The following is a 119,272-nucleotide window of genomic DNA, read 5'->3' on the forward strand; positions in this document are numbered from 1 at the left end:
GGACACAACCACGTTGCAAAATGGGTGCCTATTTTGGGCTGAAACAAGCCTCATAAAATAGGCCTGGGACCATCAACCTTTTCCATCCCCTGATGTTTTCACGTAGGAGCATCATGTGAAGTTAGCACAGGGCCCAGGGAAAATTCTGTGCAGAGTTTTGTGAGGCTGAAGACAGGGATGGTGCTGTAAAGTTCTGGTTCACTAGGCTGACCTCTTTAGAAAGCTCAGCTCAGTGTGCAGCCACAAAAGGCACCTGTCTGATACCTGCCCATTCCAGGCCCAGCCAACCAGAAGCCAAAAAGTAACTGTTAAAATTATTTACTTAAACTTTTTATTTGATGTAGGGATATGTTTGAAGTGAAAATACACTTAGCTGCATTTCCAAACCTGAATGGCCAAAAACGTGTCTCTAAGAATTTCACAGTATATTTCTTGATTGCCAAAAGCACAGAAGATCAGAATATTACAAGTGAAAGGCAAATTCTGAGCACCACACTTTTGATTAGTGTTGAAATACAAAACGTCCCAGACAGCTAACCCACATTCTATTTCAATGCCAAACCAGAGTGGGAGTTCAGAGAAATGTACTCTGAAAGAAGAAATATCCTGAATTATTCTCAGAGTTGTGCAACACTAAAACACAAACACGGGACTTCTGCTGCTACCGGTTGAATTCTAACCTTGTGATCAAGAAAAAAATGAAATCCAGGAGCACTCCAGTATGATTTCTAGTACATTCAACTCCATTCTCTTGACCTTTCAGAAAGCTTTTTTTTTTTATAGCTTTTGGTAACTATGCTTTATTTCTACTTTTCCAGCTACACTGTAAGATCTATAAGGTAAGATGCAAAAAATCCAAACCAAGAAGAATAATAGCTTCACATCGTGAGCCTGACAAGAAAAAAAAAATGAAGTGGAACAATTTAATTAAGTTGGATTATGTATTTTAAAAGAGAACAGACAGGATAAATGGAATAAAACCATTAAAAGCCACTTTAAGGAATAAAGTGCTAATAACTGCAGATAAGATACTTGATTTGATATTATCTCAATGTTGATACTGTCTGTTTAGAAAAAGGTCTTCAGAGTATGCTCTTTTACACGCTTTGCTTATAATTACAGAGTTTTAGAAAAAATACTGAACATATGACTTCTATAGGTCTAAAAGTTGCATTACTTTCTGTGATTCATAAAATTTCAAGAGTGGAAAGGATGAGAACAGCTTCTCAAATGTTTCAAGTTTGCTTACCAAACAGAGTGGAAAAAAAAAAAAAATCCACAAAAATTTACCTTGTAAGTGACATTGCAAACCACAGAGTCAGCTATAATATGTTGGGAAGAATTGCATCCTTGACTGGATTGGCACTGAAGGACCAGTCCTGAAAAAATAAACCACACAAACACAAATTCCAATACAGAACATGGGCTAAAGTAGGAAGAACTATCCACGGTATGGTAAACACAGTGTTTCTGTGGTATCAAGGCCAAAAAATTAGGGTCTGATAACTGCTAGCTGTAGCAGACTAGCAATCCAAAATTAAGAAAAAATAAATAAATACAAAGACATGACTTCTTTTCTACTCCCTTAAAAGAATAAAATGAGGACAGCCAATAGTAAGACATATGAACCACTTGTTCAGGCATGAAGACATCCCTTCTCCCCCTTATGGGATAATACACATTAGCTGTAGTAGCTGTTATTATTTACTATTTAGTAAAAGGGGCAATAATTCTCTTTCTCACTGAAGGCACAGAAGTCAACATAAAAACAGTAACTTAAGAGCATGTGTTTAATTAAATAAAAGCAATAAGGCTAGAGTGGCATGAGTTGACCCTACTGAAGAATTTATTTTTGAAGGAGAACCCAAATGTAGACAGCACAAGGCAGGACATGAAAAAGAAACAAACAAACAAAAAAAAAAAAACAACACACACACACACAAAAAAACCTTTAAATTAGAAATCTCCTTTCAGACCTAGATTTTATTTTTTGGGTACTAACCAATGAGACAAGGAAGAGGCTATATGGTGACTGTAGAGACTGAAATAACACAAAATAGTCTATCAACATATCCACAGAGTGCACCATATTATTGCAAGGACTACCTTTTTCTCCCAATCATACTAGGTCCTTGCTCACTATTATAGTCAACACCTTTCACTTACTACTACGTACTACCAATCACTTTCCTTAGTTTTCAACACCTTCCTAAGAAGCAGAATATTTGTTGACACAATCTGTTCTGCAGCTGCCAGTTATTGAGAGATAATAGATCAATTGCTATCAATGGAATGGTAAGCAGGTGACTAGAGGATAGTAAATAAAATGACCAAAATCAGGGTTCAAAACAAATGCAGTTTAGTGGGCCTTCATGAAATGGGTAGCAAACATGCAGAACTCCTTGCCAAAGCGTATTGTGGCTGCTAGAAATTTGCAAGGGTTTAGGGGAGAGACCAGGCAAGAATTTGGGACAGATATACACCAAGATGTTCTCACCCAGCATGAGAAGACTGAAATAGCTGAGGAGCATTAGGAAGAAATATCAGATATGCCTGCCCATGGTATCTGCTTGGTCTGCCTCTGGCAGGACACAGGCCTGGCAGGACTTTGTTCCATCTCGGCAGAGCTATTCTTAGCATAATTACCCCAGTGAAAAAACAGGTCTTTCCACTCACTATTACACTAGAAATATAAGGAAAATATTTTTTTTCTTTCTTCAAAGAAAGACATGTTTGAAAGTTTCTGCTGTACTTGCACAATCTGGGATGGGAGTAGAGGGAGATTTCTAAACTCATTTGAATGTCTACAGATGAAGCAAGGTTGCTACTTGGCTTGTAAAAATTACTGCTCTAATTCAATACACATCCAGGTAATTTGGGATATTTTGAAAAGTCTATGTCTGTAGAATCCTTGATACAGTAAAAACTCAGTTAAGTCTGCCAGTACTTCTCAACCTCCATCATGATAACTGTATCAGAGGCCCATAATGGGTTGGGAACCCCCCAGATACTGCTGTGATACAGAATTGCTTCTGTCATTGACAACTTTCTCCAGACCTCTGAAGTGCTGGTATATAGGAGACTGACTGGAGACTATTACCTCCAACTCGTAGTAACTGACACGTTTCCACAACCATTGGCGTGCTAACACTGCTGTTGTAAAGTGTCAACAAAAATAAATTGTACTTTGATATTCATTACTTTAGATGCATTAATAAAGGCTCAATGGCAAAATTAACCTTTAAAATAATGATGTAATTCCTATGGCTCCCTGGTAGGGCTGCCAATAATTTCCTGTATACAGTTATGTTTCATAGCATATTCTCTCAACTCCATCAGATATTTATTCAACCAAAGAAAGCACAAACCACTGAGGATAAAACCACTACTGAGTGCTTGCGGTATCATCCATTAGCATCATGAGTTTCTTGACAGCACAAAGGACTGCAGACTGCCAATAATAATTAAATAGAGTTCCCCATAGTCTTAAGCAGAAGTCCTCGTTGTTCTGAAGAGGAAAATGCAGGTGAAAAATAATAGTAATAATAAACGGACCCAAGCCTGGACCAAGTAACTGTCTTCTACAGAATTGGAAATATTTTCATTTACAGTATTAATATGACATTTGTGTTGAGCAAAATACACAAGTTGAGACATTCTTACATTGTCAGCTGGTCTGCTATTCAACAAGTCCAGCTGGAGGCCTACATGAAGATTTAACATGTACATACTGTACCATTCAGATGCACACATATGACATCTTTACAAATAGAGAAAAAAAAATATTTTTGACAAGTTCTGTTCAAAATGCATTAATAGTCAGAATTTTTGCAACAGTCACAAAACCAAGGGAAGAGAAGACAAAATGTTAAAATAATTCACGTCTTCTGAATGATTTTTGATAAAGTAAACCTACCGATATCTTTCCTGACTGATCTGATTAGACTTGCCATTCTCTAAAATAAATTCTGAAATATTTCCACTTTATTTTTTATAGGGAATAAAAATAAACAAAACAAAACACACAACACCATCCCTCCCCCCAGTCTGTTAGCTCACAAACCAAGGATATAATTACCTACATATAAATCCTACGGGTCATAAAATCCTTAGCTGTAGATATATGGACATCTTCCTCCAATATGCATGCCTACAAATGACTACTGAGATTTATAAGCCATTCATGTACATAATTATTTGCATACTTGGCCAATAATAGTGTTCAAGGTCTCTGTATTTCAAATTGGGTTAAATTAAAGCATATTTTTAGACTGCACATTAATAATAAAAAACCTAGTTCTGCAACTGGACCTTAGCATTTGAAGGACATAGCCTTGCAGAAGTAGTTTGTAGGAGAGAGGCCTGAAAATATCTATATGTTCTCTGACGATATTAAATTGATCTTGGGAATTCTTTTCCAGTGCACTTTTTAATAACCAGACCTAGGACACATTTGTATAACAACGAGAGGTGTGCAGTAGGGATGACCTCTAACTGAAAACAATGTGACTCTTAACTTGAAAAGCTTTGGGAACAAGCTCTAAATCCCATCCCATATTCCAGTTTACCCATGTCTCTGCTTTTAGTACCATTCCTTGTACTGCTTTTTGTGTAAACTGGCACCCTTTCCCAGTTACCTAACATTGCTGTACACTTGCACAGAGGTCACTCAGGTGGTATACAACCCAAATGTTACACGTTTGTGAGACAAGCATCTGACAATATGTGGATTTTCCTTGTTGCTCTGGCTTCACAATGGATGATGCCAACAGCTTTGAAATGCTGGAAGCAGTTGGGGCTCTTGGCCTTGCAGAATAAATTTCAGAGCCACATCCAATGTCCTTCAAACACAGAGGCAGCACTCCCTTAAATCCGCTCCTCACTACAGTATTTTAGAGTGTTTCCTCAATGCATTGGTGAGTGCTAAGCCTGCTTTGTTAGAATGCTACTTTCAATGTAATTACATGGTAAGAGGACTTTGCCAACAAAATCCCCATAAATTATTTTTGCACAACAGACCCTGCAGAGCTAGTAATTTGCAACCCTGCCAATTGTGCTGATGCAACTCTTCACATGACCTTACAGAAAATCTGATCACTGACATAAGCCATGTTAGAAGTAGTACTAAAGGGACGGGACTGGTTTTTAACTTGGTCTTTTCATTGATCCAGTTGATATCACAGTCTCACAATTATACCAGCACAACTGAGAGAGACAGCAAACTACCCTGCACAGATCAAGAAGGACAAAGCAGAACTTCTGAAACTAAATTGTTGTTGAAATCCCCATATCATGTTAACTGTTGTCCCAGACTGTATTAAACAGATGTTCTCTCCTTAGTTAAGATGCTTAGTCTGAAGGTGTTCACCTGACTACAGCCTACTGCTGTCCAGAAGCCAAGCTGGCAAAGTGCATTTTACAGCAGAACTGCACTACAAAGATTTCCATATTTTATTTTTATTTTTATTTTTATTTAATATTTTCCTTATGTCAATGCCATAGTCTCCATCTTTGAAGTCATAGAACAGAACATCTAACTAATTCTGTTTGGGGCTAACTTTTCAGGTTAAAACTTCACCATTAAAAACAATCCTAGAAAAACAACCACTACTTCTGTCCACCAAACAAATTGTCTTCAAATTGCTAAGAAGCCTGCCCTTCCAAAATTTGCAGCAAGATGGCACCTGTGCCATTAGGAAGCAACATACTAAACTGTAATACTGTAGGTGAGCAGAATGTTTTAAGATTGCCTGCTGTCACGGCAACATTCACAGCTGTCAAAAAAATGGTACTGAAAAAGTAAAAAAGATTTTGCTCAGTTTTTGCTGAAGAATGATTTCTCAACATGACTTACTACATCTGCAAAAGAGCAGAAGCACAATGTCCGTAGCAATAATCTTACTGCACATGCATATTTTGCCTAAATGAGGATGGAAAACTCTAAGTACTCACTTTATCTTTTACAAAGCAGCAACTTCACTGTATATTAGTAGAAATGTTATTCAGTCTGTATTTTCCTTCAAAGTAATCAAAAATTTAAAATTCCAGAAAATTATTTGAAAATATTTGCTATCTTCTTTCCCTTCTCAACTTTTCCTTCAGGAATTAGTGAGCAGTAAATTGAACGGATGGAGTCATCCTAAAGTATACTCTAACCCAGACATATATAAAACCAAGAAGCACACAGGAGTACTCAGACAAGTACAAAAGATTAAGTACCACAGAGACTGAACAACTGCGTTCCTCCGGAGGGAAGCAAAAAAGTCAAGTTTAATTCTCTTAAATGAGTCCCACGTCCTGCAGCTCCACTGCCCCTTCTGCTCCACTGGGTAACAGCCGAGTAGGAGAATTGGAACCCAAAACTATGGCTTCTGAAGAGCCACATAATACACAATTATCATCTCAAAAGAGATACTGCGCAGCTAATTTAGACCTTGTTTATTAAGAGTTCTGATCAAGTCAATCGTTCATTCTCTCAGCTCCTGACCTGCAGGGAGGGCAAAATGAAGGCAGTGGGAAGGTTCCCTCCCAGGGGATGAGGCCATTCTTGTCATCCCAGACTGTGGGTGTGATAAGAAACATGTCCATGGGTTTTCCCATATTGATGAGTACAGCCTACCATCCAAGTGACGCTGGCCATAGCTCTCAGACCCCCCATGTCTGCAGTTTTTCATATTTTTGGATATCTGAGAAGGGCCATGGAATACTTAGAGGATGCAAATGAGAATGATGAGGAACTTCCAGCTGCATTCCTTGAGAAAACTGTGCCTATAAAATAGACGCATAAAACAGAATATTCATTCCCCAAAGGTAATGAAGAAAGGAAGAAGATTTGGACCTGCCATGGGAGTTGTGCATACTCCCCTTTTACTCAGCTGTTTTGAAGTCTGAAGGGGAGAAAAATGGAAAGAGAGACTCATCCCCTCGAAGCCTGAACTGGCAGAAGCTATGCTTCCACACGCATCTCCCCTGGCATCACTGGCCTCGACAGCACTGCAGGGGTCCTCCCCACTTTCCCCACACAGCTGCCTGCTCCTTGCTCCTTACACACAGCTACTAGGCACAGCAATCACGTCCCTAAAACTCCCCCTGGGCCTTTGTGTGGCACAGATAGGAGTTCCCTCACCACAGATGTGACGCTGCTGTTACTATTATAAGCCGCACAGTTTGGAATCAGGGTTACAGAGTAGATGTTCAGCCTCCCTTTGCCATTGCACAGAGGCTTAGAAGGACTGTGTGAGAAGAGCTGTTTGTCAAGAAGGCAGGCAGCAGAGCTCAGTGTCTTGCCTCACATTTCTTGCCCACCTCTTCTTCACTTATAAAATGACAGACAGAGCACTAGAGCTGTGGAAGAAAGCAAACATGAAAATCAGAAAATCAGATGGGTGATTCCCAGAATAGCTCCTGAGTATCCGAGATGTTAAATATGAACATGCACGTGAAACCACCAATAAACAAGTCCCTCAGGCTTATTCATTTTTTATTTGCCTTCTATAGTAGCAACTACATCATCATGCTTTGGAGAAGACATCTTTCAAGTCTTTGTGCTGACAAAGTTGTGACTGCAGAATGATACTTCTATGTTTACTCAGTGATGTGCATTTATCTTCTTGACAAATAAAGGCTCAAAATAGGCCCTATGCCCTCTTTACCACGAATGCATTTGAGGAAGAAAAATACACAAACATGAAGTAAATAGAGACAAGAGCCTTTTAAGCACTGGAATGCTCCTCTTTGTTGTTAGTATAAGCATACTGAACCACAGCAGGCTGGCAAAAAATCTCAAAAAAATAGGTTAAGACTCATAAGCAACAGAACAAATGCTTTCTTGTGCTGCATCTAAGAAAACTTCTCTGAGCAAGGCTATTTGTCCCTTGGTCATCAAAACAATTTTAACATGAAAGATGATGCTGTTGATCCAAATGTATTCTGAACTGATTTTTTCTAAATAACAGCACAGAAAGATGAGAGCTATCTACAGTCTTCAGATTGCCAACAATGAGGCTGTTTAATATTCTGCTGAATCAAGAGAAACAGTACTGACATGACTCACCTATTTTTTCCTTCTCTTCAGAGAATTATTTCTTTCTAACACAACTTAGGATTTCTCTCTACATAGCTAGATCATGAAACAGAAGTTCAGCTGTCTAAGAAACAGAAGACTCTAACCATGCCAACCACTTGTATCATTCCTTTTCTATAAATTATCAAGGGAAGGTACATCAAGTGCATATGCATTAGTTTGCTTGGAGAATATGCATCAAGCAAAATATGTTTTCCCCTTTGTGTTCCTTACGTGAATATGTCATTTTAAGAAGCTTTTTTTTTTTTTTCCAGCTGAATGGACTCCAATTGCAAAAATATCTGCCACTAAGCTTGAAAACTTTCATAACTCTTCATCGTAAATATCAAAGGCTACAGATCCTCTGAGAGGGAAATAAAGATATCAGATCATTGTACTTTCTTGGAAAATGTTGCAAACTTGTTTACCACAAGACTGCTACAGTCAGCAAATAAAAGGAAAATCATGTTACTACTAAGAGTTGTTCCAATCCTGCAAATATTTGTTTTTGAGACATTTATGGAATATCACACAGCAAAAGGGAACTTAAGGGCAAATTTTTCAAGTGTTAATACCCACAGCTAGAACCAGGCTTAGTTTCATTTTAATTTCAGAGGGATTTATAAATCAGTGTACATACAATACATTGGTTGGTGCTTGCCTCTATCAACTTTTATTTACTTCTGTGAAACTGCTCTGTTCCTTTTGGCATTGGTCCTTTGATGTGAAGAAAACACTTTACCTCACATTTATTTTTCCTGTCAAAGGATTTGGTTTGCCCCCAGAAAGAACGTCGTACCCACTTTAACGTCAGGAAATGAAAAGTACACATAGATGCATTACCATCATCATCGTCGTAATTATTATACATGAAACGTGAAACAAAAAGAAATGCAATCATGCATAATTTTTACACAACAGACTTTATTTAGCAATGTAGGCTTAAACAATTTAACACAACTCATTTTTTTCTTGTACCCTCTCTCCCAAATGTGATGATGGCTCATTTGGAAACAAGGTGGCCTAGGGGCAGCTCTGTCAGCTGGCACGCACAACGCCTAGGATTTATTCCCAAACTGAGCCTCTTGATGCTTGGCTTGGCAGGAATGAGAGACAATGAAATGTTTTAACTAAGTTGAATCAGCAAGGCGGATCCTAGCCTTGTTTGGCTGATTTCTACCTGACAATATTTTATGATCCATGGGGACCCTATCAAGTGCCCTCTACAGAGGCAAGTGATATGCGCGTTGGTTAAAATAAAACAAACATCTTGTTTGTCTTGTGTTTCTAGAGGTTACTAACATCATATTGGAGATATTCTTTCTTGGGTTTAAACTATTTTAATACATTTGTCTTGTTCTTGTGCCTAAATCTGACATGGAACTCCACATTTTATACCAGAAATCAATATGATTCTTCACTGCAGAAGGAAGGGGCATCAATTAGTACAGACAGAACTTCATAGAATTCACTAGAAATAATCAACATTTTCTAGCATGACCCAAAAGCTACCTAAAGAAAAGAAATAAAACTTATGACTTTTTAGGACTAGACAGAAGACTTGGCTTATTATTTTACCATATGGGGTAGATTTCTGTCTTGAGAACTGGACTCAGTACCTATGTCAGACGGCTCTCTGTATCCACAGAAAAGTCTATTTTAGAGTTCATGACTGCCTTTCAAAGTTGAGTCATGGCAACTCAAAAGCTTGGCTCTAGGAGAAAAAGAGTACAAAATAACATTGTAATATCTTTAAACCATCCCTTAAACAAAATGTTCTGGTTTTAATTGTTTATTTGATTCCTTGGGAATGTTTTATAGTGTGATAAAAATGGCTCATTTAGCTGTCCTTTTGGAATTATGATGAGCCGTTTAACTCAAAAGGCTTGGAAGAAATTACAATAATTGACATTGAAGATGTGTCAAGATAGTAACATTACGCTCTCAGAAAGCTATCAAATACCCTCACTGCCTTAATTTACTCCATCACATTAGGGTGCGGCTTTGATTACATTACCCTACACGCTACTTTTTCCTTTGGATCTGCCTTAAGCAAAGCCAGAGGGGACAGTACTCATTGAACGAGGACTTCATTGATATTTTGCTATAAATGTTTTATTCAACTTTTGTTATCGTGGGGTACCCGAGTGCCGCTATGCCAACAGCTTGCCCCAGCCCCGAGCAGACCACCAGGACAGCTGTACTGGGGCCACACCAACCTCGGGGAACACCCAGTCCCACAACAACTGCCTATAGCAAGGCATGCACTCGGTCAACTGAAACCCCTCCAAGACAAAAGGACAAGGGGACTTCGTATTATAGACATGCCAGATTTAATTATTAAACCAACACCAAACTGCTCCATTTGCCCCGAGCTTTCAGAAATGACTGAAATGAGCGCCCAGGGACCCTCCTCCCGAGCGGAGGTGCCGTTCAGCCCCCGGCCGTGGCAACTTCCAGAGGCGGAGGGGTGAAAACTCCCCTCACGGTGCTCCCCTCAGGCAGCCCGCGGCTGAGGCGGGGCGGCCCGCGCGGCCCCTCCCCACGTCACGTGCCCCGCGGCGGAGCGGGGCGGGGCCGCGCGGCGGCGGCGCGCACCTGCGGCTCCCTCCGCCTTTGTGCGGTGCAGGTGCGGCGCTCCCCCCCCCCCCCCCCACCCCTCCCAACTCCAACGCCCCCCGCCCCGCCGTGACGTCAGCGTGCCGCTCGCGGGGCACGATGGGAGAATCCCGATGCGCGGCGCCTTGAGGCGGCCCCGGCAGCGGCGCTCGGCGGGGGGGGGCAGCCCGGGAGGTGCCGGCGGGGGGCCGGGCCGGCGGCTGGCTGCCCGGCTCATCCCCAGCCCGGCCGGCGGCATGGCCCAGCCGCCCCCCTGAGGCGGCCGGAGCCGCCCCCCGAGCTGCCGCTTGCCGGCGGAGGCGCCCCGCCGCAGCCCGCTCGACGGCGCCGGGGAGGATGCTGCCGCGGCTGGCGCTGCCCGGCTGACGCCCCCCGCCCCGTGCCCCCGTTCCCGTTGTTCTCTCCCCCCCTCTCCCCTCCACCCCCTTCATCCCCCGGCCGCCGCCGGCTCCATGAGCGCCTCGGCCCGCCCCTGAGCTCCCCCCCCGCCCGATGGCCGCGTCGGAAGAAGGCACCGGCTGCTTCCCCCCGCGGGGCAGGTCGCACAGCGACCCCAGCGTCCTCACCGAGCCCGCCGCTGCCGCCGCCGCCGCCGGGGAGCCCGCAGGTAACGGCCCCGAGCCCCCCGCCCCGCTCCGGGCACCGGCAGCCCCCGGGGAGCGGCGGGGCGAGGCGGCCGGCGGGCAGCGGGGCGCTGCGGGGCAGGGCGGGGGGGAGCGGGGTCACCATGGAGATGGGGGAAGCCGAGGCGGCCCGAGGGGCTTTCTGCCCCCCGAAGGTGATTTTCGCCTGGCGGGGAGCGGTGTAATCGGCTTAGGGAGCGTGGTCGCGGAGGGGGGTGCTGGGGGCACGCAGCTCAATCGGCGGTGCTGAGGTGTTTTTTTTTGAGGTGTGGTGATGAGGTGTTTTTTTTTTTTTTTTTTTTTTTTTTTTTCTTAATGATGTTTTCAGCTTAACTTCGCTTTGAGGAATAATTGTAAATGTCTGTTGGTGGTGACTCAGTCGTTTCACGTTGTCAGAATCTAAGCAGCGATGTCCCCTTTAGAGAGAGGGGGGGGGGAACAACAAATAACAGCATCACTTTAATGTGATGTGATTGCAAGGAGAGGCCCAACAACAAGCTGGAAGCAAAGGCAAAAAGCACTGGGCCATATGAATAGATCTTCATGCTAGAGCTGGAAGGTTTTGCTGGGAGAAAAGGAGTAATCAACATAGCAGAACACAATGAACAGGGTGTTGATCATCTCTGCCTGTTACAATGAATTCTAAAGCTAGGAATGGCTTTGGTGTTTGGGTCAGGTACCATCAGGCTGAAAGAGACAGTCCCTGGATGCAGTCTTGGACTGAACTTTAGTTCTGGCCCTTGTCAGGTTACTGAGTAAATAAAATATTCCAGGTTTTTTGATAAACTGGCTACACTGCTTCCTTTTGAGCCAATGAGAATATTAATATTTAACTATTTTAAGTTTTCTCATTTATTTGTCTTCTCAAGTAATTCTGAGCACCTTGCTCTGGAGTGAAACACAAATTAAATTAAGGAAAACAATAGATGATTTATCTCTGATGCCCAACTGTTCCGATACCCTAAGTAAAGGGAACAAAGGACTCTTCTAACGTGAACTGCTCGACTCACTCCCAAAGGGGCAATCTTGCCTGAAAGGAATGTATGTTTCTGCCGTTTGATTTCTGAAAGGAGAAGTGGCTAATGAAAAGAAGATATATGCAATCTCACTTTTAATCCTCTGTGTTATTTTCTGCTAATCAATTATTTTGACCTTTGTAAAATATACAACAAAGAAAGTACACAACATGTCCGACACGTAGACAAAGATATAAACATTCTACTTTTTGTAAGGAGAAGGAGCTACCAATACTAAGCAGCATTTTTCCCCCCAATACAGATTTCATCAGATAAGACAGTGTCCCATTGCATGGCAGAAGCTATACTAATATGCAAGAAAAGATGTCTTTTATGGTATCATTGTATACATACAATACGTGGAGAGAAACAAAAGGTGATAAATGACTATGGGTTTTGTCCAGGTAGGTATAAATAGTTGGTAGTAGAGTTAGTGTGTTTGGTAAGCTTTTCAGGTTTTCCATATACTAATTTAAATTTGCTTATCAATTAGTATTGAGCACCTGTATGTTTTAAACTAATAAAATGAACACAAATTACTTATTTAAATAATATTTTACCCATATTGTAAGTAATCACTCTGAGTAATTTAATGCAATCAGCTACTCAAAAATCTGAAACGTAATTTATAATACTGTAAGCATTCTATATGCTAAACTACCATTGTACTTTATTTCATGATGTTATTCTGGAAAACAACTTTGTCATTGTCATTAGATTATCAACATAATCATCTATAGACTCTCAAGTCAAAAGAAAGTCTTAGGAACACTAAATGGTAAGAAGTTTGTGTTTATATCCCAATCCTGCTCACAGACAAGTCTTGTAGAGAAGTAAGTTTGAACGTGCAGGATTCCTTGTTTGTTTAATAATGAACATAATGCATAATGAAATGCATAAGCAGGCATTTTCATATATGGTTAAATCATAAAGACAAATAAGCTAATAGCAAAACAATAGTCACTGAAGAGTCACTACAAAAACAATTCAACTTTTGTATGGCATTGGAATAATGCTGTATTCTCACCAGAGATTTAGTCTTGTTTTGCAACATTGTCTTGAATGCATGACGAGGTCAAGAATTATTCTGCACCAATTCATTTGGCTAAGTCTACCCTATGAAAGGATATCAAGGTTGGAAATGTGGTGGTAGATGAAGTCAACCTATCTCCTAAAGATTTTCCTGGTGTTCACGTTTATTTGTTTTATATCTTTTTTATTTATATATTTTATATATATTCTTGACCAGAAGAATTATAACTTTTGTTTCTTTTTTAGCCAAGCCTTATCCAGGAGAATGATGCTAAACTGCTAATGTAGAGGTGGAAGCATATAGCTCTTTGTGATTTTCATGTATTAATCTAAGAAAATTCTCTGATGCAATGCTTCATTTTCCTTTCTCTCTCAAAACACCGGCTTAACAGTTGTACTGACTATACAAAGCATGGTTACAAGACTTGCTGGCTGTCTTGCAAGTTCAAAAGCCTTTATCACTGGACAATATAATGTCTTTTTAGGTGATACTGAGCAATATCAACATCAGACTCAAGGAACTTAGGATGAGCAGACTGCAGATGGCAAGTGTCAGTTCACCTTCCTATTGTCATCTGGTTAGCTTTCATTTGCAATTATTTGATGAACTGTTGCTTGAGGTCAAATCTCAAAGGGAACTTCCCATGTGAGAAAAGCTTTTTTTTTTTTTTTTTTTTTTTTAAGGACTCGCTCTTCTTCCACAATGAAATAACTAAGTAACTGTCTGGTTCAAATAGCCTTAGATCTTTTCTATGAAAGGAAAGAAGGTAGAAAAAAAAATGTGAGAAGTTCTGGACATTCACAATCCTGACCGATGTCAGCAGCAGCTGCAATTACTCCAAGGCTTAAACAATCAAGACTTCATGATAAAGTTTATTATTTACTGTGATTTTCTTTACAAAGCAATCACTGTAGAAATGAAAAGCTATTCTATAACCTTGGTTTACTAGAAGAGATGTAATCTTTACAGACCACAGTGAATTTCATAACATGTAAAAAAAAAAAAAAAACAAAAAGCACATTACTAACATCTTATTAAATGTTCCTGTAGTAAGTAAAATAAACAAGGTGTTCTGTAAGCTAGACTAGAGGCACTTAATAGCTACTTATTCTAAAACAGAAATACAAATTTGCTGATTTAGATTCTTCATATGCAACTTTAATTAAACAGCAGCTCCTCACAGTGACCAATTAAGACACCACAGCCATGGTTGAGAAGAAAATATGGACTAAGTTATCTGTGGCAGGCTCCACTGACAAATAGGTAATTTCCTCCAGCATTTAAATGGTACATATAGTTCCTATTCTTAGCATAGGGAATACTGGAAACAGTGTGAGAAAGGCAGGAAAGAATCAGTGTTCCTTTGTTTTAATTGAATTAGTAATTCTCTCCTTTAAGATAATAAAATAATGCACTTCAGCCTGTGATTTAAGCAAATTATCTTATGGCTGGTGAGCAATATTTTATGAGCAAGCCCAGCAAACGCTGGTTTTCATATTTCATTCTTTACCAAAGCACACTGTCCTGATTCAGATACGTCCTGAATTTGAGAAACCCACATCAAAATATTTGTGTCTCTCTTAATTAGAGACTGGCTTAAGACTGGACTGTTTTTAAGAAAGTTAATTTAGTTTTTTCATATTATGTCATGACTTAATGCCAGATTCACAAAGAAGAATCACAATTACCACCTTAATCTGTAAATCCTCATAGGAGGGATCTCCAAAATCAGAAGCACCTTTCCCTGCTGCCATTAAGACAACTGTCCAAAATCCCATCATTTTCACTGAGCTCTGGAGAAGGACAGAAAATGTTATTGTATCAGATTCTAGGTGTAAAGATGGAGCTTGCTTGATTGTAAATCTGAGGTTAGCTCTGAGCTGAAAAACTATTCCAAAAATACCACATACTTCCATAACTTCAAGGGGAAATTTGGAAGCAGTAATGAAAGCTTAAAACTGATAAAACATTAGCTAAGTTCCAATTAAAAAAAAAGTGGTGGAAATTGAGTCAAATGGCAGAGGACAGCAATCACTTAAGAAAACCTCACACAACGAGGGGTATTAATTCCAGTGATCAGAGTTCTGTTTCTTTTCCCTTTCTTTCCCTTCTTCCATCTCTCCAGGGAGGGATCCAGAGAGAAAGGAGTGTCTAAAGAGGACAGGGATATGAAATTTAAATCAGATTTGAACATTACCATCTATTTGAGAAACAGTTGGAGGAAACCAAAATATTGCTCTCATTATATCCTTCCAGCAGTCAAAGGGCATAAAAAAGATGGACAGTCTCATTTGATTCACAGTCATAAAAGAGGGAGTTCCACAGAATGAAGAAGAGCACACTGTGTCAAAGCTACCTGTACTTGAGGAGAGACAACCGAGACAATGTGAAAATATTGCCCTATCCCCTTCATTTTTGGAAAAATCCATCTTAATTTGTAGAAGCATACATTGCATTTTGTTCTCCATGCAGCTACTTTTCCTCCCTGACACCATGCGCTTAAAGAATGACTTCTCAGAAGCAGCAATACTGAGATCTTCACTGGACATTGCCAATGGTCTGCCATGGCCTCTGTCTCCTCCAGTGCAGGAGCTGTACCAAGGCACGGAGCTGCTCTGGTGCCAGCAGCAGTGTTAGATCTCAGTAACAGCTGTATTCACATGAGTTCTAGAATGCTGCTTGGAGAAGAGTGATGGAGGCTTCTCAGCCACTGCACTATGCTGTGGGGTGCTTCAAGATAGCTGTTCCAGATATGTACCATATATGTACAACTACCTTGTTGCCAGACACTAATTCCCTTTTTATTTCTTTTGATATGTGTAACCAGCAGCCCTGAATTAACTAAAGGAGAGAAAACTGCATAGAACTTAAAAATCTTTTATCGCTGTTCTTAGTTATCATAATCATAATCATAATCATAATAGTTCTGTAGCAGGAATGTTCTTGTATTTTTTTTATTTTTTTTTAGGATGTTAAGAGGCTTGACATGTTATGTTTCTGTCATGTTGTCTCTGCCTGGGCTGAAGACATCATCACCTGTGACCCAGCAGACCCTCACAGGCAGTATAAGGCCATCAGGCATCTAAGTAATGCTTGGGGCAAGTCTCCAGGCAAAAAAACATCAAGGATAGGAATATTCCGTACTAGGGCTTTTTGTTGTTATTTATTATTATTTTTAAAGCTGTAAGTTAGCCTGGATAGATTGTCGCTCCCTTCATATGCCTACCATTGATTCCTCACAACTTTTTAGTGTTGTTTTATGCCAATAAAGATTTTAATTAACACTAATTGCTGACGCACTTATTTCTTCAACAAGTTTGCTCAGTTTGAGTCTTGTGCATGGCATTAGGGGACTTGTTAGCAACTGGAATGCATAGGAAAAGCATAGCTTCTCCTCCTGCACCAGGACGCTAAGCAGGTAAACTGCACGATGTTGGAAGCTACTGCCAGGGAAGGTATGAGAACCCCAACACATATTAAAATCAAGTATAGTAGGTCTGGGCTGCAGATGCTTGTAAGGAGCAAAGTAAAGACAAAGAGAAATGGGTGCAACTGGAGTGTAGACACAAACTGGTGCCAGCTTTTTAAATCTGCTCCAGTGATTTTTTATTTTTTTTTTCTACAAAACTTCATTCCAGGCCCATAATTCAGGAAAACAAAGAAACAAACAAAATCCAACTTGTAATCATGTGCGTAAAATGTGCTTAAGACTCAAGGCAATTAATAGCAGAGTGAGTGTCAGGACAGAAAAAGATGCTGCTCATGCCCTGCCTGTCAGTTGGCTGGTGCTGTCATCCTTTTGCAGTCATTCAGGTCACTGCACCGTAAATCAGGGACTTGCGGTCTTATCTGTGATACGCTTAGTTGTTGCATAAATTTTCAAATTTGATACTAACACTTGAGCCAGGCCACCTATTATTAAATGTATTTTTTTCTACCAGAAATATTTTGGTTTCCATTTCATTTCCTTGTATCACCCAGTCTATTCTGTTAATAAAGTTTGTTTGCCTTGCATCATATTTCTTCTGAAAAAAGAAATGTGCCAGGTCTCTTACATCCTTTCCCAACAGTACTAATTTATGACCAAAATTAAATAAGCTTGGAAGTAGCTTTGCTCCAGTTTATGACTTTACCATATTTTTCATATATATGAACCTTTGTGATATTTTAAGTTCTCTCACTCAAAGTCAGAATGTTTCTGATCTAATTCGACAAACGGGCTCCCAACTGAAACTTACTGCTCCACATATATTTAGTTCCTTGCGTGATACCGTAGGGACTATAATGAGGAACACTCAGCAGAGACTAGAAACGTGCAGATATTAATTTACATTCCATCTTAATATCCCATTTCCATTGAAAACCAAATTTCATTCCTGTAAGACTCCTTAAAACATTTATTTGTCAAATGTACAGTTTTTTTATGATATAGCACCAGAAAAATCATCACAGTATTTCCAAGTAGCACAATGCTAGTTACCCTCTAACAAAGGAGCCATTGTGCTTCTGAGAAGCTTGTTTTCTTTCTTATCAATTCCCCAGTCCCTTGCTCATCTACCCTAACCCCAAGTCCCTGTCACGCACAGGACTCCCTCCTTCGCTCTGTCCTGCAGCTGAGCATCTCCTAGCCCAGAGGTGCTCCTCCTGGTTACAGAGCCCCAGTGTGCTGCTGCTCTGTTACTCCAGGTGCCTGTTTGCTCTCCTGTTCTCAGTGCTACTAGCAAATCCTTGGGGCACACAAACACAAAGGATTGGGTCTAAACTCGAGAGTCAGAAGTAGCTTAGGTAGTCTGTCATGTATCAGTGAAAAGCTTTTCACTGATATCTGGTCTAGCAGTTTCTCATATCCTTTGTTTCCCTTGTTGAATCAGAATTTGTTAGTTCTAGAATGTTTTAAATGTTCTGTTTTTAGTTCCTGGGAATCTGCTCTCATCCACCAGAAGGAGCCTTGTTATGTGCACGCAAGTTCCTTCATCACAGTTGTGTTTGGTGGCAGCAGCTATACTCCAACATTAAAAGCAGCAGGGATGACATTGCACACTGCAAAAAATGCAGGATTTTTTTTTCTTTTTAATTTTAATATTGATACCAAATAATGCATTTGCATCTCATTAAAGAATTTTTAGGTCCTAAGTACACAACCATCAAAGCAAGCTGTATGAGCAAAAAAGACCTTTTTCAGAGTTGCAATCTCTCTCAAACGTTACTGGTCTCTTCTATACTCAATACAAAGGGCATTTCTGTTTCCCTCCTTAACTCTTCAGATGTTTTTATGTGTCATAAAAGAACTATCACAGATTACAAAAAAAGATTCAGATTCTCCAAACACAGATTTCTGGTCTCAGTAATACCTATGGGCCATAACTGAAATAATGCACCATTGTGCCAGCTGCTGTGCAGCATATAAAGAGAAACTGTTTGGGCTTTAAGTAGTTTTTTCTAATTTGAAAAAGACATAAAACAGTGGAATAAAACAAGTGTTTCTCATATTTTTACACATGGTGAATTGAGATGTAATAAATTTGCCTTCCCTGAGTTTCTGCAGGAAGCCAGTGGCACCACTGGAGGTTGACTCTGGATTTTGTAAGGCCCAATTCTCATTGTAAAGTTAGAGAACGTAGATTTTTTTGTTTTTAATTTATTTATTTAATGTAGCTACAATTTCTTGTTCTGTAGCTTCCAATGTCTCTTATTACAAATAATAGAGGAAATAGTAGAAACAATAGGCAAGTACATCTTGGAAGTTGGTTGAATTAAGGAGAAAAATTCTGAAACAATGTACTTTGATGCCTAATGTTACACTGGCCACAGGTAAGTCTGGTCTTCTACTTAGAGATTTAGCACAAGAATTTCTATTTGTTAAAAGCCTTCACAAATAGAGTCTTTGTGCTGGATGTTGTTTCACCTAGTAGGAGAACAAAGAGAAACTATGGGCTTTTTGATGAAAGATGGAAAGGGATTTTTAATTATGTTTTAGTACATGTCCTTACCCCTTGCAACTAATTGACCTTCTAAAGACGTTTTTTGATATAAGTTCAGGTAGCTTGGAACTTGACAGAGAAAATTTAAATCAGAATATATCTGCTGTCCACCACTTCCCCTCCCCTTTTTTCCCTGCTCAGCTTTGCGCAAGCATGTATAGACCAGTTTTTAATTTAATAAGGATGGACCAACAACAAAAAGGACCAGTGAACAAGCCTCCCTCCACTAAGTCAGGCAGTATGGACACTTGAACAGAAAGGAAATGCTATCACCTAGTCTACAGAGTACTGAAACCTTGTCTTATCTTTCTTTCTTCAACATTAGAAGTTTTAATTTAAAACAAAACTAAACTGCAAATTTGATTGCATATAATAAGTGCAAGTACTCAGACTTAATTTGTGCACATAATAAATTGTGCACACAGTTGATTCTCTGTGCAATGCAGATAAATTTATATGTCTTTCAAATATTAAAGCCTTCACACTTCAGCTATGAATGATGATGATGTTTTAAGATTAGTCAGTCAATTAATGTTTGCACCACACTTGTAAAATGTAATGAGTTACATAATGCTAGGAGTCACGTTTATCTGGAAACTGTTCAGTTTATTTTAGTGGGTAGCTAAGTAACTATTAATCTTTCACATTCTTCAGGTTTGGAACTCTCTTTCAGGGCTGCCCAATTCATGCTGTAATTAATGGGTTACGCCATTTGTTTATTTATAACATTACGGCATTTTTTAACCAAATTTGTGGCTTTGTATTTTAACATTTAACACCTAGAATTAATTACCCTGGCTTTTCTAAGCAGGTCAGATCTATAAATACCAGAGACTAAGTAATGCTAAATACGATACCTTCATTCTGTTTCTAAATGTAGCCAGAGTTTATATGCTAATACAATGCATTCTTTGTGCCCATTAAATCCCATACCTTTGTCTGGAGTTCAAGTTGATTTATGGTATAATGTATACTCAATTTATACATGCCCTAGAGAGCACATCACATAACTACTTGAAGCAGTTCAATAGCTTCACGATTGAGTCTGCATAAATATTTCAGTAAGATGATCTTAATCAAAGAGAAACTTATTGGCCGTAGTAAGGTAATATCCCATTATCACACATGGTTCACGTATGCAAACCTGCAATTACAACTAAAAACAGTCAAGTCCTTATGCATAAAGCTCTTCTGATTGTTGTATACAACGAAGAGACAGTTCACGTGTTAACTTCCTTATTCTAGTATATATATATTATCATCCTCAAACCATTCCATCACTGCATAACCAGCAACTGGACATAGATCACCACACCACATCAAGCCTGTGAAGCCTTCAGCCTTTTCTGAGGGCTGCTACACCCCTCAGGCCCTGCCGTCTTCCTTATGCCTTGCCCATATTGATCTGTTGTGAATGTCTGTCACATTTCATCCAGTTGCCCACAGAAGTCTGCTTCTTAACTCAATCAAACAGCCTGCACTGAGACTTTTTTTTTTTTTGGTTAGCTTTTTTGTTTTGTTTTGTTTTGCTTTGTTTTTTGTTTTAAATCCTTTTAAGAATACAAGAAATGCTGTACTGGGTCAGAACAGTGGTCGGTGCAGTCTAAGACAGGGTTCTTGACTGTGGCTGTAGAAGATGCTATTCAGGGACAGCACTCTTTCCTAGCCTTGAGCTCTGACATAGGCTGGAAGCAGAGCAAAGGGTGGCCGAGTGAACACCCATGAACCCAAAATGAAATATTCATGGTCAGTCTTCTGTATCTGAGTTCAGATAACATGCGCAAGTGCTGATGCTTAGGAAAAGTTTGCTCACCATCTAGAACCAGCCTTGCTTCTTAGTGAAACTCAGACTAACCATCAGATGAAAGCAGTCTGCTCCTTGCTCCTGCACCTACTTTTCAATCTTTTCATCACTAATAATATGAATCTGGATAGAATATTTAGAATATTTAGACAGAGCAACCCTTCCCAATAGAAGGTGTTACCTACTGTTTTACAGAGGAATTATACACTCCTCCCTATTTCCAGGTCTTGTCATGTGAGAGATGTGAAGAGCTGGCTTTGCAAGTAATACCTGTATAAGAATATCTCAGCCCCAAGGGCTAGAATGCTTTCAGTTACACAAGATGGGCAGAGGAGGGGGAGACAAGGAACAAAGCTGATGACTGCAGGCTTAGGACTGGAGCCTGGAAAGTTTCCCACACAATATTTAGAGTCACAGCATTATTTCAGTTGGACCTGAGAACTGTGGTGAGTGGACTGCAAAAGGGAATAGTTAAGGAAGATTTCATCTCAACCAGCACACATTATGGTTGGCTCTACAATGGCCACGGCTGAACAGCCACTGGAGGACCACTCAATTACTGGAAGCTTTGCACTGACATCTTCCCTGCATTTTGAGCTTGGTGGACTGAGACAGGTGGATTGAAAGCTTTAAATCTTTAAATTACCATCCTAATTTGTTTCAGGAGCAGAGAGAAAGTGACAGTAGAAGTAAAAAAACCAACAGTCAATAAGTGTGCCTGAGTCACCTCAAATGATGGCTCAGAGAAGGCGGGCATTTCAGGACCTACTGCAGAGAAGGGAAGAAAAGTTGTACAGACCTTCACTGGCATACCTTGGGAATCCAAGCTGTTGGGATTGTGTCATGAACTTGGGTCTGCATGCTCCTCTGCAGCTACCTGAATCCTCTGCCTCTTCAGGTTGCTCAGAATGCATGATAACATATGTAGGCCTGGCTTAACTGGGCTTCTCTGAAGTGTATGATTTGCAGACAGGACTCTTGTAATTGTGTAAACTCTGTATTTATAATGATGGAAGAACAAATATCCAAAATAGTTGAAATAGTTTTTTTTTTTTTTTTTTTTTTTTCTAGCAGCTATGCAGCTTTCTGGAATTGCAGAAGCTGCAAGGAGAAAGGCATCCGCCCCATTCTCAGTTAGACCAGTTCAGCTTAACTCCAGCTGAAATCTTTATATCGGTCACAGATGCTCATTTGGCTTTGCTCTATTTTACAATGCCTAGCACCAGAGAATAAGTACTGAGAATCCTAGCTATGTGGAGAAAGGTCTAGAAAAGAGAAAATGGAGCCTAGTACTCCACTCCATACAAATTCTGCACTTGTTCACCACAAAACAATCAGTTTCTTGTTTAACTCAAGCAAATTAATGGAAAAATCACAACTGAGATAAACTACTCATGTCACTTCAGATTTCACTTGCGAAATACTTAATTCTAGAGAACCTTGCAATTTGTAACATCGTTTCCTGAGAGTGAGTAAACTTTCTGTCATCTGGCAATCTCCTATTATTTAGGACCACAAGAAGTCCTGAAGAACTTATTATTTTGCTATAAACTACTGATACTAATTCAAAATGGAATGGTGTGATACCAAAAAAATTACATCCTCACTGAAATCGTGACTCTGCTAGATCTGTAATAGCAGCAAATATCAGCCATAGCCTGAGGCTAGTTTACTTGAACTCTTGCAGTAGTGGTTAACTTAACAGATGACATGATCAGATGCTTAGTTTCTTAAGGCAAACATAGGGTATGTGAACAACAGCTGTTAAGATAGATAGTGAGTAGACTTTTTGGTGTTATGGTGTACATTTTGTGCTGTAATTCAAACAGAATAATAAACTGAAAGGAAGCCGTGTAAAAAGATCATTTCAACAAGCAAAATTATAAAGAAGTAGCCTTCAAAAATCCAGAATATTGTACGTGAATGAAAATGCTTTAAGATGGGTCCTTAACCCATAATAGTAATGTATCCTGATCTCTCTTCTCTAGTCCAAGAAAGTATTTGGCATTCTTCCTGTCTAACTGAGTTGAAGCTTTCCTATGATCTCTTGTTCTCTTGTGAGAAGGTAGAGCTTGTTGCAACTTTTTCTTAGTTTTCAGTCTGCTTTTTCTACAGTTTTCACTTATCTGCCATCTAGTCCAAGTTCATTCCATTAGCTAGCACTTCTGCCTTAGAAAACGAGGCAGCCCCCTGCACCTCCTGAATTATTATTCTAGAAATAGAATGGGTGGTAGTAATGTAACAGAGAAGCCAAGAAATCCTGCCTTCCTATGGTTTCAGCATTTCCAGTCCTCAGTTTAACCTTAAACTGTCAACAAATCTCATTTATGACTTATGACTGAAGCTTCTGCTGTATAATGAAGTGTCAGTCTGGCTGAAAACTATTCCCTTGGGGCATCTCTCACATGTTGATGCCTTGCTGGTAAGCAAAGCTGACCTCACACCGAGGCCTTCCAGGTAATACTTAGTTGGGTCAGTAGTGTCTTTTTTCATGAACTATATCCTTTGTTGAAAGTTACTATTAAAGCTCCAAAGTTATTGTGGGTGACATGAGATGAAAAGGGATTAAATAACCCTTATTTCTGAAAGAAGAACCTAGGAGCAAAAAATAGAAGAAGCTGTGTTCAGTAACTTGGTGTTCCATTTATATATTCCTCACTCTTGCTCTCATAGCACTCCTTCTAGGATGTGTTTAGGCTTTATTCCAACACATCAAAGTTTTACTGACTTGGAAATACCTCTTGTGACAGAAAGAAACAAATCTAAGCATATCAGAGCCAATGGGAATGCATACAGTTTAGGGATTTTGTTGTTGTTACAGATCATAACATTCTCATAATACAAGAGAGATTACGGAAATATGGCATAGTCTTATTTTGTCTGACATTGTACAGAAAGAAAGACTTAAAGGATTAGTCTTGATAACTTGGCTGTTTCTTTCCAATGTATTGTGATATAATAAGAAATAATGCACTGCATATCCTGAACATAAAAGAGAGCCTCTGGTCAGAATCTCGTTAATGCCAGAAATGATTTAAAGCTAGCTCACAGCCCCAGTTTTCTGTCCCAGAAATGACAACACAAAATGTAGCGCCTCTTATTCTAATACTACATAAGAGTATATCATGCATATGATTAAGATAGCATTCAACATTTCCACACAACTAATTCGCTGCTCTCCATTGTTAGAAACCTGAGGACAATACAAGAAAGTAGGATTAGGTTTTAGGTGGAAGTTGCTACTTTGACAAGGAATGAAACTATCTAGCTACTTTCTTTTCAAGTCTGTTGAGAGGGATAGACTAAAGACACAAAGTGGTAGAACTGTTTTTCACTCAAGTAAGCTAAGCACCTAATTTACACATTCATTAGACACAAAGCTGCTCTCCCTGTGCTAACAAATCACCATAATGAAGTCTTTACACACCCACATAAATTTATACACATGCTGTTGCTCAGCTTGCACCTGCAATGATGGTGAATAGATGTGTAATTGCATATATAAGTTGTTGAAAGAACAGCTACTAGGCAAGGTCTATATAGCTATAGTAAGCCTACATTTTTTCTTTTCTGTACATTGCTATGGTTGGCAACTTCTTGGAAGCTGCTTTACCACATAAATCCTGCTCTTCCATTACACAACTCTCAAAGACTTTTCCATGGAGCTCTATGTACCAGCTCTATGGCTGTTGGCATTGAGTTGTGAAAGTGCTGGACAACAGGTCCATGGGCTCAAGTCTCTTGCAAAGTCAGGGAGCTGTGAGCCTCCCAGCTTCTCTCTGACTCTGATAAGCTCAAAGCAAGCGCAAGTGCTAGACAGCCAAAGTTCAAATGTGCTTGGGTCTTACAGTTAAAGCAAGTTTTGTAAAAGGGGTCAAAAACTGCTACTAGAAAATTTTCCTGAGAATAGTACTATTTGCTAAAATCTCCAAAATTTGTCCTGCATGTGTTGCTAATACCAGTACTGTATTTCCTGGCTTAGAGTCTTCAACTCAGATGCCACGGTAATGTGATAATCCCATCTTCAGAAGGGCCACCTCAGGGGCCTGAAGCCATACCATTTTAAAAATCCACAAATTTTCCAAACTTTAAAACCATACTGTGAAAATTTTAATTATACCTCCTCAAAATCAATGTTTCCCCCCTCATTTTCCATGTAGCATACATCTGTGCACAAAACAGAAGCACTGAAAACTTGGATGTTTTGTATCCTCCAAAAATAGCACTGAGATTCCTTTGTAGGTATTTTACCCATGCAACAAGCCTGATGAGTGACCCAGTGCTCCCTGCTCTCATCTCATCATTTGGATAGCTTTCAGAAGGTATGACTTCAAAGAACTGCTGTGAAATAGTGTGTCTGGAGTGGTTTTAAGTAGCTGCTTCATTTCATTATTTTTCTGCCCACAACTCACTCTGCCTTTTCAGATACAAAGAAGTCTCCATCTATTCCACTGCCATCTAAGTCTATTTGAGGTGACAACCTTGTTATTTAGGATTATTTCTCATGACAGATGGGTTATTTACAGCAATTGTTTCCCAAAGATATACATATTATCATTTCCATAAAGTGGCAGCAGCTCTGGAATCACAAGTATCACAGTGTATTTGTTTAGCCTTACCCATTTCTCTGCAAAACACCCAATTCAAAGTGGCTTCACTACCAGATTCCAAAACCAGAGATATTTGAATAGCAATGATATTCTTCTCCTAGGAGTCCTGTCTGAAATGTAATAGTTCTGACTATAATGGGCATTTGATTTTTCCTTCACTGTCCATCAGTTTGTTGGACTGGGGACAATGGGAACTCGGAGTTCCACGTATAAACTGGTGCTTTGCTGTGAAACTATTTCCATTATTTAAATACATGGACACTAATCTGTGATCCAATCTCAGGCCTTGTGCTATGACATCGACCACATCCATTGAAAATTTATTTGATACATGCAATCACTATTTAACTGCAGTATCTCCTAAGAAGGCTATTTTATATAAGTGAAAATAAGAGTGGAATAATAAACATTTTTCTTTAATAAGCAAGCTTATTCCTACTTTACCAACAGGTGCTATGAAGATGCAATTCTGATTACCCTGTCCTAACAGCATAGGGACATTCTGTGTGGTGTCTCATCAGCAATAGCTCTGGTAATGAGTCGGTGTGTGGTCCGGGTCCTGATGGTAGTGGATGGCTTTGGGGTTTGGTTCTTTCCATTGCTATTGTTCTTCAAATCCGATTTTAAAGTATGTTGCTAGATTATGCTGCACTACAGCTATGGTTAGGCCCGAGGATAAGTTCTAGGACAGGGAGAGTAGCCATCATGTTTTATTAACTTTTCAGTTTTTACCATTGTTGTGGAGAAAAAAAAGGTAATTGCAGCCATTGTGGATGGAGTGATGTGGGAAAAGGAGAGATAAGGAGAGGGTGGGAGCTGTCACCCTTTTAGGTTTATATTTTGGTGTGTTTTTCTGTCAGCATATTAGATGAAAAGCACAACCCAAAGGGTAATCTGGGTTTCCCACATTTCCCTTCATCCCTTCATTGTTTACATCAGTCCATCAAGCCTGCAGTCACATCCTCAAACTAGTTCCAAGTGAGCTTAAGAGAGGCCAATTTAGAATGCCAACTTTGGCCCTAATATCCATATGTAAGAGGTTAAGGACTGAGTTTCAGCCTATGAAGTAGTAAAAGAGCAGATTCTCTAGGACAATTTAGAATGCAGAGCCAGAGATGAAGCATTTTGAGCATCGTAAGAAATGAGAATAAAGGTTTTAAAATCAAGAGGGTTTAAGTGTGGAACAATCTTGTAGAAGTGCTTGGGCAAATCTAGTCTGATAGTTCTTAAGAAATATGAAAAAAACACACACTTTTTCAATTACTTTTCCACCAAAAATGACATTTACAGTTTTAGCATGCACTCTTTTTCCAGAATATTCTTATTCTCCCCTCCTGAAAAGGACTTCAGAAACTGCAACCCCAACCAAAGTTTGGCACCACCAAATGGGGAGAAGTCAGTGTGTCTGTAACTAACTTACTGGTAATTGCTTTTTGCACTGGGATCACAGACAGCATAAAGAAAAGTATACCATAGTATATAACGGTGTATGAATATATTACAGAAATTATTCATTTCCATTATAAATTTATATGTACACACATATATACATGTAAAGTCTCTTTCTATATATAATGTGTGTGTGTGTATACATATATATATATATATATATATATATATATATATATATATATAAAGTATATAACAAAACAGCCAAAATTTGAAGTGTCTCAGATAACCCTTCGTGATGATGTGACTAAGCCCTGCGGGGAAGGACAGCTTCACTGCTATTGCATGTGGAATTCTTGTTCTGTAAACAACAGAACTTCAGTCCTTCTGGGAACACTGTCGTCACTTCAAGAAAAAGTACACTTTGCAGTTTGTTAGTTATGATATAAACGGTGTTAACTAAACAAGAGATTTAATTAAGTGACCTGGGGAAAGAATCAGAATTTTTCAGCTATTCATAATTTCTGTAGCTGATTTAGCCATTCACCTAAAACTGTGATGCAGAGCAAATAATTGCACATGGTAATGGCAATCACAATAACTAACGGGCATACTTGAGTGGTTCGCATATGCACCCATGGGATTCTTGTGCATACAAATGATTTGTATATTTCAGCATCTGATTTTACCAATTTTCTTCATTGTATGTATAAAACTCTCTTTTATACATTGCTGCCATGCCTATTTCATTTTGCATGATATTTTATACTAAACATTTAAAATATTTAAGCACACAATTATCATTGATATGTATTTTAACCAAATGATTTTATTTGTAACTGACTGATGGACTGCTTAAACAGATTGGGTGAACAAGCCTTTTTTTTTTTTTTTTTTTAATCTAGTTTTATGGTAGATGAAGGGCTGTCATATTTACTAGAAATACAAAAATTCTAGAAATTGAACTTTGAAAAATCCCATTATGTGTCTTTGTGCCCTTTCTTGACAATCTACCTGCATACTAAAGAGTTGATAGCACAGAGATCAGAATTTGGCCAGACTGCTTTTCCTCCTTTATTTTTATTTTTTATTTACTTCAATGTTCCTTTGTTATTTTAATTTTATATTATTATTATTTTTAAGTCTAAGTAAGTGAAGCTACTGAATGACTACCCCACATCCCTGTTCTTTACATTCGGTTTTCAGTTTCTCAGAATTTACTTTATTTATCTTGCCACAGTGGACTTAAATGTGGCCAACTCATTGATTCTGAATTGGTTAAAAAAAAGGTTATCCTGCATTGGTTAAGAGAAGGAGCTACATACCCACAGGGTGTGATCATCTTCATAGAGCAGAAGAGGACAAAGTCATCTAATTTACAAATTTCAATTTTAGTGACACCCACTGTGGTCTGAATGAACCAGAAACCCAGGAGCTGACATTAGGGATATCTATTTTCACTTACTCTTGGTTTGACCACACTTAAGATGTTCCTTAGTTCCTTAGCCAGGTTGGGCAAGGGTATCCAATCCAAACATAGTTTTATAGTTTTTTTTTTTTTTTTTTATCTATTTATTTAATTATTTTTCTGTATGTCTTCACTTTTGGAAAATTCTGATGAAATTATCTTTGAGGTATCTGTACAACATCCGTACAACCCATTTCACCATGAAATTGAAAAAAAGAAACGGCAAAGAATCCCCTAAAATCAGAGAACCAATGTACATAGGAGGACAATTCAGAAAGTTTCATTTATGTGGCTTGGCAGTTTTATAATGCAGCTAGACTTTTTTTTTCAGGGAGCCGAATGACTCATTGCAGAAGAGACTGAGCTAATGACGGTTGAAGAGTTCTAATGATGCCTTTTGTGTACAAACAAAGTACAAATCCATTATATTCTGCTCTCATTTTATTAATTAGTCATTCATTACCCAATGCACTATCAGTTAAGCCTCTCTGCAGAAATTCTTAGTATTCTTCTGTTTGTTTTATTGATAATAAATATATCAGTCTCTGAATAAATGCCTGAATTGTTAGAACAGGTTTAGAGGATACAAAATAGTCTGCTATACAGCAGATAACATAATTAAAACAACCTCCATTGGACGGACCAGCTTCCTACAGTAGGCAACCTGAGTGGTCTGGTCCAAACTCATAACAGTTACAGGCCAACCTAAAATCAGTCTCCAAGAGTGTTTCCATGTAATTGTCTCAGAACACCCTGAGTCAGCCTCTGCTGAAGTGAAGCATGTAGTGAAACACAGTAACAATCCATGTTTACTCAAATTGCATATAAATATATTGTAAATAGTTAAAATATTAAAATTCTCACAAGATAGGTACAAAATAGTCATGTTAGTCTAAAACAATAAAATGGTTCATCTATTTTTATTTTGTCTAATTTCCCCTAAAATTTATAGTGGTCTCTCTCATTTAATAAAATTAGGCAACATCAGTATGAAGCAAGGTTTGAATAACCAAGCATATGTTTTGCACATATGCAAATAAACTTAATTAAGAGTTGCACTCAATCAAAAAGGGAACTGACATAAGGTATTGGACGAGAACTGTACCATGCCACTTGTGCTTGGCTGTCGAACTCATGCAATATATATTTTGAACACTTTGCAGAAATAATTTAACAAGTACAAGTTGATGATAGTGTCAGGAAAACTGTAATTCCATCAAAGGGAATATGCAGATAGTAAGTGAAGGTGCAAATATATTACTTATCAGGAATTATTTGCTCAACTGTATTGGCTTTCATTGCATCCAACTAAAGAGTAAGTGCTGTAAAAAACAAATTTTGGTCACTCTATAATCTTAATTAGTAACTACTAATCTTCCTAAATGTATTGCCTCAGCCAGTCAAAAAACTAGAGTTTTGCCTCAAGTTCCCCAGATGATCTTTCTGCAAACCATCAGACTGTATTTTATTTAACTGACGTTGACTTGAAACATGAACAAGTTCTGTCTTTCTCAAAAAGTACAGAGACAACTAGCTAAAAATGAGAATTAGAGAGAAAGCTCTCCTTTTTATAGTCACGGTCTGAATTTCATGCATGGCAGTAGCTCTGAGGCACTGAAGCTATTAGATCATTTTTAGCTCTACCTATTATGTGAGTTGTTTTAAGAGGGTGAAAAAACTGCTCAAATATATTTAAAGATAAAAGCAAAACATGAAACAAAGCATTTTGAATGTATGCCAGCATCTGCATCAATGACATTCATGAGCCAACTGCATTGTAAAACAATCAGACACAGCCTGAATTCACAGTCTGAGCTGGTACAGCGAAAACTGCTGGAGTTAATGTATGCAGTTGTTTAATCTCCATTGTAGTACTGAAAGATGGCAACCATACCACGCAGCTGCAGTGCTTTGTTTTGTCATTAGTTTACACCAGTTTTTACCAGTCACAACAGTCTAGTGTGAAGGGTGGCTTTACTCAAATAGGGGAGAGTTGCTGTAAGAAAAAGCCAGCCACCTGGTAACCAAACATACTTGGCCACCTGGGATTTGATTTCTAATGGGCTAGATTTTCAGCTGGTGGAAAATGGCTGTCCTCAGTGGAATAGGGATAGTTAACTTAAGCTGAGGAACTGGTGCATTCTCTTTTCTTATCTTTCACTTTCTCCCACATACACCCCCATTATCTTTAAAATCTGTTTTAACTGCTTATACTGGGCAGAGGAGGAGAAGAGAAGCAAGGTAGCTTTTTGTCAGAGTAATTGCCTTATTCTCCGTTTGAAGCTAGATGATAGGCCTGTGCACCCTCACATTTAGGAACACAATCTGGATTTGCTGTTGTAGAACCAGCCTGGAAAAGTCATCCAAATATGTATAATGAAACATAAAGTGAATGGGGTGCAGGAGAACCACTAGCCGATTGCATTTGCAGAAGGTCATTGATTCTCTAGATCACAGTCCTGAGTACTGTGAGTTTGCAAGCATCACAGTGCCTGCTGCAGTTTTTGCAGAGGTCTGGGATAATAAAACATCCTCCTGAAACGAATGCTTGTTAGTACAAGCTTCTGGGCAGTGGACAATACCTAAATCAAATGACAAAGTTCTCTAGCTGCTTATTTTCTTCCCATATATGAGAGGCAAATGTTTGCCTAATGAAGAGGTAAAAGGATGGTCTGATTATTTTTTTTTTTTCCCCTGAAGTCTCTACCATTATTTCAAACAGCTATGCACCTTTTTCCACTACATTTATGATTCCATTTATTTCAAAGAGATTTGGGGATGCCTAGTGTTTTGCAAGGTTTGGTATCCAGTATATAAGAGGAATGTGGAATTTAGACATTTGAAACCATTCCAGTTCAGTCTGTGAAACTCAACAGGAGATAGTCTAAGAAATAACTGCTGCATATTAGCATTCTTCTATAAGAACTTCTTGAGATCCAATGTGATATTTATTTTTTATTAAGCCTTCATACCCTGTGGGTATATGGGTAGTACATATTTTATATATACTGACTATTGTTGTTAGCAAAAGGTATGTTTGCTTCAAGAAGTTTCTATAGCATTCTGAGTGATCTTCTCTGTTGCAACTTCTGCATTGACTTAGTACACGAATGTTGTCTTCCTACAATATTTCCTTTACCTATGTCACACATTTGTGAAACACTAAATGAAAATGTACAGGGACTGTAACAAAGACCAGAGGAATCTGTACCTGAAAAGTCATTTGCTGGCATTATTACTGATATGCAAGAGAGAATGTAAAAATATTTTTGCCTATCCTTTGCATTGCATGATCTTGTACATAAAGACCTTCATTCTGTGGATGGAGTGGAAAGGCGCTAAAACAGATTTCTTGGTTAAAAACTACCATTCACTCTATTTTTCTAATATATGGCCATCTGTGTTTTCACGAACAGAAATCATGTGTTGCTGAAGGCAAAGCTGAAAAGGTCTTTCAGTTCCCATTGAAGAAACAGTTGAACTTCCATCTACTTCAAAGAATCCCTATATGTACTCCTGGCCATTTTAATGGTTCTCTCTAGTAAATCTGAAGGCTAGAAGATCAGTTGTCATGGGAACTGGCAACAGATGACTCAAAAAAAAAACCCAAAGTTAAATGTTGGCTTGATATCAACAGCTAATCTAGTGCCCTGCCAACTGAAATCACAGTTAACATGAACCATGCCTAACAAGCTGTGATTTGAACAGAGTTGCAGCCAAAGATAGAGTTTCTCACCCCATGAACAGGAGAACATTTTAAAAATTTAAACTAATGAGGGGACCCAACAAGTCTGGAAACAGTGAAAGTTAAAAAAGATATATTGATTATAATGGTTGGGTTAGAGCCTTTAGCAGCTATAAATCTGAGTTTCTTCTTTGACATCAAAATCATGATATCAAATTAATTACCATTTCAAGATCTGTCTTAGCAGTTTCAGAATCCATAAGATTGATTTGCACTGGGACACAATCCAAAAATAGTTTCAAATTGTGGTTTTAGCATGTTATTTAGAAAATCCAATTTGAATGCTATAAGTTATTTTGCAAAGGAACATCTTTAACAATATCATTTTTAGACTTGGGATTTAATTGAATATGTTTTTTCTAAAGAATCACATATAGCTTCTTTTGTTCATTATCAGTAGACTGTAAGGCTTATGGGGGTACACTAAGGGCTATAATTCAGAGAACGTGTAAAAATTTGTCTTTTACAGGCAGTGATGGAAAAAAAATATGGTCTCAGTTAAGAACGATCAGCTAATACTTGGCTCCTTCTAGTGACTGTTAAATTAACCCATATGGAGTGTAATAGAAAATAAAGCAGTCTTGAAATATCATAAGTGTGTGTTTAGAGCTTGTTTACATAAATATGGACTATGAAAATCCATGTAGTTTCACTACATGGAAAAGTAAAGAGGATTAATTAAACTTTTGTAGCATCTACGTGGACTTTCATGTCCAGAATTAAAGTGAGCTTGAGTTAATTTAGCTTTGCTCTTTTCCAAAGTAAATGAACCTAAACTACTTTAATTCTGAGAGTATTCATGCAAATTCAGTGTTGTTTAATTAAGGTACTCCAAGCGCACACCATTAGATAATTTGGATTAGTTTTTGTAAGCACTGCCATACAAACAAGCCATTAAATTCACTTAAAGGACAAATTCTAGACTGAAATATCTTTGTGCGCAGTACTGTATCAGACCGGTTATTTAAGTAAATGTGCTTGACTTTTTCTTTTGGGATTTCCCATATGCATTGTTGCCATATTCTCTCTGGTTCTATTTCATATTCCAAACTTCCTGCCTTTGGAACATTTTTTAACCTTACTACAATTTTGATTTTTCGGACTATGTACCAGAATTGTCTACCACCACAACACAACAACCTGTACAACCACTTTGAAGTTTCAGAAGTTTATACTATTAGTGCAGCTTTGTTGTCACTGGTGGATTGCCAAGGTCATGTTCAGAACCTAGGACAAATAGTTATTTAAAAATAAAAGCACTCTTTGGCTTGATATGTAATAACTCCAGTAGGACCACATTTGCCTTTTTGTATGTAGATACATAGGCCGTCTGAGTTCTCATCTCACATGCATCTAGATCAATTTAAGGTGAGGAACACATTCATATCAGTGTAATAAACCAAATGCATCTCCATGTTTCAAGTCCACACTCAAAGGAAATGTAAATGAGCCAAATCTACACTAAATAAATCCCTACGTTTGTGAAATACTACATACATCTATTTAAGGGAGTGGAAATGTACATCTATCTCAGCCTGCATATGAGGGATCATAGACACAATCTGTTCCCTATGGCATCCTTCTATGGAAGAGTGGAAGAAGAAGTGCAGGAGTAGACGAGGAAAAGTGGAAAGAGAAATAGGCCTTTGTTGTAACAATGCAATGCCCTGATTAGTGAGTGCATCTGAGACATTGCAGACATGCTGTGGACTGCTTCTGAAAAAGTAATTTGTGACTGCCCTATCATGAAGCAAAGAGGGAGTTGTGCTAGAATATCACATCTTCTGAGATTGTGCAATTTATGATCTTTGTTCAACACTGTGCCTAAAGGCACAATTTAGCCCATATTTTGTACATAGACAATTCGAAGAAAAATAGATGCATGTACAGTTCACAGTTCTGTCTTTTCTTCCACCACACATAGAGGTGGTGCCTTGTGCACCACCTGCAATTAAAATGCATTATGCATTACTAAGAGCAAAGAATGTTACAAAATTTACCTCACATCCACCCATTTGCATTATATTCCCCATAGAATGTTCTATAAAGAATACAGTTGATAAATACAATTTTAATTGTATTTTTTTTTTTTGTAAAACCTCTATCACGTTTGCTTATTTCCATAAAGTGTTTTACTAATGTAATATTGCTCTATATTTTTTATGAGAGTTTTGACTTTTTAATGAAGCAAGGTCCTTTTCTATAGGTTGTGTGTAGCCCTGAGCTGACCTTGGTGCTGAATAGTGGAACGGTCTCTGGCACACTCTCTGATAAATCACTGGTATTTCTAGTGCTGATTGATAAAGATAAATGTATGCTTATGAAGATATATATCATGTTGGTATATCTTAGTCTTAGTGTCTGATTAATGTAGAGCCTGTCTTAAATTCTTTAGTGATTTTTTAGGAGGCTAATCAAAAGAGACACAAAACAGGAGTCCATGAAAGCGTTGCAGAACAAAAATTCAACAATTCATGACATGCTGATTTGGATCTATGTACACGCATAAAAATATTAGCCAGTTTTAGTCATCTGAGCAATGAAAATATGCTTTCAATGCTGTGGGCCTTGCAATGTACTGTATGACAGTAATCAGTTGTATAATGATTTATCACATATATGGAGGGCTGAAGTCCATGTTTTCCGAACTGACTACAAACAAAAACCATTTTCACACAGTATGCTGTGTTCTCATTGATTATTCTCTTTAGAAATCACCACAATTTTAAATGAAAATGCAACACAGATTGTGAAGTAAAGCTCATACAATGTGAAAAGGGATTGTTGAAAAGCAGGAACGTTTCTTTGTGAGATCACTCTTTTCACTATCATTTGTATTGGCTGGTGAAAGACTGGTCATCCATTTTTCAAGTTATCTCTGTGGTGATGAATGTTAGAAGTTACAAGGATCTTATTTTAACTGATGAAAAAGAAAACCATATTCAATGCGATGCTATGTAACATCTGTAAAGCTTCCCTGAAAATTTTATTTGGAGGTCAAACTTGCAATTTCAGTTGCAAATAAAAATGTCATCCCGAGAAGTTAATCAATACCAGCTGTTGGTTACAAACAATTGTTCCATTTCTGCTGGTTGCATTTCTTGTACTGAGACAAAATGAACATGGCTTACTATTTCTTGTTTTACAAAAGTTAATGTAGCAGTCTAAAAGAGTGGGTAATTTATAGGCTTCTAACTCTTTCCAGCTGTGGTCAAGTGGAATTTTTTATTGTGCTTCAGTGTTTCTGCCTGAATGTTAAAAACATACATTTGGACATCTGTAAAAATATAGGTTAAAAATATAGGAAATAGTTATGAACGTGGAATAATTGATGGATATGGACATCTATTTTATCTGTAAAAATCTTAGGATGATCCAGGTTGAAAGGGATTTCAGGAGATTATTTAGTCCAATCCAAATGTTCTTTGCAAGACAATCATGTTTCTAGTTTCTTAAAGGATGCTATGGTTAGAAAATAAGTTGAATTATGAAGTTATATTGTGACTGCAGAAACAACAAGTGTACAGCATGATTACATTATTTTTTTTTTCTGTCAAATACCTTAAGTTAAGCTCTTATTCCTGTGAAAATCAGTGACAGTAAATTAAGAAATGCAGTGTTATGTCTTTTACATCTTTTGAAGTACTACTTATCTATGATCAACTTAGAATCATTATCCATATTTCATTCACAGAGTAATAATACTTTGCTGTGTAGGTAATCACAATAATGGTCAACAGAAATAAGTATGATTTAGAGATGTGAGTGAATAATGCCAGTGGAACCTTCCCTTTCCATTGATTGCACCCTGGTCCTCAAACGTAGGATAGTATTTTAGTTTGGTTTTAAAATCAAGTTAGGAAATGCCAGAATTAAAGTTATTGTGATAAAGCATTAATTCAGCCCCTATATAAAGTGTTTAACTGATGAAAAAATCCTTAATTGCAAGGTCATATGCTTCTTCCCCTACAGGTAGCTTTTGTGCATCTAACTTTGGGTTCTTTTATGTACTTTCATGGTAGCTAACAAGCTGTATCAGTAACAGCTTTAAAAATTGATATTTCCCATCATTCATTCATAGGATTATAATGAGTATTGATACTTTGAATTGAGTATTGATTGACTTTGAACTGTGACATTATTGCAACTGGAATACTGGATTTATCATTCTTCACCTATGCAGTTAAGACCAGCCTTTTTGATTTAAATAGTAGATTTGATTTAAATAGCATTACACTGAGTGGCTTCTGTTTGAAAAACTAACCATGAAATGGAGCTAGCAATGGTATACTGTTGAAGTAATCATTTCAGACCTATGTAAAACAGATTTGCTACTATATATTCCCTGTTGGCTAAATTATGACTCTAGAGTCTTGACTGTGCTGGGAGTAGGCAGCAGCTCTCTCTTTCTGTCCCCTAAACAAAAGGTAACTAATCTTCTCTTCCCCCTTACAACCACTCACAGGGTTAACAAAAAGAGTAGCAATGCAATGCAACATATATAAGATATACATGCAAACAGAACATGTATGTAAATTTTCAGTCTTTCACCAATTCTCTCTTTCCCCTTTGCAGTAATTCTAGGTTTGGACAGGATTTTATACAATCCAGTTGCATAACAACCATTCAGTGAACCATTAAATTGCTTACACATACAACAAATTTTTGTGACAGATGATAAAAATAAAAAATGACAAAAGGCCTTGTTGTGAAAGCAAAAGGAAATTATTACCACATTTAAATAAACAAAAATATCCTAATTAAGGCTAATCAAGAGACATGGAGATAGTATAGCTTTTGAAAATACTGTTTAGGACATTTAAAAGATGCTTCCAGGAATATACTGGAATAGCTGATCTCTCTCTCTCTTTTTTTTATTTTATTTTTTTTACTTTTTAATTTTTTATTTTTACTGGCTGCAACATTATTTCCAAAACAGACTAGGCTACAAATGTTAATTATTGAAATAGTAACAAGGTACTCCAAGCATGTCAAGTGTATTCAAATGAAAAAGACTTTAGAATCAGAGTTTCTGATTTAAGGAGTAATTGTTTCCAGTCTTTGACTGCAAGGAAGGAAGACAGAAGAAATTCCTCCGATAGAAGAAAGTCTCAAATTTTAATCCATACACAATTTATGAGTATTTAAGAAATACCAAATAAGTTATTGTCTTAATTTCATTAAAACCTGCTTAACAGGGATTCCTCAATTGCCAATTTTTCTTCAGTGTTTCCAAGTGACTACTGATTCTATTTTGAAGAGTTCTAAAATTAGTACACAGCATTCTGATATACAGTCACATTTTCAGTTTTCTTTCTTTCTTTTTTTTTTTTTTTTTTTTTTTTTTTTTTTTTTTTTTTCCCTTGAAAAACTGGAGTCAGAAGTAAAGCACCCTGGATTTTCAAGAGCCAATTTGTCCTTACCCATCCCTGCCAAAATGGGGAAACAAGCTTTCTGGTATCCACATAGGGTTTGGTATGCCATGTCATATGCTATGTCAACTGTTGCAGTCATGTAGCAAATGGTAAATTTGGCAATTCAACCTCTTTTTAATTGAAAGATACTTAAACAAACTGCACAGTGAAACAGTAGAAAATGGAATGTTACCCAGCTTCAATAAAAGGGCTCACCATTTGGTGCCAGCAAAGAATACCTTATTTTCTAGTTGTAATTGAAGATCTTGAGGTCTCTTCCAACCTAGAAATTCTGTGATTCTGTGATCTACAATGTACTCATAAATAAACTAATGTCTTCTAACACAGAAATACACTGACAGCAGAAATGTAGAATATTATATCCACACAACATCACATGAAACATTTAGGATGCTTCACAAAATCCACATACCTGAAGTACGCTTACTAAAGATAGCTGAACAAAATCTTAGTTCTCCAGTACCTGGAGTTCTGAGTCTCATGGAAAAAGGTAAAATTGAAGTCTGTGTCCTGTTAAGGAGGAAAACTTCTAAATTTTTCATGGTAATGGAAAACCTGAATCTGAATTTAATCCATTCTAAGCTTTTTCATAAGCAAGAATATAAGACACCAACCTTCTCAGCATGTTGATTCATTTGCTAGCATAGTCCTGTACCAAAAAATTCAACTTGCACTGTTCTCTGCAGTTTGCTTCAAAAACCCACCAGAAATACATGTGGCCAGGACACAGTTCCTCCATTGGTTAACTACCAGTTCTTTTGACATAAGGAGTAACAATTTGTATAAACTTCCAAAACAGGAAAGGTCTCCGTTTTATTTTTCAACAAAATATTTCAGAATCTTCTGCTAGATTTTCAAACTTGTCTTCCTAAATTTCAAGTACTCATATGCTTAGCAAATGTGGATTTAAAACTCAAAGAAGCAAAGCATGTTTGCACATAAGGCATCTCACTGACAGATGAATCCTATTAACTTTACTAAGACTATGTACTTAAATTTGAGCATATGTTTGGGAAGTTTGTTGGGTCAGATTCTTTAGTTTAATTCTGCTTAATATTTATTATTTATATTTGAAAGTGAGGCCTTTGGTTGTCATAACTTCTTTCCAGAACTGCAGCAAGTAAAAAGAATGAAGCTGTACACAGATTGAAGTCATTGTCTTCTTTGTCCTTTTTTTTTTTTTCTTTAATTCACTTTAAGGTATATTTGTCCTTTTCCTTCTACTTTATCTTTCACTTTTCCCCACTTTACCCAGCTGTCCAGTATTCTTGATTGCAGCATTATTTACCCACCCAATTTTATATTCAGCAGTCATACAGGGAAAGGCTAGTCTTGCCAGTTATAAGGTGAAGAGTCCTGTGAGATGACTCAACATCCTTCTTTCTCTTATGACACAGCATACAAAAATCACTAGTCTTGCAGCACATGCCTGTGAGATTATTATAGGGAGTACTTGCTGAATAACAATTAGATTAATGGCCAGATGCTGATTGATGGGTCAGGATAATGCTCACTAGGCAAACTTCTACTAAATATAAAAAAAGAGAGATTTTTGTTTTCAACTTGTCATTGCATTTCCTTCTCTAAGATCTTTAATCTCTTCTCACTTTACAGACATAATAACATAAAAAATAATCAGGAAATCCAGACTTATCTAAAAGTCTACCTTCCATATTTCTATGCTGGCTCCCTTGCTAAAGAGAATCAGAAACATCTGAAATGCAAAAATTACATTCAGCAAATTCCTTAGCGAGAACATTTATGTATATTTATTGTATATATATATATACACACAAAAACGTTGACCTAAGCTGTGCTATTGGCATTAATTAAAAGACTGCAAGTGATGTTAACAGTTATTGAAATAGTATTTCATTCAAGTTTTTCTTTATAGTATCCCTCAGAGAGTAGCATGTTTGTTTATGACTGAAAGTCTGTCTCCATTTTACACGTTTATTGAATTAAAATAAAGCAATCTTACATTATCCATACTATTAGTACACTTTTTTAGAATAGGCAATGTACCTGAGTTGAAATGTATCAGTCAGTCACTGACTGCTTGAATTATTATGGAAAATCAATGTAAACACTTGTAGAAGACATATAGGAAAACTAAATAAGAGGAAAAAAAAAAAAAAAGTTAATTTGCATTTAATGGGGCAAAAAGGTCTGATTTAGTTTAAATTTGTAAGAATTTTCTGAAATTTTGTTTAGAATTTCTCCCAGGATTTTGGAAATTCACTAGCCATTTTAAGAGCAACAGGTATGCCTAGTGCTCAGAGGTGGGCCTGTTTGCCAGAACAGTATTTCAAGAATTTCTTGACCTAAAATCTATGGAAGCAGTTACTGCTCAGTTTATTTGAGAGGTATTCTCCTCTAAAACTGAAAAATGATAACTTGGGAACATAGGTTTAATACCCATCCATCTCTTACGATGTAACATAATAGTGCTTGTTAGCAGGGACAAGATACTCCTGAGCAGTCAACAAAGAGCTGAAGCAGCCGCAGAATGAGATTTCAGTAGAGAACTCTGAATACTGCCTTATTTGAAAGTGTGGAAGAATTCCTGTGCCTGTGGTTTTGGCCAGTTTTGTACAGACACCTTGCAAGCAAAGTCCACCTAAAACAAGCACTGTTTTTCACCTTGGTGTTTTCTGTATCATCAGCAGAGGATACTTGAACAGAACAGTCATTGTGGTTTTAAGTCTGCTTTTGCCTTCATGTAAGAAAGCCCGTGTTTTTAAATTTAGATGGTAATAATATGTTCCCAGTGACAAAATAATGTACAAAACTGTTCTGAGATACAGCTCGCTTCAAGCTGAGAGCAATGCAGCTGTTCACTGAGAGTCATCTCTTCTTGTTTCTTTTAAATCTAGAGCATCTGCCTTTCCAAAACACTTCAATGTTAAGTCTCCCTAATGAAGGCATTTAGGATTGCAGGAAGGAAAGACTGTTTTCCTGCGTTCTGGGAAGCATGGTTAAGACTGGGTGGGGAATAATATGAAATTTAAATAGTCTAGAAAAAAATAGTAAGGGTAAAGCCCAGAGCAGGCTTTCACTACTGTAATTTAAGCTGGAATCTTTTCAAACACTGCTGAAGCAGTTTGCTGACATTGCTGTATGACAAAATTGCCTTGGGAGAAAGGAATCACAGGTTTGGTGTGGGAGCCGACCGAAAGTTAGTGGGGTTAGAGGCACTTAAAAGACCAAAACTCTCCAATGTGTTTGGTTCTGGTGGTAAATAGAGTCTAGAGGTCCCCTCCAGCATTTCCAGTGAAAAACTTACATTGGTTAAACAGTGACTTCCAGCTTCTTCTACAGGAGAAAAAGAAGAGAAACTTCTGTGACAAAGACAAGTTGGTTTGCAGATTTTCATCTGGTTCTTCATTTAGAAAACCGAGCCCAATTCTGAGCATTACGTGGGTTTTCACAGTTGCATACAGTATACTATTAATGATCCGGGTGCCTGTCAGTGAAGGGATGATTTTCTTGGTTAAAATAGGAAATGTATTCATCTGTTTTACATAATATAAACAGACCTGGATAGAGCCCAAAGGGTCCATCCTTGTATTCCTATGCAACTTGAAAAGAAAAAAAGTGAAGGAGTTTCAAGGCAGAACAGAGGGTGAAAGGAAATAACTGATTTCTTCCTTGGACTGAGCTGCTGCCTTCTGTGTGCTCCGAGCAAGCAGCAGCCCTCAGAGGTAAGTAACAAGGAATAGAAGAAATGAGTAAAAAAAAAAAAAAACGGATAAATACCTACTTTCTGCTACTGATGTCTTATTTTGTTAAACTGATATATCATATTTACTTTGATTTTTAACTGAGGTGGGTGGACATAATCTGCTCCAGCTTTGGGCATTTTTTTTTTCTTAGCATTTCTGAAATTCTATATTGAGGGTATGCAGCTATGTTTTAACATGAAGGAATTAGGATTCCTATGATATTTTGCTTGTGATACAATATCAAGAACGTGTTGTCTCTGTGATCAGTAGGAATACAGGAGAAAATTCCATCGGATTGCTTCTAGCTGACAAAGTGGGATTGTTTTTTCATAGTTTGTGGTCTGAAAAATAATCATACATTTCATAACCATGAATGTATTCCTGCAAAACTAGGAAACGTTGATGGTGCTGGCAGATTAATTACATAACTGTCTATTACACTTGCTTGGTTTCAATATTGAAATATACACTTTTTCAATAAGGAGAGGGATTTATGTCTACAGTTATGTTGCAGAGAACCTGGGGCAGCAGGGAATGGAGGATTTTTCCCACTGCAACTATTGCAATGCTTTTTGTTTAGCTGTGTTGGATAGCTGATCCTTTTTCCCCAGCACTGATGGGAAAAATAGTTTTTATGAAAAATCCAGCAGTTTAAGGTAATTTTATTTCTATGAGCCATTTAAATCTGATCAGGTAATGTAACAGTTGCCCACCATGTCTATGATTGCATTTTGCTTCATACTCTGAAGATGCAGAATGTTTTTATGCTACCTAGTACTGAAGATGTTGATGTATATTCATTTTCAATTCAATTTCAGTTGGAAATAAATATACATCACAACTGAAAAATCAGTTGAAAAAAATGTGTTTTGTAAAACGTGAACTTTTTCAATAGGATATGATAAAACATATTGAAGCACTCAGAAGGAGATCCTATTTTATAAATTTGGACGTGCATTACAATTGAAATAAATGTCTGGTGAAATTAAATTCACATACTTCAAAAAAAAAAAAAAAAAAAAAGTCAATTCCCTTCCTTTCTCACTCTTCCTACACATTATTCATCTGGTATGTGAAAATCTGTTTGTGGCTTCCACAAAAAAAGCAAAGCAAAAAGAAAGCCAAAGATGTTTTAGTTAAATAATGATTATTCTTCGGGATCCTTTTAAAGCACAAAAACAAAATGTTCTCCAGATACACAGAAAGCATCACATACATAGTTTCAGATAATTACATGTTATATACCAGAAAGCCACTATATTAAGAGCACATTATTAAGATTTTAAAGGCAAGCACTGAAAACCTAGGAAATACCAGAATTATGGTTGCCTATGCAACCATCATTTGGTTCCTTGTGCATATGCATTAAGATGCAGTCTTTAATTGCGTGATCACACACATTTTTCTCCAGTGATCTATAAAGGTAGAAGTCTTAATGTATTCAGAAGCTTTTCTGTAGTGCTTATCACTCCAGTACCTCCTCCAAAAAAGCCCTGAGTAGTGTGGGGCTGGTGTGTCCACCTTACATAGCTGCAGAGTGTGCAGAGGATCAGAGAGACTTCAAAGCTACTGACTTTGACTGCCTCACATGAGATGCACACACCATGATTTTCCAGGATCATTTGATTAGGCAGCATTTTATATGCCTAAGAACAGTGTCTACTAAATTCTGCTGTGGGTCCTTACCTACCCGAAGATTTGTATGCCAACCACAGTTTCCAGAGGAGCACTCCAATTAAATGGCTTACTCCTGTGCCCCAGGGGCAGTCTGGCAGGGGAGGGGAGAGCCCAGTTCTCCAAGGCCACATTTAATAGCCTTACCTAGGAGCTCTGTCTACCTTTCCTCACGGTTCACTGACCCATTCACAACTTCAGCAGCAAAGTCATAATACCGTTTCTCAGCAAATGACTATAGACTATCATGTAAGGAACCGAATTAAGATTATGTAGGCAAGAGCATGCATGTACGAATTCTGGCAAAGGCTTCAGAATATAAATTGAAACAGCCCCAGACCTTCTGCCATGTAACATCAGATCAACATCACTGTTTCATCAGCAATATTTCAGCCAGTAGCACCACTGCAGAGAATAACAGGGTAACTGAACTGAACCCACAGATGGGAATGAGGATGAAGCCTTTACCAGAACCCATCAGCTATTTTCCAGTACAGGAGCAGTGTAATCTTGGATTCCATCTGAGGCTCTCGAAGAGAGTCTGCTCTAAGCTTAACCTTCTTTCCACCCCCCCCCCCCCCCCCCCCTTAGTTTAACTCTCTCCAGCTGAGTTTTGTCTCTTTTGAAATTTTGGCTCTAGACCTACTAGACCTATCTTTTTCCCATTACTAATCCCTACACTTCACCATTCCCAGACACAATTTCTTCTCTAAAATCTGTCTGAAGCAGAGTTTTATGATATGTGCTTTGGAAGCAAAGCCAATGAAGAGGTTGCTCTGCCTTTAGCCATTTGTTTCCATTCCCACCCTGTAGCTCATCATCCTGCACTCAGCTTCTCGTCCTTCATTTTGCCCACTGAATGGTTTCTGAGACAAGTTTGTGATGTGTAGCACTGAAATAACCCAGGTTAAGAATATCCTCTAAAAATAAGTGTAATTATAGACATTAGAGGGAATTTATAGTGGTTCTTGGAGGTAACATCTATTTAAGTTTGACTAAATAGAATATTTTAATCTTCCTTTAAATTAACTATATATATATTATTTTTTTTTGCTGTTACATTTGTAGTGCTAGTCAACAGTTTGAATCTCTAACGTAATTCCTAGTAACCCCCATATCTGTAATAACCTTTGGTGGCTACACTGTAAGCATTAAACACATTATACACGTGAACATGCTAAGAATGCTATGTTAAGCTTGGTATCAAGAGGTGATAAATTATACCTGATTAATTTATTGCTCTCACATACATGGAAATATTTTGCCTACCCAAAAACCCTTGTGTCTGCTGGAAACCCTGCACTAGTTTGCAATTATAAAGAAACCCTGAAGTAACAGAGTGTGATTTCTGTAGTTTTTGTTGGTCTGAAAAGGACTTGATTCATAGTAGACCACATCATGCAATTTCCTTCAGCGTGGTTTTGTCATGCTGACAACTGCCCAATACAACTTCAGCCATGTGACTGGAACACTTTTCCTCACTCCCCTTGGGTGTTAGAAGCAAACAAATCTCAGCTCAGAGTGGGTAAAAGGTTTCCAGTTTCACTTCAGCATTTTTCTGTTGTGTGGTTTTGACTTGAACACTTATCAGGCTTTTGTTGTAGAGAGAGTAGAGTGCAAAGCTGTTTGGAGAAAGAAAGCTACTAACCTGGGGAAATAAAAATGGTTTCCTTAATGAATGGACATTATCTCAAATCTGATTAAGCACATAAGGTATGAAAATCCCAAAGGCCCCTGTGGTGAACCGAATTAGATTGCTGTTGGATTTGTAGCGGTCAGTTCACCTTCCTATTGCAGTTTCCTTTTTCTGTTTCTGATCTCTGAAAGCGATGTCTGTGAGAGGTAACTTTGCAGTGGTATGATATTTTTCATCTTTTTTTGCACTTTTCACTGAGGCAGCTGGGAAGGAACTGAATGGTGAAAACACTGTAACTGAAGTAGATGAAAGACTGCTCTAATTTAGTCAACAGTTCCTAGCATGAGCTGGGAAAATTTGTTCATTTCCAATAAGTGAAAATTATGACATATGAAATTTGAAAATTATGGAATTTTCCATGGAAACTGGAACTTGAAATTCTGTTATCTTCTTTTTCTAATGTTTATTAAATCACCTTCATTTGATATATATTTTTTTACTTCTCAGGGAGATAAGCCAAGATCAGTTCTGAACCAGCTACTGGAGAGGCCTGTGGCAGATCTTCAGTTGGTATAATCAGTAATAGATGGACTGATTTATAAGAGCTGTAACAATTTATAACACTGGTTGTTAATCTGCCCTGGAAAACTTACTTGTGAAAACACTTAGCTCTTTGTGGTAAGAAAAACAGTTTTGTGGTTAGAGTACCGGACTAAGGAAAGGATCTGTTCTACATCCAGTTCTTCAAAACTTTGGAAAAGTCATAAAAATCTGGGCCTCAGTATGTCTTGTGAAGTTTGACTACCTTTTTTTTTTTTTTTTTTTTTTTTTAAATATATATTTAAATTACAATTTCTTCAGACAGACACTCACTAAAAATAATTTATCAATTATTTGCTTGTATTTTTTTTTTGGTTGTTTGGTTGGTTTTGGTTTTGTTACAGCTTTTGTCTTGGAGTTCTTATAAGGCTACAAAAAAACCTGCCTGCCACTCTAACGAGAATAATTTTTGAAACCTAAGAGGCCAAGTCACAGAAAAATTTTTCACTTGGCGTGGCTGCAGAGCCCATGCCTGGAGATAAGCTTGAGCCTTATACAAATAGAGACTGTTCTGCTGTCAGTAGTGATCACACAATAATCATGTTATGACAGATCTAAAACAAGAATGAAGATGTCGGAGGTACCTAGCAGCAAATGTAAATTTAATCTTAAGATAAAAGCCTATCAAATGTACCCAAGTGGTTTATTGCCACAGATGCTAATTAGGAAAAAGTGTATTACGCACACAGCCATTTGTTCCAAATGGCTCTTCAGGGAGGGGGTTAAGGAGGAGTTTCTCCTGTGTGGCTTGTTCTTGTTTACAGAGGTTGTTAATATTTGCCTAACCATCTCAGTGAATCAAATGGACTTAAGTGTGACTGGAAACTTCTGTTTTCAATGAAAAGAAACTCTTGCAACACATCAGGAGTGGAAATTCTCATGAGAGTTGTAAATTATGGACAAATATCAATAATAGGAGACAACGTAAGTCCAGCATTCAGGTACTTAATTTCTAGAAAAGGGACTACATAAAAAATCAGCTTATTAGGTAAACTGGAAACCCTAAAATGGACAGTCCAAAAAGCAAGATGCCTACAAGCTCTCTTTAAACTGTTAAAAATACACTCCATTTAAAAGCCAGGTGAAATAGGTGCCCATAACTCAAGATAAAGCTGTCCTAAAATAGCATGACTGGTTAAAGAAAAAGTTAAGACAATACTGTAGGAAAAAGACTGATATTTAAGATGTAAAGTTTGGCTGAATGAAGGGAACTACCTTTCAGACTGCATCTTTCTCATTTTCCCCAGACCATGTTGTCACTGTCAAGCAGAGCAGGTTCCAGCCCAGGATGTGCTGGGAAAACGACCAACTTTGTCAGGGAGCCTTAGGTTATCAAAAGCCAGAGGAACAACACAAGGATCTGTACACTGGCAATATTGCCATTTTCCAACAACCACAAAAAAATTGTTAATTCCCTAATAAAATGAGCAATTATAAATGTTAGCAGACGGAAAGTCCAAGGGAAGGCTCTGCACGTCAGCTGAGAACATCCCCATGTTAGTCACCAGGACAAGCATGCAGGGCAGTACAGTTTACACAGCTCCCTGCCACATGTTGATGATTTCAGCTGCTTATATTACAGATTTCCCTTCCCACAAGATCTCTCTGGCTTGCTGAGAAGCCGTTTTGGAAGCCATGCAGCTCGGGGAGGGATGTTGCTAGAGAAGACTGCCCCATTGCTATTCCCTGCTCTAACCAGCTGGTCACTGCTAAGCCACGCAGGTCAGGGGAGTGTTACTGCTGGTGTTTCCTATGATCAGAAGGTGCTGTGAAGTCAGCAGCAGGTTTACAACATCCTTTATGCCTTTTATGCAACTCAAAAACACTAATCCCTGAGAAAGAAGTTCGCGGTACCTCATGCCACAGCAGCTTCTGGGAGCACCTCTTTGCTTTTGCCTTGAGCCCCCAGCTGTGTTCTCCTACTCTGTGCCGCTCAGCTCCTAAAAGGGCAGAGCAGAGGATTTCCTCCTGTCCCCTCTACAAGACAGACAGATGTGGTGCTTTCAACTATTGTCAAGGCTGTCCTTAATGTACCTGCTCTTATGTATCCAGATTTCCAGGGAAACTGTGCAAACAGATGCCTTAGTCCAGTATATAAATACAGCCGTGAAATTATCCCATGGGCACAATTAGGACAATTATGCATGTAAGATGGATAACGAGAAAACAAAAATATCTAATTAAATGTGAATTTGCTATTATGCGGGAAGTAGAACTGTATGAACTCATAAACAGTGCACGTAGATCTCCCTTGCTGGGTGACACAGGATCACTGCTGTGAAATTTCTGCAAACCTTTGAAACCTCTGCAATATTGGGCATCAGCAGGCAAGCATACAAAGAGATGATGAGAGGAGGAGACAGGTAGTTGTGACAAAAATAGAAGACTGGCCATTATGCGAGAAAGTTGAACGTAATCTGCAAGTACAGTAGAACTGACAATGTGACCTGCCATCATTTAGACAGTGTATCACACTCTCTTCCCCAGCCATACTGCCTTCAGACATTTCTGTTTTAACAGATTATCTGACCTTTAACAATACAAGTGTGGAGAGAGTTGCTAATATCGGGGAGCTTCATTTTGGTCATCTCTGCTTCTAGCTACCTCTTCAAATGTTTAATAGCTGCCTCATCCCTCTTGGCTTCTCTGAAGTGGAAATTTTAATTTATTTATGCTGATGAGGAACTTTTTGATATCCTCTTCACTTCTTGTCACCATTACAGAGAAGAGGGCAATGATTTTTAAAGGAAACTTTTTTTATCTAGAACATGCAAAATTAAAAAGATACTGGAAAATGCAGTGTAATTCAGGCCCACAGAACTCTAGAGACCTAGTTAAAGAATACCTGTTAGTGGAATTAATTTTTCATGCTCCACATACACAGAGGAATACATTTCAGGGAATAAATAGGCCTGCAGTATAAAACCAGACAATTTTAAAAATAGTCTAATGAAATGGTAGAAACTTGACCTACTGAGAGTACTGAATTGTTTAAATATCCCATGATTTGTTAACTGTGCAACAAATGCTCAGCTCCACCAGTTGCTCAGTGGCTGAAGAGGAAATACCACATGTGACTAATCCGAGAGTTACTTGTAATATTTAATGCAGCCAGCCCCATCAAATATTTATTATTTAATCTATTTATTTATAACTTTGCCACTAAGTGTTACTTTAAAAGTAAGACCAAGGACAGAATTTGAACACAAACCATGGGTCGCTGTCATCCCATCTTCCCTTGAGACTGCTTGGACCAGCTTTCTCCAGCTTTTGTGCACCGAAATCCTTCAGATTTACTTCCCTGATTCTTCCCTGTTCTTCAATACTTTCTTCAGGAAGTGCACCCTTTTCCCCAGAAAATCTTGAGATTCTCTTAGGAGTCATGTAAATTAAACCATGGATTATTGAGCCTTTATGACTCACTTTACAGAGCTCTTCTTCTGAATAACCATGTGGGCCAGAAAATTAATTAATTTCTATTGTCTATTTCAAAAATCTATTAATATCAATGTCCTCAAGAAGAAATAAACTGTCACTCACTGAGAACTGAATTATCAGCCTGCAACGTTATTTTTGCAATACTGAATTTTCTCTGAAGGTACATCTCAGTTTATTTCAAGATTATCAAGACATGATTACCAAGCACCAAACTACCTTGGCAGTACTTATCCCAGAGCTTTGGAAGATGAACACATACATTGAAACATCAGAAACTTTAAGAATGCAAATTTCAGATTTTCACTTTTAGAAAGGAATCCTTGAAAATTTGGTCCACATGCACCTTAAAGGGTCAAAACCCAGAGAGCCAAGGAGATCCTGGAATTTCCTATCTCTCCCTTGCCCCTCTTCCACTGGTGTGGGGGTGAAATACAAGGCAAGGGAGGGGACAGAATGTAATTTTCAAGTCAGTGTTATGACTCAAACACCTGGCAACAATAACACAGGCAAAGGACCCTTTCTCTCCCTATGTTAGCATCTTCTCCCTTATTTTTAGTGCCAAAAAAAATAGGTCTAGGCTGACTTGTGTGGCACAGTACCCTTGAAGACTGCAAGTGCAATGTTACACCTGTACTAACCCTGGACGTCAGCTCTAACAGCTGCACAAAGTAGAGAAAAACAGCAGAATCTGCTAAGCCTTCCCATTCCCCCAGATAATGACAACTTTTCCCAATTTTTCTCATTCCTCTCAGGGTAAAAGATGGAAGATAGGTGATAATTCCCTTTCAATACAGCATTTAACAATCATGTGGAAGGAGATAAATGCTATATTCCAGAGAGATTATCACTGTGAAACCCAATTATAATGAATAAAATGAGACAGCAAGTGCAACAGTCTGCAAATCCAGAGAAGCCTTGAGCTGTGTGAATAACTGATATTTTACTATGTTGGCAGTTCTGAAAAGTACTTAAAAATCTATTTGAAAGAAACTTTCAGCATTTCATACTTTGATAAACTGAAGGAAGATGAAACAAACAGCTTCAAAATAAAAACACAAATCAGAGATTTTGGGGGGTGGAGGGTAAGGGTACTCTTCAACCCAAATGCACCACTGAAAAATTTTCTCCAGAATATTTTTTCAATTCTAGTTTTTGCATTCTCCACTGGCTTCAATGAATTGATGACATAAGTAAAAAGCCCTGGATCTGCAGAGCTGTCAACTATTCTAATTTTATACTGAGTATCACATTTGGAATTTAGGATTATGAAATTCTGGCATTAGGAAGTTGCAAAAAATTTTCAGAGTTTATTAAAAAAAGCTGAATATTTTTTAACCTTCCTTTTTAATCTTCTATTTTGAAGGCAAAATAGAACGCAAATTCAATCTATCAATCGTGTGGCTTTGGATCTCTGACTCACAATTTTAAATACTTTGAAGTGAAAAAAGTGGGTTTAGAATAGACGTATGCTGTGGACGTGCCCTTCTGTTACTATTAGGACGGGAACCTATGCCAAAAGACACACCATATTATTTTCTTCCAAGCATACAATACCATGGAACTTAATAAATGCCATTATGAATGGCAGTTACTGATATTTGCATATGCATTAAGATGCAAACGTTTATCTGTCATTCTATAACTACTACAGCACAGTTTGATGCTTTGCCCACTAGAGTAATTTTTCTCAGAATAGTTCATTATCCAGTAAAATTCATAATAGGAGACAGCAAATTCTTGAATAAAATTTAGATTTTAGGGACTATCTGTAAATGAGGAGCTAGTATACGAATTACAGTACAGCTGCATTCTGGTCTATGTAGTTCTGGATTTTCTGTCAGTTGAGAAATGAATTGGACTGAAAAGCAACCCTAGAAGCAACCCTTCCCCCTACGCAGACAGGCAGAGTCCTTTCTGAGAGAAATTTGCATTCCTTAACTGTACACAAATGAACATTGCTGAAGCTTCAAAAATAGAGGCTGGAAGATGCTTGTGAAGTTCTCTCAATGAAATATTGAACAGGGGGTCTGAAAACGAACACTGGTTATCTGAAGTAAATGCCATAGAAAGAAAGCCAGTATTATTGTGGAAGAGAAAGGAACTGTTTACTTTTTATGTTTCTGCTTATTAAAAGTGTGATTAAATGGAAGGAGGCGAGATGAGATAGACCATGTGTCACGTCTTTCCACAGAAGACAGCCAGGCATCGTCACATCTGACTTCAGAATAAATTCCCCTGTAGCTATGTGTGCTAGTAGGGCTTGATTTTGTTCAATAACATGCTAGAAACTATTACTTTGCCGCGTTTGTACGAAGTAATTACTGGTACCACTCCATCTGTGCCTTATAACCCTCATTAGCCTCTGCTCTCATTTTCTACAAGGATTAATCTATTTTGAGAAGAATCATGGCAAGAAATTATGCTTGTATAGCAAGGTCTCATTCTGCACATTATAAGAACTGTGAAGCTGTCCTTCTGTTTGCACTGAATCTAAGGCCACAATGTCAAAGAGAGGCGATTAAATGAGTCTGCAAAAAGATGTACATTGGCAGTCCTCCGTTTGCTTGTGTAACCGAGCTGTTACATGTACACAGTCAGAACTAGCCACGAATACAGCCACCATATGATTCATACGTACAGCTGCGGCAGCTATAGATCAGATCAGATCTAAAAACGCACATACTTCATGTACAGCTGCACACCACAATCTTTAAAAATATTCTTTTGTGACTGTCAGGGCAATCATTCTACGTGCAATTCCATTTTTTTTTTTTTAAGGGCACATTATCCACATGTGCACCTTCAGCTGGCACTCACTCCAGACAGTGCTGGCCTGGCAGCTCTTGCTTTCATTCATGATCCTTGCAAGATCAGATGCATCACACCACCAGGCATCTCTGGAACTTCCTGGGCCTGTGTCTGCAGTCAGCATTTGCTCGGTTGCAGGGTTTAGCTCAACAAACTAAAAGGCAGAGTGCTGGACCAATATTCAGCCATGAAGATCCTCTTTCCAGCATTGGCTTGACCTAAGAGAGGTCACAATATATGTTGTGTTTCAGCTTTCCTCCTCTAGAAAGCACTTGGCACTTACAAAAAAATATTATGTAAGATGTGGTTGTTAGAGTTACATAACTGTTGGCAAACAGCATACTAATACATGATACTAAGTCATTTCATGTAGGTTTTGTATCATTTAAACACCACAGAGCATCCAGGTTAGTTTGTAGAGCAAAATACTGAAAACTACCTTCCTGAAAAGTCTGTCTGTCCCAAGTGGCTTTGCAGTTGCTGTGCTAGAATTTATTTGCTGAGTGCCAAAGTGCATAGCGGAGAAACAGAGTTGTAGGTCTTTGTTTGTTTGTTTTCTTAAACAGTCAAAATGTAAGTTAAACTTGCCTTTAGGCAGGCTTAGCACACCCTGCAGCCACCCTGGAACATTTTCAACAAATAAGAAGGTTTGCATTATAAAGCAGGAACATTTGATTTCTTTCAGCTGGCTTGGCCAGTTTTTGCTTAGGAGATGCTCAACTATCAAAGCTTTACACTTTTAATGTTGACTAAATACTAAGAAGTACTACCCTTCTCCCCTTGCCCTTCTGCCAACTCCAGTGAGGGGTGGGGGTGGTGGGGGGGAAGAGTTGAATTTGGCTTTGCTGAATTTAGATCTGTGATAGTGATCATGCCACTCTAAAATCAAGGACCAAACACGCTCTCACTCTGACCTACATGAGAATATAGGATATCCACAAATTTGGTGAGGGTGGAACACATGCATTTGCAGTGCATAAGCAAAAAGTCCAAAGCCAAAACCAAAGAAAAGCAAACACGAGGAAAATGCTGGTCTATTTTGCTCTGAAACTGGAGCAACACCCCTATGCAGCTGCACAGCATAGGCTATGTCCCATGAAAATACTCTGTTCACATAGCACATGGTAACTGTTGAAGGTTAAAGGCACTGAGCAGAAGTGATCTGTACAGAGACTAAAGCCACCGTGCAATGTCTCATTTCGCTTCTCACCGCCAGGCCTCTGTGCCAGGGCAGCAGGCAGAGACGTCCCGTTAGTTTCACGTCACCTTCTGGCACAGGCGGGCTGTCATCGAAGGAGAGGCTGATGGTAACATCAGATCTGTGCACGATTGTTTTGACCAGCAGTGCAGGTTTCATCCAGATCAAGCATGGGCAAATGATCATATTTCTGTCAAATCAGCCAGAGCTGTGATGTAGAGTATATGCCAGCTCTGTGCTTTTATGCCAGGTTGATGCCAACTGTGGGAAGACAGACAATGCTCGGTACGGCGTGAAGCCCAAGTGGCACAGGCAAATGGTACCAGATCCAGCAAAAGGCTTGTTGGAACAAAGCTGCCTGATCAATATTTTTTGAACACATTGGAGATAGTAGAATGATTTTTAACTCAATCTCTACTCAATCTCTGGGACTGGAAAGTTTTGATCTGACGCTAAATGCCCTAAAACTGAATTTATTGGATACAAGCCCAAGACTTTATGAACCAAGGCATACTTGTTCATGCTGATCTTCTAAGGGCTTGTCTACCTTGTGGGAAAGACGCTGTGTTAGGGCACCTGAGCTGTTGTGTCTACTTCAACGCCATGGAAATACATCACTCCTTCCATCCAGCACACTATTAATTGGCAGTGCTTCTTAGCTCCCCATGTGAGAGCCCGTGGCTGTACGAATGCGGCAGCGATGGTTAAGCACCCTGCCTCGCTTGGGTTACTCAGAGATCTCCAGCACAATGCCTCTCTGTACGTTTTACAAACATCTCTTGTTTCCATTTCCTTATTGAACAGAACAAAGAAAGAAATCATAAGATGTTTTATTTTCAGCTTAAGCATTCTGTTCTGGTTTTGGTGGTTTTACTGTGAATTGCATATTATGGGTAACATACCCATGTGTTTTTGCAAACACGATCTCTCTGAGTGGCCCCCACAGGAACTCACAGGACACATAACTCTGGGGCACACTGAGAGAGCGGCACCCAGGCCACGAGGTCAGCATGTGAACAGAATCACTGAGTGCCAGCACATGTCAAAGAAGGAGAGTCTAACGGGGCAGGGTTTGAGCTGTTCAGGATAAAATGCCCTCTTTAAACTCCCGGGGAAGCATTCTGTTTGCTGGTTCATTGTGCCAGAAAATCTTAGTCCTATGCCCACACAAAATGTCATCGTGGCCAGTATCAATATCAGTCCTCTACAGGGAGATCACAGGGACAGCCTAGCACCTGCTCTGCTAATCAGGGGCCAGTTAGGTCTTTAGGGTCAGGCTTCACTGCCCAGCAGTTTGGGGAAGACACGCTGCTTCACTAGCCATACCTGCTTCTTTGTTTATGCAAAGATCTACGTTTTTCAGTGCTGTCAGTCCAGTCTCTTAAACTTGCTGCCCTCAGCACTAAGAGATGAGCTGGGTGGGCTTCTAGCAAGCATGCAGCCACTGTGAGCAACTGTGTGGGGAAAGGATGCCCTGGTGATCATTCTGCCCTATTTCCAAATAAACGTGTTTTGTTAAACTTGAGGCACTATCTGACCTCATCATCCAAGGGTTATACCCGATAGCCAGATGTCGGAATCATATATATATATATTTTTTTTTCTTTCTTTCAAGCTTTTCCCCTGCTTTAAATAGAAGAATTATTTTTTCCACAGGGAAAGGCTCTTCTATTAATAGCACTAGGAGATCATTTCAGCACTTGAAAGGAAAAAATTACTTGAGCTTTTTTTTTTTTTTTTTTTTTTTTAAATACTTTAAAAATATTGTAAGTTACTTCATTGTGCAAGCAAGAATGCCCGCCTTCAGAGTTTTAATTACTGGGGAAAAAATCTCTAAGTTCAAAAAATAAAAGTAGTGAATGAGACTATGTGAAATGGCTGAAAATAAACATCTTCAAACAATCTGGCCTTATGTGTCAGTTCTCTCTCACGCTTTGATAATCTCATCTCAGTTGCTGAAACCGACTTATACAGATTGCATAGGATGCTCGCAGATGATTGAAAGGACTTCTGCTTATCCACTGCAGTGAACTGCCAATAATGGGTGATGTTCTGAAGGGCAGCCTCAACCCATGACCTCCTTCCTATAAGGTATAATGGAGAAAATTTGTCCAGTTACACTTCCGTGATCTCACACTCCAAGATCTCTCCTCATTCATTTAAGAAAATGAGAGGAAAACAAGCCTTAGGCTTCTCTGCCTTTTCCAAATAAACTTTGTTATCCTCTTATGTAAAACACTAAGAGACTAGTCCAAGTGGCAAAGAGCTTTATACACAGCTTCACTTAAAAGCAAAAACATAAAACATGTTTTGTTCTGCAGTCACAGAAATTTCAGTCATTTATTGTAATGAATGGGCGATGTCGAAAGAACATATGGTATTTTTAGCTCTGCTTCATTACCCAGTGTGGTAAACCAATCCTGAATACTTGTAATGTCTAAAAGCTTTCTCTGAGAAGAAAGGTTCTTCCTGCAGAGTCTTGATTAAAGTCAGACTTATTGTCCAGAGGATCAGCAACTGTACTGGGCAGGAAGAGAAGGCTGCGTGCAGGGCAAGCAGTCAGACTTGTACGGATGGTGAAGTGGTAGCAAAAAAAAGGAGTTGTTTGTAAAAGCAGAATCAATATAGGGAAGAGGAAAGGTAGCCCAGGGAGAAAGGGAATAGTCTTTGACAGGGAGGTGTAATTTCAGAATGACAAACTGCACCTGACCTTATGTTCAGGCATTTAGGACTGAAGCTCTATATTAGGGACAGATAAACTCAAGCTAGCATGATTCAAACACGGCAGTGTAAGGCATAATACGTGCCTATAAATGCAGTAGAGTACATAGGCACATTTGATACCAATTTCTTTTGTTACCGTGTTTTACCACATTTTTGTTTTTACTGTTCTGTTTTTTGTATGACTCCATTTGATCTGCCAATGAACTTGGCTTATGCTTGGCTAAGCTGACCTTTCTTTTTTCTTTATTACTGCACTAAATCCTTGACTTGGTTTGATATGATCTGTTCAGTCTAGTCACAAGCCAAATTATGAGGGATCTGGCTTATTCTCAATGAAGTGAAGGAATTTCAGAATGAAGAATGGATTTCTGCCCTGAACATCCCCTGCTATTTCTAAATACAGAACCATAGGAAGCTCCAAACAGATTTAGTTTGTATATAACTAATGCTGCCAGGAAGGAGTGGGCACGGAATAGCACAGATCAGCCTGGCAAAGCACTGAACACCTTTTCAGTTCTTCTAAGAGCCTGTGGACTTCAGAGTTTCTTGGAACATCCCAGGATCAAATCCAAATTGTGCCTAGACAAGTGAAATTCAATACCATCATTACACAAAACAATCCACAAAGTCAACAGCAGTCTGAAGCCTCTGCAAATACCAAAGAGCTACGGCATACATTTCAAGACAGCGATATGGAAATCTTTAAATATCTTAGTTTTCATTACACTCACAAGTAATCAGTTTTTGGAGCTAAGATATTGGCACTTCCTCTGTTAGCACCCGTGTAGGTTTCTGGCACAAAGATGCTTCCAGGAGATTTTTGTGGATTTTTAGTGGCATACCCCAAAAGACTCACAGGGTTCCTCGGGAGGAAGCAGATATTATAATACTAAGGGGGGGGGGGGCATCTCTGTTTCCAGCTCTCCATGAATCATGCGAGCAGCTGAGAATACAGTTAAAATATGAAAGCTGAAAAGAAACTGAGTAGTTATTCCATTTCTCTTCCTCTTGGAAGAACTAAAAAATACATAAATTTAGGTCAGACAGGGTAAAAATATTCTATGTTGTTTTTCCTTCCATGATTTTTGGGCTTTGTGAGACTTGTAAGAACAGGCCCATGGTATGGTTGAAGTGAACAAGGCTCTTATTTACTTTAAAAATAAAAAAAAACCTCATGTTAAAACAGAAGTTCAGTCCCTATTCTGTGGTGGTTTTAAAATGAAGGTTTTCTCAGAAATCTGGTTATCCCTTTCAATTAAAAAAAAAAAGAAAAAAGAAGGAACCAAGGGGAAAGAGTCCAAGTATTCTTGCTGATGAGAGGCAAATGTTAGAAAAATATTCATTAGATGATTCCTCCTCAAAAACATAACCCAAATGAAAATCAAGAGCTGTTAGGAGACCAAAGAACTGACTAGAACTGTTGTTCTTAAAAAAACAAACAAACAAACAAACAAACAAAAAACAAACAAGCAAAAACCAAACTTGTCTGTACAAAGAAGACCAACAGAGCTTCCTTCCATGCTCTTAATTTTGGCAATTTTTGTTCTTTTGCATTGCTACTAACCAGCAAAATAGAATTGTAATCGTGTGTTCCCACAACACATCTCAGTATCACAGAATCCCACCAGGATTTTGTTGTTGTTATTTTTTTTTTTGCTTTACACCATTATATTGTACATGAAGTCTGTAAGACTGGGACTGGACAAATCTTACCTGCTCAGACGAACTGTTCAGAACAGGATTTTGGTCAGTAACTTCGGTATGTATGAGAAACATGGCACAGAGAGGGCCTGTTGTACCGATACAGATTTAAGAGGCTCCGCACCCCCCCACACTGGCTGATGTAGGGTGAGCAGGATGGTGCCTGATGCATTAGCCACATGGTGACGCTTTTGGTGACACATGGTGACCTTCCAGGCACTTAAAGGCAGATGTGGGGATCCTTTACAAACGCTGCTATCTAACAGGCTTTAAAATATCAAGAAGTAATTTCTCAGCAGCTACTACTTATATCTTATCTAACTCAGTATTCATTGTACCAACTTTGAATAAGTTTGTGTGCTACCTCTTGCTCTCCTGCTTATTCCAGGTAGTTCTTTCCAAAATGGTGTCAGCAGTGTAGTCTTTAAACATCACAACTGTACATGCTGTTGCCTAATTTTCCAAATAGTAACCATCTGCAAACATATCATAGAAGTTTATTATGTGGCATTTGCAGTTTCTGTGTACCATTAATTTAAGAGCCGGTGACTTTCAGTACCAACTCGCAAGAATTTGCACGTGTGTTTGAGGACTTTGAAGCTCATAATTTAGTAAGAGAAATAATGAATGTCATCCTTCCACTGGAAAGAAACTAGGAGAGTTCTTAGTTCATCTCTGGAAGGATGGTTGTTTACTTTGATTTGCATTTTTGCTTTTAATAATAACCTTGTTTCCTTTGCACTTTTTAAGGAAAAAGCTTGTCCTCTGTCAAGTTAAAGGGCCGCAATATTACATTACCTAACAAATACCGTTCTTTTTGCAAACCAGAGGATGCTGAGTCCTCAGCACCAGCTCTTCCCAAACCACTTCTAACAGGCTGCACTGCTTGCTAGTGTAGACCCAGCTGATACAGCACAGTAGCAATGTTTGCTCTGTGTTTGCACATACATGCGTGTCTTTCCAACAAGATCATGGACAAGAGGGTTTGTGGTACCCTGCTCTAATCTGGCTACTGAGTACTGAGTATAATTGCCTCTTTGGAAAATACCAGCAGACATCAGAACAACTGGACCTCTAAAACAGCGCTCCCCTCAAGGCATTCCCCACAGAGACGTCTCATGCTTACAGAACATTACGTGCAGGAGACCGCCTTCTCTAGAATGGGTTTAACCATTCACTCGGGTGATATGGCCTCCCAAGGAGGGTTTCACTGCAATTTACATCCCAACCAAATGCAAAAACTGCTGGCAGTTTTGTAACAGTTTTACAGAGAGCCAAAATAGATGCAAAATCTTTAGATGAAAGTTGAATTCAGTCATTATACTTGTTTTCTGTACTACCTTCCTCTGTGGCTGGTCTGTGTTTTGTCACATTTTTGTCTATGCATTTCTTCTTCCAAATCTCTATCCCATTCTGCATAACAGGCTTAGAGTTGCATCAGAGACTGTTGACTACTGCACATTTTTTTGCCAAGGGTTGTGAGGAAAGTGAAAGTGCAAAGCAGCAGAGGTGATAAAGGAAAAAAAGAAAAAAGGCAGCTGCTCTTGCATTTTGCAAAGCAGAAGGAATGCTTTCTACCTGTAGTAGTGACAAGAAGCAGTGACAGAGCACCATCGGAGGTCTGCGGTGCATTGAAGAAAGAAAACTATACATTTAATTACAAGGGCATGAGAGTGCATAGGACATGAGGATTTGATTATTTCTCTAATGTACAAGTTTGGGATGGATATAACAGTGACAACTGGTTGTATAGCTGACAGGCACAGACTCCCATAGACAAAAGAAACTAAACAGGTTGATTCTGGCAATGCGCTGTTACCTTTCAGCATGGTGCTATTACACCAATAACTTCCAGGGTGTAACATCTCCCTGTAAACATAACTTCTATCAGGGAAAAGCAGCAGTGAAATGAATCGGACAGTGCCTCTTGGAGACAGCAAAGGATATGTTTCAGCCTGCAGACTCCCCAAGGAAGCTATTAAAAACATCCTTTCAACAAGCTTACAGCCAGAATACAGCTAATTAAACAACTGTAGGTGATGCAACACTGGTTCTGCAGAGGAGACAGTGTTACCATGCTGAGTCCAGGGAAAAGCCTAGTTCAAGTCATTCCTGCACTGCCTGGGCTTGGGCTCCCCCTGTCCTGCAGAACAGCACCTCTGAGAGGCTTGGGGAAAAACCCCAGTCCCGGGAATTGCCAGCACCTGTGGTACAAAACCCTCTGCAGATGCAGGATGGATGGGCAAGGCTCGGTGTGCAGCCTGGCTCCTGGCCCTCTGCTGGGATGGTGCTCATTTGACTTTATTTGAAGGGATTTTTTGTAAATCTCAGACGATGCTCTTCTGTTGCTGCCTGAGCAAGTTCTCACTGGGTGGTGTGAAGCATGCAAATGCCAAGCTCCCCTTCTCCAAAGGTGATGTTTTACAGGCTCAGGTAACTGAGTTAACTGTGATTATACAGCAATCCTTCATTAGGCTCATTTTCTAACTGTTATTTAATTCTTCCTTATCCAGGTAAAGCATGTTGCCGGTTCCTTTATACAAACACTGAAAAACTTATTTTGTTAATGAACTGCTAATGTCACACTGTGTGCTGTAAATGATGGGAAGTGCTGCTGGGACTTGACACAATGATCCATAAGCCTGAAAGGCTCCTGATTAATTCTTTGCACCTTGGCTCATACAGCAGTAATGCTGTTAGGTGATATGTCAGCTTCCTGAAGGAACATCTTCTGGAAGAAATCACAAATCTCAAGCATATAAAGTGTATTTTTATCTAAGAGATGTAGCTGGAGTTGCCACTTCCCTGCTCTCTTTCCTTTGATAAGCATAATCTGTTTCCCATTCATTTCAGCTAAACCTGGTTCTGAAATCCAAATAGTTTGAAGGGAAGCACAGCATGACAGAATGGAAATAAACTTCCTTGGCAAGCACAGCCCCCTCCTACCACCCACAAATTATGTTTTTTTTTTTTTTTCTTCTCTTTCAATTAAAGAAAAATGTTAAATCATAATTTAACATACTAAAGAGCAGTGGAAATGATAGAACAAGGATACATGGCAAACATTTGAGTTTGAAGTGAAAAAGGAAGCTTGGGTGCAGGAGCCCACATGAAAGGTGGAAAGCAAAAAACAGTAACTTATATTTTCACGTGGGCAAGTGTAAAAACCTAATCAGGATTCACACTCCTTGGCTAAAAGAAAGGTGATACAGCCCAAGAAAAGCCTGTATTCTGTGGAGGCTGAACCTAGAGCTGTTTTGGGTAGGGTGCCCATAAAGGACTCCGCTCCCTTCTGCCATTTCTCATGTTTTCACCCTGCCTTCACATATCTCCATGAGTCTGAAGTCTGCGCAAATTTAGTATTGCAGATTTTCCCAAAGGTAACTCAGTGAATGACAAAGTCATCATGCGGCTGAACCTGGCCCACTATCCAGCTGCCTCTTTTCAGGATTAAACTGTTGGGGGAGGTGAAATCATGAGCATGTGGTTCTGTAACTGATAACAATTCTGAGGACAGAGAGAGGAGAATTTAAGCCAAAGCTATTTACACTGTTGGCCATACATAAACTATAAATCTGGCTAGGTAAATGTCTGAACTTGCACCTCACTCCTGTAATTTTCCGTACTTTGTTTTAATATTTTTATGGTGTAACAAATATGCTGCGTCACAGCAGCAATCTGTATCACGTCAGCAGTTGTGCATCCAGAAGGAGCTTATGACTGCATTCAATGCTGCACTACAGGCACCTTGCCTTCTCTAAAGAAATAAACCATCAGGAACTAATTTTTCTGTTTAACAAAGTATTCAGTATAATTTTTTTCCAAACCAAAGCAAAACAACATTGAAACATTCACAGCTCTAAATACAACTGAAGTCCTTCAAAAATTATATAAATTTCAGGTTCATCAAAAGCTTTTTTCTCATTTCTAATTCTGATTTCTAATTTCTAATAGTCATTCAAAATAGGAAAAATCAAGACTCTGTATGTTCAGAAAACTGAAATAGAAACTTTCGAACTGGAACATTCCACTGCAGCTTTCTTTCAAAGAGAGTTCACAAAGAGAGTGTGTCTGCAGAAATGCAGGTGACAGAAAACATTTTTAGCACAAGGAAGAGCTCCATCACAGGAAACATCTAACAACTGCAATAAAAAAGCTCGTCAGATTGAATTCTGCTTCTCTGGAACATAACAGAAGTATTCAAAGGCTCTAGACACAAACAATTTGCCCCTGTACTGGAGACTCAGTCGTTGTACTCAGTTCTTCCTGCCTTTAGGATGCTGAACTAAGGAAAAGGGACTTATTCCTGTTGCTAATTCTCTCCCAGAGCTCAGGAGAGTCCTTACTTTAAAACCAAGACAACCTCTCTGCCTTCTTCCACCCACAGGTTTCTCTCACTAGATAAGAAGCATTCTCTGCACAGAGCACCTTTGTAGAGAAGCGCTGTTTCTTGGCTAACATCACAAACGTCTGGGCTGCGTGATTCAGGACTGACCAGTAGTAGATGTGAACCCTTTGAAAGCTCAGCTCTCCCTGTGACATCCTGCTTAGCATCCTTTATAAAGGGGGACATGAACTCTAGGCAGCACTGGAGTTAGCAGTGGCAAAGGCATGTCTATTGCAGAAGCTGAAAAGGTCATTTTGATTCCACTCTCTGTCTCTACCCTCTGGAGGGGATCAAAGGGAGCCTCTTTTGCCTTTTTTTTAAACTTTGCATCTGGTTGCAAAGATGGATGCAGTAATGATAAAGGGGGCAACATGCAGAGCTGCATCACAAACCAACACATCAGAAAACAGAGCACGCCTGCCTTACAAATTTGCCTGCAGCTCCTCTCTGCTGTGTTATTTTTAAACTGCCTGCAGGTTGCAGATTTTTCAGTGGCCCTTCTCCTAGAAGTGCACACAGGGGATTTAGGAAGGCACAGCTTCCATTACCATGAATAGAAGTTAACAAATTCCCAGCACATTAAAATTCAGCATCCTTCGTCTTCCCATAAACTTCTCGTTGCAATTTGTGTATTCACAAAAGAGCCTCGCAGGTCCCTCCCAGCCCCTCTCCGGGGCAAGGTCAGCATACCCCAGCTCTGCATTCCTGATGTGCCCAGCTGCCACACTGCAGCCTGCAGAGAACAGCCTGCAGTTGCTGTAATCAGCAGCCCAGGCATCATTTGACAGTCTCTTTGGCTTACCAAAAAAGACAAGAAGTTAGACTCAACTGACTGAACCTATTTTCACCCCAGCATCATCCTCTCAGCACCAAAAATGTCCACAGTACCAAGGAGGGCTGTGTGCAGGCCTGGGGCACTCTCCCATCACACATCCCAGACTCAGACTCCACAGGACTCCCAGCAAACTTGCCCCAGTTCTGCAGGAGTCTGGATGGAACAGAGCCAGGACTTGATATCAGTAAATGGGAGAGGTCTGACGTGCAGGAACACTGCACGGTCCACGCACAATTCCTATAGAGAAGAGAGTAACAGGAAGAGTGGTATTTTTATGCTACCCCACCACTTTAAAGAAGAAAGCAATGGAGCATTTTTCAGAAGTGCTGTTCAACCACAACTGCTACCGAAGTAGACAGAAGCTGCAGATGCTCAGACTCCAAGGGGTCAGGCACTGAAGCCAAACACGACAAATACTATGTTTTCTTTCCTTCTTCTCTCTTGCCTGTTTATTCTGCAGCCCAGAGCAGCACTGCAGAGCACTGCCCATTGGGTCAGAACCTCTCCCCTTGTCTGAGGCGCTGTCTCAGACATCAGACCACTCACACTCTTGGCCAATGTCAGGAGCTGTAGAAATCACCCCAGCTGGCACCGTGAGGAACGCTTGCCCAGCCTCATCAGACAGGCGTGTGATAGATGAGGAGTTTGTTTTGGATGCGGAGCTCCAGCACAGGAGCCTTTGCCCTCTGCAGGGTACACCAGGGACTCACAAGTAATTTCAATAGAAAAAGCCAACAAGCGCCAGTCAGAGCTAATGCTCTGGCCCCACAGGGCTGAACTGTGTCCTTGGGGGACAGCGTGGGACAGCTGAGCCTGGCCTCCCTGCCCTGGACTGGGGTGCTGGGGGTTAAGCTGGTGCTGACTCAGTCCTGTGTAAGGCCCGGCCCTCATCCTTCCACGTTATGCAGCTAGTGAAGCTGTTGCTCGCTTCTCCCAGCCGATTTGGAGAGTCCCGACTTGGCTCTTGGCTGTTTATATTTCGCAGACATTCTCCATGTAATTGCATGGCCTGGCCCCAGGCTATCAGGCTCTGGGAGAAATAACCGCATTATTCCACAGAACAGTTAGCATAATTAAAATATCGACTGCAGATTAAAAAATGTGCTGAATACTTCACAGAGTGGTTGGAGGGTTGGCAAGTCTTGGCAGCTTGCTGGCTGCAGGAGCTGGCTGGTATTTAGATGCGCCTGCTCCTTCAGCATTCCCTGCTGTACGTGGGAACTGCTTTTTGTGCTGTCAACTCCTCATCTCCCAAGCAGCCAACCCACACCCAAGAAGAAAGGAACTGACTAGAAATGAGGAGCTCCAAGGGCTTTCTTGTGATTCTTATTGCCAGTGAGACCATTTCCTTGTTATTTATGACTTCAGGACATCTGTCTTACTGTGTCTCTGTCTATTTTTATTTGTGTCCATCTCTCCAAATGTACAGTGTAGGAAACTGCATATGGTGAGAACGTACCAGGTGATAAAACCATTTGCTTAAGAACTCTCTGTACCATCTGAAAAAGCATTAATAAATTTTAAAAGCCAATGAAAACCTCCACCGGAACATTTGTTTTAGCTACTATCTTCTCTTTGGTGACTGATGTGTATTTCATCTGTGACCAATCTAAGGTAGAAATCTACATTTCCAGAGCCAAGAGGGCAGAAGGGGATGGAAGACAGAAGGGCATGGAAGAAGCCCCACTTACAAGACTGGCAGAAAGCACAGAAGCATTGACCACTGCAGGGCATTTAGGGAATTCTTAGCGCCTTTGCAGTATCTTCCCCTTCTCTTTCCCAGGGGAATATGTGGGATAACAGACATTGCTAGGGACACGCAGATTTGGGTTTGAATGGCTTCTTGGTTCCATCTAAATCCCCTCCTATCTGGCAAAAACAGTAAAGCAATCTCATGCTACGTGTGGATGATGCCTAAAACACTTTGCAGACACCTACATCCTGAATGAAATGCAGCAGGGCCAGCAACCTGCCAAGGTACTGCTCTAAGTCAGATTCTTCTCTAATCTTCACTTACATGCTTGAGAAATTCCAGCGATGATAGGAAGCGCTCTTACAGCAGCGCAGCCTCACAGGCAGACAGGGATGGCGGAGCTCAGGCTGTCCTACACCACTGAAAAAACTTCCAGGGACAAGGCTCTGATTTACAGTCTGATCTACAGCTCTTTTGAGAGGAGCTAATTTTATGAACACAAGCAATGGCCAAATGTTATTTTCTGAGGCTTCTATTACAGCTTTAAAGTAATCATAATAGCAAATTAATAGCAGATCTTCTCTGCCATTTTCCATTCTCATTGCCATCTCCATAATCAAGAGCAGCTCTACTTCTTCAAAGCTTATTTCTGTGATACTTCTTAGTTTTGAATATGCAATTAGGGAAGAAGCATGATATCTTGGCACTCTAACTGCACTCTGTAGGCTACTGCCCTCCCCCTGTGCTAGGCTCTGTGCTAGTTTCTTTTTTCAACTTCTTAATATTGACCTCCAGACTGCTAACCATAAATAGCACCTTGGGTAGACACAATCATTTCAAAACCTAAAATAGATTTTTATGTACATTTAAAAGCCTTTCTAAATTAAACCCAATATAAACTCTATGAATTTAGAGAATCTTTTGTCTCATTTCACTACATTGAAAGAGAAATTCACTGAACATGTACAGTGGGAGAGAAAGAAAAAAAAAGTTTCAGCCTTTTCTCTTGTTCTGGTAGTTCACATGGCCAGGTTTGCAGTTTGCCTCCACTAAATGATTCATCTCTCTTACCCACATTTTCAAAATTAAATGGAAGAGGAGGAATGTGTTCATTCCCCTGCTGTGTTTAATAATCTCCCCCAAATTGTTTCCTGTTTACTTGGAAATCCCCACTTCCATGCTGTGATTTAAGCATTTTCACCCTGTTGACTTAAAAACAAAGCCTACAAGATGCTATATAGTTTTTATCTTGCAGTCATACAGCAATTTATGATAAATGTTGTTCCAGAGAGAAATTACTTGGAAACGTGCATATGTTCATAGCTCCATGTCTGATCACTTATCGCAGCTTCTTTTACCAGTCACTGTACTGGTGCTCAAATACAAACCTCAATAAAGCCACCAGTAACACCACCGATCAAACTGGGCTTCTTTCTTTCATGGTACTGGCCAGCACACAACTGTGAATAGTCAGCATACATGTACATGCATATTGTTTCACAATTGTATATTGTTTGAGTGTATTTTCAAGACAAAATATTAAAAATACCGAAATTGCTTTTCCAGCTGAAGTATTATCTGTAAATTCCTGTGGCTTGGCAGGACAAAAGGGAAAGAATTTTCCCCTTAGCTTCCTCAAGGAATAAATTTGCACAATAGTTGTAGGATTTTATTTACATAGCACATATCAAACAAACTGTTCTTATAGAACAGCATTAGCTCACACATGTCAGTGTGTTCTGTGCTAGCTTATGTGAAGAGAGTTCATTTAACAGGCAGGAATATCCTGCACCCTGAGAACAGAAATGGAAGCTGGGAATTCAGAGGGGACCTGAGCTTTCTCACACTCTCAGCTTTTCATAAAGGTCTAAAGTTTTCTAAATGAACATTACATTTATGTGATTAACTGGAGTTTGCGTGGGCCTAATTTGCAGATGTGTTAAATTTCTACTGCTCCTACTAAAGCTCTCTGGAGCACCCAGCTCCCCACATTTCAAAAGGCTGTAATGCACAGTTACACAGCCCTTGGGAAGGAGAGCAACACCGCTCCCTTGGTGAGTCCCAGGCATGGTTAAAGTCAGGAAAGAGAAGGAATAAAGCACAGGGTGTACAAATTAAGTACATCTCCCTCTCTGTGGGCCTCAATAATAGCCTAGAGAGATCCCTGAGGGACAGCAGCAGCAGAGATACTCCAGTATTTGGCATCCAGAGGGGTGCTGTGCAAGGCTGCAGCCAGGAGGAAACACTGGGCTGGCCCAGCAAGGCTGAGTGCCTCTGGCTGGCATCCCTCAGCCTGGCTGCTGGCTCCAGCAATACAGTGACAAAGTCTTATGGTGCTTAACTTGGCGACTAGACCAAATATGTGTTAGCTGAGGAGCCTCCATTCACCTGCCTTTTTGCTGAAGCCATCTGTCTAACTGCTGGCTTTCCTCTCTCTTCTCTTCCCAGATGAGATGGAGCAGTCCCCTGCAATGCGTTCTGACTACTTGGTCTCAGGGATTAGAACTCCGCCAGTGAGGAGAAACAGCAAACTGGCAACACTGGGCAGGATCTTCAAACCGTGGAAGTGGAGGAAAAAGAAGAATGAGAAACTAAAGCAGACCTCTGCAGGTACGATGAGAATGACAGTCTGATGCTGCACAAGGCAAAGCTCAGCTTGGGTGAAATTTCCTTACGTAGGAAACACTAACGATGACCTGACCTAAACCTAATTCAGAAATCCCAGCATGTTGGGAATTCATGACATTTAAGGCTAGAAAAAGCCCATACAGGCTGACTTCCTATGTAATGCAATATAATACATCTAAAAGAAAAGGTCAAAATAAGAGTGAAGCACAAGCCTCAATACAGACTGCTTTTCATGGGCTGTCTCTTCTCCAAATAGGCTACTTTTATGTCTGCAAGTATCATCACCCCTTTTATTTGGGGTGAAGATTATTTAGGTCACAATAACATTATGAAAAGTGACAGGAAGGAGCTGCAGCATGTCAAGTTCCTTCCCTCAAGCAGCTGTCTCTGCAGTGGAGGAGCCCAGCACACAGCACTGCGCACTCTCGCTGGTCTCCAGGGATGTCCCAGGAGATCAGTAAGGAAACAAACTCACGTGCTAAGATAGGGTGATGCGATTCCCTCCACTTGCCTGATGCCCTGAGGAGTGTCACCATGAAGGACACTATCTCCTGAGGCAGCTCTAACACCTTGCATCAAACAGCACGAAGGCTCTCATACCCCTGTTATTCTGTACTCAATGTGATTAGGCAGCAGGTTAAATCATAAATCTCAGCTCTATGTGCGGGTGATTTTACTACTTTAACAACAGGAAGGGTACAAAACAGGCTGACCAATCCATGCACCTCCAGAATTTCCTGCAGTTCTTTCCAAGCACGCAGTAGTTGAGACCAGAGGGAATTTCCTCATTACAGCTTTCTCATTGAGATATACGAATACTCTGCTGTTAATTGGTGCTGTGTCATGCTACTACTTCTTGCAGTGCTGGAGAAGAAGATGACAGCACGACAAGGTCGGGATGAACTCATTAAGAAAGGCCTTCTGGAGATGATGGAACAGGGTAAGGAAATTTTTTTTTTTTTTTAAACTCAAATCTTTTTTGGTGCAATAGGAAATGCAAGTCTTCAAAAGAAAAAAACTAACAATCAAAAAAAAAAATAAAAGGAAGATCTTAAATCCAAGCACATTAAAGATAAAAAGTGCTTAATATTGAATTCTTCTGATTCCTTTCTGCTGTAATCAGTCCATGCAGTTTGATTTTTGATGGTTTATCACCTTGAATGCTTCTCCAGCTTCACTGGATTTTTACATAGCACGAATGTGATCTGGTACATATGCAATTCCTCTAAAGCTAGCTAAATCTGACCGCCAAGGGAGTCAGCTTAAACTGGCATAAATATAAACTTAAACATACAGACGCATTCAGCAGGGAAGTTAACATGTACACCTCTTGAATCCAAATCTCATTAAATGATACTAATCTGCCATTTTCAGCAGCCTTCCCAGTAAAAAGAAAAGTTTGCGTCAAAGCATATTGCCATCCTGTGTGCTTGTCATTCATGGGGAAAAGTGAAGCATTTGGTAGTGCCATTTTAAAGTTTTCCTGAGTACAAATCACGTTCAGAAGTCACTGAATGAAAGATGATGAAGTGTCAGAAACACGCACAAAGGTCTGTGGTTCTGTATAGCCCTGCTCCAAAGTCCTGGCAGATGCTCAAGGGACACAGAGATCTGAGTGACTGTTCTGCAAGATCAAGTGAGCTCCCAATGTTATGGACAGCATCCCAATTGCCACTTCCACCTAAACAGAGATTAAAAAAATCCCTCTTTACTTTGTAAACTCTATAGCAGAAAGCACTGTCATGAAGACTGGCCTTTTAAGTTTGACCAATCTGGTAGATAGAAATCACAGAATCACACAGAATTTCTAGGTTGGAAGAGACCTCAAAATCATCAAGTCCAACCTCTGACCTAACGCTAACAGTCCCCACTAAACCATATCCCTAAGCTCTACATCTAAACGTCTTTTAAAGACTTCCAGGGATAGTGACTCCACCACTTCCCTGGGCAGCCTGTTCCAATGTCTAACAACCCTTTCGGGTTGATGTTCTTTGAAACTAATAATTGAGTTTCTTTGTATAAAACAAACGCCGTGTCTATAAATAGGCTGTGGGACAATAGTCAGTGATGCTAGGCTGCAGTACAACTGCACAACTGAAGAGTCAGAAAAAGAGCATTTTAAACAGTTTTTTTTTTTTTTTTTTTTTTTCCCCATTAAAGCAATTATATTATTTTATTGGATATATTTTAATGAGTTTTATGTCCAAGTTACAAAATCTATCAAACCATCAGCTTATTCTAAACTGGAAGGTTTTCGAAGGCTCATTTTTAATTCCTGTCCTTTGAGCTCTTTCTGTCTCTCATTCTAGACAATTAGTTGTCCTGTCAGCACATCAGCACTACCCAATAGGAAAATACACCCTGTATCTGCTAAGGGCATGGAAGTTCCCCATAATCTATGAATTTGAAAGCATGGGCATGTGAGCATTATGAAACAGCAGTAAAATAAAACTTCTATAGAGCACATTAAACTGTAATAATGAGTTGATAAACATTTTGTATGCATAAAGAACTGGTTGGGAGGAACACAGAGGATGCTAAGTTGCAAGATCATTTTAACAAAATAAAAATAGTTAAAACAAAAGGAATTATGAGAAGCTGCACTTTCACAAAGGCAGCTGCAAACAGACTCTCCAGGTTCCTCTGCCCACCTGTCTCCAGTGAAGCTGCACAGAGCCCCTGTGAACATCACACCAATTTACAGAACCACCCTGTGCCCAGAAAGGAAAGCATGGCTGACAGTCAGTTGAAGGACACTGCAGCTCCCTGCAAGTTATTTTTCTTCACACGGAGTGTTGTGAATCTCCAGGGTTATTTTATTGTATTATCAGTAGAAGCAGCTTATTAACTGGTATCAAAAATTGACCCAAATAATTCTCAGTAAATGATTAGTGCCCTACTTGGACAGAGCTGAAGTGGCAGCAGTTTCACGGCTGAGTCCTCATTTATGCGGTAAGTTGCAGCTGTCAAAGCAGCAACGCTATGCTAAAAAGACTACAGTAAATCCCTAAATCCCTCTATTTCATCAGGCTCTACTCCACTTCCAGAGTCCTGGCTCCTGCTCCCTTTCATTAACAGTCCAAACCAGGACAAAGCTGTAGCCTGAGAAATGTGCAGACCTGCTGCATGCATTCACAACAGCCGTGTCCCAGTCCAGCTTTGCAGCGCAAGGTCTGTCGAGCAGCATTTTGAGCTGGGCTGTGTGGCTCAGAGCAAACCGTGAAGCTTGCACAGACTCTGCCTCAATCTGTGAGCAGCCCAGGGTGAAATTGCACCATCCATGCTTTGGTGATGAGTCATCCCAACAGGTTATGTCACCCCTTCTCCTCGCACAACCCCAAAACGCAGCTGCCCAGAGACACTGCGCAGACCAAGGTGTGCAGCCAAGCCCCTTCTGCCCCCCTCTCTGCTCACACAAACACCGAGCTGCCCCTTGGACACTCCTGGACCTAAAATACAGCTTTGCTCTAGGTTACAGGCTGTAGGGTCTGCCACACAGTGAGATTCCCTTCCAGATAAATCCCAGCCCTGCTTCTTCTGATTACTTTGCAATTCCCAGGACTATCTGCTGCTTTCCTTACCAGGGGATTTGAGGTCTGTGCTTTCTCCCACTCCCAGACTCTCTCTAAAATCAAGCTGGGAACCACTGCCAATCAAAGCAGCACGTCCACTTTGATCTAAGCACAAGTTGCTCTCTTTTGACCGAGACCATCACTGCTGAGAGCCTCAGACGTTCCTCAGCAGAGGGCTGTCTTCTGCTTGTCATTACTTCATTAGTCACTGCACTTCCATGACCGGGATCCGAAGGAGCTCTTGTCTCTGTCTGCAGCTCTATTGTGGCACAGCTGTCAGCAGCTTGCCTGTCTGAAGGATGCGAGGAACGTGCGAAGCAGAGTTACCTTGAACACACTTAGGGAGCTTCCCCCAACATTTCTCCCCATTGTGAGCATAAAAACCGCTCAGATGTAGCTGTGCACTGAGAGGTAAGGACTGCCTGTCAAGTAACGCAGGCAGCTGTTAATACACCGCTGATTATGTATAGGCAGCCTTCACAATGAGCTGAAATGTAGGCAATGAACTTTTTCCCCCTCCCCTTCCCTGTATCATAGCAACTGTGCTACTGCAGGGGCTATTTTAAGAACAGTAACTTTTCACCAAACGTGATTATGAGGCAGACTGAGTGAGCTCAGCGTACAAAAATACTGCATCCCTTCCGCGGCATCTCTGGGCCAAAACCCGATACCCTTTCCCCAAAAGGGCAATAAATTACTCTGCAGATTGTCCAAATAGTATTAAAAAGGGGTAGCTACAAGTGCTAGCTGTTTTAAATCAATGTTCACGAAACTTGTCATGATATCATTGCAAGAAAACATAGCCCTGTCACGAGCTTCCAGAAAGAGTGTCTAGGGCTGAGAAATACAGGGGAGGAGGTCAGGGGTGGACAGCAGATGTGGCCATCAGCACGGAGCACTGGCTACAGTGCGAAGTAATTGCTTTGATTTGCCATGGTGGTGTTGATCTTGTAAATTCTGAGAGAGTTGTGCAGTAAAAGGGTAGTTTGTATTCTGAGGAATCTTGCCTGAATAGGAGAATGCTAGAAAAGCTTCAGTCATCAGGATGCGTACAGCTGCAGGGATCACTGGCACAAAAATCCTTCAGAGTAAGCAAAGGGAGCAGTTTCTAGGTCTGCATGAGGAGGGATTTGAATTTCTGATCAGCTCAATCACACAAGACATGCTTTTTAAAACTGAGTAACTAATGCTGTGCTCAAACCTACACGTCAGTAGGGAATACTAGCAGCCTTGTCCTCTGCGATGCTCCGGGATTACTGCTGGGGCAGCTGGATGGCAGTGTGCTGTGCACGGAGCCTGACACAACACAGACATGTCAGAGCAACCTGTGCCCATGCTACATGGGAGCTCTGCTCAGGAAAGGAACTGCCTCCTCTCCTGCACGTCAGGTGCTTCCAGAGCACAGTGGCCTTCCTGTACAGGCACAATGGTCATTTGCCTGGGCTGCTGGGTGCCCACAGAAAAAGATGCCTTATCTAGAAAACAGGGTGTATATTTGTGTCCAGATGGGCTGATGTCCATGGCTTTACATTACAGACGTCCAGCACTTTTAGAAATCAGGTGCTGCTCTATGACAAATCTCAGTCTCCTAACCACTTACTGAAACTACTTGCATCTTTGAGACTCACTCTTCCAGAGAGGATAGCAGGGGGGTTCCCCTTTCACTGCTCGTGGTTTAATTAAGATTAAATGATTTGGTGTTGTAGATACTGAAGGCAAAGCCTGCACTGGTGATGATGCCACAAGAGCAACGCAGAGTGACCCTCCAGCTCCTGTGTGCCAGGCACTTGACTCTGAAGAGATGCAGCAAGAGAGTACAACGGCAGCCACAACAAATGTGACCTCCCTTGGTGAGGAGCTGCATTTGGATGAGCTGAAAGAAGATGCAGGTATTGGATAAAAATATTTTAAAAAATAATAAAATGTTAAAAGATACATTTATGCTGAGCTGCTGCATGAGCAATCATAGATGCCAGTGGTAGACAGCCTGAGCACCTTGTTCTGCTCAGCTTCCCCATACCAGGTTAGCAATCATTATTTTATAAGTCATTTTTTGAGACCGCTATCAAACTGAGGGACTACAGAAAGCTTGGCATAATGGGATTAGTTGGATTATGAGACAATCCAATCTTGGCATGGTGCCCCTTTGGTATTAGCAGTGACTGCTGTGAAGATTAAACAAGCTTCTCTCAAAAACATTTCTCAAACTTCTATGCCAAGACTGAAGTTGCCTGTCCTGGCTTGAGAAACAACGACCATGCACAACTTTCTCTATCCATTACACTGTAAATACAAGTGCAGTTCGATGTCGTGAGTACAGATAAACTACACCAAGCTCATCTGTGAAGCAGTTCAATGGGACCAGAGCAGCCAGGGACAGCCCAGCAGCGAGAGGGTTTCCGTGTGCTTCCTGACAACCAAGAAATGCGTAGGTCCAAAGATAACGCTTGATCCTAGGCTGTGAGGAGTGCCACGTAGTGCTTGCTGATCTTCCTGTCCATCCACTCTGGCCAATTTTTATGCCTTTCCCAACTGCCTTTTCTTTTCCATCCTATGTGCGCATGCCCCATGCTCTTTAGTGTCCTATCCTCCAGCCACGTCCTCCAATCCCCCCTCACCTGCTGGATTTGGCAGACTGATGCTTCAACTGCTCAGAATGGAAGTCATCCTCTAAAGGTTTTTTTTGTTGTTTTGTTTTATCCTTTCCCATTTCTTTCTCCAGTCCTTTCCATCCCCATGACTCACAATTTTGTTCATTTTTGCTCTTTTGCTTTTATGTAATATTGCTCTTCTGGCCCATTTCTAGCCCCACTTCACTCTACTCTTAATAGATTTGACAACAGAAATGCTCCCGTCTCCCAAAAGGTACTCCCCATTCTCATGTTTGCTCATCACAAAGATTTTTTTTTATAAGCACAGCAACTCCATTCTATTGCCGTTGTTTCAGCTATGTGTTGTCACATTGAGAAATATCCCAAAGCACTGTATGCGGCCTTCTAGAGATATATCCTCTATTGTTTCTTAAAACAGAAGGAAAATAGAGAACTAGACATACACAGCTTCTATTAATACCTGCCCTTAATGATGTTTCCTTTCTATTCAATCTCTATGGAGTGTTTGGTTTTGTATCACTCTAAAAATTCATTGGGGTAAAACCCACTCGTCTCCTGTTTTCTGTTCAGTGTTTTAGAACAACCAGATCAAGTTCTCGACCAGAATACCTCAGGCTGCTATTACGAGCAGCGATACTCTCTCCTAGAGCGTTTCATTGAGCAAATTGCTCTCTGAAGCTCTAGTTATTGGGACAGACTATCTGGGAAAGATGGCTCTAAAAATGCATATATTTAACATTATGCCTGTCTAAAATCTGATACTGTAACTTAAAATACACCTTCCACTGCATTCTAAATTGTGTATTGAGGCTTTCCAAAGCATCCCAATTTCTTATGTTCCTCTCTAATGCTAGTTCTTTTTATTGTCTCCCTGGCATAACCTTTCCTTCCTTCTGCATTTCTTTTCCTCCCTCAGAGGTATCATTTCCTAGCTTCCAAAAAATAACAGCAGGATTACATTCTCCTGTCTCCCTGGTCTGTGACTACTCCTATTTTTTGGAAGTCCTCCTTCAACAGCGGCATTTAAAGTAATTTCTGTACTAATTTAATCCCTCTATCCACCTTAGCACTTCTGTCTAGTGATTTTACCTTAGGGAGCTTATTGGGTGAGAAAGGTCTTCAAAATTGTTGGAGTATATTGTAAAGTTTATCCTAATGCACAGCTTATTACAACACCTGTGTCCTTGAGCTCAGTCTAGGTCTCCAATGCAGTAGGTGTCTTTCTACAAGTTTGTATGAATATTTGACCAGCTAGAAACAAAGGGAATATATTTGCTTCATACCCAATATGCTGTGTTTCATCCTGATGATATGGCATGAAGGTCAGGAGGGGAAGAGGAGGGAACAAAAAGGATTATTTGTAGGGCTCACATTTCATTAACGCAGAAGAAGAACAGCCTAGGCAGAGCCAGGTCAGTGTTCCCCACCCGACCCAGCTAATGGGCATGGGGACAGTCCCAAGGGGATGAATCCTACCTACCAGCAAGGCGGCACTTTGACAAGCAGCTCTCTACGAATAATTAGCTACTCTGCCAAGGAGTCTAGTGCTGAGCCCTTGGAATACGTTCAGCAGGATAACATTCCCTCTGCAGTACGAAATGTGTTAATAGGTTTGTGTACTCAAGACTCAGGTCTGCCTCAGACTCTGAGTCAAATGCACTGTTATTACCAAAAACAACCATGGGAAAAAAAAATAGAAACAAACTCTTCTTTGCTGGGACTGTAAAATGGACTTTTTTTTTTTTTTTTTTTTTTTTTTTTTTAAGACAACAGCACACAATGACAGTTTGTTTCTGTGATAGTGTTCTCTGAACAGGATGCAGTTCCGAAACAAAAAGATGTTTGCCAGAGGCCGAGCGTGTTTCAGATCCGCCTCCTCTACAGGCAAGGACCCGCTACGGCTGCTCCTCTGCCTCGGTGCTGCACGGCCCCTCGTGGCACAGGCAGGCCTCCTGATTGCAGTGAAATTACTGCCAGCAGAAAGTATCGCTCAGCTCAGGGGAAAACATCCAAATATGACTAATTTTCCTGTCACACTACTAACATCTACTGGAGCTCTTGATCTTTCTATAATGGAACCTATTAGTGACTTAATTTTTCACTTCTATTCCACATTCTCTCTTCTATGCAGCAGGCACAAAAAAAAAACACAAACTGATGTCAGACTAGAACAAAGCATTTCCCTAGAAATGTATATTTTAGAGAAAATTATTTCCTTTAATAATTTAGGCAACTATCACATAAGACTTTCCTATCAAGCCAAATTTCACAAGAATCCCTCTAATGATGTGTATTTATTCCACTTTCTTGTCTTTCTTGAATGACAAATACTCATTCCTCCACTTCGAGGCACACTCATTAATCTGTTTGTCAACAAATTAAATGCTATTATCTTGCCAATGCTATTGTTTCCAACTGTCTAAATGCTCTGGTGCCTCCCCATGCACTCTAAACACAAGGATGCTGAGAGAGAGCTTGTATTCCAAACAAGACATAAAACCGAGCCAAGAAAAGGTTTGTGATGTGGCAGCTGTGGGTACGCACTTCTGTGAGATTTTAGGAGACGTTCTGGAATGATTTGGAGGAAATATACTTTGCTTTGACAGTCCAGGCTGCCAAAGGGAGCGAGATTTACCATTTCTCCAGCCCAAACCGTTTGGACACATCTCCTGCTGAAGGGAGATTTAAACATGGATCTCCCCATTTGGAGGAGTGCTCCACCTGCTGGACCACTACTGGGCCCCTGGTGGTTGGACGTGCTGTTTGGGGAGGTCCTGCCCGAGTTGCTCAAAGCCCGGCTGTGGCCCCAGTGTATGCCATGGCAAATATTCATGTGATCTTTGTACACATGTACAGAGTGTGAAAGTCAAACCATGAGGCACTGGGTAACTTTAAGCACTGCCAGAGTCAGCTGGTACCTGATCAGAATTCAAAGATGTTAATACCGAACTTCGCTGAAATTCCACCCATACCCTGCTTCAGCTGCTTGCCTTTCTGGATCTGTTCCCCTGTGCCCTCATCACAGCCAGCCCAATTTGACAAACTGCTCGGTGATTCAGCCTGTACTAACTTTAAGAGCTAAGTGCTTTTGCCATCTTTCAGGAGACAATCCTGAAATGAGCACTGCTTCACCATCTCAAATTAAGGCTTTGGTGATTGAATTTTTCCTTAAGTACTTCATCCATTCTCCATTCTGTGCTAGTTGCTGAGATCCACTGGTAAATCTTTTTATGACAGACTTTTCCTGGTTATCAACTTTAGCCTCAGGAAAGGCTCAGCAGTTCTGGAGTCAGGTGCAGTAGGATGCAAGTTGTAGTCATATATTAAATAAGATAAAAACTAAATTGTGAAAATAAATGTGTACAGCAACTGGAAAACCAGCTTTCATGTAATGTTACAGGGTTGATAGTCTTTGCCCTATGGCTGTATGTTCCTGGCACTCACTCAGTAACACTGTGCTTATTGCAGTTACACCACTGTAAGAAAATCCATTGCAGTTCTCAAAGGTTGCTTTCCCTTGCTGTCCCTGTTATTAAAAAGAGAGAAGGAAAAAAGGCTTAAGGGAAGGAATGGAAAGTAAGAGAGGCTCACTAGTTTTCTCAGGAACATCAAAACTACCATTTCTTCAATATTTTTGAACATTTTATTCTTTACCTGCTTTGGCTAGTTGGCTATTTCACACAATCATTATTTCCAGTAAGGTAAATAAGTGCTTCTAGCTGTGTACCATATGTTCTGTTTTTCTGAATGTTTCTGGCACTGCCTCCTGGCCTATCAGTATTATTAACTTCCCTTTCCATTAATTTTACTCATCTTCTTGCTAGCCAAGAAACCTTCAGCACCCGTGGAAGAATTAGAAGATGCCAGTCTGCCAGCATCTGAAGACAGTCCACAAGCCTTACTCATTTCTGAATCCACAGACTCTCCCCAGAAGGGGACAGAAAGAAACCCAGCACAGCTTCCCAGCCCTCCATTGCTCCCAGCTCCACCGCCTAAGGCGATCTCCAAAATCACCAAGAGTGTAACAGGTCAGTCATTTCCAGTCAGGAAAGACTTTCCCACTCCTTACACCTTGTTCACCTACACAGCACAGTATACTCTTTTTTATCTTAGATCCTTTTGCAAGCCTGTTGTTGCCTACTGTAAATCCAGCTGGTTGTGGTTGTAGTGAACGATAATGAATTTCATGAACTGAGCAGTTTGGCTGCCTGATAACGCACTGATCTTTGTACTTCAAATATATATACATATTTGGATCTCCCCGAGGATTATTTAGTTGGAGTTTATTGCACTAAACACATGTAAAACAAATCAAACCAACCGCAAACATCTGCTGAATCAGATGCTCATATCGATATGCCATAAAACACAAGGAGATTTAAATGTTTTCATTACCTACAATCCCGCTGGATAACAGTACAACAGCCACAAGCCAGTTCAACCTGATAGGCTCTGTAGAGGTTTCTGTCTGCAGGTTCTGCTCTCTAGGGTAGGCCTAAACTAAAGCTATAAAATCTGGTGTAATTAAACAGGATGCACATAAGTGATACACCTGGCTGCCACAAAGCAATCCTCCATGCCAGCCTTCATTGAATGTTTCCTGATTTTCTAATGTATTGCCAACGTTACTACGTTTTCCAACATTCTGGCACTACAGAAAGGGTGTTAAAGTGAATATGATTTTAGTGCGTTCCAATTTTAGGGCCCCTACATATGGTAAAAGCAGTTAACAGGGTCTTACTGCAAATTAGAATGAAGTCTTGACATCTAAATGCCAAACCTTTTGGGTATTCAGACTTTTAAATGACAGCCATTACCTCAGCCCTGATTTGCATCCCACTGACACAAATAACAGGGTTTTCGAAGTCACCAGGAAACAAAATATCAGAGGGACACTGATGTGACCACTGGAACTCATAGAAAATATCAGTGCTTTTGGTCTTTTTGAGGAACAGATGTTTGTTTCCTGTGGAAAATATCCTTATTTTGACCATGTTTGGAAGCCATAAGAGCTTAAGCAGGACCTGGATTCATGAGAGTATCATACCAGAGCTTCCTGGGAGCCATTGTTCGGATTGCCTCACCATTCTCTGCTCTGAGTCAGGCTGTTGCCTGCCTCTTCCATCTTGCAACGTGAACAAGCACAACCAGGATGTTTCTTTATTGCTTCTCAGCTGATGAGAGAGCCGTGCTCTGCCTAAGATTCAGAAAAACTAACCTATAGAGGGTAACAACATTACAGAACCACCAGGCACTTTACAGTCCCTAAGCACTTCCTCTACCATCCAGGATATCCTAAGTTTTGGTATTTCATCCTCATCTAAATTTCCCACAAAGAACAACTCAGTTTTCTTAATGACTCCAGTAACTATAGACCTTTATTCAACAGTGATTATATGTTTATTTATTTTTGTTTGGATGTGGAGGCAGTGGTGAGTTAAAACTAAACAAATACTGTCAGTGAGTGAAAGGGGATACAAATGCATGGGGAGAGAGAAACAAAGAGCTATTATAAAAAGAACAGCAAGACAAAGAGGTTGAAAAGCTCTTCTGTGTTTGATTTTTTCCCCCCTTAACAATGCTAGAGATGCTGTTAGCAGAGGAGTGAGGAATAAGCCAAGCACCAATTAATCACAGAGAGAGGGGAACAGGGCAAGGTGCCAAGACATCACTTTGCAAGATTATTCACTGAACAGCTGTTATTAGGATGAATAAGGTGTGATTTAGGGAAACTCTCAATATTGGCCCTAGCTGCAATGAGGACAAAATTGGCCTTTGGCCCATTCCAGGAACAAGCAAATACAAAGATAAAACAAAGTCTCCTCCCTTCCTGCTTTGGGGTTGAGCTGAACCCAGGGTTCTTGCTCTGAGAAAACACTGCAAGCCTCTCCCATGGTGCAGAGGGAGAAAGTGATTGAAGAGGTGCTCTTTCATCCCCTCAGGCCACAATTTAAAAGACAACAATTGATCATAAATGTCTTCTATGTGTTTCTACAGTAGCACATAACCAAACCTCCATTGTACACTGAGAAAACATCTTTTCTTAGCACAGGTTGGCTGTCTCCCAGCCGTAGAAGCTACCCTGATCACCTCTGGGCGGGGAAGGTGTCTCACTGCCAAAGCATGGCACACTGGGCACCTAAACACTTGGAGAAATCCTCTGGTGCTTTCAGGCTTTTTCAGATTTTAAACAGGGTAACTTTTGGACCAGCTTGACCCCTACCTTCCTGCTAGATGTATAAAAAGAGAGATTAAACTCTTGCCATTGATCTGGGTTGGATGAAGAGAAATGTGCAAAAATGCCTTCAAAAACAAACAAACAAACAAAAAAAAAAACCAATAAAAAAAATAATGAGTTAGACCTCTCTTAGAAAAAGCAAGGAGATTATACAATAGATGCAAATCTCCCTGCAGAAGGATGCTCTCCTCTCCACTCCACAAATGTGAAAAAGAGACCAGTGTTGCTACTCTCAAATTTCTGATGTTTGAATCTGGTTGTGGCTACAGGAGCTCTCTTCTCACCTGTGCTTTTGCTGTCGCCCTCAATAAATTCCACTCTCCATTCTCAAAGAGAAAATAGTAAACACGTTCTGTGAAAACAAGTTTGTACAAGGGCTGTACAGGGCTGTATCAGTTTAAATTCCTATTTACAACGCTAGGTGGCAACAAGATAAAAGAAATACCCTCTTGTGTGAAGACGTCACATTGGCTTTCTATACCCAGACTGAACTGTTGGAATAAACAGGGCCATGCACCAGAAGGTTGGGCCTGGGTTATATGGAAAATGGGGAAAAAAATGTAGAACAGAAATACTAATTGGCATTTTTTCAGGCCAAATATTCTTAAGAAAGGAAAGCTATCAAACTTACAATGAGAAAAATATCCACTTTGGACTTGGGTGCTAGAGAAATGTATCTAACGAAGTCTAATTTCCAATAAAATGCTTATGCAGCATAAAAACCTGAATCTAGAGGGTAAAAATTATATATTAGCTGGCTTTACCCTTTGTTTTCTCTTCTTAGTGCTCAGTATGCCATCTATCATTTGGATTTCATTTGGCAAGTTTTGTTAGGCGAACGTTATACTATAATAATTTTGGCATTTCCTCAACTGGCATATGAAAGACAGAGGTCTAAGCTGCACAGCAATCACAGAGGAGCAGATAATAGACAGTGGTACATTTTGTCCTGACTGAGAACCACAGTGCATAAATTTTAATACCGTCTGCCAGAGGCCAGCAGAGAAAGCGCTAGATTGGGAAGCCGCCGCAGCACAGGCAGTTGGCGGTTAGGAGGAACAGTACTGATGATCAAGAATGCAATGATGGGCTGGAAAAAAGAAGAATCTGTGTGGGGAATGAGAGGGAATGGGAAAAGCATTTATTTTTCTAGATCAAAGATCTATATTTGTGCAGCACGAGCCTTTTGAATTCAGATGGTTAATCAGCTTAGCCAGTTACTTCTTAGCAAGAAGAAAACATCACCATTTTCTTCTGTTCAACAGAAGAATTAATTTCAGTGCCAGCTTTATGCGCCAAAACACAAGCAGCATTGTATGACCTCTTATCCTCGTGTTTTGCCAGCAGGAAGCGACACGGATGACCCAGCCATGAAATCTCCTCCTTCCACTATCCTGAAGAATTACGTAATTGTCGGTTCCTCCCAAATCTCAGGACAAGCTGCTCTCTTCCATCCCTCTGGCCAGAAAAGCTCTGATCCCCATGTCAGAGGACAGGTAACAACACCGACTGGCTCCCCTCACCTGGCTGCCGTCCACCTGCCTTTACCTCCCAGCAGAGTCATTGAAGAACTGCACAGGGCTCTGGCCACCAAACACCGGCAGGACAGGTACCTGCAGCCTCTTGGCTACACGGGTGCATGGGGAGAGTCATTCCACTAAATCATTTTTCTTGGTAAATGTCCTTCCCCTGTTATTAGCATTTTATCTATCCTATGGCTTGAGTCTGTTTTCTTCCTGAAGTCATTACTTTGAACATCTATCCCTGGTTAAAGGGCTTGATTTGGCAATTACTTTAAAGTATGTTCTTCCTTTATGAAAAGGCTACCGTGACATGGAAGGTGGTTTTCAACAGGTAGAATTATTTGGTAATCCTTGACCTACTGCAAAGAAACCCTCCCCATGAGACAACAAGTTAGATAGCTAAGGCAAAGAGTGCTATAAATATGAGTACTCTACAGATGAGAAATGCTATTTCACTATGTCTCTTGGCTTATACATGAACATACACGGTATGCATTTCCTAATACAAATGCTTGTATGGGACTATGTCAGGTGTTTTATCTGGTTTTCATTATAAACCCTCCTCTGTATTAGAGGAGGACAGAGATAACCTTTTCCAACAGAGCTTTGGAGCTAAGTTGGTAACATTTCTCAGCTCCATAGCAGCTGTAGTCATGGGGAATAGATTCATACAATATCATTTCTAGGCCCTGTTAAACCTTTGTCATGATTGTAAAATATCATAAAATATCAGAATGGTAATATTTTATGCCTTTTATGTTTTACAGTGAGGACACTGTTTTTTTTTTTTTTTTTTTTTTTTTTTTTAAATCAGTACAGTATAGCACATGGTTATATATCAAAGACATATTAGTCTCTACCTTTCTGCAACTTATTTTTCTGATAAAGATAGGAAAGTAGATCCATAATAGACATTGTCAACACAGTCTTAAGGGTGCTATTCCTTGTTGTCCCATGCTGAACTCTTTGCTTTGGCCTTAACAAGCTACAGGCCATTCTGGTCAGTCTCTTATAATGATAAGTTCCTACTGTGGCAATAAACCAGTCTTTTGTAAAAACTGGGCTCTGCACCTTCCACCCACAGCTTCCATGGAAGAGAAAGCAAAGGCTCTCCAAAAAAAAGAGTGGATGTCCGTCCATCCAGAACGTCTAGCATGGAGCGCAACAAAGAAAAGGAGAACTCACTGGGTTATAGCAGTGACTCAGAAAATAAGCGTAACTCAGTTAAAGAGTCTGATGAGAACAAAGAAAACATGATCATGAACTCAGAGCTCAAGGAAGACTCTGTTTTTTATCAGGATGAAGAAGTCTTGAATGACTCCATTATTTCTGGTAAGGAAAGTCACTTATATTATAAAGATACACTACTGTAGCCTAACGAATACTCTAAACATGGGAGCACAGAACAGAAAATATTGAGCAGTGCACATTCCTCTGTTGTCACATCAGCTTTTCTAAGGAATCTTGGTGAAGATCTGAAGTTACGTTTACATCATAGTGACTGTGATCATGCCTGTTTTGGTACGTACTGCATAATAAGAGGATACAGAGTTATGCTGATAAGTCAATGTATCAGTATGCTTTACCCTTTTGGTGACTTATGTACCTTTTGTACTGCTACATAAGAACAGCAGCACTTGCAGACATCTCCTGAAATCTGCCCTTTGAAACAGTGACTACACAACATGAAACAAAAACAAATCAGACCAAACAGGAAACTTCTTCCTCATAACTACATCTTTCAATTTAAGAAAACATAATGTGTATCTATGGCTTGCTTCATACAATGGTTTGTGTATCAGGCATAATTGGTAAAGTATTATGACTGGGTAGGGCATGCTTCCCAGAATTTATTCAATACAGTTTTGAATGTGAGCACTACAAGATGTAAAAGCCAGATGGAAAAGTGTATAGGTCTGACTGGTGAATATAAATGGGGTGGGGCTGACACATTCTTGAATGTTTTATTGAACAAGATTAAGGACACAAATTTAAAATGCCAGGGGCCAGAACCACATACAGATTTGCTTCTCCAGCTCTTGTGATGATGTGCTAGGGATGTGCACACGTACATGTGTAGATATCCAGTCAGATGCCTGATTTGTAAGGCTGAAAACTGTTATGAAATTAGGTAGTGTGGTGACCACATACAGATTAGTATTTACCTGCAGAAGTACACTAAGGGGAAAGAGAGCTCTTGAAGATGGTTTATCATTTGATAGAGGCCTCAGATATGTATATAACCTCCTGTTCCCTGCAAAACACTTGCCAATTCCAAAAAAAAACAACAAAAAAAAAAGTTTAGAAATATTTTTTTTCTCATTTCTTTGCTTGTAGCTGCCTTCATCTTTGTAAATAATTTCTCTTGCTCCTTGGTGTTCAGATCTCGTCGTACATAAACTTAAACTCTGCACCAAGAAGCCAGTTCCATACACACCTAAAATTTACCCAAGTCATCCAAGTCACTAAGTCATTGTAAGACTTGAGCTTTATGCCTAAAATAATTTTATTAAAAATACCTGAAGATCGTTAAGGTTTTTCTGTCCTCTCCTCTGTTCCCATTTTTTTTTTTGGACGTATGTTGTCCTACCACATTCTAAATATGCATTTACAAAAGACCCAGTTTCTATAGTGGTGGAGTTCAGATATATTTCAGGGGCACAACATAAATCCAGGCCATGCAAGGTTTCAGCTGTTTGGTGTCTAGGGAGGCTGCCATGGATGGGTACAAGGAAGCTGAGCAAATGGTGGCTTAATCCACAGAATTCCTGGTGTGGGATGGTTATTCCACCCAGGAGAAAGAAGCTTTGGAGATATGATGCTGCCCATTTATGCAATGCAAACTAGGACACGAGCAAGGCATTTCTGTTTTTTACACTAGTGGCACTGCTTATGCCAGCATCCATTCAAATCCATCTGTTTGCATTTCAGAAGGGAAGGAGAGAAGCAGTAGTAACAGGGATAGCACTAGAATAATTTCCAGAAAAGCTCCAGGTTTTTCCTATTAAAATAAATAAATAAATAAATAAATGAATCCGTGCTGGTTTGCAAGTCATGAGATGAAGCTATCAAAAAAAAAAAAATGACTCTACAATTAGTGTACTGCCTTAGCATGTCTCCAGATTCACCACTGCTGCTGCCATGGTGTATCACTGCAACAGCCCCACAGGTACATGGAGGTTGGTACAGGTCACACACAATGCTGAAAAAGCAAAGAATTGTATCTTTGCTTTCCATTAGCACTGTAGTGAATACATAGCTCTTTGAAACCTTTCAAAATTAGAAGGTGAGATGGTAGTCTTGTTTAAAAATAGCCTTACTCTCACGTAGCCTAGAGCTGATAACTAGTGTGCACAAGGTCTTTCCATCAGCATGCAGTATTCGGATTTGCCTTTTGCTTGATAGAAAGAACAGTAAACATACAGGAAATTAAATGTCAGGAGTCAATTGAATTAAAACAGGAAATTTTGTCAGGAATCTGCAGACCAAGCATGAAAAAGGTGTGAATTTTCAAAGCACTTATTGTTGACCTAGCTGAGGTGCCATAAATTGTGTAACAGGCCACAGCCAAGATCCTGCCTGAGATAGCTTGGTCATGGGACACAGTGGCATTGAAGGTGTCTTACTGGCAAAAACAGATGAGGGTATTTGCAGATTCACTTTCCACCGAGATAGCGATCAGGAAGGATTTTGTCTCAGGGTGCTGAGAATGGATATGAAGATAAACTAGTTTGGGGCTTTATTTCCTTTTTATTTATTTATTTATTTATTTATTTATTTTTATTTGTTGATTTTAATTCTGAAACATCAGATACTGGTTTCTGCAGGAGGTGGAATAGCAGAACTGGCCACTAGTGGGTCAGTCAAGATGAAAATGGACAAACCACCCAGTGTTTCTTGGCACATCTTCCTAAAGGGGTAACATCACCTCCCTCCTTTCATTTTGCCCAGCAGGTATTATTTTTCAGGAATTAAACCAATTGGTCAGGCATGAGGAACAGCTCCTTAGACTATCAGATCAGCTTAATCCAGATCTCTTGCATTTTTATTTGGTGAAATACCCTAAAGATTAATCAGTGCACAGTGCATATGGACCATGGGAGTGGCTATAGCATAAGCCTTTTAGAAATCCTAACATCTGGATGAAGTGAGCACGGCTTATCCTGTGTGGGTTGTATGTTCTCTGCTCCTCTAATACCACAGCAGGATTTGGGTTAAAGTTCAGTTTTTTCAGATATGATTTGTGTTTTTAATTTCACAAAGTAGTAGACTTTCTAAGTGTGCAGCAGAGCAGCCTGGGAGTAGACAGAGCCCTAAGGAGCAGCTTCATTTTACTTTGTTTCAAGCAAAACATTGCATTATTCCACCTCACTTTGAAATACAAGCCTCTGGGGAACACATTGAGCTAGCTTAAGTCAATGGCTCCACATCAGCTTCAAAAACTGACTTCCTGCAAAAGCATCCAGTGTTTTATCTGCAAAGCATAAGTTTCAGCTGACATTCAATGGGATGAGGACAGCAGAAAACGAGCTCTGACCTCATCCGTGCAAATAATCGCTGTGTTTCTAGCCCTTGTTCTCCCATAACTCAAAGATCAGATCTAGTATGGCATGGCAGGTAGTTTTATAACAGCCTGATGGGAGCAGGCTCATACCTCAGCTGTCACTGACAAATGGGAGAATAACCATGTAGGGCACATCCCCAAAAGATAAAATAACGTGCACATGTAGAGCTTCCTTGTTTCCTTCCAAGGAGCTCTGCACAGACAGTCACATGTGCTGTGCGGCGTATATATATTTTGCTTTCAGTGCACCCAGGATGCACTTCAGTGCCTGTAAATCCACTCCACAGCCAGCCAGCACATGGGCAGTATGTCCAGCATGTTCTGGAGACATCAGACCTAAAGTGCATGTGCAGTCTCTCTGCATCAATCTCCTGACATGACCAAGTTCACCTTACTGGCTGTTTAAAATTTGAAGGTGAAAATGAGAGCATGTTCAGGGATACTTGGGAATCTGTCAGCCCCAAACGTGTTTCAGGTTGTTTCCTGAAGGAGTTCTGTTGGTTCACGTGCTGTACAGGTTGAGCACTGCAAACACCCATTTTCACCCACTCCAGTTCTGGTGGCGGCTTGAAAAAGCTCCACAAAATCCCAGGCTGGTGGCTCAGTGATCCAAATGTTTCTGATGGAGTCATATAGTCATTTAGCAGAAGGCTGTGCGTGGCATCAACCAAAAAATTTAACTTTTACCCATGTGTTAAACGTATACCTACTGATTCCCAGAGGGCTGTACAGTTTAATTTAATTAATGTTTAAGGCAGACTTTGAAACTATTAGGTGAGGAAGGTGCTAAAGAACACAGATTTCTGACTTTAAGTAGGGTTTTGTCCCTATTATAGCTTCTAAAAAGTTTAATTTTAGGACACTGCAACTGCAAAGAGTCTTGCCCCTGCTCACCCTGGGATACCATATGTACTCTGCCCCAGCCCTCTGAAGATGTATGCGTGGATGTGATACAGATTTCTCCCCTCTGTATACAGAAATTCAAGATCAATAATGATAACAATGCAGGCCCACAGATCCTGATCAAATAAAACCCCTACATTTGGGAATGAGACTCTATTTAGGATTTAGTGTCTTGCCAACCTCCAGAGCATCTTGTAAAAAACTAGACTTTAATCCTATTTCAAATGCCAAATAAAAACACCAATTAAATGTCATTTTCTTTAAAAATGATGTGGCCTTTCCACAGGTAAAGCATTAAACTAAACAACAAAAAAAACAAAACAGTAGCAACAACAACAAACTTACCACTTTTAAAGTAAAAAGAAACCAAACCAAACAACCCTGCATTACACACCATGCTGCCAAGACCAAGTAAATGCAAAGATGAACCTGCAGTCCCTGAGTACTGTGACTACACTGAGCCCCACCTGAGTGGTGCCACTCTGCACGGGTCATTTTCAGACTTCTGAAGTCCTGGACTGGACAACAGAAGGGCCAGTACAAGGCAGTAGCAGCAAACAGGAGCCTGGGGTAAATTTGCTTGCTACAACCTCCCTGTAGTATGATTGCTGGAAGACCACAGCCCTACTGGGATGACTCAGCAGCTCATTGGTTTTAGTAGCACATCCCTCTTTTTTCCCCCATCATGAGCAACCCAACCCTTGGCAGATACAGACTTCACCTCATACTTCCAATCTGCACTTGAGAATGAAGACCGATTTCTTTACCAGCAGTTAAAGCTTACAGCCATTTTATTGTGTCTTTCCACACATGGCAAAATAGCTTTATAAACTCAGAAGTCCAATTTTCACTTGCTTAGCATGCTTAAGTCTCAAGAGTTACAGAAGAGAGAGAAAAACATCTGAGCTCAAACCCAATTCCCTGCAGCAAGAGTGAAAGGACTCTTCTAATGTCACCAGAGGGGCAGCAGCGAGGACTCAGCATCCAGCACACTAAAGAGCAGTAAACTCCTAATGAAAGCAGCTTCTGCATGTCCTCCTACGAAGAATTTTTTTGTAATGGCAATGCTTTAGATCAGCTTTTTTGATGGAAAACATGCATCAGCCCATTTTACAATAAGCACGACGGGTCATGCAATCACAATAAATATTTGTCTTGCATTGCCCAAATGTCCAATTAACTTGCCACATTCTGAAAATTGCCATAAAACACATCCTTCTCTTCCACTCCTTGGAATATTTTCCCCTGCTCTCTTCAGAAAGAAAGGCCCAATGTCAGGAGTACAGTATTGATTTAAATTTCTGTTACGGCACACTGTCACCTTGGACAGGAAGCAGGTATAAGCAATTGCTTACATTTAATGTTGTACACAGTGTCTGCTCACAACTCCAATCTTCTATGCCTGAAAAGCACAAAGATGTTAAAAAATATATTTATATGTACATATAAAAATGCACAGTGAGCAAGCAACGACTTTGTTTCAGTTACCACTGCCTGTCACTTGTTATGCCTGCTGCTCACCCAGAGCAGAGGGGTCACACGTCCCAGAGCCATCCCATCCTTCTGCAAGTGATTCAGGGAACTGGGGTTCCTCTGGGCTACAGGGGTGCTCAGAGGGCTGAGGCGAGATGCACAGCCTTTGATTTCTAAACTAGGGATGTGAATCATGTTTCAGCTGCAAATAATTTTCACCTGAGAGCACTGCTTGCTGATAAAGGCAATAAAGATAACATGATCCTTCTGCATTTGTAAGCAGTTTTGCATCTGAGCCCTGTTCACAAGCACAACTGTAGCACTGCTCAAACCAGTGTGTAAAACTGCTAACATAAGGACTAACATAATGCTAACAAAGGCTAACATAAAAGTTGCTGTCTCTCTATATTTTCCCACTCTTGATACATTTTTCATCTCCAGGAACTGTCTTTCTAATATCTTCCTTTTCAATCCATGCCCCAGGTACTTTGCCAAGAAAATGCAAGAAAGAACTGCTGGCAGTAAAACTACGAAACAGACCGAGTAAGCAGGAGCTGGAAGACAGGAATATTTTCCCAAGGAGGACAGATGAGGAAAGACAGGAAATCCGGCAGCAAATTGAAATGAAGCTCTCAAAGTAAGTGTATCTAAGAATAGGGATGAACCTCCCTGTCCAATGAAATGGCCTCTGAGCATTGTCAGATGAGAAACTGGCACCCACCCGTGAACCCGTTTCCGGCCATGAATCACAAACCAACATATCGCATTTCAGCTGTTAATCAGTCACATAAAAAAAATTAACTGCTTCTTCTGTATGGAATCCCTTGATTTCAATGTAAAACAAGACAGAAGTCACTGGAGGGGATAAAATTCTGCCAGATTTACCTGCAGCTCCGCTGATGTAATTAAGATTGCTGAGGTCCTCCAAGACGGGTAGTACTTTAACTTCATAATATACTTACGTATTGGTTTTGCCTTGTCAGCACCAGCTGAATTTGAGGACAAAGGCAATTTCTATAGCTGCATATTCTTACTTGAAGAAGGGAAAGCTGCTGGGTGGATTGGTGGCTGTATTTCTGCTTTAAGCAGGAACTTCAGCAGCATTGCCCGTGCGTGGGTTAGGTGTTTGTGCAAGCCCAGCTGCGGGGACAGCGGGGATGGTTGGCATGGTCTGGTTTAGATCAGTAACCAGGGCAACAGGGTAGAGCTGTGGGAGAAATAGCATGACTGTGGCAAGCGGCCTAGAGCAAAGATTTAGGGTGACTGTGAGGCTCAGACTGCACCATTTGTTTTGTGTGCATGTGGTTTGTTTTTTTTTCCCCCTCTAAGAGCTACATTTGTATATCTGAAAGCATGAATATTTTAGATGAGACAAAGTGGAGTGCTAAATAATGTGTGCTGTGCCTGCCCACACTGGGACAGCGCACACTGCTTGCCGCCAAAATGCTTGGAACCAAATTGAGAAACATGAACAGAAGTTCATTTTTGAGGCTTATTAAATATTAAATATCTCAAGCCTCTCCTGAAAGAAACATTTATTGATATTTAGGCTAGCTTATTCATGTGTATGCATTTGATTAAACTTTACCTCAGGGGACAGGGAATGAGAGACATGCATATGGATCAAAGCACGAGTCCTTACAGACCAGAGCTTGTGGAAGGAAACACTGCCATCACCACACTTGCCCTCAGCTAGGAAATGAGCTGCTGAATGAACATAGATGAGAGTTGTGGCAAAGTTCATGATGCCCTGCAATGTTGGAGATGGAGCAATCACTGCCCTCCAGTCTCAGGAGCTGCTGTTCAGTCTTTGAGCATGGTAGCACTTCACACCCAAAGAAGAATGGTGTGGTGTGAGTGACTGCACAAGACAGAGCAGATGACAGTTCCTGTCACAAAAAATATGTACGCCCCATACAAACAGAAAATACCACATACCAATTTATGTTGAGTTCCAAGAGTTACAGCCAGAACCAGTTATGGATGTGCCACGTTAATACCCATCATCTTAGGAAAGAAAATAGACCTTGATCATGGCCTTGCTCATCTAATGTTGTGTATTTATTTCACAAAAACATTTCAAGCTGCACTTTGACATTGTTAATTCCAGTATTTTGGCCACTTAATTGCTTACGAAATGTCTTCATAGGTCAGGCACCTAATTTTATGGCTCTAAAACACACAAAAAAAGGTTTCCATCCCACCGTATCCTTAAAAACCAGTTGGACCATCACAGAATATTCACTGAGCAAGAAGATTCTCTTCTAGCCAGCCAGCCACACCTTGTGTTGCTGAAATGCCTGGAAGGTCACCTCTCTGCAACACAGCCTGCCTTCCCCTAGTGTGAAAGGTCTAATGGAATTGCAGCTTGAGGCTTTATCATTTTCTTTTCATTTCCTATTTAACTTGCTTAATAATGAGCCTGGAGAATTATTATAAAGGAGTCATAACTCAAGTCAAGTGTCAGCACATTACAAGGATTTTAACAGGAAGTTACTCTACTGGTGAAAAAAAGAACTGGTCATCACCAGAAGCCAGGAAATGTACTGTTTATGGATAAATGCAGGAAAGATGGAAAGATCTGTCTCTTACAATCTTATGGAGCAAGCTGTGGTGCAGGCTATTAGTCTCAATGGTAATGTCAAGAGGATGGCTAAAAGCCACCTTTGTTCCAAAGGCTGAAAAACAGGCTTTCATTTCACTCCTTCCTTCTGGAATGTGGTGGGTTCAGTGCATCTTGGGGAACAGACGGTGCAGAGATCGCTGGGATAGCCAGGAATGGCAAAACAGATTGGAAGCAATCTCCCACACAACTTCCAGCACATATGTGCTCTGGCAGAGCTCAGCTCAGCTCTTAACTCATCCACCAGAATAGAACGTGACCATGCAGACAAGCTCAGGTGATGGATACGTGCAGGAAAATATTTACACCAGCAAAATCAAGTACAAGTCCAAAAAATACTAATAAATCCCAATCCTAAAAATGGGTACTGGTAAGGGCCAAAGAGTCAAAGCACTAGATACATCCCTCTGGAGTTTCTAACTATTTCTCAAGCCCCCAAACCCAGACCACCCCAGAGCCCCCACTCAGAGCACAACCTGGCAGTAGCATTGAAACATAACCACACGGGGAAGAAGAGTGAAAATCCTGGGTGAGATTTTGAGGTCTTCACATTCATTCATTTAATGGTACTTGTGTGGCTTAATCTCTGTAGATGTGGCAACTTGGAAGTTTATAGCTAAGTGACACACCACTGAGCACTCAGGTGTGAAGTACTGCCAGGCAGTCGGGATCCAAGAGCTGTGTGTGCTCTCTGTACGGTTTTGCCATTACCTATGCAGATTAGAGCACGTTGCTGCTGTACTGGCAACGCTTTGATAATAGCGATGGGACTTGCCTGCTGAGATATGAATCTACATGTACCATCAGGCTGCAGACCTGTCGTTTCGCACAAGAGAATAATGTACGGGCAGATTAGAGAGTTGTTATTCAATGGCTGTCTGCATAAGAACAGCAAGTAAACAGGCAGTTGTTTTCAAGATCAATATTTTACCGCTTGTTTGTAGGGATGTGAAAGCCTATAGCGGTCTAGAAAATTGCCTTTCTCACATCTAACACAGCCTAGCTCTGTAGTCTGGGGGGAAAGCTGTGCTGACGTATATAATGTGCAAAATATTCCAAATAACAGTGTCTAAGTAACATAAAAGATGGGGAGACAAAAGAATAGCATTTTCTCTAAACCACTGTATTTTTTAAAGTGGTTCTCCTTGAAAAACATTTCAATAGTAGTTGAGAATCTGGCAAGAAAGCCAACTCTGCTATCATGCTCATGAGTGTTTATGCAACCAAAGCTTAAATGAAATGCTTATTTTTCTTTACTGTCTAACCCATTCCTTCTAAAAAAAAAAAAAAAAAAAAAAAAAAAAAGCACATGGAGTTCTGTTAAATCTTTTGGGCCAGATTCTACCTTTACAGAAGTGCAAGTCCACTTACTCCAGACTTACTACTGACTGACAGCACTCCGAGTACAGAATTGTGGATTCATTTATGTGCACTGCTGCTTTTCAAAAGCACATTTCCCATCTCCTGCACTCCCAAGCCAAATTGGTCTACCACTTGTTGCCGTGGAAACATGCACTTCTCCCTCTGCCTCCATCCAAAATGGCAGTATTCCATTTTCCCCAGATTTCCCTTTCCAGTCATGTTTTCTCTTACTAATTCATGCATCCCCAGTGCCCCAGGCCCCGGCATGTGCCTGCAATATTCTACTGTGCATTAGACAACGGAGATTTGGATACTCCAGCTCCCAACAGGTCTTGTTTCCAATTATTATGTGTTCGGAGCGCAGATAATAAGCCCTCAGTGGAATTCAGTGAATTGAGAGCTCTTTGTGTCAAGAGGCAGGAAAGGCATCTGCAAGTACGATTATTTGCAATAACTGCCTTTTGCCTTACAGACTCATTTTGTTCTGGAAGGGGTTTAAGCTGAGACCTGGAGGTGTGGAATAGTTGCTAGACTGAGGAATGACGCAGGAAAAGGGGTAGTTTAATTAAGTTTGATATCTGACTGTTTAGAAAGTTCATGTTTGAACTGCCTGGGTGGCTGATACTTCTCAAGCACACTTTGTCTAACCACAGTTAAAGACACTCCGTTATTACTTAGTGTTTCAGTGAAAACATGAATTCCCGGAAAAGATTATACTTGTAATTTTCACTTCATGTTCTGTTTCACCTCCTTGGATATTTGCATAAGTAGACACGACGCATCAAGCAGCGCTTAAAAGATTATGGAGATGGGAATTCTGATACAGCAGTGTGGGCATAAAAGGAGTCTGGCAGGAAGAATGACAGATTCGTGGACTCTGAGAGGAACCAAAACTCAAGCACCTAAAACTGAGTGTAATCATATTGAAAATCCTGGTATGGACAAGCAGATGATGCTGGGGCACGGTTTCATAGCAATGTAAATTGGAAAAAGAGGTAGCTTTACTCAGTGCTTCACCATACCTGGGCATCTGTAGTTCTAGTGCTGCCCTGAGGTTCTTTGAAAGGCAAATTAACTTGCCCAGGAACTGCAGATGTAGCTAAATGCAGACCCTGGTCTGGAGGTCAGCCTCACGTAACAAAGCATGAAGTTCACAGCGCCTCTGAAGCCAGAGCAACACCAAGCAAACAGCATTTCAGCTTTGCAAACTAATAGCATAAAGCACGACAGTCCAGCACAGAGCAGCAATAAAGGGAAACGTTACCTACTGTGCCCTGTTCCCAGGAAGAGCAGGTGCAGCACCATTTCCTCACAGAAACGTCTCAGCACTGCTTTGCTCGCTGGAAAGACATCAGCCCTCCAGAGAGAAAGTGGGCTGAATTCACAGGGCTCTGGGGAATATTTCACCTGTATTTGATCAAAGGGGGACAGAGGTACTAGTAGCCCTAATGCAGAAGACTGAAGGCACTGAACTTAGCCCAGTTTAGAGACTGGCCTAAATTCACCTGGAGATTGATTTTTTTTTTTTTTTTTTGGTTGTGTATTGTGTTTTCTTTTCTTTTCTTTTAAAATGAAGCCCTGACTGTGCTTAAACGCCTGCTGGCTGGAGTAGGAGTTGGGGAACTGCCCCAATTTCAGATCATAATTTCAGACCGGCTGGGAAGACACGGCACAGATTTATTTCAGAGACAGAAGGGCAGGCACAAAGAAGAGATCGTCTGTCACCGCTAATTGGCTGTGTACGGTTTAATACATGTCCTCCTCATTTGGCAGGAATCATCCAGGTTACCTTGTCACCGATGCTAAAAATAACCCCAGCAAGCGCAGCGTGGGCGTCTGCAGCAGCCTTGGCTCCTCGCACGTGACAGGAGCTATGTTTAGAGCTGCGCTCCAGCTCCGGGGGCGTGCGTGCAAGCCGAGGGAGTCTCCTGCCCTCCCAGCCCCACGACACCCTGGCAGCAGGCAGGCTGGGGGGATGCTGCTGGAGATTTGCACGGAGATGCTGCTTGTGGAATGTTTCATGAGACTGTGCTATTTTATTAACAGCTTGCACAGTGCTCAAAGGCTTTTAGAGCTGGTGCTATGGGAGGATTTGTGATTTTTTTTTTCCATGTTTTGCCTCTTTTCCATTATGGACTCACTTTTTCAGGCTACAGAAAATATATACGTACTGGGGGGAAGAGGAGTAGAAAGACAGGAAAGTCTGGAGGACTGGGGGAAATGCAAGCAATGACTGAGGTATTTCAGGACTGTTTCCAGGACGTAGACATTCGGGTCCCACAGGCATTAATGTTCCCCGCATCCTTTCTCGGAGTCAAGCACTGACACAGCTGGAAATCCCGTTCTGTACCCAGTGACTGGCCTTGCAGTCAAGAGGTGTTTGCTCCCAGAGTTCCTCTGAAGCGGCCTTCAAGGATAAAAATCAGGAGGAAAGACAAAGCTCAAGGTCTGTTGATGCCTCCAAGCGATGAGTCAGTTTAGCCTCCTGTTTACGGTGCTTTTCAGGTTCACGCGAGCTGCTGTGCAGCTCAAATACGTGTGTTTGAAGAGGTTCAAGAATAACTGTACATGACATACCTTAACCACCCTGTCCCTTCTCTTAGGGCTGAAGAGCTCTTGAGAAAGGTAGCCCTTGTTCCCTTTCGTTTATTATACTTGCAAGAATAGAATGAACTTCACCAATGTGAATCCCTGATCAGCAAGTAACAAACCCAGCCCCATGAGTGTGTGACCATAACAGATCCTCCAGACAGAAACCCTTTAACCAGCGGTGTTTGCTTGCTTCAGTAATGAAGTACAATACACGCACAATTAATTACAGAACACCCTATCAGCCCTAGGCAAGAGCTACAATCTGCAGCTGATCCAAAAGAGCAGTTTACTGTATCAGAGCAGCCCACTGAATGCTTGGGAAAAAAAAATAAATAAAAATTAAACACAGTAGTTCTTTCATAAAGGGTTACAACAGTGAGGATTTAGTCCCATGTGTTAGTTTTTGATCTGCACGTTGTGCACGACTCAAAGCTGTTCTCAGTGCAGGTTCACATCTCTAAGGAATCAGCATGTACCTCCCGTTGAAGACAGGGTGTTTTTGGGTGTTTACTTGGTGCAGATGTGCTGAAGAAGCATGGCAACGGGCAGTTAATTCTGTCGGGATGAGAAAGTTTCACATGATTGGGTCACTGCCGATAAAAGATTTCCTTCTGGGAAGACCAACTCCTTATACTGCTCTGTTCTAGTTCCCTGACTCCAGTGCTGGGAATTCACAGTCAAACATGTTTTCCACAGCACTGTGAAGGCAAGGGCAGCAGGTCAGTGCACAGCAGGGAAGGGAAGAGCAGAGCAGCAGGTGTAAACACAGAAGGCAGTATTGAGGGCCTTTTCTGGGACACAGAGTCAATTCCTTGAATTGGTCTTTTAGCGTAAGTGGCACATGTAAAACTGGAAATAATAATAATAATAAAAAAAAACAGTTCAATGTATTACAAGGGAACTTAGTTATATAAGTAAACTTGCAGGAGAACTGCTAAAGCAAGTGTAATTAAATAAGGAAAAATATTTTTAGAGAAGAAAATAGTGTGTGTTTTGCCCTGCCAAACTGCCTACAAATAGCATCATGTGTTTGGGCTCAGATCCCCTCTGAAAAACTAGGCATCAGCATATGCCTGAAGATCTGGGCCCCAGCCCTGTTGTAAAGTGACAGGCAGTCAAAATGGAAATCTGCAGAAAGCCAGGAGTGTTCTGTAACGCTTCAATTTACACTAGATTATCATTCAGGTCCTTAAGCTGGTTTGGATCTGCAACACAAGTAATTACAGAAAGAAATTGCTTTAATTTAATTTGCAGGACTTAATCAATAGAGACCAAAGGCAGCTGCTCTGCTTGTCCCAGCCATTCGTGCTGTCCTATGACAAAAACCTGCCCAGAACAAGGTGCTGCAGCAGTTGTGTGTCAGGTGGCAATGAAGGCATTCATGGTGGCAGCCCTTGCCATTTTAGGGGGGTGGTCGCTGTGAGATTACTTTGGGTTAGGTTTTTGTCTTAACCTGCTCATGAAACTGAGGAAAAATGCTTTTTGCAGGTAATGCCAAGCACTTACTGCAATGCAGTTCAAACAGAAGCAAGATGGGCAGTGAGTAGCTGAAAGACTATCAGTTGGTATAAGCAAAACCTAAGCCTGAAGGGGATTTGGCTGCATGTTTTTCAGTTTTAACGTACCCAACTTCAGATTTTCCACTTCAAATCATATAAGAACAAAAGACAAGAGGTTTGCATTGCTCCCCCCATCCCCTTTTCTTTCAAACCTAGCCAACTTTATTTGCAGAGTAGATATAAACGATGTTCACCATACCTATTGCTGTGAGCTGCTTACAGAATACTCAAACAGAATTTACTTCTCACAAAAATTTGTGGTGTTTTTTAGATAGGAGAAGGGAAAAAGAAACTTTCTTTAGGCATGGAATCACATTTGCACACACATACCTGCATGGCCTACAGCGAGCACCACAGCAGCAAGAGGTTGTCACTGAGCTGTGGGGCTGTGTCATCAGGCGAGATATCTGCACCTTTGCGCGAAGAATTTAAGCACGTTTTTAGACTTTCTATCAACAACTGACAAAACCTGTTGGCTCACCAGAAACGATCCAAGGAAGCAGCAGCTAATGCATTGATGTTGCTAGCCCCCCAAATACAGTTCCTACCATTTCCTCCTCCTGCAGCTCTGAGCACAAATTCTGTGGCCTCATTCATTCAGGAACAGAGGCTTGGGCTTGCCACTTTCACATGGCAAAACTGGGTCAGTGTAGCACAGTTTCTACCTTTCTGAAATAATCTTAGGGAAGGTTAGGGGGTGAAAAGTAAAGGAAATAAATTTTTAGAAAATAGGCAAAGGGAAGGAGAGGAAACGGGTCAGAACAGAAGGTCTCTGGTTTTAATCAAACATTACTTAATAAATATTGTACAGCCATATCAATTATTCAAACGTAGTTCTAGCTAAATCTTTTTGATTTTATTGCCTGTGCCCACCTGGCAAGCTGCAGCTATATAATCAGGTCTTGTGGGGGTTCTCCTGCTGAGGTTGTTTTTATTTTTTTGTATACAACTTGGGACCTACTTGGGTCAAACAGATCACTGCAGGTTTCTTTCAGTATCTGTTTCTCAAGATGTTAAATAATCCAAGTGGGCAGCACGCTTTCTGACCTCTCCAGACTCGACAAATTTTTTCCCCTAGAAATACTTATTTTCTATCTTTTCCCTGTAGCTGTCATGTCACACATCAAAAGGCTGAAAAGGACGCTCAGTCCTTTATCAATCCACGTTCAAGTATTTACCCAGTGAAGTGAAAAAGAAACAGACGACACCCTCTGAGCTTAGGGACCTTCTTCAGCTGAAAACCCACTTTGCAGAGGACTACCCAGGCAGCTGGGAAACACGCCCAGCATGTTGGTAAACCTGAGTCTTAAATCATATAGAAACAGGTTTCTTCAGTCCAGTTACTTCAGTGTTGTACAAAGACATAACAATTTTGTTTTATTAAAATGGTACGAAGTACTACTGGGCCAAGACAGAAATAGCAGAATAAAAACACAAGTGCCTCACTGCTGAAAAAAAGCCCTCAAAAATCAAGACTACGTGGCTCACAGATGAGCAGCCACTGCCGTTTGCTGGAGACGATCATATTCATTGAGCAAATCGAAGTCTGAATGAATTAATACTTCATCAGTTTTTTAGCAATAACGTTAAAAATTAAGAGTGACGATCTGACAACAGTCTCTCCAGATAGCAGCTGGTCTATTGCAAGGATCCCAGCCTAATTTGAGGGTGTCTGCAAAAGCCATTTTCTGGACAGGCTAAACTGCAGCCTTATTACAGTAATTATCACAGGGAGTGGCTACAGTGCTTTCAAATACCACCCAACGGGAGAAACCCTCCTTCTCGAGGAAAGATTAAATAGACCAGTACTAATGTCATAAGGAAAGTTGTATTTAGAGACACCATGTAATTACCCTTAAAGAATTTGGCCTGTACAACAAGAAGGAAAGAGCTAACAATGATAGGTGTGTGGAAATGGCAGCGTTCGTGCCGAGGGTGAGCGGGGCAGGAAGGTCGGGGTGGCAGGGACTGGTGAGCAGGCTGGGGGCTCTGGGCTCAAAATTCCAGCAACTACAGGGGAAAAACAAACAAAAAGAAAACCATGCCAGAAATGCCTAGAAAATCTGCATGATGGAGCTTGTTAGCACAGATAGAAAGGCCAATTCTAGCTGTGATAAGGAGTCACTGCCATCTTACGTTGCCCTGCTCTGCTGTATCTGTATCTAGCAGCCCCTCAGCAGGCAGACAGCAACTCTAAGGAGGGAAAACTGGATCCCTCCCCAAGAACACAGGGCACACAAAAGTCTTCTGTCACAGTCCTGCACTTTGACAGTGGAAGACAGTTCATGTACCCCAGCAAAACATAGCAGAAATGTCAAAACTAAATGCTCAGGTCACCATGAAACGTTACACAAATGCTTGTGTTATATGCAGCTGAGGAACCCCGACTTCAAAAGCTCAGGATTTCCTGGCCTGACTGGATTTTGCCAGCAACATCTGACTGGATTTACACCATCACCACTAAGCACAGGATCGGAAATGGAACTAAGGAGGGTCCCAGAATCTTTGAGGAAGAGCACACAGGAGATAACATTTTAAAATTCCAATCCTGACCACATTTTCTAGTAAGTTAGCTGGTCTGCAATGCTCAGTGTCATGCTTCGTGGCCTGAAGTGACAAGTCATGCTCCTCACGCAGCCCAACTTAAAAGACAAACAAAATCAGTAAAGTACCATTTGCTGTGGGAATCTAATACATCCCTGGAGAAGGTCTGCAAGTCTGTGTTTCCAGACAAGATGCTTCGCCACAACAGGGATAACCACATAAACTGAATTTTCAGAGCAGTGAGAGATACACTGACAAAATAACTACAGAACTGATGGTTATTCCTGTTGTGACCAGAGGACCTGGCTGGGTACCCAGCCACATCTTTGAGCTATCAGTGGAATTTCTCATTACACTCCGCACGCTGATGGCAGGAACAGCCTTTGCATTGAAAATGAACAGATAACCTCCGATTTTGAAAAACAGATTAAAATAAAATAAAAATCAATGCAGTAATGAAATAGGATTCAGAGTGTGTTGTGGGCAAAGGCTGCATGGCTCAGGCCAGCCCTGGTTAATGACAGCAGGAGGACATGCCGCGGGCCTAGCTGTGCTGTAATGCTGGGCTAACAATAGCATGCACGAGAGGAACAGAAATGAGTACAACAGATGGTGACACGCTGGCAGGGATATCCCATCCGTTTGGAGATGCTGTGTGGGTGAGTGACAGCAGAGAACTAGAAAGTGCTTGTGTTGCCAGGGAGAGAGTTCCCAGAGAGATCCCTGCCATTTGGTGGCAGGTGTGCACTCACACACGCGGTCCCAGGAGGGACTGTCTATCCCGGAAGCATTTGCAATTTTAGGAATCGTCATTTTTTACCCTCTCCTTTAGGGATTACACAAAGCCAAGACAGCACTGTTTGCCTAGATTTACTTCAGCGATTAAGAAAGCTATGCCTCAGCGTAAAGCCTGACATTACAACCAGTTTGCAAAGCACAATGGCATGCCCCCCATCCTCTTAGAGCTGGAAGCTGCCGGGTTAGGAGGCTCACCCTGCTCAAAACCACCAGCTCTGGAGTCAACTCTTGCTTTAAGCAACACTTTGCAAAGGCCAGTACACCTGCAGCTCTTTATCCACTGCTTCACAGGCTTTGCAGACTGCCAAAGCATCTCTTTCATAAGGATACATGTTACTGGGAGCAGGGAAGTATATTCCACAGTGCTCACATTGCTTGGGGAGATTCTCAGCAGCTTGTATCCCTGGCAAGAATGGCTTTTCTCAAGTGATTTTGCACTAATTGACAGGGTGGAGGAGAATTTACATACAGTCAGCAGAGGCAGGCTGACAAGTGATGCATACCAACATTTCTTTGTCTACTCTCTGCAAATCCAGCTGTGATTTCTTCCAGTGACCCAAATCCACAGTGGTACATCGCAATCACATCTGTTTATAGTGGCAACTGTTACTATGTAAGTGGACAGTATTGCAGGGTCTTAATACTGGCTGTGCAGCAGTGAACACCCTAGCTGAGCTCGGGACATTTCGGGGCACTTCCACCCATGTACAATCTCTCTACTTGATGCAATCTGAAACGTAGCCTGTGCTACAGATCAAATTGACACATCTTCTGTCTTTTTGGCCCCCTGTTCCCGTTCCCTCTGACTGCAGTGACTGAAATTGCATTCCTGGCTGTGTGGGAAGAGGATTCATGAGCCTAGAGATGCCTCATTTCTTACAGGGCTCAGGGATGGCTGGCAATCCATCCCCAGTCTCTCTGGGGTATATCAAGCAGAGGCATTGTATTAGGCATCATTTATACAGTGAAGTTAAAAAAGAAATAATGAAAAAGTGTTTTGTTTTGTTTTTTAAACATATCATTACTCAGTAAGCACCCAGGAGTACGTAACTGTCCCACTAGGAATATCAGAAGGTCTTAATAAAATGGCAGGCCCTACTGCAGGGCTAAGACTTGCTTCTGGTCTGCCAGTGAGCCACTTGCAGGCTCCCTGCTGTTTCTCAAGCAGTTGCTATCAGAGTTGATTTTAGCATCACTTCAGCAGGGACAGATGTCTTTATTTAAAATAATATAAAAACTAATACACAGATAATGGGATAGAGCTAACCCCCTAGGATTTATTATCATTCCCTTTGTTTGCTTGTCCTCAAGCATCAAATCCACAATGTTCTCAATTTGCCTGAGATATGTAATACTGATTTTTTTTTTTTTCCTGGAGGAACACTGGGCTCCAGAGTTTTATTCCTGCTTCAGAGAAAAATATTAAGAAAATGTATTGCTTTGCAATGAAACATTATTCACCATTTTCAGTGACCTGCACAGCGTGACCTAGATCATAGCCGGCATGCGGTTTCAGTCAGAAGACCCTTCAACATATATTTTAATACACACCCTTGAGCCCTCATCAGCCTCCAGCTCAGGAGTTGCACTGGGAGCCTGCACCGCTTGTGCTGTAATTTGAAGAGCATGTTCTTTCAGCAGTTTTTCTCGCTGAGCTATTTTTAGCTTGAATGTATTCCCCAAACCCGATCCTTGCCCAGCTGCAAGGCAAGGCTGAAGCAAGAGCGAGTGGTATCACTGCTCACACTGACATTGCTGTGAAAAGAAATGCTCCTCAAACTACAACCTCTGAGCATGTCGCTGGCTGAATAATCAGCTGTACTTTCATCACCCTAATGAGTAAATGTTGTAGTTGTGCTGCAAAAAGGACAGAGCCGCCACCTAGAAGCTCTGTTAAACTGAGCGTGGGGGAACACATGGAAGGGAGAGACGGAACCTCCTGCTCTGAAATAACCACCAGCTATTCCGGGACTGACATACGGGTTTACACCATTTACACCAGAACTTAGCCACGTTGGCTCTTGTTTATTAATAGTTGAGCTGAAAATCCAAACCCGTATGTCAGTCCTGGAATACACCACAACATCATCTAAGAGTCCTCAGCTGCACATTGAGAGAGGTATAGAAACAAAAGCTTCCAGGAGGCGATGGGAGGATGCTCAGCATCTTCACCAAACCTTGCGGCAGGCCTTTGAACTGAGAGACAGGCTCCGTGCTCCAGCTGCACCCAACCTTTCTTTCTTCACACCTCCAGGAAAAACTACCAAGCCAAAGGTCAAATGCAGCAGGGCTTCCACAGGTGGTGAACAGTGATTACCATATTGCCTCCTCCAGCTGAATCCTCTCGCTTAATTAGACACTGACTCTGTTGGTGTATTGCAGCCCGCACTGCTTATCCTTAGGCAACACCACAGAACAGCAAACCTGTCACAAGGATGTGGGTCGCTCAGGGACAAAGGGCAATGGTACCTGAGTCGTGTTACAGCCTCAAGCCGGGCAAGAAAGTGGGTTTTATTCTAACTGAAATCTAAACTACTCAGTGCAGGGCTTCTGTCAGAGAAACTATAACAACAGACACCTGTAATTGCCTGGGAGGTGAGGGCCGACATAATTAACTGAACTCTTGCTGACTTGCAAATCCAGGCAGAACTGAAAGCCAAACAAATGAGTAAGATACATAATTAAGATGAGATACACGGTCACTACATTCATCCAGCATCTTGCACTGGGTAACCAAAGGCAGTTTATTATTATTATTTTTTTTAATAATATTGTAAAAAAAAATACCTCATGAAGGAGAATAGATGCTAATATCAATCATTTTTAAACCAGCGTAGTTTTGGCATGTGACTTGCAGAATTGACCATACCAACTCACTGTTTTCATAATGCTCTCAAGCCTCCTACTATCAGAGAATAGCAACTACTTTTATCCTGTTATGGGAAATGCTGGCACGACACAGCTAACACTTTCTACGTGCTCCAGAACTGCCTTGGGGTGAAAACAAGTTTCTGTTTCAGTGCCTGCCTTCTAATTTTGTACAGAGAAAAGACTGTAAAAGGCAAGTCCCTCCTACCAAGGATTTACTACTACCCGTAATCGTACATTGCAAGCAGTGCTGCACTGCCACGGTTCAGTGTGTGGGTGACTCAAAGCCCTGGCACATATCCTCTTCACAGTCACTTATAGGAAGGATGAAAATAAACTTCTTGTTGAATTGAACACGATGTTCTGATAATAGAGATGCCAATTTAAGAGACCGAACCTCTCTCTCCTGACGGGCAGCAGACATAAGCTGCTTCACGAGGGGGTGGCACAGGGCTCTCCCGTTCCTCCGCCCTTTCCCGTTTCCCCACTGGGCTGGAAATCTACTGTGAGAGTGGACCCACCCCCCCGAGCCTCCCAACTCTTTCTGCAGAAGTACCTGCCACAAGAGACAATCAATGTGATTGCTGCCAGCTACAGCTCGCTTACTGGAGGCTGGATTGATTGTGCACTTGTCAGTGCGGAGTTCACGGGCACACGCACATGTTCAAGTCCATCCTCCCCCTTCCTTTGTCAAACTTTATCAGATACACATGGCCGTCACTAAAGACAAGCAGAAAAAGGATTCCAAAGTGGTTTTTTTTTGGCTTTAGCTATAAATCTAAAAGAAATTCAGTTTTATGACAATTATATCATACAGATACTGTGCAGCAGACACTATCCAGAAATACATTTGCGAAACAAAGGAACACATGAACACATTTAGGGGACATAAGAAGCCTCATAAACCAAGAACACAAGCATTTTGTAATGGATTCCATTACAAAAACATTCCTGCCAAACACTTGCTAGCACATGTTGGACAGCTGAGATCCTGCAAACTAGCAAGAGGAGTTGGACAGGATGGAGTGTTTGAGGTGTCAGTAATCAGCATAACCCCCTGTGCACACGGGTGGGCTGCACCTGTTCCCACTTTGTCTTTCATCAGCTGCTTTATGCCCGTGCCTGCAAGCCCACAGACAGCACACCGTGCTGCAGCTTTGCAGAGGTGTAGTTCCCACAACGGACAAAACAGATATTGCTAAGGTTAACTATGAGGACAGAGAACTTGGCAGACTCTCCTGCTTGTAAGACATATTGATGCATTGCCCATCTGATAACAGACCCTGGGATCCAAGGGACACGCAAATCCCCAGACTCCTGGGGATTCAGTCACCTGGAACAGCCCAATGCCATCAACCTTGTGTAACGCTGTTGCTAAGACATTCACTTCTTTGAATGTGAAGGAGAATCTGACTGTGTGAAGTAAATATTGATCAGCAACCACAGGCACGTGTGAGAGTTATTGGGCTCAGGAACATGTGACCTTGCTCCAGAGGGGACAAGCAATTAGTGGTTTTCCCCTTGAAAGAGTCCACTGTTACGCACATGTCCAACATCGTAGTCAGTGGGACCTCAACCCAGACTCTGGCAGGGGAGGGCTGCAGGCCACTCCACCAGACCAGCCAAGAGAGACTTCCCCAGCCGTCAGGTTAGGGGGGGGCCGTGCTTGTTATCCCCCAGGCAGCCTGTTTTCATAGAATTGTTTTGCCACGATTAAGTACTGCACATGTACATCAAGGGAAACAGCCAGACACGCACAGATTCATTGCCCCTCTCAGAGCCAACATGGAGCATTGATGAACCTCACAGGATTCCCATGTGCACACTGGATGGAGAAAACAAGTGTCTTGAGGCCACGTGTGGGCTCCCAACACCTGGGGTACTCTGCCACCAGGAGCACACATGGCCGCACCTGCAGGCTGCTCGCAGGGCCAGCCACAGCTGACTTTGTTATCCTGCCCCAGCCTGCTCCTCTGCCCTCAGGAGGGGCACTGCACCAAGACATGGGATTAAGCAAATATGTACATTTATCCATTTTTCAAGCCCACATAATCCAAGCAATTACTGATGAAAACATTCTGAAAATACGTCCCAGAACAGCTTTCAAACTTCAAACAGCTGAAGAACACCTGCTGCTTGAAGGTTTATGTTTGTTTTGCATAGAACAACAATAACACGTAAGCTGTTACTTTTTTTGAGCTTCAGAAACAGCTGGTCCCACAAACAACCCAGCACCCCAAACTCACGGAGATGACTTTACCATTCTTTAGAAGAAAATACTCAGATTTTTGATTCAACACTTCAGTCTAGACTTAGACTGTCAATGGCACATCTATAGCAAACTCTGGACCACATCCAAACACCATTTACAATGAAATCACATTGGTGCCTCCAGTCCTGCTCAGTTTCCCTGAGTTTCCCTCATATTCACCTTCCCTTACCTCTGCTCCTGGCATCCTTTTGTGTAAATCAGGGGGAAAGCAAATTTGTGGAACTAAGACAAAATATGGTAGTATTGATGACATTTATATTATATGGGAACTGGACAGAAACAGGACTTGGCTACTTCAGTTTTCAAGAAAGTTTTAAAGACCCTTGCAAAAATGACTGGCTCTACGGAGGCGCTCAGATGAAACACTTCTGCCTGAGCAGGTAATGCAAACAAACCCCAAACCTAGATATTAATATCTCTCAAAAACGCAACAGCAGTAATCAGATGCTCTTCTTAGTAACAGAAAACACGCAACTAAATTTCATTCAACTGAAAAGAAACCACTACTCTGAAGTGACCAAGGTGGTGCACTACATTAGCGCTCCCAGCGAAGTTTACAGTTACCTCACAGAGATACAGCCCCAGCAGGGCCAAAAGTCTCCACATGAAAACAATGGAAACTGAAAGCACAGGACTCACCCATCGGTGTCCATGACTGTATCCATATCTGCATCCACAGCTACAGCCACAACAGTGTTGCAGTGGTGGCGGAGCCTCACCTCAGGCCCTTTCACAGCTCCTGCCCACAGGGCTGGGAGGCAGCATGGTGCCCAGGCTGGGTGTGGGCTGGGCCCAGGGTGGAGCCCTGCAGCCACCCTCACACAGGTGCAGGCAGGTGTTTGCTGAAACCAGAGGAAACAAGCCAGCACTTTGCCTCAGAATGGCCTGGGGTTCTGTATTTCAAAGTCTTCTCTGTGCACAGTTTGTAGAGATCATGGCGCTGGGGGTTCATCTCTTAGCCTTTATGAAGATTTCTTTGTGTCCAGTGCTTACTTCATCCTCTGGCTGCAGTAAAAAGACCGCTAAGAAGATTATACTGCTGGAGTTTCCCTTTATTTAAGCACAGAGGATTCGGGCATCCCCTTTCTGGAGTCTTAGTTTCTCTCAGTGCCTGCCTTCTGTCTTGTTCCTCTCAAATGAAGGTGAGAAGAGAGGCAGGACGCCATTCCCTAGGCCAGGTGGCCCTGAGGCGTGGTTGTTCCAAAATGGCGCTGCCTCTCCACAGTGCAGCTCCTGAGAGGAAGGGCACCGAGCTCCTTGCAAGGGGGATGTTCTCTGTTTTTGTCAGCGGTGGGACTTTCTACTTTAACAGTGTGGGAGAAATAATTAAATAAATAAACCTCCAAAACATGGTGCATAGAACACAGGAGAGTTCACAGAGCCCCACAGTGCCTGATTTACCACAGTGCAGCTCAGCAGAGATATGTGGCCTCCTCAAACGAGTTGTGCTCACAGCTGCTTCCCCCCAGTGTGGTCAGCAGCCTTTGGTGCACACATCTGGAGTCCTTCACCTCCACCATCTCTCTACGTTTCCCTCTTGCCTGGGAGCACAGCAGTGCCGGCTGGGCCCAGCCACTGTGCAGCATAGCTGTCATGGCAGAGAAAGCAGGCAAGAGGGGTTTTACAGCAAATGGAGGTTTCTTCCATACAGAAAAAAAAAAAAGATATAACAGGTAGAAACAAAAAGTGATGGAAACAGATGTCAGTAGTGTACCCACTTTCTTATTTTATCATGATGCTCAATGTACATGGTGTTTTTACACATCTTTCCTGTTAGAACTTAATATTTAAGAATAGGCCACTTCTGGTTTTGTGGATGTGGTAAAAAAGCTTGAAAGTGTGGTCTACATCTCTGAAAAACTCAAATAAAAATGCAGTGCCCTGTCATGCATAGATATTTATATATGTGTGTGTGTGTATCTGCACCTTTTACTTTTGTTGTGGGAAAAACTGTACACACAGAAATATGTTATGTCTGCACACCTACCACATATTTATCGAAGTCAAAAAGGAAATAGGGTTTTAAATAATTAACCAACATAAATGCAGTAACAATATATGCAAAACTATACAGAGCATTCAATAGACATATGTATTCTCATACCTATTATGCTTTAATCGTTCTCTGTTAGGCTTTTAATCCCTCAGTTTAAAGGAAACCTCTGAAATGTAATGTACAGATTCAGGGAGAATCTATAAATCTTACATGGAAGGGTTGTAATTACAACTGGCTTGATTGGGCGACATGTGATCAGTAAATCGTGTGGACATTTCATTTCCAGATAAACTCTCAGAGTTAGTTACTCTTCCCTGTTTTATATTATAAAATGCACATTAATCTATTTCAAACAAAGCCTAGTCAGAGCAGTATCATTTCTGAGATATGGAGGGAAATGAGTGAGGAGGGAGAAGCGAAGGAGTAACAGGAATTAGAAATGTATGTTTAAATACTTCAGTAGGGCATTTCAGCATCATTCAGCATTTCAGTTTGGATTATTGCAAATTCCATTGATGGAGTATCTGTCTCATTATTCTGTAAAGAAGAGACAGAGAAAAATCTTAGGTGATATGTGGTGTTAGGTAAGAAGAATGAGCATTAGGCTACAGGTGTTTCCAAGTACAAGAGCTCACCATCTGTGTTTTCTGTTGGTGTAAATCTGGTATAGTAGTTGTGATGCATTCTTGTTGCTGAAGATGAGAGCAGAATTTGGCCTTTGCAGTAATCACAAAGAAATTAATTAGAAACGGACAAGGCGTGGCATTCATATTTTGTGCTGTTGATCTGAAAGTATGAATACAGAGCTGATGCTAAAGATATATTTGGTAAGGCTTACAAAAACAGGAGAAATTAGAATTAGACATTTTTACCTGTTCTTTAACAGTCTGATAACAGTTACTTCATTTTTTCATTTCTTGTGTATTTGATAAAATACAGATCTTGCTATAGCATTTATCATTATTCCTCTATTTTCTGTACACAGCAAAGGGTAATTACTGCAACCGTATTTTGCAGTGTGGTCCCTGCTGTGAGTATTTCTTTGTCTCTGTAACTTCAGTCTCTGGCTTTGTAAAACCTGCCACAGAGGAGACGATGAGAATCCCCGATGCTGCCAGAATGCAGGCCAGAAAGCATCATAAACTGTTTCTGATCTGTTTGCTGAATTATTACTTTAAAGCTAGCAAATGTAGTGTGTGTGTGTCTGCCTAGGGGAGGGGTTCAATTACCTGAGATTCTCTGCAGATATTGGCAGTGTCTCATGGGGAAATCTCATTTAGTATGCAGAATAAAATCACTGTGGCACTGATCATATGATTTGAAGACTCAATCCTGAAGCAGCACTACTGAAAGGGGAGGTGAAACAGCATAAGACACTCTGTTCAGACAGCATGAGGCTGTGAGCAGCACACGAATTTTATACAGCAGGCAGGAGGGTAGCTGCTGGATTGGTCTATTAAACGTGTAGTCGGGAAACCACAGGAAAGCTGTATTTCTGGCAAGCCTGCATTTTGTCAGGATGCATCACTGCTGTTACTAGAAAAAGAGGAAGCCTGCTGCTGCGTGAGATTAAAAGGTAGAAGGAGTGATAGCTACAGAAGATCACTGTGAAACTCCTTTGATAACCACCTTAAACACCCCCTCGAGAGTGAATTTAACTGTTGAAGGGCACTGGTTCCAACTGACTGTCTGGAAAGTATGGTGAAAAGGATGCATGTTATGAGGAAGAATTCTACCAAGAGCAGAGCAAACTAGAGGAGAACTTCTGTCTGCATTGCTGACATTGGCAAATACAAGAAAGCATTCTGGTGCTGAGATTCTTGCCTTTTTTCTTTTTTTTTTTTTTTTTTTTTTCCCCTTGAGTCCTGCAGAAGGATTTTTTATTCCCCCTCTACCCACAAACACAAGGAAAACACCAACCAGAACTCAGAATACTGCAGACTTTCCAAAGAACAAGCATGGTACAAAATGTGATTTTGGTGTTTTTCCGTAGGCGACTCAGCCAAAGACCTGCTGTTGAAGAGCTAGAAAGAAGAAATATACTTAAACGTGAGTACTTTTTTCTTTTATTATTTTATATATATTTGTTGAAACTGATTATTACATTTCTAGAACATATCCTTTTATAGAGAAATTCATTCACTTTTTCTGTACCTAAAAGTTTTCATGTTTAACGTGCCCTGGGTTTCAAGTACTGCAGAAATCAGAATTTACACAGGCGTGCCATTTAGTACAGAAAATAGTACCTTGTTCAATTTTCAGTTTTCAAATCATTTATATTGTGAATATATTATTTCACATTTATGCATGAATATACTGTTATGGATATCTGAGAAAGGAGTAGCATCCTAGTGTCACACAGTACAATGAGGCTTTGGACAGTCATTTTTCAAGCTGTGGACTGCCATGGCAAACTGTACAAGACTAGAGTGGAATAGACAAAGCATCCTTGCAGAGGTGTGAGGACATTCCCAAAGACAAGACAAAGAAATATCCTCTGAGATATCAGAGTTATTAAAGGGACAATTCCAAGCCTATCACAGATGCTGCTACACAGGAATGTTGCCCAGCATCTTTCAAATAAACACAAAGCAGAAGCTTGCAACACTTTTCCTAAAGTTTCTGACCCAGGCATCAAACAGATGATGCATCCCTTTCTTAGATGTATTGGGAATTCTCTAAATTAGGTGAAGAAGGGAAAGGGCTTTGGATTATTCTCTGCTGTGAATCTCAGACAGGAGAATGGAAAAGTCATCTGCTTGAAGAAAAAAAGTATATTACTTCTGTTAATTTTATGGTCTATTTAGTGTTGACAGTAAAAAACCAAAACCACCAACAACAAAACCAGAATGATGTGAAAATGGTTGTCTTCTCATTAAACACAAATAAAACACAAAGCCATATAGAATGTGGCTTATGTCATACAAGCAATCCTGCCTTTGGTATTTAATTCATATTTAATTATTAATATGATTGCAATTATCTAGAAAAAAAAAGTTATCTACATTTTATAACCTACAATTTACTGTCTCAGAACTTTCTTAGTAGTTCATACAAAAAAGCTTATGCTATTGCCATTGAAGTTACTGGGGATTTCATTTCAGTTTTAACAACAAGAAATTCCATAATCAACTTATATTTTCAGTACTCTTCCAATGCATATATTATGTGTGGTTAAATCAGATGCATCTGACACATGTGCACAGCTAAATGAGAAACAGGATACATACAGGATACAGTCTTGGAAAACATAAATGGATGAACTTGGCCTAAATTCACCTGTCATCTACATGAGAGACAAGAAAAAGCATTAACCCAGGATTCTGAAACATGTGGAGCCAGATTTTCAAGAGTCAGTGCCTAAGATCACCTCTAAAAATCTTTTTTTTTTCTTTTTTTTTTTTCTCCTAAGTAGGGATCTCTGCTGAAAAAAATCTGTTCCTTTATGTTTACTTTTTGAAGTGTGCTTGTTACAACCTTAATCTGGGTTAAACTGACAAGCTTGAATAATAAAAAAGTTTGAATACATTCATATAATGAGCTTACAGAGAGATAAAGCAGAAAGAAGATAAAGCAGAATTAAAGATATTTCCTGAATGCCAGCTAAACATACTGGTCTAGATTTGTATCTCATTTAAAGTGCTTCCAACATGGAGCAAATTCATTGACTTCAATTCAGTTGCTTAGGCTTTATACAGGTTCAGCTGAGATCATAGCTCGCTCTATTTATTTACCTTATTTCATTATATAAAAAGCTAAACATCCTGTAAGAGCTAAGGTCATCACTTGTGTCAATAGAAATCATAAAGGGCTGGACAGATACAACAAATCTAGTCTAAGTTTTGAGTGAATCTGGAGATTGGTAAACTCTCCTTTTATTAATAGGGATATAAATCTTCTTATTATGGACTTTAAAAACACCTGGCTTGGGTCTGACGTGCAAAGGTGTAGCAGTATAAATACCCCTCAGTGAAATCACTACAACCTCCTCCAGCTTGTGTTTGTACAGTTGCCTCCTAAGTTTCTTAATGTCTTTGATGTTAATAATACACACTGCTAACAGAAGCAACATTACCCCCAAAGCTGTTTTAAGGACTAATAATTCACATTTGTATCGCTCCTTCAAAATGAGAAGCTTATTCCAAGTGCCTAAGTGCAACCACTAAGTCATTTTAAAACAATCCTTAATAAAATTAAAATGAGAGACTGTTCTTATCATTCTTAGAGAGATGGTTCTGAGATAAAAGTAGTACTTAAAATGTAAAGCCAACACTTTCTTACAGTTTTGTTGAACTTCTTCTACTGCCTTTACTTTAATGATACAACATTGCTGGTTTGCCACAGAGCGTGGCAACCCTATGAACGAAAATCAAGACCCAGGTGTTCACGTGTTCTTCCTGTACTCAGCCGAGAGCTGCCTTTCACATTCAAGAAGGCAGCATCTCTTAAATCACACTGTAAAATCCCCACTTCTTTCTTAACACCAGGAATTGTTTCTGAGTCATGCACAGCTAAGAATTCCCTGAAAAACTTGCAGAGCAGCGAAATGAACTGCACATGCCACTTTGTAATTGGGAGCTTCTTTCTACTCAGGTTTACAAAGCCAGCCCTCAGTAATGAGTGGATCTATGTGTAGGCAGAGTGATGCTGATGGGGAAAACCTCTCTGCTTTGTCTCTGTAACAATGCTTGAATTTTGTAATGCCCTTGCTAGCAGTTCCTATCAAATCTTGCTTTATTTTTTCTAAATGAACTATTCTTGTGTTTTCATGTTCAGCATTTTCTTGGAGCTGGGAATAAGCCCAGAGTCTGTGCGAATATCTCACAGAAAGGGGCCACTATGCATGTTTAGTATATTAAAAGTTGGAAAATAATTTTCTGGTCAGAAATTAATATTTGTGGTTTTATTTCAGAATTCTCTCAGTGCATCTCACTGACAATGATATCTTAAAAGGCACTATACCACAGAAAATTATTTTATTTTTATAAAAACATATAGATTTGAATATCTACTCTAAAAGGGGTGAATTAAAATGTAGTGAAGCATATTAGTAAATTCTTGCAAGTATGTCTGCATCTTAGAGTACACTCTACTTTAAAAATGACATTCTCCTTTTAAACATAACAAACTTAAACAGCTGCTCATCCCTGAAATGGCACTAGTTTTAGTTGTCCTATTCGCTATTTTAAATTTCTATGCCTTGCCACTGAATTTTAATAAAGCACATTATAATATTTTATATTCATTTGCTTTACATTTCTGCTATAGTCAGTTGTGGCTATGCACTATTTTACTCTAAGCAGATACTTACGATGGCATTTCAGTGTAACGTAACGTGTGTAAAAATATGGGAGAATAATTCATTACTAAAATTACCATTTTGGAAACTCATCCGCAGTGCTATTGTCTTTTTAAGGTGTATTAAAAATGATGTGTGTGCCTTATCATTGGAAATATCTAAAGCAAATGGTATAATAAACTTCACAGTGCTATCTAGAGATTCCCAGAATGGTTGAACATTTTTCTCTAGGTCTGCAGCTTTGTTCAGGTCACAGGCTCATGCCTTAATTTAGTAACAGATAGTACTAGAAATAGAAACGCCATTACCTCGTATCCCAAGGCAAAGGATATATTTCACACAATGTTACAGCACTCTGGTCTATTTTTAGACCCAGTGTGTAGGAGTTATCACGGCTTGAATGTTAATAGGCACAACACACAAAAGCTAGCTGGCTTAGGTTAGAATGAAATGCTACAAAAAGGAAACCCGTGAAGATAAAAAGGTTCTAATGTCAGCGGCACATCCTGAATAGCAGAAAAAAAAGTACCCAAATCAAAGATAACTGCTGTGGCAGTGTGACCATCCAAAGGTGTAGCCTGAGAATAAGGTTTTACAGGAAAAAACGTACTTTTCTTGAAGCTCATGCAATAAGTCTTTTCAGCATCTACAGCAACACAATGGCTCCAGCAATATGGAGACGAAAAATTGATGATTAACTATGGAATATTTTGATTTTGTTTCTAAAGTTTATGCAATTGGAGTTGGTGTGACTGCTGTTGGTTTGTTAAATCTCCTTGGAACTGGAGTTTAGAGCACAGGAAAAGCTGGCACCAGTACCTTGTCCTCACAGAGAGGTAACGATATGTTCTAGCAGAGCAACAGAGAGATGTACTGAACTGACAAAGCAGACAACTAAGGACCAGCTACTAATTTTTCTGTGATATAATTCTTATTGCCTGGAACTTCAGAAACTACTGATATTCTTCATGAGGAAAATCATCTTTTTTTTAATATTCTCTCTAGAACGAAACGATCAAACAGAACAGGAAGAAAGGAGAGAAATCAAACAGAGACTGACAAGAAAGGTAAAATCTTGTAATGTCTTCTATTAGTTTTTAGAAATTTATGAAAGCTATTACAGTATCAACCAGTCCTAGAGGTCATTGCTACACAAAACCTCCCTTAATTTAACTCTTCCTCGGTGGTGTGGTATCTAGTATATCAATTATATAAGTACCTACCATGTCTCAGCTATGAGGATTGATAGAATATTTACATTTAAACTTTCAAACAAAAAATGAATACTTGCTTGCACACTGCATATTTTGCAACTATACTGCCAGCAAAGAAGTACGTTATTCCTTGTAGCGATCAGTAGCAGAGCTGGCTTCTTGCTGAGCACCAAGAGTGCTCTCACAATAAATTTCTCTTTGCATTTAAGGTGTTCTTAAAATCAGAACTAGATTGTGTTATTGTTCTGTTCCCAGGAACCCCCACTGGAATTATAAGCAAAAAATGCCAATAATTTATTAAACCCAAATTGGAATTCTTACAGTGGGTCCAGTTCTGAAAACCTTGCTGCTGACTGCAGTAGAAAAGCCTTTCAGTGAAAAGTGACTTCTTACTGATGCTGACTGCAGTAAGAAAACCTTTAACAAACCTTAAATTATATCATAACAAGTTAATTATGTCTATTTTACCTATTCTAAATTGATGCATTTTATCAATTTAGAGCTTAAAATATTTTCTTTTGTCCATTATAAAGCCACTGTGCTATAGTCAATAACTCCATTTAAACAATTGTTAATCTCCCAGCAATGGTTTGAAGGACATAATATTTCCCTGGACTTTTCAAGAGTTGCACTTTTTCCATGTTGAATTAGTATTTTTCTTCCATATACATAAATGCACACTAAGTTAAGATGAGAAGCAGAAAATATTGCACAATTTATTGAAATATTTGTTATTAATATTGGTTTTATTTTACAATACTATTTAATGCAGCTTAATCAGCGACCTACAGTTGACGAACTAAGAGACAGAAAAATCCTGATTCGATTCAGTGATTATGTAGAAGTGGCAAAAGCACAGGATTATGACAGGCGAGCAGATAAACCATGGACAAGACTATCAGCAGCTGATAAGGTACTGACATAATTAAAATATTACTGCTTTCTACTTACTTTGTCTAAAATGCTATATTGGACTTTGCAGACATTTAACCTCTGGGGCATTTAACCTCTGTAAATGTTATATGTTTTGCTGTAACCATGTTGGCCAACGCATACTGTTATAAAAATGCTATTTATCTATATAATCATCAGCAATCTGTAAAACCTAAATATTCAGCATCTCTACTGGCATAGTATGCATTGCTGTGCCCGATGCCTATCATTTCTACTTAATGAAACTTCTATTCTGCTCTGTGAGTCTGGTATTTTACAATGCTTATAAATACAAAATTATTTAACTCTCTTTTATTTTCAATTCCCAGGCAGCAATTCGGAAAGAGCTAAATGAATACAAAAGTAATGAAATGGAGGTACATGCATCAAGCAAACATTTGACAAGGTCAGTCTTCCAGCCATTTATTTCCATTGCCTGATAATAACTAGTCTCTTTGAGTCCTGAATCTATAGATTTTGCTCTTACATGTTAGATATGGGAACATAGGAACATTTCTTTTAAAAGGAAATGGAAACATTTCTCATTCCATTCTGAACTTTGCTTTTCTGATTTTTATATATATATATAATTATATACATATTTATATATATATAAAATAATATATATATAGTGTACACTAGCATGTACTGAGGAGACCCCAGACCTTTTCCAGAGTATCACTCAGCTTGAATATTTTGCAACTAAGATTCAAAAGCTATGGCAAAAATTTAAATGTAGGGGTATAATGAAAAACAAACAACCCCCTCCCCATGATGTTTAAAGCAGATGAACTACTGAATACTGGAGTGTACTTGAGCGTGCAACCTGATTAACCCAGACACTGTAACTTTCTCATCAATGGGGGAGTAATGCCCATAAAAAAGACTTGTAAAATTTTTGTTACAACAAAAAATTGTAAGAGGTTCAGCCTGTAGATTTCAGTAGCACGTGAATGTTAGTTGCCACTGGAATGTCTGCAACCCCCTCAAATGGCAGGCCAGCAGGAAAATTGAGAAAATTGGCCTGGATGCTTGGCACTGTCCAAATGCATGGGCTGCTGCGCATCAAGTCAATCTTGCACTTACTTTGTCACAACAGCAATTACAGGTTTTAGGTCTAAACAGTCATGGAAACACTTGGATTTTCCACGAGAGAATGACTGTGAGAGAAGCTGATTCCACAGCCATTAAGTTACTTGCAAAAAGACCTTGTCACTTACAGAAAAACTTAAACAGCAGTCAGTTATTTCCTACAATTTCTGTTATGTCTATTGAGTCCAGTTGCTCTTAAAAGACAATCTGGGGAGTTGGTAGCACAATGTACTCTTGCCCCATCTGTAAGCATTCCCAGGTGTGCTTGCTGCTAAATTAAGCTGCCCAGCACTGTACCGAGGAGCTTGGGGTGCAGTCTCTATTCTGGAAGGCTTGCTTCTGCAGGGTCTGGGCCTGCATTTCTGTGTTTGTGAATCTGGAACGAATTTGATCTTAAGAGAGTTTTGTATGCTCAGTGAAAAGATGATCTACGCAAATACAGTGGAGTCATAAATACAATGTACGTTGATGTAAATGCTACAATTATAGAATTCTAGACTTTTCATGCCATTGTTAGGGCCCTTCTAACTACAGGGTTCAGGCTCAACGTGTATGGCACGATAGCAGTACGCTGATCGAGTGAGATGGGAAATACGGGTGGGCTGCAGTTCAAGGCAGGAATTGAAAGATACCCTCTCTAATTGAGCTACCTGGGGAGTTTAAGTAGATTATAATGATGTATTTTGAAATTTGGTCAGGATATTAGGTGCAATACAGGCTTGCAATTTACAATTACTGCTAAAGCATTACAAATGACTGAGACTTTAATTACATATCTCAGCTAAGAGAACAAGCCTACAGAGCAACAGCGTATTTATTCCATACAGAATGTAAGACTATCATATATTAATCCAACGGTGTATCTTCATATGTTCCAAAGCATCAGCTCAGAATTGCTTTATTCTTACAAAATAATAATAACATGGCCCAATAGGCTGCTGACAAACAGCAGCCTAATTACTAAAAGAAAAAAACAAACAAACAAACAAAAGATACACAGTTCCACACCTATATTTGTGTTTGCACTCCCAAATAATTGGGAACTGGCTTGTCTGGACCTTGAAGAATGTAACTGTACAACGGTCATGACATACAAGTGTAAATGTGTCAGTGAAAATTAAGACTTCAAGTTGCTAATAGTTTTCAATACTGTTAATGTACCTTTAAAGAGAATTAATATATTTTTTAAAATGTTACTCTAAACAATATATTTTAAAAAATGTACTTTCAAAGAATGTTGAAGTAGACTGAAAAAAAACGTCTCCTGTTTCTCCTAGATTTCACAGGCCATAGAAATTTTCTTCTGAGAAGAATCTGTCTACTTTTTGATACTGCTGCTGAACACACATCAGGGAACATATGAGCCCTTCCCGAAAGTTCAGTACAGGATACCTTGATGTTTATGCGAAAGGTGGACTCTGCAGATGAAAACTCTGCAGCACTTACATAGAGAAAGAAACACCAGAGATGAACTTCACTCTGAAGCCAGAAGAGTGATGGCCTGTGGAGTGAGATGATCAGCTGAGAAAGACTGAATGAAGTAAAGCTACTTGAAAGAACCTACTACTCTCCTTTGCCACTTGTTTCAAACTGTTTTGCAGCCTATCATGGTAAAGGAGATGTTGTGCATGTACAGGCTTTACCATTCCAAGGCCTCTGACATAAATGGACATGACACACTGTCATTCAGTATTACGTTGACAAGACATTTGGAACTTACCACAATTAGTTTGTAAAACACTTAAGTTCATGTTCTAAAAACTAATTTAATGTATTATAATTTCATTCTTTTTTTATATAATGTCTAACACAGCTGCAAGCATTTTTGACTCCTGTTACTTTTGTTCTTTAATTAAATGACTACTTATTGCAGGAAATGAACATGTTTCCTAAAGCTGTTTTTTTTTCCCAGGGACAGTTGGGAAGGGAAGAGATTGCAATTATTATGTACCAGATCATATCACTTCTTTATCAACAGTCTTCAAAAAGATGATTTTAACTAAGATTTCCATCTTATGCAATACCAATGTTTTGTACCAAGTCCTTTGAATGTGCATAACGTGATCGTCATTTACACTAGCTGAAGTTCTGGCCCACTGAAGAATTACAATTAAATTCACTGATATTCTTATTAAAAAATTACTAAATTGGATAACCATACATAAACAGTTGATGTAAAAATGTACTTTCATGTTTAGTAAACAAATTAATGTCAATGTTTTTTGTTAGTGGAAATGTATATATAGTTCAAGGATTTCTTGATAGTAAGAGTAAAGAAGTTACTTGATGGTAATAACAAAGAATTGGTTTAGCAAAATATAAACCAGATATTTCTAATAATGCTTGACATCTAGAAGCACCTGAGAATTCTTTTCAAAATACTTCTAGAAGGAAAAAGAAAATAATACTTGTATCTGGAAAGCATGCCTTATGAGACAACAACAAAACGGAGCAAATTCCTAAGACAAAAACTTCTCTGTAAGAGTTTTAAATGACATCCCTTTAGGAAGTCATTAAGTATCAAAAAATCTGAAAAAGGAGCTTTGTTAAGATGATCTCCAAGAAGCATGAAAATAATCCAGAAAATAAAGGTATGTAAAATTGTTTGTATAGAATACTACTAAATTGCTGCAAGCTGGTGAATAGAATCAGTGCAAACAGTGGATGCAATTTCTGTTCTCTTCGGTGCTCAGTAAGGGGACGCAAGAACAAAAATAGCATTACATTTTCAGCAAATTAACATTTACAAGTGGAAGGTAAGAACATACAGTGCAACAAAATATTTCAATAAGGGCAATGCTTGAAGAAATTGATGAATCAGGGGAGGTATCATGTTTAGGACCAACAAAGTGGACATTGATAACTTACCTTGCTCTGTAGCTAGCTGTAATTTTTGTACAACTTTTTAATATTTGACTTACATATCAGTTGAAGACTTGAATCACTGAATTACTTAATCCAAAGATTTTTTTTCTATTAATTGCAGTTTTATAACTCTGCTTTTCACAGAAATATGTAACATCGTAACTAGCCTTTTAACATACCTTTAATTATATTTATCAACAATTTTTATTAATAAAATATTTATTAACAATATAACGTGTAAAATACAAAAAGGGTAAAAAGAACTGGGAGAAATGTTTCTTAGGCAAAACAACCATTTTTAGCTTAGAAACTGTAGATGACTCACTGTTAACTACAAAGTTGGCTAATAATCCATGAAGGTAACACTCCTATTTAGCACAGACTAGCAGACTTTCCTTGATAACAAAATGTATAAAATACATCAAAATTATGTTTAAAAAATGTAATAAAATATTTTAAGGGTACCTTAGAGCAGTTTTTTAAATTCCAAACAATGTCTATGAGCTGGATTACTAATGCAACTTAGCCATCTTGTAGTTATGCAGCAACATGCTTAGCTTCTTCCTCAGCTGTCCCCTTATTGCAACCATCCCAGCTTTTTTTTTGCTTCAGTCTGGTAAGAAACAAAACATTGTGACTATTTCAGAGCCACAAATGATCAATGTCAAATAACTGGTGGGCAAATTCACTGAAGGTATGGTTAGCTTAGGAAGGCTATATTCCTTATGCTATTCTTTACCTAGTGGGGAGGCTATCTTCCTTATGCTATTCTTTACCTAGTGGGGAAAACAAAACAAAACGAAAAACAGTCCTGCAGCAAACAATTTCTATCACTTTAGTTGTCTGCTTTGAATGACCTCAAGCTTTCCCATCCACAAACTGAAAAAATGAGTAATTTCCTTGTGCTCAGTTTTGCCTTTATCATTATTCTGTTGTGATATGCTTCATATCTGTACCTTTGTTAAATTTGACTGTACCTGCTCAATGTGTTTAGAATTTAACGCAGTAGGGTAACAACTGAGGGATGGACAGTACAAGTTCATACTTCTATTTCAGCATAAGTTTTTATTAAAGATAGCACTTTTTCCCAATATGCACTCAATGAAAGAAATGAACTTTGACTGTATACTGCACTTCTTAAAATCTTCTACAGTTGAGAAAAAATCCTGTTTCAAATACAGAGTAGATCACTAAAGGGAATCTTTAACGTCTCATGAGGTCCATCTAGTGGAGATGACAGTGATCACAGGCTTAAAAAAGAAATCGGAGGCTAAAAAATTAAAAGAGGACCCCATGCACCTACACAGATGGAATGAACAGACCAAATTATTTTATGGTCATTTCAATACATTTGTTTCCATGAAGAATATTCTTCTATTTTTAACTTTTAGTTCATAAGAAATATTTTACAACTATTTACAATAAGCTACTACCCATCTATAATGAAAGTATTTACATTAAGTAATTACACAAATTACTCTCCATGCTACTCTCAGCACACATGGGATTGAAATCAGACAGAAAGCATGTGTTCTGTT

The 119,272-nt window shown here is 40.1% G+C and overlaps 1 protein-coding gene across 1 annotated transcript; it reads left to right on the plus strand.

The window, feature by feature from the left end:
* Positions 1 to 11,173: 11,173 nt before the first annotated feature.
* Positions 11,174 to 115,452, plus strand: PHACTR3 (phosphatase and actin regulator 3; the record flags this gene model as incomplete). The annotated part of the gene is made up of 13 exons (XM_084296375.1): positions 11,174 to 11,288; positions 66,653 to 66,814; positions 67,695 to 67,772; positions 72,111 to 72,293; positions 76,841 to 77,044; positions 80,599 to 80,863; positions 81,862 to 82,109; positions 88,201 to 88,354; positions 108,325 to 108,380; positions 112,636 to 112,697; positions 113,617 to 113,757; positions 114,107 to 114,183; positions 115,404 to 115,452. The coding sequence occupies 13 exons, from the start codon at positions 11,174 to 11,176 to the stop codon at positions 115,450 to 115,452; spliced, it is 1,794 nt and encodes a 597-aa protein (XP_084152501.1).
* Between the last annotated feature and the right edge of the window lie 3,820 nt (positions 115,453 to 119,272).

Source organism: Netta rufina (assembly GCF_964035555.1).
Source record: "Netta rufina genome assembly, chromosome: 16".
Taxonomy (NCBI): domain Eukaryota; kingdom Metazoa; phylum Chordata; class Aves; order Anseriformes; family Anatidae; genus Netta; species Netta rufina.